Below are 143,679 nucleotides of genomic sequence, written 5' to 3' on the forward strand. Positions count from 1 at the left end.
CAGCCTGGCTTTGAACCTCAATCCTCAGCTCTCAGCCTCCTGAATATCTAGGATTACAGGTGTGAGCCAGTGGCACTGAGTTACCAACCCTGCTTTTTGCTGGTCAATTGGGGATGAAATCTATGTGACTCTTCTCTCCAGGATGGTTTCCAATCTTGATTCTCTGGATTTCAGACTCCTGAGTAATTAGGATTACAGGCAGAAGGCACCAATGGTATAGTTTATTTTGTCTATGTAGACTACTATGCTAACTATGCCTTGTCTCTTAGTACTGTTGACAACAGTTATGTTTCCTAAAACCAACTGGTTTTCTGGGTTTCAGCATGTGCAAAGGCAGACCATCCAAAATTTGTTCTTTCAGCTTCTTGACTTCTCCATCTTCAAATAGACATCTCCACTCCACATTAGAGCGTTTTATGTAGGTCTATCTTCAGTTATGAGTCCATGGAGAAGTTGGGAGGTAAGGGATGGTAGGGAAAAAACAAAAGAGGTAACAATGCTCCATAGGAAATGTACTCATTACTCATGTAACTGTAATCCCTCTGTACAGTATTTTTACAGTAAACATATTTTGCAAATTATGAGTCCAACTATTCTCTAACCTGTGGAAATAAAAGAAGCTCAATCAAATGAGAACTAACAAACAGAGGCTGTTTACTCAGAACTCACTATGGCAAGGGAGTCAGCCACCGCCACTTGCTTTTGGCAGAGAATCAAAGGCAAGCAGGAAATGAGAAGAAGGGGAAAAAAGAGGTGGGGGAGGGAAGGAAAGAGGGCAAGAGAGAAAGGGCTTCAGGTATGGTCTGGTTGGAAATCAGATTCAGAACATGGGGAGGCTGGAAACAAGTGATCTAGAAGGGAACATTTTTGCTGTTGCTGCTGTTAAGACAAGATTTCACTGTCTATCCCAGGCTGGCCTGGATTCTTCTGCCTTAGCCTCCCAAGTGTTAGGATTATATACCCAGCTGGAAGTGGAACATTTTATACAATTTGGGTAGAAATATACTTGGCATTCTTTTATTCTAAATTGAAATGGAAGAATACAAAAATGCTATTGAGCCAAGTGCTCACACCTGTAATCTTAGCTACTCAGGAGGCTGAGATCTGAGGATCCAACTTCAAAGCTAGCCATGGTATGAAACTCTGTGAGACTGGTGTTTTTTTGTGGTTTTTGTTTTTTCCAGTCCTAGGTCTTGAACTCAGGGCCTGGGCACCGTCCCTAAGCCTTCTTTTGCTCAAGGCTAGCACTCTACCCCTTGAGCCACAGTGCTACTTCCAGCCTTTTCTGTGTATGTGGTACTGAGGAATCGAACCCAGGGCTTCAGGCATGCTAGGCAAGCACTCTACCACTAAGCCACAATCCCAGCCACTGTGAGACTCTCATTCCAATTAACCATCAGAAAACTGGAAGTAAAGCTATGGCTCCAAGTTGTAGAGAGCTAGCCTTGAACAGAAAAGCTCTGGGACAGTGCTCAAGCACTGAGTTCAAGCTGCATGGCTGACAAAACAAACAAATGAACAAACAAAAAACAAAAGCAAATGCCATTGACCAAATTCTGTTAGTTCTGGGAGCAGGGGTATTGAGGCTTGTAAATCAGGGTTCTATTGTTCTAAGTGGTTTGGTCAATGTTCACTGTACATCGGTGGTTTCTCATTATTCATTGACCCTAATCTCTAATCTTTCCAGTTGCTGGTGCAATTATTACCATTTAACAACTTCTTATCTTATATTTGAACTAGTTCTCATCTCTTGGGGGGATTTTCAACTTCTCTTTATTGGTTTTTTCCTGGAGAAAGAAACAAATGTAAACAAACAAAAACTCCCTTTCCCCACCCATCAATTTAGATCCTTTGTCTACTACCCTTTGTAGGCAAGCTTCTTAATTACTCTACTCCTGGTCTCAGTCAAGGTTCTATCAAAATCATCATTCCCATGTATTCTTCCTCCTTGCCCTGGAATCCACATCCTAGAATTTATGTGTTTCATTCCATCTTTGCAAGTATTTGAAACCTGAGTATTTGAACTTTATCTACTATGAAATTATTTCATTTGGTTCAACCTATTGGAAATGTGAACAGCCCTGAACAAGAGGCTATTTTTCCACCTCTATAATTTGTCATTTTGAGAAAATTATGTAAGTGGAATCATACAGCTTATGTGATACTTTTTGCTTGTTGTTGCTGTTGGTCATGGGGCTTGAACTCTGGGCCTGGGCACTGTCCCTCAGCAATTCAGCTCAAGGCGAGCACTCCACCATTTGAGCCATAGCACTATTTCCAGTTTTCTGAGTGGCTTATTGGCTGGCTTTGAACCGTGATCCTCAGATCTCAGCTTCCTAAGTAGCTAGGATTACAGGCGTGAGCCACCTGCGCCTAGCTCATGTGATACTTTTGAGACCAGATGTTTCACAGCAAAATGCCCTGGAGAACTGTCTAAGAGTTGTTGCTTACTGGGTGCCAGTGGCTCATGCCTGTAATCCTAGTACTCAGGATGCTAAGATCTGAGTATTGTGGTTCAAAGCCAGCCTAGGCAAGAAAGTCTGTAAGACTCTTATCTCTAATAAACTACTTAGAAAAAGCTGGAAGTGGTGCTGTGACTCAAGGGGTAGTATGTAGCTTTGAGCCAAAGAAGCTCAGGGGCAACACCCAGGCCTTGAGTTCAAGCCCCAGGCTCAGGAAAAAAAAAAAAGAGTTGTTGCCTGCATCAACCCATCCTTCCTTTCTTTTTTTTTTGCTGGTCTTTGGGCTTGAACCCAGGGCCTGGGCACTGTCCCTGAGATTCTTTGGCTCAAGGCTAGTGTTCTAACACTTGAACCACAGCGCCACTTCTGGCCTTTTCTGTTTGTGTGGTACTGAGAAATCAGACCCAGGACTTCATGCATACTAGGCAATCACTCAACCACTAAGCCACATTCCCAGATCTCATCTTTCCTTTTTTTGTGTGTGTGCCATTCCTGGGGCTTAAACTCAGGGATTGGTCACTGTCCCTGAGCTTTAGTGCTCTACAGCTCTACTTCTAGCTTTTTTGGTAGTTAATTAGAGATAAAAGTCTCACAGATTAGGTTTACAGGTATGACCCACAAAGTGCCCAGTATATTCTACTTTTTTTTTTTGGGGGGGTGCTCAGTAATGGGGCTTGAACTCTGGGCCTGGGTGCTGTCCTTGAGCTCTTCAGCTCAAGGCTAGTGCTCTTTCTCTTGAGCCACAGTGCCACTTCTGGTTTTCTGGTGGTTAATTGGAGATCAGAGTCTCACAGACTTTCCTGCCCGGGCTAGCTTTGAACCGAGATCCTCAGATTTCAGTCTCCTGAGTAGCTAGGATTATAGGCATGAGCTACTGGCATCCAGCTCCTTCTCCTTTTTTTTTTTGTGAGTCATGGGGCTTGAACTCAGGGCCTAGGTGCTGTCCCTGAGCTCTTTTTATTCAAGGCTAGCACTATATCACTCTAAGCTACCGTGTCACTTCCAGTTTTCTGTTGGTTAATTGGAGATAGAAGACTCACAGACTTCTCTGCCGGGGCTGGGGAACTTTGATCCTCAGATCTCTGGCCGCCTGGGTAGCTAGGATTACAGGCATGAACCACCAGTACACAGCTCATCTTTTTTTCTTAGTACTGAATATTCTGTGGTGTGGATATACCAGTTTAATCATTCACCCATTGAGAAACATATTAGAGGTTACCAGGTTAGGTCTATTTCAAATACAGCTACTAGAAACATTCGTGTCAAGTTAATTTTTGAATATAAACATTCCTTCTTTAAGGGGCTGGGAAGGTGGCTCAGTGGTAAATCGCTTGCCTTGCATGCATGAGGCCCTGGGTTCGATTCCTTAGCACCACATAATAAGCAAAAAGAAAAAAAGCCGGAAGTGGCACTGTGGCTTAAGTGGTAGAGTGCTATCCTTGAGCTGAAGAGTTGAGGGACAGCGGGAGGCCCAGAGTTCAGGCCCCACGACCAGACCAAAAATAAATAAATAAATAAAAATAAATGAATAAATAAATATTCCTTCTTTGGAATTAATGTCTGGGAGTGTAAGGTTGGGTTGTACAATCAATACATGCTAAATCTTTTTTTTTCTTTTTATGGGGCTTGAACTCTGGGTCTGGGCTCTGTTCCTCAGCTCTTCAGCTCAAAACTAGTACTCGACCACTTGAGCCCGGGCTGGCTTTGAACCGCGATCCTCAGGTCTCAACCTCCTGAGTAGCTAGGATTACCAGCACCTGGTATGTCACTATTCTGGTTATTTATCTTAGTTGTCTTAACAGGTATATAATGATATCTCTTCAAGGTCTTAATTTGCATTTTACTAATGTCTAGTAAAGTAGAACATCTTTTTATATACCCATTTACATCTGTGCAGTATATCCTCTTTGCAAGTCTTTGCATGTCTTTTTTTTCTTTTTCTATTTTGAAATCAAACTTAGGCTATTGTACTTTCCATGTAGGCATATTATTACTGAGTCACATCCCTAATATCGACCCATTTTCTAACTGGATTTGTTTTGTTTTATTATTCAATATAGGGTTCTTTATATATTCTACATATGTTTTGTTACTTAGATGTGGGGCTCATATCCAGCTACTTGAGAGTCATAAAATGGAAGGATCAAGGTTCAAGGCTAGCTCAGGCAAAAAGTTAGCATCAATATATATAAGCTAGATGTGGTGGTTCACATCTATAATTGCAGCTACTCGAAAGGTAGAAAGATCTTAGTCTGAGGACAGACCAGGGCCCATCACTCCTCCCTAAAACAGTGAGACACTATTAGAAAAATAGCCTAAAAACAAAAAGTGCTAGGGGTATGGCTCAAGCTGTAGAATTCCTGCCTACTAAGTGAAAGGCCTAGAGTTCAAACCCTAGAACTGTAAACAAACAAACAAACAAAATACAATATTGATGAAGTGGAATTGATTTTTTTTGCTTTATTTTGTAATTAGGGATTGAACTCAAGGCTTTATTCATACTAGAAGAAAGTGCTATACCACCAAGATATATTCCCAGTCCTTTTTTTACTTTTTTATTTTTTTTTGGTCAGTTGTGGGGCCTGAATTCTGTGCCTGGGCGCTGTCCCTCAGCTCTTCAGCTCAAGGCTAGCACTCTACCACTTGAGCCACAACGCTACTTCCAGCTTTTTTTTTCCTGTTTATGTAGTATTGAGGAATTGAACCCAGGGCCCCATGCATGCAAGACAAGCACTCTACTACTGAGCCACCTTCCCAGCCCCCCTTTTTTACATCATTTTAAGACAGTGTCTCACTAAGTTGCCCTGGCTGGACTTGAACACAGATCCTCTTGCCTCAGGCTCCCAACTGTTGGGATAACCAGCATATGCCACTATGCCTGGATATTTTCTTTCCCTTTTACAGATCATATTTTGTGTTGTATCTAATAATTCTTCATGAGGGTGTAGGTTCTGACCATTTCTGTACTGTCTTCTAAAAGTTAATTGCATTCAAATGTATGATCTAAGTTGAATTTGTTTTTACATTTATCCATATTGCTACCTGTAGCTTTAGTTCATTCATTTGGGTTTGTTTATAGTAGTCCTCTGTATGACCGAGTCACAGTGCATTTGCCTTTTGCAATTGGGGTACAGTCTAGTTATTTCCAACACAGTGCTGCTTTCATTATCTTTATTCACTTCACATGTGAGGTAACATTTTGTGCACCCCACCCTGGTCAACCCATTCCACGAACTGCTCTCTTACTAAATTGGATTATTGCTTTTTATTTTCTTATTATGTAATCACCCAAACTTTTGACTTAGTGACAGCTTTCAAGGGAAACTCATTCTCTCTCTCCACCCCTCTCAATTTCCCTCCTTGGATTTCTATTACAACATGTAATTCTGGTTTTCCTCCTATGTCTTTAATTACTTCTTTTCAGTGTTCTTTTGGAAATTCTTATTTACCATCCAGCCCTGGCAGTTCATGCTGTAATCTTAGCTACTCAAGAGGCTGACATCTGAGGATCCCAGTTCAAAGTCAGCCCAGGCAGGAAAGCCCCTGAGACTCTTATCTTCAGTTAATCACTAGAACAGCCAGAAGTTGAGCTGTGGTTTAAGTGGTAGAGCATATCTAGCCTTGAGCACAAAATCTCAGGGACAGTGCCCAGGACCTGGGTTCAAGCCCTGAGACTTGCACAAAAAAAGAAAAGCTGGGAAAGGTTATTTGTGAATACTGAGCTGTTCTTTTTCAAAGCTATTATTTTTATAGCTTTTGTGTAAGCATAAAAATATTTCAAAATAGCAATGAAAACTTACCAATGAATAGGATGTTATGGGGGGGGAGGAGAAAACAAGAGGTTATTATGAGTAAAACATAATATATGCACATATAAAATAGTACAGTGAAAGCCCTTGGTGAAATTAATACACACTGAACAAAGAAGAATGAAAAGACTCTGATGGGGGAGAGGAGGGCAACTGAAGGAGAAGCTGAACCTGGTCAAGAAAGTTTACTTGCAGCCGGGCGCTGGTGGCTCAGGAGGCTGAGATCTGAGGATCACAGTTCAAAGCCAACCTGGGCAGGAGAGACCGTGAGACTCCTATCTCCAATAAACCACCAGAAAACCGGAAGTGGCGCTGTAGCTCAAGTGGTAGAGCGCTAGCCTTGAGCTGAAGAGCTGAGGGACAGCGCCTAGGCCCAGAGTTCAAGCCCCATGACCGACAAAAAAAAAAAAGTTTACTTGCATGTATGAAAATAGAACAATGCGCTGGGCACTGGTGACCCATACCTGTAATAGTAGCTACTTGGGAAGCTGAATTCCAAGGATCATCACAGTTTGGGTGAGTCTGAGAGACTCATCTCCAATTAACCACCAAAACAACAGAACGTGGAGGTGTGGATCAAGTTGTAGAGTGATAGACTTCAGTGTAAAAGCTAAAGGATAGCACCCAGGCCCTAAGTTCAAGCCTCAATACCTTAACAACAATAACAAAAAGGAAGGGAGAAGGGGAAGGGGAAAAGGAAGGGGGAAAGGGATGGGGAAAGGGAAGGGGAGAGAAGGAAGGGAAGGGGAGATAACAATGAAACCTGCTGAAATTGTTTTAAGAAGTGGATGGGATGGGGGAGAGAAACAGAACAGGGAAGGTTGCTAGAGATACATTGTTTGCACGTGTGGAAATGTCACAATGAGATCTCCCCTTGTACAACTAATGAATGCTAATAAAAATTACTTCAAAATCAAAGAAAATGAGATGAGGGGAAGGAGAGATCTAGAACACAGAAGAAAGGAACATTTGATAGACCTATGCCTCTTTCCTCTAAACCAAGCAGTCTGGCAGAATGTATGAAGGTGATGGAGGTGGGTTACTGGCTTGGTGGCAGGAAGTGGATGGGATCTTCAAGGGCAGACTCTGTCAGCATGTTAGTGCCAACTCCCAGGGCTTAATCAAAAAGTGGGGACTGAAGAGATAATTATTGCCAAGGGGAAAAATTGTCCTGAATCCTTTGTAAAAGGGAGGAGAACTTTTGCATACATTTTCACTCTTTAAGTGAAAATACAGAAGCTATCATCATAAAAGATTCCAATGGGGCTGGGAAGGTGGCTCAGTGGTAGAGTGCTTGCCTTGCATGCATGAGGCCCTTGGTTCGATTCCTCAGCACCACATAAGCAGAAAAAGCCAGAAGTGGGGCTGAGGCTCAGGGGGTAGAGCGCTGGTCTACAGCTGAAGAGCTTGGGGACAGCGCCCAGGTCCAGAGTTCAGACCCCACAACCGACAAAAAAAAAAAAAAGATTCCAAAGGAGGTATTTTATTAAATAGGCCTATGCTTGAGTTGTGACTACATGAAAGTTACTTACTGTCTCTGGGAGGCATTTTCCCCTCAAAATGAGGATAATAATCTCAGTGTGAGGCAGAGATTAGTATGTATTCATCAAAATCTGTTTTCCTTTTCTTTTGACCACACAGCTGCAAGATGTTTTTTAGCCTGTAACTGTGATAGCCACATAACTGACAAGATTTTCATTGCCTCTTTATGTTTGATAAAAGAATGAAACTATTGGGGCTGAGAATGTGGCTTAGTGATAGAGTGCTTGCCTGTCATGCATGAAGCCCTGGATTAGATCCCTCAGTGCCACATAAACAGAAAAAGCCCGAAGTGGTTCTGTGGCTCAAGTGGTAGAGTGCTAGCCTGGAGTACCAGAAGTTCAGGGACAGTGTCCAGACCCTGAGTTCAAGCCCCAGGACAGGTTAAAAAAAAAAAAAGAATGAAACTCTTGACATACTCTATCACAAACTTTATTATGTCACCAAATTTTTATTTCTACTATATATTTGTTTATTGTATGTTTATTTATTTTTGTGCTGGTCTTAGAGCTGAACTCAGGGCCTGGATGCTATTCTTGAGCTTTCTTGAACAAGGCTAGAGCACTTTGTGCTACTTCCAGTTTACTGGTGGTTAATTGGAGAAAAAGTTTCACAGACTTTCCTACCCTGTCTGGCTTCAAGCCACAATCTTCAGATTTCAGCCTTCTGAGTAGCTAGGATTCATGTGTGACCCACCAGCACCCATTTTCCCTCAGCTTTTTTGCTCAAGGCTAGTACTCTACCATTTAGTCACAGCTCCACTTCTAGCTTTTTGGTGGTTACTTGGAGATAGAACTTTCACACACTTTCCTGACTGGGCTAGTTTCAAAACACAGAGCTCAGATCTTAACCTCCTTAGTAGCTAAGATTACAGACGTGAGCCATCAGCACCTGGCTTTCTTTTCTTTATTTTTATTTTCCTTCTTTTGAGAAGGTTTCAATAAGCATACCAGACTGGCCTTGAATTCATGCTTCTTCCTCAAATTCTCCAGTGCATTCCCCAGGAATGTGCCACCATCCCTAGCATTAGATCTTTTCTTATCTTGATTCAAGATGACATTTTGTCTGGCAATACATTTGGTCTTGACCAAATGAAAATTTCTACCTGATAATTTGTCATAAAGGATATGAATTGAGAAACTGATTTTGTCAGACTTTCTGCTGGTCTCTCTCACAGCCAAGAATAAAGGATAAGATTTGTTTTTACATAGAAGTAACTGCTAATGACTAATCCTTCCCTAATTCTGAGCCATGGAGAAAAGTCATGTATTTTTATTTCCCTAACATTCCCTAACAGGATAGAACTGGAAGAAAATAATAGCTGTGGCTTTTTTTCCCCCCCCTGGAATGTTTCTCCCCACTACCCTCTTGGGCTAATTTGAAAACATGAGATTATGAGAGGCAGTGTGTATAGACAGTTAAGGACAATGGGGGATGTTGTGGTTAGAGAATGGGGAAACTGAATTGCAACTGATAATACTTGCTGGTATTCCAATTCTTAGAGAGAGAGAGAGAGAGAGAGAGAGTATGTGTATGTGTGCTCCTGTACTAAGGCTTGAGCTCAGTACCCCATACTTGCTTTCTTGCTAGCACTCTACTACTTCAGCCATGTTTCCTAGCTCAGCTTTTTTGTGGTTAATAGGAGATGGAGTACAGACTTTTTTTCCCAGGCTGGCCTCAAATCTACACACACACACACAAAATTACTAAGAAATATATCATAGGGATTGTGCAGTATCAGCATTTAGAGAATGCCATCATTCTTTTATATTACAAGTTCTATTGCTTTGGTATAACGTATTTGTTTCTTATTGCTGAACATTTAGGTTTTTCCAGTTTCATTATTGCAAATAGTGCTGGGAAACAACAACAACAACAAAAAACCAACCTTGTTTAAAGTATGTTTAAGAGTAATTGTCATTTTCTGTAATCACTTTGTCCATTTTTCTTCTATTTTTATTAACATCAACTAGGCATAGAGGGTTTCATGCTTCTGTCCACTTTTTCTCTACTGCAGTTAGTCTTTTCCTTATTTTTTTTTTTTTTTTTTTTTTTTTTTGGGTCCGGTCGTGGGGCCTGAACTCAGGGCCTGGGCGCTGTCCCTCAGCTCTTCAGCTCAAGGCTAGCGCACTACCACTTGAGCCACAGCGCCACTTCCGGCTTTTTTCTTTTTGCTTATGTGGTGCTGAGGAATCGAACCCAGGGCCTCGAGCATGCAAGGCAAGCACTCTACCACTGAGCCACCTTCCCAGCCCTCTTTTCCTTATTTTTTATGCATTCATAAAAACACCCTTTGTCTCTGATATAAGTTGTACTTCTTTTTCATGTTTGTCATTTGTATTTTAATTATAGCTTGTTTCCCAATTCTGAACCTTTTCTAGGAAGGGGCTAATTTGATAAAGATATCCAGCCTGTGTTTATTAACTGTGTCTATGGTGGAGGCCTGGAGTGTAGAATTTCTAGAACCAGTGTGGGTATACTTTAAGGGGAAAATGTGAGTTGGTAAGTTCCCTAAAAAGAGCATATTCCATTTTCATGTGTTAGAAATATTTTCTAGTTAATGTGGATGTATTTCCTTGTCTCGGGGAAAGAATTCACGTTTTTAGGTAAGATATTTGCCAAAAAATAGCAACCATTACAACTGGGAGAGAAAGGTCTATAAAAATTACTGTGAGCATAGAGGATGAAACAGATCTTTGCACTTGGACATCTGGGACTATTTTGCACAAAAAGGGGCATTTGAGGTGAATTGGAGACACAAGTCAAAGTAGATGAGTAGGCCAATAGCTCACCATTACTGGAAGATGTAGACTAATTGGTAGAATGTAAGACTCAGTAGAAGAGTGATGGAATATAAAAATATGTGCATAAGGCCATTGGTTCAATTCTAGGATAAAGGTCAAAAAGAGCTGATATGGTTATAGGATGTAGTTTCTTTAATTCAATCATTAAACCCAGCACTTTTGTTTGTATTTTTTTTGGGGGGGGCATTGGTTGTGGGGCTTGAACTCTGGGACTGGGCGCTGTCCCTCAGCTCTTCAGCTCAAGGCGAGTGCTCTACCACGTGGGCCACAGCACCACTTCTGATTTTCTAGTGATTTATTGGAGATAAGAATCTCACAGAGTTTCCTGCCTGGGCTGGCTTTCCACCACGATCCTCAGATCTCAGCCTCCTGAGTAGCTAGGATTTCAGGCGTGAGCCACCAGTGCCTGATTGTATTTTGTTTTTGAGCTAGGATCTTACTAAGTTTGTCTCTGCTGGTCTTGAAATCATGATCCACCTGTCTCAGCGTCTCAGCCTACTAAGTACTGGGATTACAGGAATGTGCCATCATATGCAGCACCTGATTTTTACTTAATTTTTTTTAGTGAGGGTTATTCTTTTCCTTTTTTTTTTTTTTTTGGGTCCGGTCGTGGGGCCTGAACTCTGGGCCTGGGCACTGTCCCCTCAGCTCTTCAGCTCAAGGCTAGCACGCTACCACTTGAGCTATAGCGCCACTTCTGGCTTTTTTTTTTTTTTTTTCTTCTGCTTATGTGGTGCTAAGGTATCGAACCCAGGGCCTCATGCATGCAAGGCAAGAGCTCTACCACTGAGCCACCTTCTCAGCCCCTTCTTTTCTTTTCTTTTTTAAAAAATGTTTGTGATTGTTATTATAAAGGTAATGTACAGAGGGATTATAGTTACATAAGTCAGGTACAGAGTACATTCTTTTTGGACAATATCACCCCTTCACACTCTCTCTCTCAGTCTCTCTCTCTCTCTGTTTTTCCCTCCCATCCCCATCTACAAGTTGTATAGTTCATTTTTTTTTGCTAGTCCTGGGGCTTGAACTCAGGGCCTGGGCATTGTTCCTGAGCTTCTTTTTGCTCAAGACTAGCACTCTACCACTTGAGCCATAGTACCTCTTCTGCCTTTTTCTGTGTATGTGGTACTGAGGAATTGAACCCAGGGCTTCATGCATGCATTCCCAGCCCTATAATTATTATTTTTTAGGTCTGAGACTGGGACTCCGAGTACCTGACATTTCTGCTCATTAGATAGCACTTTACCAACTGAGCCATGCCACCAACCCTCTGATTTGTCGGCCATAGGGATTGAGAACTGCCACTGAGCTTTTTTTTTGTTGCTATTGGTGGTTGTGGGGCTTGAACTCAGGGCCTAGGCTCTGTCCCTGAGCCTTTTTGTGCTCAAGGCTAACGCTCTAGCACTTGAGCCACAGTACTACTTCTGGCTTTTTCTGAGTAGTCTCATAGACTTTCTTGCCCAGGCTGATTCCAAACCGTGATCCTCAAATCTCAGCATACTGAGTAGCTAGGAGTTTTGCCCCCCAGTCCTGGGAGTTGAACTCAGCCTAATCACTGTCTCTGAGCTTTTTGTTCAAGGGTAGCGCTCTAGGTGTGAGCCACTGGCACCCAGCTGAGAATTACTTTTTCTTCACAACTGAATCCATTAATAAGTAAGTAATAACTATTATTTATTAGGCTCTTGCTTTAACATATATTATTTTAATCAGTGAGTAGATACCGTTCTTAGTTTTTTGTTATTTTAGGTTGTAGGACTTGAACACAGGGTTTGGATACCGTCCCTTAGCTTTTTCAATCAAGACTAGAGCTCTACTACTTTAAGCCACAGGGCCAGTTTTGGTTTCCTGGTAGTTAATTGTAGCTAACAGTCTCACAGACTTTCTGGCCAGGGCTGGTTTCAACTATGATTCTCAGATCTCAGCCCTCCTAAGTAACTAGGGTTCAGGAGTTAACCACCAGTGCCTGGCTAGATAGTACACTTGAGAAATGAGAAAACTGACATGATGACAGCTTAAGTCTTAAGTAATCTTCCCAAGGCCACAGGTTTGTACTTTTTTTTTTGGGGGGGGGGGGCGGTCTGGTCATGGGGCCTGAACTCTGGGCCTGGGCGCTGTCCCTCAGCTCTTCAGCTCAAGGCTAGCGCTCTGCCACTTGAGTCACAGTGCCACTTCCTGCTTTTTTCTTTTTGCTTATGTGGTGCTGAGGAATCGAACCCAGGGCCTCAGTCATGCAAGGCAAGTGCTCTACCACTGAGCCACCTTCCCAGCCCGCTTTGTATATTTTTTGAAGGTAGTAAAGCAATCTTTTTTTGTGGGTGTTGGGCTTGAATTCAAGGCCTGGGCCCTGTATGAGCTTTTCTCTGCTACTTGAACCACAGCTCTACTTCCTGTTTCCCCCAATGCTTGGTTTAGTAAAGCATTTTTTTTTTTTTTTTGTGAAAATACCATATAGAGGGGTTACAATTACATGGGCAAGATAATGAGTACATTTCTTATCAAGCATTGTTGCCTCCTCTTTCCTTTCCCCTTCCCATCCCTTCCCATCCCCTCCCTCTCATTCCCCCTCCCCCCCTCAGTAAAGCAATTCTATATAAAGTTAACTTCAAGCTGGTTGCCTGAGGCTCACTCCTGTAATCCTAGTGACTCAGAAGGCTGAGATCTGAGGACTGTGGTTCAAAGTAGTCTGGTCAGAAAAGTCCATGAAATTATCTCCAAAAAACTACTCAGAAAAAGCTGGAAGGGGCGCTGTGGCTCAAGTGGTAGAGAGCAAGTCCCCAGGACTGAAGAAAAAAAAAAAAAAACTTCACTGAAGCTTATGTACTTTAGTTGTGTTTTTGGTATCAGTCCTGGGGTTTGAACTCAGGGCCTGGGCTCTGTCCCAGAGCTTCTTTTTGCTCAAGGCTAGTGCTATACCAGGAGCCACAGCTCCATTTCTGCCTTTTTGTGGTTAATTAAGAGGTAAGGGTCTCATAGGCAGCAAAAAAAAAAAAGTCTCAGAGCCTTTCCTTCCCTGCAGGCTTCCAATCATGATCTCAGCCTCCTAAGTAGCTAGGATTACAGGCTTGAACCACTGGTGAAGGCTCAGTTTATGTACTTTAGACAACAGCAACATTACCTACTATCTAGTTTCCATTAGATTTATTTACATGCTGCTTTGAAATTCTGGGACCTCACACATGTTAGGAAGGTGCTGTGTCACTGAGCCATACCTCTATCCCCCTCATTAGACAAATGATAAAGCATAGGAGTTCCAGCAGATGTTGGTCTTATTTTCTTTTAGTGAAGTTCTCAAAAACAATTCTAAGTTTAACTGGGAATGATAACTGGGAATGACAGAGACATTTTTTAAAACATTTGTCACATACTGAGTCCCTGCATTATTTATTTTGCACTAGGCTCTGAGTTTGGCAGTGAGGAATATAAAGCTAAATGTGTGTGGGGGGGGGGGGGTGGGAGGGAAGGAAGAGCCCTATCTTCAAGGAAGTGATGATCTAGTAAGGGATGTGTGGTATGTATACATACCTATATATACACATATATATGTATTACATACATATATGGCACATATGTGGCACAGGCTGCTACTGATAGAAAGGAAGTTGTTTGTGTTATAGACATAAACAAGCACATTTTAAACAAGCACATTTAGTATTTAGCTGCTAAGGGCTAGAGGTGTATTTTGAGTGGTGAGGTACCTGCCTTGAATTAAATTATTATTATTATTATTTTGGGTCCGGTCGTGGGGCCTGAACTCTGGGCCTGCACTCTGTCCTTCAGCTCTTCAGCTCAAGGCTAGCACTCTGCCACTTGAGCCACAGCGCCACTTCCGGCTTTTTTCTTTTTGCTTATGTGGTGCTGAGGAATTGAACCCAGGGCCTCAGGCATGCAAGGCAAGCACTCTACCACTGAGCCACCTTCCCAGCCCCTTGAATTAAATTATTAAACAGACCAAAGGTAGCTGTAGACAAATATAAAAGGTTTATGGAATCAGTGGTGTGGCACAATATAGTACCAGCCTTGAGCAAAAAAGCCAAGCAAGAGCAATATATCCCGGGGGGACAGGGGATGTCTATTTTTGCCTTGTCAACTTACTTATAAAAACTGAAGACAAGCCAGCTGTTAGTGGCTCATACCTGTAATCCTAGCTACTCAAGAGACTGAGATCTAAGGATCACAGTTCTATGCCAGTCCCAGGCAGAAAAGTGAGACTCATCTTCAATTAACTAGTCAAAAACCTGAAGTGGTGCTTTGGCTCAAAGTGGTAGAGCCCTAGCCTTCAGCTAAACAGCTTAAAGACAGTGCCCAGACTTTGAGTTTGAGCCCTAGGACCGACAAAAGAAACAAAACAAAACAAAAAAAACTAAAGACACTTTCCCAGATAAAAACTTCATTTAAAGTTTGTTTTTTCAACTAAAACACCAGCTCATCACATTTTAAGTGGTAAGTTGTAGTCAGTGTGCCATTTTTCATAAGCGCCTGGCATTTTAGAGAATTAAATATTGTCACATTATCATTTTATAACACATTGTAAGATTCCTAACTAGAAGGTTACACATAGTATGAGCAGGAGTAGCACTCACATCACATAGTAATTCAAAGATACATTTTTTTTTGAAATTATACAATATGTGATCTTGAAGGAGAAAGAGCATGCTAAACAACACATTGATTCCATGCACTAACCTAATGCTGTCACACCCTTTCAAAGATGTGTTGTACTTTTCCTATTGGCTTAGAATTGAACCAATAAGGAAGGAGGAACTCTTTATTCATAAAGAATTCCTGCAATGTCAATGTGGAGTAAAGACTGCTTTGTTCTTCATTTGAGTCTCATAACTTGATGATATTGGTGTTTTTCTCTTATTGACATAGTAAACAAACATTTTTAAAACATTCAGCTTTGTGCTTTGAAACGTTTTCTTCAATGTTAAGAATACAATGTCTAAATTGATCAGACTTAACACATGTTCAGACTTAACAGATGTTAAAAGAAAATTAAGAATTTAAATGCAAGGTATGAACAAAATTAATATTAATTTGCTAGACTTGTTTGAAGTTTATAATTACTAGGGTTCTTTCATTTCAAAAGTGGCATATATTACAGTTATTAGTCTCTTTAATGGGTATTTGGAGGTAGAGTTAATGTTAGGTTCTCAGCAGCAGCTATTTGTAGCTTAAGCTTCCAAGTTATTACGTGTTTTTTTTTAATTTAATAAGACCATTTAGAAAGGTTTGTATAGTAATTTCTTACCAGTGAAACTCAAGGTGTCTCTAGAAGGATTTAAAAAAAAAAAGGAAAAATTGACTTTTAATTATTCTGTATGGGTGCTGTGCTTTCATCAGAAAATTCACCCCCGTGAGGTCTCTGGTTTCTAGAAAAACCACTAGAATGGGCACAGAGTGTGAGTCGGTGTTCCCACCGGACCTAAATAAAGAAAAACAAATCTCACTGGCGCTTTCTTCAGATTTACATTCGGTTTAAAGCCATCGCCATCACCCTAACAATACGGTTAAACAGACTGACTCCCGAGCGTGCGGAGGGGTACTTGGCCAGCGAGGATTCCAAGTGATTGCAGAGGGAGGGAGATGAACAACAGCCCCTCTCACCACCTCCAATCAGAACGCCTGGGGCGAACAATTCGCACCCCGAAAGCCCACAATAGGGTCAGGTCCGAACACGCGGGGGGGGGGGGGGGCGGGAGGCAGAGAGGTCACGGGGTGGTGTGGGGCCCCGCTTGGGGGCCCGGCGAAGGCGCTCACGATGGCCAAGGGGATTCGAACACACGGTGACGCCGGGGCTGGGGCTCGGCCACCCCAGCTGCAGGGGGGCCCCGCGCCGGGCTCGCGTTTCTGGGCTCGCAGGCGGCGCGGGATGGGACCCGGCAGCCGCCGTCCGAGTGTGTGGCGGCGGCGGCGGCGACCGCGGCGGCGGGGGCGGCGGGCCCTTTGTGTCCGGCCGCCGGGGCTGGGCAGCGTCGGGGCCTCACGGCAGCTGGCGGGACCCCGGGGCCCGCCCCCCGGGCAAGAGCCAGGGTTCCCCAAGCCGCGGGTTCCGTGGGCCCCTCGGAGGTCCCCGAGAACCTGACACCCTGAAAGGGGGCTGGCTCCTCCCTGAGGCCCCCTGACCACGAGGGCGGGAGGAGGCCGGGGGGGAAAAACCACACAGGCTTTCGGGGAGCCCTCAGGGAAGGCAGGAGACCGAGGCTTGCCGAACCGGCCAGGCCGGGCCTCGCGCTCCGAGGGGCGGCCGGAGAGGTGGGAGCGCCCGCGGGCTCGGGGCGCCCGGGCCGGCCCCACGGGGCGGGACGACGCGGCCCCGGTGAGGCTCGGGACAAACCAGAGGTCGCGGCGCGGAGCCCGCGGCTTGGGGTGGGGGAGGCGGAGGCGGAGATCCACCTGGCGACGTGGCAGCCATTGCCGACTCCGCGAGACCCCTCCCCACGCGGCCGGCCGCCCACCCACACCACCCACCCGCCCTCTCGCGGCTGGGCTCCTCCGCCGCTGCTCTTCCCTGGCCGGACGGAGAGCGGCAGTGTCTCCCCGCCCGGCGCGCTCGCCGCGCGTCTTTCCCCCCCCGCCGCGGCTGCCGCTCGGCCCCGCCAGCCCCGCGCCGCGCCGCGCCGGAGAGCGCAGTGGCGGCGGCGGGAAAGGGTTGCGGACCCGTGTCGTTCACTCGACGACGCGGCCCCCGGGCTTCGACGCCCTCCGCCCGCTCCAGGAACAGGTAAGGGCGGCAGGTTGGGAGGCAGGAGCTGGGTGCTGGGGTGAAGGCCTAGGAGGGAAAGGGGCCCGAAGCCGGGGAGCGTCGTCCCGCCCCGTGGGGCCTTGTGGCAGCGGCGAGGAGGCGGGGGTATGGGGGGGCGATGCGAAAGAGAAGCCCGGGGACGTCCGGGGCCGGCGCGGCGCAGGCCGGGCCACCCGGCCGAAGGGAAGTGAGGCGTCGTCGAGAGGCGGGCCCTGGCGCGCCGCCCGAGGCCGGGCGAAGGCGGGCGCCGCGGCTGCAGCCCGGCCTCCCGTGCGGCTCGAGCCTCCAGGCCCCGACACACCCTCCCCTTTGCCCTCCCCCCGACGTGGGAGCCCGCCGGGATTTGACCTTGCGCCCCTGGATCCGTTCCAGCGTTTCCCAGGCGGAGTCCTGGAACTCGAGGCCACCCTCCCGAGCACGTAGTCCTGGCAGGGCTGCTTATTTACTCACTTCTTCCTACCCGAGCACGCCGCCGCTCACGTTCGGGTTTTGGACGCGGCGGCTGGGGGTGTGGGGGGGCGGCCCCCCCCGCTCTGAGGCTGTGCGCTTGTGGTCGGACCCCGGCCACTCCTCACCCCCAGCCGCAACTACTTTGAGTGTCGCTGGGATGCGCGCTCTGAGCTCCGGGTTTGGAAATCTGGCTTCGACACCGTGAGTCATACTGGGACACAGCTTATCCCTCCTGCTCTTTTAGTGCAACAGTTTTGTTTTGGTTTTTTTAATTAACCCTGCCCTCTTTTTAAGAGAGCCTAAAGAAAGATGATCAGATACCAGATCAGAAGCGAGAATGTGCCTTTCAGCGCCGCCGTCTTTAGAACTAGGATCTGGTATTTGTGGCCCGGCCAGGTTTGTACACATTCTCGCCATGCAGTGGTTGTAACGTCTCCTTAGCACAGTGCTCACTTGAAGGCGGGATTGGCTGGTTTTGCTACTCGACATCTTTGAGCCAATCAGGAAGCGCGGCTTGCCTGGAGACTGGTTAACTCTGGAAAGGTGGGGATTGGTTGAGCTCCGGAGGAGAAAATCCCGGAGATGAACCTGGCCCCCTGGAAAACAATGACTGATTGACAGCTGCCTCGTTTCTACTTTTTTTGTTGAAGTGTGTTATCCTTTGAAACCAATGCCAGCCTTTCTTCATCCTTTTTTTTTTTTTTTTTTTTTTTTACAAAAACAAACAAACATATTTCCAGTGCCTTCCCCTCAACCAGCTCTCGTAATTCATTTTAAACCATCATTAATTTTCCCTGAAGAAATTCTTACATTGCTTTAAGAAATGTAAACATTTTGATAATGTGGTTTTATTTTCTTGTTCTACGTGGTTTCCTTTTGAATGTCAGAAATGGAATCCATTTATAGCGTTTATACCTGTGCCTTTATTATTGAAGGATTATGCCAGGATGGGGGCTTCAGTGGTGGGGAGGTGGAAAGGATAGGACAAAAATGGCTGCTCCTCTGACGGGAGGTGACAATTAATTAAGAAAAGCCTCACCCAGAGGCTTTTAGAAAAGAAAAACACCGCTCCCTCTTTGCAAATCAGCAAACTCCTTAAGAATATCAGTTTGTGCACCTGTTGACTTTAATTGCTTTGAAAGGAGAGAACAGGGATCCTGAATTTCATAGAAAAATGGTTTTAATTATGGTAAAGGCTGATTTTTCCTTTCATGAAAGTAGGCACAGAACACAATGGAGGCTAGATAAGTAGTATGTACATAGTACATTTAAAATGCTAATATTTTCATTTAAAAGCCTTTCACAATTATTTGTGTCCATTTTGATGGGATAAGGGAACAATTAATGCAAGCTTTAGAAAGTAGCTGGCCATCTTTTTGCTTTTCAGAATTTTATATGCAAAATGACAAGTTTCAGGAAGAATCTTAGTTTGCACTTTCTTGCCATGAATCTCATCAAGTATTTTATTTTTATTTTTCGTTGGTTGTGGGGCTTAAACTCTGGGCCTGGGTGCTGTCTCTCAGCTCTTCAGCTCAAGGTGAGCACTCTACCACTTAAGCCACAGCACCACTTCTAGTTTTCTGGTGGTTTATTGGAGATAAGAGTCTCACAGTCTTTCCTGCCTTGGGCTGGCTTTGAATCCTGATCCTCAGATCTCTGCCTCCTGAGTAGGATTACAGGCGTGAGCCACCAGCACCCGGCTCATCAGGTATGTTAAATACCTTTAAAAGTAGTTTATGTTAGGTATTAAAGAAGAAACCAAACATTTTTGGTCTATAATGTGCCAAATTTCATCTTTATTGGTGAAGAAGGTAGCTTATATATCCATCCATCCATTACATTTGTATTGATATCCCAGGCACTGTTTTAAGCACTTTATGTCATTGTGTTTAATTTCTTGGCTTTACATTTTGCATTATTTTCAGTACTGTCTTACAGATGATACAGAGACTCAAGAGTATGAAAAGGTTATTGAACGTCATCCAACCAGGGTAGAAGAGCCAGAATTCAGTCAAACCTAAATATCTTCCTTACCCCCTCCTCCTCTTCTTCCTCCCTCCCTCCCTCCCTCCCTCCCTCCCTTCCCCCCTCCCTTCCCTCCTCCTCCTCCTCCTCCTCCTCCCCCTCCTGCTCCCCCTCCCCCTCCTCCCCCTCCTCCTCCTCCCCCTCTTCCTCCTCCCCCTCTTCCTCTTCCTCCTCCCCCTCCTCCCCCTCCTCCCCCTCCCCCTCCTCCTCCTCCCCTTCCTCCTCCTCCCCCTCTTCCTCCTCTGCCTCCGCCAGCAGCTTAAACTAGGACCTTTCACTCTTGATTAGTTTTTGCTCAAGGCTGGCATTTTATCACCTGAACCATACCTCTGCCTTTACCTTTTTGCTGGTTAATTAGAGGTAAGAGTCTCATGGACTTTTCTAGTATAGAATTCTCAATCTCAGCTTCCTGAACAGCTAGGATTATAGGTGTGAGCCACCAGCACCCAGCCCAAAATATTTCTTTTAATACCTTATTTTCATAGTTCTCTGAAACTGAATCTTTTGTTTCCAACAAAATGTATATTTTTTTCCCCAGAAATCCATTTTACCAGGTGCTGGTGGCTCATTCCTGTAATTCTAGCTTCTCAGGAGGCTCAGATCTTGTGGTTCAAAGCCAGCCAGGGCAGGAAAATCTGAAAGACTTATCTCCAATTAACCACCAAAAAGCTGGGAATGGAGCTTTGGCTCAAGTGGTAGAGTACTAGCCCTGAGCAAAAAAGTTAAGGGATAGCATCCAGGCCCTGGGAGTTCAGGCCCTGGGACTGACAAAAAATAAAATAAAGAACTCATGTTTTGTCCTGGCTGGTTTTGAGTGTGCCAGTTTCATTTAAACTCACTAGGGACTGATCACCAATACACCATTGTTCTAATATGGATTGTCTGTTCATACCACTTGATCGTCTGTTGGCTCAAACTGTTCATACAACTGAGCAAGCCTCATATGGATATTGCTATCTTTTTTGTTTAAGGTTACAAATGTCTACCACCATGGCCAGCATTAGTGTCTTTTCTCTTTTTGTGGTGCTGGGATCAAACCCAATGCCATGTGCATACGCTACCACTGAGTTACATCCCCAACTCTTTGCTTATGTTTGCTGAAAAGATGGTCATATGTGCCTATCATTCTTTTTCTTTGTTATTGTTTTCTATTTCCATGTTGAGATGTTTCATTGTTTTTCTGATATATTTTCTAATATTTTTCTTTTCTTTTAAAAAAATGTTTCTGGGATTTTTTTGGGTCAGTCGTAGGGATTGAACTCTGGGCCTGGGCACTGCACCTCGGCTCTTCACCGCCACTTCCGGTTTTCTGAGTGGTTAATTGGACATTAGAGCCCCATGAACTTTGCTGCTTTGACATTGAACCACAATCCTCAGATCTCAGCCTCCTGAGTAGCTACGTGCTTCTCAGCCTCTGGTGCCTGGCTCCAATCCTTTTATGTTCACTTCACACTGTAGCTGGGACAACAGGCTTGTGCCATCATGACTAGCTTTTTCTATTGTGAAGATGTCTGGAATTTTTTTGCCTAGGCTGGCCTGGAACCTTGATTCTCCCGATCTCTGCTTCCTGAGTAGCTAGGATTGCAGGTATGAACCATGGTTGCCCAGCCTTTAACTCTGTAAGAGTTTATATAAAGTGTGAAGCCTCCTTGGTTCTACAAATTGCTATTTATTACATATTTTTTATTATACTTCCTTGTACTGGTAATACTTTGTTAAGCCACTTCCACTAAGTAGGCACTTTATTTTTTTAGTTCTGGTATTAGGGCTTGAATTCAAGGCTTTGCTCTTTTGCTGACCTTTTAATTCAGGGTTGGTGCTCTAACCCTTGAGCTATTCATCCACTTCCCACTTTTCCCACTTTTTGCTAATTAATTATAGATAACAGTCTTGTGGATTTGTCTGTCTTGACTAGTTTTGAACCCTAATCTTCAGATCTCAGCTATTTGAATAGCTAATACTACAGATGTAGCCCTACTAAGTAGGAGCTTCTTGAAGGATGGTACTGAATCTTAATTCACTTTTTTTTTTTTTTTTTTTGGGTCTGGTCGTGAGGCCTGAACTCTGGGCCTGGGCGCTGTCCCTCAGCTCTTCAGCTCAAGGCTAGCGCTCTACCACTTGAGCCACAGCACCACTTCTGGCTTTTTTCTTTTTTTTTATGTGGTGCTGAGGAATCGAACCCAGGGCCTCAGAGACATGCAAGGCAAGCGCTTTACCACTGAGCCACCTTCCCAGCCCCTTAATTCACTGTTTATTTTGCCTAGCACTATTTCCAACACTCTACAGGAATGTGGAAAATAAATACATTTTGGCATGAATAACAGATACTTAGAAAAGTATTTCCAGCAGTTGCTGTGTATATTTTATTTCTGTAGTCTTCAACCCAAAGCTCTTTTCTGGTAACTGGACTTACATGTCTCATGATATGTGCATTAGGATGTTCTTTCAGATACCTCAAATAGCATATCATAAGCCTGAGACATTGTCAACCTTCCCATCCCCAAATTCAAAAAGTAAAACAAGCATGTTCTCTGTCGCTCTCTCATCTCATGTCTAGGAAAAGTAAATTAGATAGTTCAGTGTGGTGTACACTGCTAATAATAACTTGACAGAAACATGGGCTATTCCTTTTTTTTTTTTGTCAGTCATGGGGCTTGAACTCTGGGCTTGGGCGCTGTCCTTGCGCTCTTCAGCTCAAAGTCAGTGCTCTACCACTTGAACCACAGCACCACTTCTGGTTTTTTAATGCTTTATTGGCGATAAGAGTCTCACAGACTTTCCTGCCCGGGCTGGCTTTGAACCGAGATCCTCAGATCTCAGCCTCCTGAGTAGCTAGGATTACAGGCATGAGCCACCGCCGCCGGATGGGCTATTCCTTTTATAATCACACTTTTTTTTTTGTCAGTCACGGGGCTTGAACTCTGGGCCTGAGCGCTGTCCTTCAGCTCTTCTGCTAAAGGCAAGCACTCTACCACTTGAGCCACAGGGCCACTTCTGGCTTTTTCTGCATATGTGGTGCTGCGGAATCGAACCCAGGGCCTTATGCATGAAAGACAAGCACTCTACACTGAGCTACCTTCCCAGCCCCTCAAGTCCATTTCTGTTTTCCACTATCGGCAGAGTGGTCTCTCTAACGTAACTGAGCAAGTGACCCTTCTGCTTTTTTTTTTTTTTTTTTTTTTTGGTGGCCTTCACAATAATGGAATGTAATTAGATTTTTAGGATCTTCATGTTTTGGCCTCTAATTTACTTTATTCTCCTGACCTTCTTCCCTTTGCCCTCATTGTGCTAGTCCTATTCATTTCCTATTATATTTCTTAAGATTATAAGTTCATTACATTCTGGCCTGAGTACAGTATCTCTGTCTGTCTCTAATACTTCTCTATTTCTCTCTTTCCTGGTGTTTGTTAACTGTACTTGTGGCTCAGGTGGCAGTGTAGTGTGGGTGGTACCTCTATAAGAAAAGCCTCTTGATACAAGTCTGGCTTCCACAAGCCTCCTTCTTGTTTGTTCCCTTAGAACTCCGTGTTCTCTTACTACCCTGTCATTGCTTGTTTATTCCTTACCTCACAGTAACAAAGAAAATGGGTAAATTGAGTATCTTTAAGAAAAAGATGTGATTTGTACAGAGCATATTAAAGAGGAGATTAAGTAGTAAATTGGGATGGAAAAATTTACTTGGTAGTAATTTATGTGGTAGGAAAGAAAAGAGACATTGTATTGGATAGGTGATAGGAAAAACATACTGGAGTCTAGCCTGAATTTAAAAGCACCCTTTGAAATCTATTTCTCATCTATTCAGTTACCCAATTTGTTAACAGTTTTTAGAGTGTAAGCACCAGAAATGGCTTATGAGAGGACAAGTTACTGGTGGACAGTATAATGTAAATTGTATGATAGCAATATCATGAGGAGCAGGGGTAGAAACTTGCCCTAGATAGGTCCTTTTTTATTTCCAGTCTGTGCATTTGGCTTCCTAGTCCCTGGTAACACAGGCATGTCTACTTAGAGCACCATGTCCAAGGCTCTACAAACATCTGGTTACATGTGCATCCCATTTCTGCAGCTGCACGGATGCGTTACTGTCCTTAGTTCAGTCAAGGTCATATGATGTCATTTATATGGCTGGGACTCTCTTAGCAGCAAATGGACCCCAATGGGTTAAGCAAGGGAAAGGAGTTCTAGGTAGATAAAAAGAATGTCCGTTGTAGTTCTTAACCATTCTTCTGATTATGAATTTATTTTTGTAGGTACTTATTTGTGGGAAAGCGATGTTTTGTATTATGGACCTGAATATCCCAGGTACTAAATTTTAAAGAACTAAGATGGATTTTTGGTTGCACTAGCATTCTTGTTGTTAAACAACACCTGTATCTGTGATATGTTTATAGACTAGTAGACTAAAGAAATAAGTATGTAGGAGCTAAGATAAAGGTAGGTGTTGGGTACAGTAGGAAGTGAGTTTAAGTCAAACTTTGAGAGTAGAAGGCAAGAAGTATGACTTTGGTAGGGGTAGAGGGACTTCATAGAAATGTGATGTTAGCTGATCTCAAGAGGGAAACATAAAACAGGTGTTGTAGAGAGTACCCGAGGGAAAGTAGGGGAAGCACTAACATAATGACCATCTTAATTATTTTAAGTGTATAGTATAGCCAGGTTAACTAGTAGCACATGTTGTACAATTTTTTTTTTTTGGGGGGGGAGGTCAGTCATGGGACTTGAACTCTGGGACTGGGTACTGTCCCTGAGCTCTTCAGCTCAAGGTGAGAGCTCTACCACATTAGCCACAGTGCTACTTCTAATTTTCTGGTGGTTAATTGGAGATAATAGTTTCGCGGACTTGCTAGGATTACAGGTGTGAGCCATTGGCTCCCAGCTTTTTTTTTTTTCTTTTTTTGTGCCAGTCCTGGGACTTGAACTCAGAGTCTGGGCACTGTCCCTCAGCTTTTGTGCTTGAGGCTAGCACTCTATCACTTGAGCCAAAGCTCCACTTTCCACTTTTTGCTAGTTAGTTGGAGATAAGAATCACATGGACATTCCTGTCTGGGCTGGCTTGGAACTGTGATCCTCAGATCTCAGCCTCCTGAGTAGCTAGGATTTACAGGAATGCCCTGCTGTTGTGTAATTTTTTTTACCCCTTTGAAATGGAAACTCCGTATACATTGAATAGCATCTTTCCTTCCCTTACCCAGGTCTTGGCATCTGTCATTTTTACTTTCTGTCATTGTTCCTAGAAACTTTATAGTAATTCTCTAATTTATTCAATTCATACCATATTCTGATTTTCCCAGTAATATCCTGGATTGCTTAAAAATCGATGGTAGGTTTCATTCAAGGGCTAACCATTGCATTTTTTTTTTTTCTTGTTCTTGGTCATGGGGCTTGAACTCTGGACCCGAGTGCTGTTCTTGAGCTCTTCAGCTCAAGGCAGGTGCTCTACTAACCACAGTGCCACTTCTGGTTTTCTGGTAGTTAGTTGGAGATTAAGAGTTTCACGGACTTTCCTGCCAGGGTTGGCTTTGAACTGCAGTCCTCAGATCTCAACCTCTTGAGTAGGTAGGATTATAGGTGGGAGTCACTGGCACCTGGCTTAATTTTTATTTTTTTCTTTACGTGGTAAAGCAGAGAGTTTAATAGAGAAAATACATCATTAAGCGAAATGGCTGGCTTGAACTACGTGGCTCAAAAGCAAGTTTAAAATAGAGCAAAAGAAAACATTTCTTGTACCCTGCATAGGAAATGGTAAAGATTCCTCCCTGTCTTTATATGGAATTGTCTCCCCTACACATCCACCCTTCCTGTACCTTACCACTCCTTCTTGCTCACTGTTGGACTGTTGTATTTGTATTAAAAGTTATTTTCTATTGGTGCAATGTGACTGCTTTCACTGTTCCTATAGTTTCTGTAAATGGGGAGTTCAATCTAAAGATGTCAGTAGATTCAGGTTAAACATTTTGGAAAGAACTTCTTTTGGTAGGGCTTTGTACTTCATGTTATTTGTTAGAAGGCAAACAGTATCTAAGCCTCCACTATTAGATTATCTCTGACGTCATATCTCTGACATCAGGTGGTGACAGCTTGATGAGCATTTCATTATAGAGTTATGATTTTCTCTTTGTATACTGCAAGTAATCTGTGGGATGGTGTTTTGGCACCAGGTCTATTTCTGTCAGCTGTTCACCTAATATTTTAAACACTGCTTTATGATTTAGTTTTTTGAGGTTTACATATTTGTAAAACTAAAAATGAGATAAAAAATAAAAACTGCCCATTTTGTTTCTAATTTTGTTTCCAGTTTCCTCTTGAACAGATAAAAAGACTATAGATTAGGGGCTGGGAAGGTGGCTCAGTGGTAGAGTGCTTGCCTTCAGGCATAAGGCCCTGGGTTCGATTCCTCAGCACCACATTAGCAGAAAAAAAAAAGCTGGAAGTGGTGCTGTGGCTCAAGTGGTAGAGCGCTAGCCTTGAGCTGAAGAGCTGAGGAACAGTGCCCAGGCCCAGAGTTCAGGCCCATGACCGGACCCCCCACCAAAAAAAAAAAAAAAGACTACAGATTAGACATAGGGAGAAGGTGGGTAGGTGGGGTTATTTGGAGTTAAAGCTGGGATAGAAGGAGGAGCTAAAGGAGAAGAGAGGCTTTAGGGAAGAGATGCTTGATAAGCATCTAATCCATGGAAGAAACGGTGACTTCTTTTTCCCCCTATCCAGTGATAATTTTCTTTTTCTTTTATTTCTTTTTTTTTGAGGGTGGAGTGCCTTTGAATTCAGGGTCTGGATACTGTCCCTGAGCTTTTATTATTATTATTATTACTATTATTTTTGTCAGTCCTGGGGCTTGAACTCTGGGCCTGGGTACTGTCCCTCAGCTCTTTAGCTCACAGCACCACTTCTGGTTTTCTAGTGGTTTATTGGAAATAAGAGTTTCACAGACTTTCATACCCGGGCTGGCTTTGAACTGTGATCCTCAGATCTCAGCCTCCTGAGTAGCTAGGATTATAGGTGTGAGCCACCGGTGCCTGGCTAGTCCCTGAATTTTTAAATGCTCAAGGCCAGCACTCTCTCAGTTTGAGCTATAGCTTCACTTTTGGTGGAGCTAGAATTGGAGATAGAGTCTTACAGCTTTTCCTGCCTAGGCTAGCTTTGAACTATGGTCCTCAGATCCCAGCATCCTAACCTCTGAATAGTGAAGATTATAGAGACATGAGTTACTGGCACCTGGCTTTGTTCTTTTTTTCTTTTCTTTTCTCTCTCTCGTTTCTCTTTTCTTCTTTCTTTCTTCCTTCCTTCCTCTCTTTCTTTCTTCCTTCCTTCCTTTCTTTCTTTCCTTCTTTCTTCTTTTTTCTTTTTTTTTCTATGCTGAGATTGAAACCAGGGTTTGTGTATGTTGGGCAAGTACTCTGTCATTGATGATCTTGATTGGCTTTTTAATTATGGGGCACAAAATGGTAATTAGTTTTGAATTCTATTTTTCCCTTAATATTTAGTAGCTAGCTGACTATTTTAGATTTTAATTTTAAGATTATGGCTTGTTATAAGATTGCCTTTAATACATAACATTTTATTTTATAGTAAGAAGACATTATGTTGGATAATAGCAAGAGCTATAGAGTTTGCAGATATCAACCGTGGCCTTACTAACAATCACATTGATAGCATCAATGCCAGATACCTAGTAAGTATTATTAAAATCAGAGGTTATGAATTTTTTACATATAGGTTTTTGAAATATCACTTGCATATTTGAGCAAGAAAAGTCTCTCATGAGACAAAAATAATTACAGGTTTTGTTAGTAGATATTCTAGAAAAGCTGGTGGTAATCTAAAACCTGTTGAGATCTGTATTGTGGTTCTGGCTTTCCCATTTAATTAGTGCTTTAGGGCTGGGAAGGTGGCTCAGTGGTAGAGCTCTTGCCTTGTATGCATGAGACCCTGGGTTTGATTCCTCAGCACCACATAAGCAAAAAGCAAAAAGCTGGAGTGGCACTGTGGCTCAAGTGGTAGAGCGCTAGCCTTGAGCTAAAGAGCTGAGGGACAGTGCCCAGGCCCAGAGTTCAGGCCCCACGACCAGACCCCCCCCCCCCCAAAAAAAATTAGTGCTTTAGTTTTTCTATCCTTAAAATTTCATCTCTACTCTTTTGTATTTTATATGTTGTTTGCCATCTGCAACTAGTACTTATGTACCAATTTTACATACAGAACTATGTTGGAATATGTCACAATCCATGGTTTCAAGGAGCATGGAGATATATGGGGATGGATTCAGATAAATTCAGTCAGTTCCACTGTGAATATCTGAGAGGTCTTTCTCTACAGGATCTGCCCAAGTAGTTGAGAGCATCAGGTGCTTCCCCATAGTGCACAGTCTCTTTCTATAGTGTAGGAGATGAAGATGGACTTTGTGTGTACCTGCATACTACTGCAGCTTACCAGAGTCTTTTTGACAGTGACAAAGGAGATGACAAACCATGTAGGAAAATAGCTAGTGAATAGAGAAAACAGGTTAAGAAATGGAAGGATGTAAGATAAATAAGACAAATATTGCAGTAAGTACTAAAGGATTGTAGTATGCATTGAAAGATTGTACAGAAGTACACCTCCTGCCATATATATATATATATATATTTTTTTTTTTGGTCGGTCGTGGGGCTTGAACTCTGGGCCTGGGCGCTGTCCCTCAGCTCTGTAGCTCAAGGCGAGCGCTCTACCACTTGAGCTACAGCGCCACTTCCGGTTTTCTGGTGGTTTATTGGAGATAGGAGTTTCACGGTCTCTCCTGCCCGGGCTGGCTTTGAACCACGATCCTCAGATCTCAGCCTCCTGAGTAGCTAGGCTTACAGGCGTGAGCCACCAGTGCCCGGCTTCTCCTGCCATATTTTATTGTCAAAAGTTGCATATTGTTCAGCAGTTGCCTTATATCTTTTTTTTTTTTTCTTGGTCGGTCGTGGGGCTTGAACTCTGGGCTTGGGCGCTGTCCCTGCACTCTTCAGCTCAAGGCGAGCGCTCTACTGCTTGAGCCACAGCGCCACTTCCAGTTTTCTAGTGGTTTAGTGGAGATAAGAGTCTCATGGACTTTCCTGCTGGGGCTGACTTTGAACCGCGATCCTCAGATCTCAGCCTCTGGAGTAGTTAGGATTACAGGTGTGGGCCACCGGCGCCTGGCTTGCCTTATATCTTTGACAACTTGTCTTAGAGCTCTGTCTCAGGGTCACATTGCTTTTTTTAAAAAAATTGCTGCATATGATTTCAAAGTGTGATTTTTTTCTCTGTAATTTAACCATTCTCCTGTAGATTTCTTATATATATATATATTTTTTTTTTGGGGGGGGGGGTCCAGTTGTGGGGCCTGAACTCTGGGCCTGGGCGCTGTCCCTCAGCTCTTTAGCTCAAGGCTAGCGCTCTACCACTTGAGCCATAGCACCACTTCTGGCTTTTTTTTTTCTGCTTATGTGGTGCTGAGGAATCGAACCCAGGGCCTCATGCATGCAAGGCAAGCGCTCTACCACTGAGCCACCTTCCCAGCCCTTCTTATATATTTCTTATAGAGAGAGGCTTTTTAAAATTTTGTTCTGTTAATGTGCCTGGATATTAGTATCAGCTCTTCTCTCTTCATTCTATTTTTCTTTCCTTTTGACAGTCTTGGAGTTTAAACTCAGAGGCCTTGTACTTGCTAGGCAGGTGGTCTACTGTTTTAACCAAACCTTTAGCCCTAATATGAATTTAAACCAAGATAAGACCTTTAAAGACATGCCTTTAGTGAACTGCTTCCTCTATCCAGCCCCCACATCTTAGTTTCCACACCTCCAAATAATAAATTTACCCATAGATCAGTTAGTTAGAACAGAGCCCTCATTACCCAACCACCTTTCAATGATTATGTCTATAAGCTGGGGACCAAGCCTTCAACACATGAGCCTGTTAGAGGATTTTTCATATTCAAGCTGTATCAATATACAAAATAGACTTCAGTGTGGACAAGGGAGATAGTAACTTGTTAGCATGCTGATTATATTTGAAGCCATGAATCTGGATGGTGTCATCAAAAGAGTGGATGAGACAGAGACAAGAAAAGTTCCTCAGATCTCAGCCTTCTGAGTAGCTAGGATTATAGGCATGAGCCACTGATGCCTAGCTACTTTTTCCTTTTTTTGGTTGTTTTTGGCATTTTTCTTTACCTCTAGATGCTCAAGGTTTTCTCCATATTTTTTCCCCTAAAGTATTTATAGTGTTATATCTTTCACAATCCAGCTGGTTGTTGTAGCACACACATAAAATATTCCCAGCACTTAGGGGGGTAAGACTTAAAAGTTAAGATTGCAAGTTTGGAAGCAACCTGGGCTACATAATGAGATCCTGTCTCAAAAAGCAAAAAATACAAAATCCATTTTGAGTTAATTTTTCTGTAAAGTGTTTGGACTTAAATCTAGCTTTAATATTATTATTTTTAATGTATGTATGTTCACTTGGTTTGGTATGGTTTGTTGAAAAGGGTATTGTTTTTGCACTTTTGTCAGAAATTACTTGGTCATATTTATATTGTTTTTTCTTTGCCTTTTTGACTCTTCCTAAATCTCTAGTTAGGCCTATATATCTGTTAGCCTGCTGACATCCCACAGTCTTGATTATATTGTAGCAATATAACAATTCTTGAAATTGAATTGATCCTTTCTGTTCTTTTTCAATATTCTAGCTATTCCAGTTCCTTTTTCTTTGAAAATTTAGAGCAGTTTTGTCTATAAAAAATTTAAAAAAAAAATTTTTTTTATTTTTTGGGTCTGGTCGTGGAGCCTGAACTCTGGGCCTGGACGCTGTCCCTCAGCTCTTCAGCTCAAGGCTAGCGCTCTACCACTTGAGCCACAGCGCCACTTCCGGCTTTTTTTCTTTTTGCTTATGTGGTGCTGAGGAATTGAACCCAGGGCCTCATGCATGCAAGACAAGCACTCTACCACTGAGCCACCTTCCCAGCCCCTGTTGATGAGTTACTTTCTTTTTTTGTTTTTCGTTGTTGGTCTGGGGCTTGAACTCTAAGCCTGGGTGCTGTTCTAGAGCTCTTCAGCTCAAGACTAGCACTCTGCCAATTGAGCCACTGCTCCACTTCCAGTTTTCTAGTGGTTAATTGGAGATAAGAGTCTCATAGACTTTCCTGCCTGGGCTGGGTTTGAACTGCAATTCTCAGATCTCAGGCTCCTGAGCAGCTAGGTTTTCAGGCATGAACCACCAGTGCCCCATTTTGATGACTTTCAGTATACCATATGAGTCATACCTCCATTTCTTATTCTGCAGGTTTTGATATGATTTTCATATCATTCAGCGTATTCTTAAATTTTTCTTGAGATTTCTTTCTTATTGTGTCCACACTGGAGCTTGAACTCAGGGCCCTCTGCTCTTGGTCACTTTTATGTTACCATTGATGCTCTCCCATTGAGTCCAGCCTCAATTTCTGGCTTTTTGTTGATTAATTGGAGATAACAGTATGGTGATATAGTGAGTTTGTCAGCCCAGTCTGCTCTAAACCTTGATCCTCATTACTGCTCTACCACTTTGAGCCACAGTGCCAAGATCCTCAGATCTCAGCTTCCTGATTAGCTAGGATAATAGGCATGAGCTAATGGAATTGGCTCTGATTTTGGTTTATCTTGGTAGTTGTTCTTTGGGCAATTGAAAATAATGTATATTTTGTTGCTGCTGAGTGCAATGTTCCATATGTGTTAATTAGATCCTTAATTGTTGGTGTTGTTAAGTTCTGTATCCTTGGGATTTTCTGTTAATTTTGTTTAAATTATTGATAGAGTGATAGTGGTACTTATAGCTATAGTGGATTTTTCTACTTTTCCTTTCATACCTATCAGTTTTTGTTTTTGGTGGCCACAGACCCTCTTCTGGCTTTGTTTATTTGGTAGTGAGGCATTGAACCCAGGGGTTCATGCATGCTAACCAAGCACTGTACCACTAAGCCACATTCCCAGCCAACTCTGTTTTTTTTTTTTTTTTTGGGTCCGGTCATTGGGCCTGAACACTGGGTCTGGGCGCTGTCCCTCAGCTCTTCAGCTCAAGGCTAGAGCTCTACCACTTGAGCCACAGCGCCACTTCCGGCTTTTTTTCTTTTTGCTTATGTGGTGCTGAGGAATCGAACCCAGGGCCTCATGCATGCAAGGCAAGCACTCTACCACTGAGCCACCTTCTCAGCCCCTCTGTTTTTTTTTTTTAGCCACCTATTTTATAGCTCTTTTCATTTGGCACATAGACATTAGGCTTGGTATATGTTCTTAGTAGAGTGATCCTTTATTATTATGTAATATCCTTTTTATCTCCAATATTTTCTTGCTCTGAATTCTGTATTTATATATGAATTCATGTATAAAAATGTAATTTTGTTTAATTTTAATTAATTTAAATTTAAATAGGCACTTGTGTCTGGTGGCTACCAAATTATCAGTGCAGTTCTGGAAGGTGGAGAGAGCTATGACACAAATTGATACAAATTTAACTGAAAGGTAAATATAGAAGGCAATATGGGTAATGACTAGCTGCAAGAAATGGGGACTGAATAGGTAGTAGGGTATTTGACTTTTAACTGGATAGTCAGGGAAGAATCCATTGCATGTGTCACGACCAGAAATTTGAAAGAGTGAGTTAGCAATGTAAGTATTTCAGAAGAGTGCTAGCAGGGAAATAGGGCATTTTAAGAACTTTAGCTAAGTCTAGAGAATCACTTGAGAGTTTAGTATAGATGCTGATTCAGTCTGACGATCATGCTGAAAATAGACTGAAGGGGACAGAAAGACTAGTTAGGAAAATACCACTTGATGATAGTCATGCCAAATGGTTAGAGCAGATTTTGGCAAAAATATCAGACATTTAAATTTTGAAATGTTTATTAGACTCATCCAAACAAAGAGAACCAAGCAGACTGAATGAGTCTCAGCCTTTGTGGAACTTACACATTTACTGGATTATGCATAGTAAATATAATGAAATTAAGCATAAATCTTACCAGACGCCAGTGGCTGTAATCCTAGCTACTCAGGAGGCTGAGATTGGAGGATTGAGGTTCAAAGCCAGCTCGGGCAGCAAAGCCAGTGAGACTCTTATCTCTAATTAACCACCAGAAAACCAGAAGTGGTGCTGTGGCTCAAAGTGGTAGAGCCCTACCCTTGAGCTGAAGAGCTGAGAGACATAGCCTAGGCCCAGAGTTCAAGCCCCACAACTGAAAACAACAACAACAACAACAACAAACAAAAACAAGTGATTCTCTAGACTTAGCTAAAAAAAAAAAAAAAAGAACGTGTTGGGGTGGCTCACACCTATAGCCCTAGCTACTTAGGAAGCTGAGATCTGAGGATCAAGGTTTGAAGCTAGCCTCTGCCAGAAAGTTTGTGAGACTTAATTCCAATGAAGCACCAAAAAGCTGGAAGTGGAGCTATGGCTCAAGTGGTGGAGTGCTAGCCTTGAGCAGAAAAATTCAGGGACTTTGCCTAGGCCCTGAGTTCATACCCAGGACTGGCAAAGAAAAAAGAAAAAAAGAAAACATAAACCACGTTAGAAAATAAGTCTGATTGAGAAAATTTCAGTAGGGTAAGAAGAATGAGAGGCTTTATTGGACCAAATTCCTGATATGGGTAATATTTGAATACTAATAAGAAAGAATCTGTAAATATCTGGTGAAGAAATTCAGTCAGAGAAAACCAGCCATGTAAAGGTTCCCAGGTGAGAACTAGCTGGTATGTTTGGAGAAGACAAAGGAGGCTAAGTGTACTTGGAATGGCATGAGAAGGAAGAAGATTGGGGGATAGTAATACTGAGGTAACAAGTGTCTGGATTATAGGTAATTTTCAGGTCTCCTGCTTTGATCCTGTGTGAGCTGAGAAGTTAGTGGATAGTTTAGTAGAGAAGAGACATTATCCAACTATAGATTAGTTGAGTCACTTTGCCTACTTTGCTAAATAAACCAACCAGAGGCTGTGGTAGCTAAATCTAGGGTAATCTAGGGTGATAAGGAGTAATCACATTCTGAATACATTTTGGGGATTACACTGACAAAATTGATATAGAAGTTGGCTTAGAGGAGTCTAGGATTATTCCATGATTTTTTTTTTTTTTTTTTTTTGGTCAGTGGTGGGGCTTGAACTCTGGGCCTGGACACTGTCCCTGAGCTCTTCAGCTCAAGGCAAGTGCTCTACCACTGGAGCCACAGCGCCACTTCTAATTTTCTGAGTGGTTTATTGGAGATAGGTGACTCATAGATATTCTTGCCATTTCCTGCCTAGGCTGGCTTTGAACTGTAATGCTCAGATCTCAGCCTCCGGAGTAGCTAGGATTACAGTTATGAGCTCTGGTGCCTGGCTTATTCCATGATTTTTGACCTGAGCAAGTAGAAGGAAAGAGTTACATTTACTGTGTTGGGAAGGACTGGCAAGAAGGGGTTATCAGGAGGTCAGTTTTGGACATGTTAACTTTATAATGCTTGTTAGAAATCTGAATGTAGGTGTTCAATAGGCATTCTAGTGTCTATTTGTATGTGTCATTTTATATTTTTTCAAAAGTGAAATAATGACATTGAAACAGTGTATTCACTGTTCTGAATTATGTTTTGCTATGTTATTATCTTATTTTTTTAAATAATAGCATGTTTAATCCTGGCAAAACTGGAATGTTTTGGAGAGAGAAAAATTGGCTATTTTTTGTCTTCGCTGTCACAAAATCTATGATAATTTCTTACAGTTAAATAAAGGTGCCCTCCCAGTTTTAGAAATGGAAACGTAATTATGTAGTCTGAGTGTTTTTACTTGCTTTCTATTTTAGGTGCTATTACTGCTGGATTGTGCAAGATTTTTAATCCTATTTTCTTTGAATTATGATTTCAATACAAAAAAAGTCTTAAATTTTTTTTTAAAAAAGGGAAACATTTTAGTTTTGGAAGTCAGAATGCCAAGGAAAAGGAAAAATCTTGGGGGCCATCCTTTGCGGAAGACTGCAAGCTCTAAGGAAGTTGTATCCAGTGTTGCTAGTCATGAGAAGCCAACCACTACTCTTCCTTCCATGTGTGAGACAAAAAGTGCTCAGGAAGAACTCTTCACCAGTATCTCAGAGATGTTTTCTGAATTGGACCCTGATGTAGTATATTTGATGCTTTCTGAATGTGATTTCAAAGGTGAGAAAAAGTTTAGTTTGAACCCTTTGCATCTTATAAGAAGACTTCATGTTTTGTGCTATTATCAATGGTAATAGAGGAATATGACTTTCTTGATTTCCCTTTTGTTCATCATTTAATTTAGTACCTGCCATAGACAAGTTACTACATTTGGTATTATGAGGGATTTGAAGAAGAGTAAAGCATCATATCTACTCTTAAATGTACAACAGCTGGGCCCTGGTGGCTAATGACTGTAATCTTTGCTACTCAGGCTAAGATCTAAGGACTACAGTTTGAAGCCAGCCTGGGAAGGAAAGTCTGTGAAATTCTCATCTCCAATTAGCCATCAAAAAAGCCAGAAGTGGAGTTGTGGCTCAAGTGGTAGAGCACTAGTCTTGAGCACAAAAGCTCAGGGACAGTGCCTATGCCCTGAGTTCAAGCCCCAGGACTGGCATACAAAAAAAAGTACAGCATTGAGATATAAGATGCATCTAAAGACACTATATTCTCCATATTTTTTTGTTTCTTTTTTTTCCCCTGTAAAGCAGCTTGGCACTATTGGGATTTTGGGCCAGATAATTCTTTGCTGTGAATGGCTCTACTGTGCATTATAGGGTCTTTAAGTAGGTAGCATCCCTGTCATGAACCAAAATGTTTCCCATATATTGTTACTTATCTCTTACAACAAAAAATCTTACCTGATTGAGAACCAATGTCTTAGAATGTAAGCTCTATGGAGACAGACATTAAAGGCTTACTTTGTTTTACTGCTGTATTTATAATTTCTAAAATAACAACTTATAGTAGGAGTTGAAATATATTTATAATGAATTATGGAAATCAAACATAGGCTGAGTGTGGTGTTGCTAATCTTAGCACTCAGGCTGAGGCAGGAAGATAGAGTTTACACCTTTTGGTTTACATAGTGAGAGAGTCTGAAACAAACACAAAGAAACAATAAAATAAAACAAAAAACCAGGAGCTTAGTGATTGGTTTGGTTTCAAAACATTGGAGTTGGAGCTGTATTGGAGTTAGTGATACAATCTGCCACTATACTTTTTTTTTTTTTTTTTTTCAATCCTGGGGCTTGAACTCAGGGGCTGGGTACTGTTCCTAAGATTTTTTTTTTGCACAAGGTTAGTACTATACCACTTGAGCCACAGTGCCATTCTGGATTCTTCTGTTTAAGAGAGATACTGAGGGGGCTGGGAAGGTGGCTCAGTGGTAGAGTGCTGGCCTTGCATGCTCGAGGTCCCGGGTTCGATTCCTCAGCACAACATAAGCAAAAAGAAAAAAGCCAGAAGTGGTGCTGTGGCTCAAGTGGTAGAGTGCTAGCCTTGAGCTGAAGAGGTGAAGGACAGTGCCCAGGCCCAGAGTTAAGGCCCCACAACCAGCCCCCCCCCCAAAAAAAAAAAGAGATACTGAGGAATTGAACCCAAGGGCTTCATGCGTGCTAGGCAGGCACTCTACCACTAAGCCACATTTCCAGCCCGCCACTATCTTTTTTGAGTCTGTTTTCTAATGGTAGCATGTTTCTTACCGGCAAGGACTTTTTCAATGAGGACTGAAGTTTTTTGTTTTTGTTTTGTATTTAGAAGGATATGCTATTAGTAACTTACAATAATTTTTAGGAGTATATTTGCCAACTGAAGGAAGTCATTACATAAGTTGGGTAAGCAAATTAAATATTGATACTCAGTATTATTAATGACTATGATTAGTATAAGATATAATTCTTCTAGACTTGAAGTGTTTGGTAATACATGGTTACTGTGTAACTGTATGGTGTGAGCATATTTAATTTATTCTGTTAGGATGTGCATGGAGAAAACCAGATTTCAGTACTGCACTTGGTCTTCAGAAATCATAGTATGTAGATTTTTGTAAATGACTTCTATATTTTCTAATTTTGATGTCTTTAAAGTTTATTTATTGTACATATACTAACATAGTAGTAGGGAATGAGAAGAAAACTGTATTATCTTAACAAAGAACTTATTTCTCTTTTCTAGGATCCTCTATAGACTTCCTTTATAAACACTTGGTATTATGAATGACATTTTACATTTTACTTTTTAAGCTTAAATAACTTAAGTTTACTTTTTAAAAAATATAATTTTATTGTTATTAAGGTGTTGTACAGAAGGTTACCATTTCACAGTTCAGGTAATGCATACTCAGTTTACTTTTTTAAACTTAATATGATTAAACATTGTTTAGTGTTGCTGCAATCTATATCTATTTTTAGTAGTTATTTAATTCCATTGAGTTGTTGCATCCTAATTTACTTATTTATATCTTAATTTTTTAATGAAAATACCACAAAGAACATTTGTTAAAATTAGCTTTCTCTTTCTTACATTCTGTCTCTTTTTTCTCTCTGTCTTCCTCCCTCCTCTCCTTCTCTCCCTCCTCTTCTTCCCTCCTTCTTTCTCTTTCTTCATGTGTGTGCGTGTGCGTGTGTGTGCGTGTGTGCGTGCACACACGCACACACACACACACGCACACACACACACACACACGCGCACACACACACGATAGTACTTGTACTTGAACAGGAGGGGTGCTGTCCCTTAGCTTTTTCACTCAAGATTGGTACTGTACCGCTTGAGCCACAACCTCATTTCTATTCTTACTGGTTAATTGAAGATAAAAAGTGTCAGACTTTGGGGCTGGGAAGGTGGCTCAGTGGTAGAGCGCTTGCCTTGCATACTTGAGGCCCTGGGTTCGATTCCTCAGCACCACATAAGCAAAAAGAAAAAAGCCGGAAGTGGCGCTGTGGCTCAAGTGGTAGAGCGCTAGCCTTGAGCTGAAGAGCTGAGGGACAGCGCCCAGGCCCAGAGTTCAGGCCCCACGACCGGACCCAAAAAAAAAAAAAAAGTGGCAGACTTTGCTGCCCAGGCTGGCTTTGAACTGTGATTCTCAGATCTCAGCCTCTGAGTAGCTTAAGATGACAGGCATGAACAATACTTTTTAGACTCTTTAAATTCTTAGAGTTTTATTTTCTTCATTCACAGGGTAAGGTTAGTTCTCAACTCTAGGAAATATACTACTAATTATGTACCAATGAGATGTGCTAATTTGTAGTACCACCAGCATTGTCTAACTCATCACAGCCTTTTCAGCATTATATAGAATTAAGATTAAAATAAAAATTGTACTTTTTCTTAATTTGTATTTTTAAAAAAAGAAGACTATTGAACATTCTTGTAAATTAGTTTCTATTGTTAGTTTCTATTCTTTTGTGAAGTGTTCTGTTTTCTTTCTTTTTTTTTTTTGTTTTCATGTCATAGTTGTAATTTTTTTCCACCAGTCTGTTTAAGGACCTTTTTTTTTTGTGTGATAACCTGTTTGTTTATTTTGATTTTCTTTAGTTCTGTTTATACTGTTTTTCATTATATATGTGTTTTTTAGTTTCTCTTTTTAATTTTTTATTATATCAATTTTTATTTTCATAGAAATTCCTCGTGTTTGTATTTTCTTTCCCCTCTCCTTTTTGTCTGTTTTTAGGGCTTCTTGCCTTTGTAGTATTGCTAAGATCTCTGGTCTCTCTGCCAGGCTTGCCCCTCCAATCCCTCTTTGTTTTTCTTCTTAAGGGAACATTAATTGGGTGCTTACTAGGTGCCAGTCCTTGTGCACAGCATTTTTTCATGGATTATCTCATTTAATCCCCACAACAACCTATGAGGTAGGTACTTTTATTATCCCCATGTTATAAATGAGAAAAACCTAGGCTTAGGGCTGGTAACTAACTTGTTTGAAGTGTCATAGCCAGCCAGGGACTTAAATGTTGGTGTTCTGACTCCACACCAGAGCTGTTACTTCCTGTGCTGTGCTGTTTCCAGATTTAGGTCTCTTAAAACAAAATGCAAACATTTTAAATGCTTACTTTTTCCCCCCTTACCATGCTGTGCTGGGGATCAAAGCCAGGGGCTCACCCATGGAAAAACAGGTGTTCTTACCATTGAGCTACGTCCTTAGCTCTAAATGTGTAAAAATTCCAATACCTTCCTATTTTCGTGATAACTGGAAGAGCTCAGCACTGGAATCGGATCCCTAGCTGTGGCTGTGTCACTTAGTATCTGTATGACTTGGGTCAAGTTACTGTGCATTTTGAGCTTCATGTTCTTCATCGAATTTAATAGGATGATGCTTCCCTCATTTTTGTATAAAGCTTCTAGCCTGTATGCTGTGACTGGTGAGAGTTTTTCTTCAAGTTCCCTTAGAAAATAAAATTATTATTTCTTAGTATGACACATGGGACCCTTCTCCATTTCACCCCGCCTCCCTGTCAGGTTTATCATCTTCTCTTCCTCACCATGCATAGCACTGTAAGCCTACTCTCTGACACCTGCTCTTAACACTGTAAACAGGTTTTGTGTTTTCAAACTTGGTTTTTCCTTTTCTCCTGCCTGTTTTTTAATCTTCAAGAGCAAGTTCACATATCACTCTATGTGGGATATTTCCTTACTCTCCTGTCCACTACCATAGATATTAGGACATTATCAAAAGTACACTTTATATCATGATATAATTATCTTCTCCTGTTTTTAAACTCCATTAAAATACAAAAGCCAGAAGTGGTGCTGTGGCTCAAGTGGTGGAGTGCTTGCCTTGAGCTGAAGAGCTGAGGGACAGTGCCCAGACACAGAGTTCAAGCCCCATGACCAATCCCCCCCCCCAAAAAAAAATATAAAAGTCTTTGAGCATAGTAAAGGCTGTCTTACACATTTTGTACCAAGTTTATCTGACATGTAGTATATGGTCATAAATGTTTTTGCATGAAGTGAAATTCATAGCATGAAAATATATGTATTCTTTATAATTCACACTTAAAATATGTAATCCTTAAGAGGACATGAATTAGGTAAATCATTGTTGATTAAATCAACTGGCTTTATTTTGGACCTTTATATCTATCTATCTGTCTATATAACTCTAATACATATAATTACAGATATGTATACATTTATCCAGTAAATTGGTCAACGAATAGCCACTTGATGATGCTGTGTTATTGTTTGTCTGAAACAAGACTGCATGTCACTATCATTGAAATTTTTCACTAACATAGATTTTGATATATTAGCAAAGTATTTATTTTTGGGAGACAACATGAATATTTATTAGTTTCTTTGTATTCTGTTTAATGCAAAGTTCAGTGTTTTTTCCTAGATTTTAACAAAGTTGTGTCTGGCTTTTCTCAATATGTTATGCATTTTTTGTTGTTGTTATTATTCTTGTTGTGCAGTTGAAAATGCCATGGATTGTTTGTTAGAGTTATCTGCCACTGACACCAAGAAGGAAGAATCACCTTCACAAAGCTTGGTTGCTTCTGAGACCCAGCCAAGTACAGCCGGAACTGGAACAATGGAGAAGTGTTCTCCTGAAGAAGAGAGTGAAGATTCAAAACTGGATTCATTTTTGGACATGCAGCTAACTGAAGACTTGGATTCCTTAATACAAAATGCTTTTGAGAAATTAAACTCTTCTGATGACCAAGTATACTCATTTTTGCCTTTGCAAGATATTCATAGTTTGAATGACCCAAGTAAATTTATAAATTCAGATTCAAGTAATACGGCTCCCATTCTATCTACACAAAATAAGGATTCAAGCAGTGAAAAATTTGATAATTCTACATTAAGTTCAAATTCATTAACTTCACATTCAGTTTTGCATGAGTCTGACAGTTTTATAAGGGATAAAACATATGCATTGGAAGGTAACTACCCAGAAGATTCTCTTCTCAGTAGCTCTTTAAATCCAGCAAATGACTTCACTGTGGGCTGTAGCAATTTCAATCAAAGACAGAAAGAGGGTTTAGAAGCTGAATGTGTTGATAACCAGCTCTCTCAACCCTCTGTGGATATGGAAGCCAATGAGCCTCAGGCTCCTTCAACCCTTCCTGTGCAGAATCTGGGGCTTGATTTACCAGGTACTAGTGGGGATCAGAAATCTACTTCTGCCTCTGATGTTTTTGTACCTTCTGAAGGGTTCAGTTTCAAGCCTCATAAACATCCTGAACTTCCACCAAAGGGGAAGGATGTTAATTACTGTCCAGTACTTACCCCTCTCCCTTTACTGCTTCCTCCTCCTCCACCTCCACCAATCTGGAATCCAATGATTCCTACTTTTGACCTCTTTCAAGGAAAGCACGGCTTTGTAGCTCCTGTTGTGACCACAGCTGCACACTGGAGACCTGTCAACTACACGTTTCCACCCTCTGTTATTCCTCATGCTTCCCCAACTAAGGTCTGGAGAAACACAGAGGGAACAAGTGCTTATCAGGTTCAAGAGACTCCAGTTTCTCAGGTTGTAAGAAAGAAGACAACATCTTATGTTGGACTGATTCTTGTTCTTCTCAGAGGGCTTCCGGGATCAGGAAAATCTTTTTTGGCAAGGTATGAGGTTTTCAGTTCTTAAAATGTATAATGTGTGAATTTGAATAACTCATGTGAATATGCAAGTTTCTTTAAAGAGACGTTTATTAACCCCAAAGTTTTATGTAAATATAGAATTTTTTTGCTAATATTTTTCAAACATTGTAAATATTGACTCTTACTCAAGGCTGTCATTCTACCACTTGAGCCACAGCTCTACTGACACTTTTTTTTTTGTCCGTTGTGGGGCTTGAACTCTGTGTCTGGGTGCTGTCCCTCAGCTCTTCAGGTTAAGGCTAGTGCTCTACCACATGAGCCACAGCACCATGTCTGGTTTTCTGGTGGTTAATTGCAGATAAGAGTTTCACAGACTTTCCTGCCCAGGCTGGCTTTGAACCGTGATCTTCAGATCTCAGCCTCCTCAGTAGCTAGGATTATAGGCATGTGCTTGACTTCCTTTTTTTTTTTTTTTTAAAGATAGGATTATATTTTTGCCTGGTACCAGGACCATGAGATCCTAATCTGTATCTCCCCCAATTGGGATAACAGTTATAAAAGCACATACCCAGTTGGCTGGTTGAAATGAGGTATCACTAACTGGTTGCTTAGATAGTCTCTTGATTTCTGCCTCCTGAGTAGCTGGGATTATAGGTGTATATCACCATGCCCAGCCCCTGGGTTTTCTTGGTAATTAGAAACTCAGAATCCTCAAACCTTTTAATAGTTATTTGTGAAGATGTTTTATAACATTAAAAATTTTGGAATATTTTACATTAAAAATCAGCTTGCCATATGTAAATTATTTTTTGGAGTCAGACTTTTGTTTGGAAATATTCAGTATGATTTATTTGAATATTTTGTTAGTCTTATTCCTTTAAATGATAATATCAATTTTTATTTTAATTATGATTGTAAAAATTATGAGATATTTTGGAAGGAACATTAATAAGTATACTTTCCTTTATCATTAATAGGACTTTGCAAGAAGATAATCCAAGTGGAGTCATTCTTAGTACTGATGATTATTTTTATATAAATGGACAGTACCAGTTTGATATAAAGTACCTAGGAGAGGCACATGAATGGAACCAGAACCGTGGTAAGAATAGATGTGATTTGGGGAACAATAGTGTAGAAATAAATTTTGCTTATTTATGTTTTGAGAGACATATAACTTCATGAATTTATGATTTCCTTAGTTCTAGGACTATATCATACATATGAAATAACTATAATGTATAGCATTAATTATAATGTTATGAGTTAAATGAGGTTTTATTTCATATGGCAGTTAAAAGATTTAAATAATTCCTTTTTTAGCCAGGCACTAGAGGCTTACACCTGTAATCCCAGCTACTCAAGAGGCTGAGATTTGAGGATCATGGTTTGAAGCCAGGCTGGATAGGAAAGGCCGAGAGACTCTTATCTCCAATTAACCACTCAGAAAACCATAAGTGAAGCTGTGGCCTAAAGTGCTAGAGCAGTAGCCTTGAGAAAGAGCTCAGAAACACTGAGGCCCTGGATTCAGGCCCCACAATGACAAAAAAAAAATTATATATATGTATATATATATATAAATATATATTTTTAAAATTTATTTTTGCCTATACTGGGACTCTGGTGCTATCCCTTAACTTTGTTGTTTTAGCTTGGTTTTCTACCATTTGAGCCTCACAACTCTACTTCAGTTTTTTTTCTGGTTAATTGGAGATAGTCTCACAGACTTTCATGTTGGGGTTTCAAATCTTGATCCTCAGATCTTGGCCTCCTGAGTAACTGGGATTACATGTGTGAGCCACCAGTTAGTTCCAGGCTTGCTTTTTATTTTAAATTATTGTAAATTGTATATATTTATTTATATTTTGATTCTTTCTAAGCTTCATTTTGGAATGTTTTTAGATAAAGAAAATTTTGTTGCAAAGATAGTACAGACCTTCTGTATATACTTCACCTATTTTTCTTTGATGTTAACATATATTTGGTAAAATGGAATATATGGTAAAATATGGTATATATAGTAAAAATAAGAAATTAGCGGGGGAGTGGGGGGGTATGATTGGGTGGGAGGGAGGGGGGAGGCTGGGAAGGGAGGTGAAGGGTAAACAAAGGAGGAGGCTGCAATGCTTGGTAAGAAATGTATGCATTATCCTGCCCATGTAATTGTAACCCCTCTGTACAGTATGTTCTCAAATAAAATAAAATAAAATTTAAAAAAAAAAAAAAGAAATTAGCATTGATACATTGCTGTTAATGAAATTCCAGATTTATGTGGATTTTCGTTTTTCTACTAAAGTACCTGACTGTTCCAGAACTTAATATAGGACACTGTGTTGCTTTTAAGATGACACATTTTTTCTGATTATTATGTATCTTCAGTATTTCATATTTATTATTCAACATTTACCTGTACTTTATTTTATTTATTTATTTATGTTTTGGGTCCGGTCGTAGGGCCTGAAATCTGGGCCTGGACGCTGTCCCTCAGCTCTTCAGCTCAAGGCTAGCACTCTACCACTTGAGCCACAGCACCACTTCCGGCTTTTTTCTTTTTGCTTATGTGGTGCTGAGGAATTGAACCCAAGGTCTCAGGCATGCAAGGCAAGTGCTCTACCACTGAGCCATCTTCCCAGCCCCCTTACCTGTACTTTAAATAGTTATTTCTTTTCTTTTTCTTTTTTTTTTTTTTTTGGGTTCGGTTATGGGGCCTGAACTCTGGGCCTGGGCGCTGTCCCTCAGCTCTTCAGCTCAAGGCTAGTGCTCTACCACTTGAGCCACAGTGCCACTTCCGGCTTTTTTCTTTTTTGCTTATGTAGTGCTGAGGAGTCGAACCCAGGGCCTCAGGCATGCAAGGCAAGCGCTCTACCACTGAGCCACCTTCTCAGCCCCAAATAGTTATTTCTTCAGATGTGGTATTTCCACCAGGCACTGGTGGCGTATGTCTTTAATCCTAACTACTCAGCAGACTGAGCTCTGAGGATCACAGTTTGAAGCCATCCTGGGTAGAAAAGTCCATGAGATTATTATTTCCAGAAAGCCAGAAAAGTAGAGCTGTGGCTCAAGTGGTAGAGTGCTAGCCTTGAGCACAAAAAAAAGGTAGAGATAGCACCTAGGCCCTGAGTTCAAGCCCAGGACTAGAATACACAAAAAGTGATATTTCCTAGTCACATAGTGAGTAAAACTAGTTCATGTCAGTGACTTTTAAATTACAAAAACAAGATAGCACTTAATGTTATTAAGAAATGGTTATTAAGATAATCCTTATCATGAAAAATGGCTTATTTTCTGTTGTGTTTTTTTTTTTTTTTTTTAGCAAAAGAAGCATTTGAGAAGAAAGTATCTCCAATAATAATAGATAATACAAACCTTCAGGCATGGGAAATGAAGCCATATGTTGCTTTGGTTTGTATTAAGAGCTGTCATAAGTTTCTGATAATGGAATTGGAGTTGTGGGGGATGTTGATAACATGTGAATCTTAAGCACTTGAGAGTCTCTTGATTCTTGCTCTGTCTCTGTGCTTTTTCTGTTTAGATTGAAATAAGAAAAATTGGATTATTAGTATGATCATGAATTTTTCCATAAAGCTGAATTTAGTTAGGTTTAAATTCTGAGATTCAAAGGATCCATTCTGAGATTGATTTTGCCTTTTGTTATTTTTCATGAAAAGGTATTACTTTGTGTGTGTGTTTGTGTGTGCATGTGATTCTGCCAAATAAGATTGCTTTTACATGGTAGAATCAAAATTTGGTGGCTCATGTTAGTTTTCATATTTATTTTTTAAAATTTTTGTTGTGCTAAGAAATTCAGAGTTCATAAACTAAACTATCAATTGCCCAAATTTCTTTCCTCTTAATATTTTTCTCTTTTTCCTTTGCCTTGAATATAGTCACTATTATTTTCCTCTTTGGGGTATCTCTTTTTTGCTCAGCAAAAATGATATCAAAAGCAGCGTTAGGTATTCTCCCCCTGGCCCCCCATTGAATCCTGGCTTAATTCTGTCATAGACTGAAGCACACAGTTTTTATCAGTAGGTCATGGATCAAGCCTTCCCTCTCTGCCCCTTTTTTCTTCCCTTTAAGAGGCACCGAAACGATTAGTTCCCAGGCTGTACATATACTGATTTCTAGTAGCACTATTATCTATCATTGAATCTTAAGGGTATAGCACTATGTTAGATATATAATAATTTAAATAATTATGAAATGGCATACACATTTTTGTACTGTATATAAATTGATAAATGAAGCTTTTTTTTTTTTTTTTTTCTCTTTGCTTGAACTCAGGGCTTGGACACTGTACTTGAGCTTCTTTTTTTCTGCTCAAGGCTAGCACTCTACTACTTGAGCCACAGCACCATTTCTGGCTTTCTGTGTTTATATGGTACTGAGGAATTGAACCCAGGGCTTTATGCATGCTAGGCAAGCACTCTATCACTAAACCATATACCAAGCCCAAATGAAGTGTTTTGTTTTGTTTTGTTTTTTTTGCTGGTCTGTGCATTGTCTCTGGGCCTCTTTGTACTCAAGGCTCAAGGCTATAGCTCTATCATCTGAGCCATAACACCACTTCCATGAAGCTTTTTTAACTGGAGTATTTTTAAATTATTATTCCATCATTAACACATAGAGATGCAATTTAGGCTTCTGTAGTGATTGTTCTAATGCCTTTTGTATGTCCTGAACACATCCAAACTGTCTCCTTTGTGGTATCTTCTGCCCTTGTATCTTTTTTTTTTTTTTTTTTTGTCAGTTATGGGGCTTGAATTCAGGGCCCAGATGCTGTCCCTGAGTTATTTTGCTCAAGTCACTTTGAGTCACAGTGTTACTTCTGGTTTTCTGGAGATAAGAATCTCACGGGGACTTTCCTGTCTGGGTTGGCTTTGAACCTCAATCCTCAGATCTCAGCCTCCTGTGAGTAGCTAGGATTACAAATGTGAGCTGCCAGTGCTGGGCCCTTGTATCATTTTGAAGAAATGTTTTTTCATCTTTAGAAGTCTTCTGCTTGTTGTGTTTCTGATGTTCATTGAGCATGTTAGCTTGTGTGTTTTTCTCTTTTTTATTTTTTTACATGATAATTAAAAAATGTCAAACTTTCCAGTATTGTTTGCTTGGTCTTCCTAAATGAGAAGGACTTTTGCAAATCTAGAGTGCCAAGCTACTTTTTTATGTATGAGAAAGTAGGTATAGGCTGGGTGTGATTCAGTGGTAGAACACTTGGCTAGCACTGGACCTAGATTGCAGGATAAAAATGTAGATACAGGGGCTGGGAAGGTGGCTCAGTGGTAGAGCGCTTGCCTTGCATGCATGAGACCCTGGGTTCGATTCCTCAGCACCACATAAGCAAAAAGAAAAAAGCCAGAAGTTGTGCTGTGGCTCAAGTGGTAGAGCACTAGCCTTGAGTTGAAGAGCTGAGGGACAGCGCCCAGGCCCAGGCCCCACAACCGGATCCCCCCCCCAAAAAAATATAGATACAGCAGTTACTCTAGCAAAGGCATATCACTTCCCCTTTCTTTAGGAAGCAAGATAGTAAGAGCTGTCAGGAAGTAGAATAAAGAAGACATTGTAGTCTATTTCTGCATGTTATTTACAAAATAGAAAGCTGAGATTCAATAGGTAGCAGTCAAATATTTTTAGTGACAAATGCCAAAACTTATTCCTTTGCTTTAAAAGTACATATTGCTAAACAAATTTTTCTTCAGAATCTAAGAAAATACATAACTGTCATGTTATTTCTATACATGTGTACCATATGCTTTTGATCTACTCTTGCTTCTTGAAACAGGATTTTTTGTTTTTGTCAGTCGTGGGGCTTGGATTCAGGGCCTGGGCACTTCCCTGAGCTCTTCAACTCAAGACTAGTGCTCTACCACCTTAAGCCACTGCATCACTTCCGGTTTTCTGGTAGTAAATTGGGGATAAGAGTCTCACAGACTTTCCTGCCCGGGCTGGCTTTGAACCGTGATCCTTAGATCTCATTCTCCTGAGTAGCTAGGATTATAGGCGTGAGCCACCAGCACCTGGCTTTTGAAACAATTTTAACAGGTTTCATTGTTCAGCTTTCATGCAAGTGAATATTCATCATATGTCTTCTTCCTCATTCATCCTATTTTTTAGCCTTCTTCCCTTCTTCTGGTACTTGCACCTTCTATCAGAGTCTATTTGTATTCTTTTGCTATTTCAAATAGTAGCAAACTGTATATCTTAGCAGGTGTGTGTATATTTGTGTTGTGTATATGTGGATTTATCTATCCTTTTTTTGTTTTCATATTAATATTTTATTTTTTGGGGGGGTGGGCTGTCGTGGGGCCTGAACTCTGGGCCTGGGCACAGTCCCTCAGCTCTTCAGCTCAAGGCTAGCACTATACCACTTGAGCCACAGTGCCACTTCCAGCTTTTTCTACTTAAGTGGTGCTGAGGAATTGAACCCAGAGCCTCATGCATGCAAGGCAAGTACTCTACCACTGAGCCACCTTCCCAACCCATCATGTTAGTATTTTCAGTGCTACATTTCTGGAAATAAATTGCTGCATCAAAAAGATTTTTATCAGTTTAACATATCCATGAGAGAATCTTTGAGTCATCTTTGAATTTTTGAGGTATTTTTTTGTGTGTGTGTGTGTGTGTGTTGGGTGTGTGTGTGTGTGTGTTGGGTGTGTGTGTGTGTTGGGTGTGTGTGTGTGTGTGTGTGTGTGTGTGTGTGTGTGTGTGTGTGTACGCACATGCACAGGCTGGTCCTGAGGCTCGAACTCAGGATGTGGGCCCTGTCTGAGCTTTTTTGTTCAAGGCTGATGCTTTACCATTTGAACCACAGCTACTCTTTTTGCTGGTTAGTTGGAGATAAGAGTCATCTGTGTTAGCTTTGAACCATGATCCTCAGATCTCAGCCTCGTAAGTAGCTAGGATAGTAGGTATGAGCCACTGGAATTTACCTTGGTTCTTTCATTTTTAACATGCTATGAATTTAGGAATAATATGTTTAGTTTCACAAAATATTCAAAATGTTTGTTTTAATGTCTTTTTTATATGTAGTCTCAGAAGCATAAATATAAAGTCCTTTTCCGGGAACCAGACACATGGTGGAAGTTCAAGCCAAAGGAGCTTGCAAGGTAAAACTTGAATTTGTTTAACATTTTTTGTCATTGTTCTCTCTCTCTTTTTTTTTTTTTGTTTCATAACAATGATGGGAAGTCCATCTAGATTTTTTTTTACTTATATAAATGATGAATGAAATAAAAATGGTTAGAATTCAGCCTTATTAATAATAGAATTAAAAATGGTTAGAATTCAGCCTTATTAATAATAGAAACGTTATTTGATTTATGCTTTCTCCTAGTTTTATGAAGTTGGAAGCTTTTTGTATCTAAAATTGAGTTCATAGTCAAAAACATTCTTATTGTCTTATATGGTTAAATGGTAGTTTCTTTTAATAATATGTCAATGTCTGAGAATAGATATAGACTGTTCAATTTGGGTATAGTGCTGGAAGGATCTGTAACTGTCCAGTGACTTAGAATACTGGAAGGTAGCAAGAGGTAGAGATAGAAAAGGTAGCAAGTATCTAGGTATACAGGAATTTCAGCTCTCGGTCAAGATTATACTTTTTTCTTTATTTGGTTGCTTGGCTTTAATGAAAGAGTTTCTTACCATAGGAAATGAAATGTTTTTCTTTGCCCTCTGCATTTCCTTAGAAGATAGATGTAACTTAATTTTGATCAAACTAGTTTCATCTTAACAATTTAAACTAATTTCAACACTAAATTAGAACAGCTTGACTCTAGTAGAGTTCCAGTGTTACGTGACCATTACTACTGTGTAATTCAAGGACATTTCCAGTTCCTCAAAATATATCTGCTAGTAGTTACTTACTCCCAAGTACTCCTAATTATAGCCAACTGCTAATCTCTCTTCTCTTTCTGTTGAGTTTCCTATTCTGGACATTACAGAAAAGGAATGTCCTTTTATGTCTGGCATAACATGTCCTCTTACGGCCTTTTATGTCTGGCATATTTCAGCTAAAGTAGAATAATGTTTCAAGGTCCATCCATGCTGTATAATATATCTCTACTATTTATTATTCTTTTTATTATTATTCTTTTGTTTTTTTTGTTTTTTTTTTTGGTCAGTCATGGGGTCTGAACTCTGGGCCTGGGCACTGTCCCTCAGCTCTTTACCTCAAGGCTAGCACTCTACCACTTGAGCCAAACCTCCACTTCCGGCTTTTTCTGCTTATGTGGTGCTGAGGAATTGAACCCAGGACCTCATGCATGCAAGGCAAGCACTCTATCACTGAGCCACCTTCCCAGCCCCTTTTTAATTATTCTTTTAATACAATACAGGGTTTGGTTTTCTGTATTTCCTTCAGGAGTTTTGCATCAGTATAATAGTTACTAGATAGACATGCATGCATGACTTTGGTATAATTTTAGATTCATAAAATTAATGGGGAAGTATTTTTTCTTTTTTGCTGGTCCTAGGGCTTGAACTGTGGGCCTGAGCACTGTCCTTTAGCTCTTTTTGCTAAAAGTTAGCACTCTGCCTCTTGAACCACAGATTCACTTCCTGTTTTTTCTGTGATTAATAGGAGTTAAGAGTTTCTCAGACTTCTCTGCTTGGGCTGGCTTTTGACCACAATCCTCAAATCTCAGCCTCCTGAGTATCTAAGGTTACAGGTGTAAGCTACCAGTGCCCAGTCTATTTTTAATTTCTTATTCAGAGTTCGTGGTATTTGATAAAGTTTGCCTAAACTTTTAAAACTGACTGGATCTGGTATTTTATTTGTAACAAAGTTCAGTTGAATTTATGTCCCTTTTTTCGTATTTATTCTTACTGGAGATGAGGTTTGTTTTGAGTAAGCCTTTTCAAATAACTCTTGATTTGGTTGATCTTTCTGTTTTGTAAGTTGTAATATGTTTAATTCATTTCTGCTTCTCTTTTTTCTATATTCTTAGCCTTTAAAGATATCTATTTTGCTTTGCTTACTTTAAAAACTTATTTTCTTGAGGGTTTGGGTCATCTTTTAGTATGTATTCTTGATGCTATACATTTTCTTGAGCAGTATTTTATCTGATCTCCAAATTTTGATATAGAATACTTTCTCTTGGTTGTTATTTATTTAGTGCTGGTCTTGGGGCTTGAACTCAGTACCGGGTGCTGTGACTGAGCTTTTGTGTTCAAGGCTAATGCTCTTCTACCTGAGGTACAGCACTACTCCTGGCTTTTTGGTGGTTAAGTTTTGGAGATAAAAGTCTCATGGACTTTTTTGCATGGGCTGGCTTCAAACCATAATCCTCAGATCTCAGCCTTTGAGTAGCTAGGCTTTTATTTACTTATTTTCGTTGGTTGTGGGGCTTGAACTCTGGGCCTGGGCGCTGTCCCTCAGCTCTTCAGCTCAAGGCTAGCACTCTACCACTTGAGCCACAGTGCCACTTCCGGCTTTTTTCTTTTTGCTTATGTGGTGCTGAGGAATTGAACCTCATGCATGCAAGGCAAGCGCTCTACCACTGAGCCACCTTCCCAAAATTCTTTAACTTGGGTTATTTACAGCTATGTTTTAAAATTTCTGAGCAGAAAGGTCTTTTTAAAAAAAGTTGACTTTCAACTGAGCTCTATAGTAGGTTTATGGCCTGGTTAATTGTTACATCTTAATAATTGTTCCAGGTTTGCTTGGTAAGAATGTATAGTTTTAGTGGGTTAATATACCCAATAATCATTCTTGCTAATTCCGTTGCTCAACATCTGCAGCCTTTTTTGCCTTTTTTTGTCTTATTAATGGGTTTATTTTGGAAGGGGGATATGTGACGTATGTATTTAAATATCCTTATTATGCTGTCAGTTTCTCCTTATTCTATCCATGCTCATTTATATATTCTGAGGTTAGTTGTTGAAGTTCATAGGAGCTGGCTTTTGTTTTTAACAATACTAGGATTAAAACTAGAGCCTGGCACATGCTACTCAAGCACTTTACCTCTTGAGCCACATCCCTCGTTTTGTAGGTGCTGATTTTGATATCACTAATCAAATCTTTTATCCTTTCCTAGTGATTTCCTTTTATCTTTACCAGTACTTTTTGTTGTGCAATCTAATTTGTCTAATAGTAATAGAACCATATCCATTTCCTTTTCTTAGTATTTGAATGTTATTTCTTGTTCCTTCTTTTTTCTTTCATTCTTTTAGTACTCTTATGGTGGGCACTATCTCTTATAAACCAGTATGGCTAGTTTTGAAAATTCTACTCTATCTTGTTTTGGCTTATAGTGGATAAACACAGTTCATGGTCATTTCTTTATTTCTTACTGTTCTATTTATTTCACCTTTTCTATGGTTGTTCTTTTAGCACAGAAAAGTATGTGGCTTTTCTTCTCCTGCTATGCCTTATCTTGGATTTTTTTGGGTCAAATCTAAATTTTCTAGTTCAATTTTTTTTCTATTCGAATTTGTACATTAAATACATCATGTTTATTTTTAGTGGCTACATTATACGTTTTATCGTGTATATTTTAAACTAATTTTTTAGGCTTCTTCATAAATACTAAGACTAAAAGCATTATAACTATGGTACTTAAACTTCCCTTTCAACTTACATAGTGTCACTCTCCAGTATCTGAAGAAGTGCTGGTTTTTACTCATGTAATCACTGCTTTGCACTTCTGTTTTCCTTGCATCATAGACTTTATTCTTTTTTTTTTTTTTTTTGGTTCGGTTGTGGGGCCTGAACTCTGGGCCTGGGCGCTGTCCCTCAGCTCTTCAGCTCAAGGCTAGCGCTCTACCACTTGAGCCACAGCACCACTTCCGGGTTTTTTCTTTTTGCTTATGTGGTGCTGAGGAATCGAACCCAGGGCCTCATGCATGCAAGGCAAGCACTCTACCACTAAGCTACCTTCCCAGCCCTCATAGACTTTATTCTGAGAGTTTCCACCTGCCTGATAGTTTACCTCAAATTTTTTTTTTTACAAAGTCTAATCTGCTTGTTGAATTCTTTGTTTTTAAATTTTAGTTTGAATTTTTTTTTGCTGTTCTGGGGCTTGAACTCAGGGCCTGGGAGCTATACCTGAGCCTCTTTGTGTTCAAGGCCTGCCCTCTACCACTTGAGACACAGCAATACTTCTCGCTTTTTTTTTTTTTTTTGAGTAGTTTATTGTATATAAGAGTCTCACAGGGACTTTTCTGCACAGCTGGCTTTGAACTGCGATCCTCAGAACTCAGCCTCCTGAGAGCTAGGGATTATAGGAGTGAGCTGCCAGCGCCCAGCTTTGAAAATCTTGTATTGCCCTCATTCTTTTAAGGTACTTTTGGTATATAATCTAGATTGACAAGCTATTTTCAGTTATTAAAGATAACATTTAATTATTGTCTCAATTCCATTACTGTTAAGTTAGCTATGAATTTAATCATTGGTTTCTTTGTGTATGGCTAGCTTAAATTAAAAAAAAAAAAACAAAACTTGCAGGCTATTTTAAAGTATCATCTCTTTGTCTTTGAGTAACAGTTTTAGTACATTGTTTCTAGTTATAGATTTCTCACTAAAAAAAAAATCTTTTTTTAGGATTTGTTTGGCTCCTTGGCTACTGAAATCAGGGGATTAGTATCTTTCATCAGTTCTGGAAAACCCAGCATTTTGTATTAAGTTGCTTTTGTCCCACTTTCTTCTCTTCCTGGGACTTGGATTAGGTATATACAGACTTTTTTGTTCCGGCGTCCATGTCTATGTTTCTTAACCTCTTTTTTCATATTTTCCATCTCTGCTCCTTCTGTGATCAGAAACCAGACGAGATCGAGGAAAGGTAAATATGAAAGCCAGATTCACCCAAGAGGCAAGCGCTAATATTAGTTCTGGGATTCAGACACAAAGTGTTGAATCCAACCCAAGTTAAAAAAGTTGCAACTGAGATATTTTGTTAAGACAGACCTGTGGATGGATTAAACATACCTAGCTGACCTGCTGGCAGATATAAATCCAGATGCTGTATAAATGAAAACACCCTTAACTTAAGGCCCAAGGATATCCATGTGTAATGTTTTAGCTAAATATAAGCCCATTAATAAAACACACAAATAAGCCTTTATGAGTGAAGGCACAAATAATAAACTTACTTGGACATCCACAGACTTCATATGCTAGGATTTTTTTTTTTTAGTTTGCACTTAAAGTGTAATGAACACCTTGTTTTAATTTACTTGGGATCTAGTTTTATTTAACGAGAAGGCACTGTAAGACATCTAGTCTGTCATAGTAGTTAAGTAGAACCCTATATAGTGAGATGCTTATTACTAGCTCAATTAAAGTCTTGAAATGACTCATGTTCCTAGGGGAATTTTTTTACAGAGCTTGAGAACATCTTTTCAAAGTTATTGAGACTGCTTTTTCTCAAGTTCATAAGGATTATATGGGATAATTAAAGAAATGGTAAATTAAGAAATCATGACTAGCCATGTGTCCATGGCTCATGCCTGTATTCCTAGCTATTCAGGAGGCTGAGATCTCAGGATCGTGATTCAAAGCCAGCCCAGGCAGAAAAGTCCCAGTGAGACACTTATCTCCAATTAACCACTCCAAAATCAGAAGTAGAGGTTTGGTCAAAGTTGTAGAACAGTAACTTTGAGCGGAAGAGCTCAGGGAAGCGCCCAGGCCCCGAGTTCAAGCCCTACAACTAACAATATAAAGGAAGAAAAAAGAAATCATGACTAAAATGAAAAAATAGAAAAAAAATATATCATATCTTAATAAACCCATTTTGGTATTCATTTTGGGGGACAGGGTTTTAGATAGGGTCTCACACTAGCTAGCCCAGGCTAGCTTTGAACTTGCCATGCTACTGCCTCACCCTTCTGGGTTCTGGAATTACTGATATGTACCAACATGTTCTGATATATATTATATTAGAAATCACAGCCAGGTGCTGGTGGCTCATACCTATAATCCTGGCTACTCAGGGGGCTTATATCTAAGGATCACTGTTCAAAGCCGTCCTGGGCAACAAAGTCTGTGAGACTCTTATCTCCAGTTAACCACCAAAAAAGCCAGAAGTGGAGCTGTGGCTCAAGTGGTAGAGCAGCAGACTTGAGTGAAAAAATAAAAGGTCAGCTCCCAAGCCCCGAGTTCAAGTCCCACTATTGGCACACACATATACAAAAATGTATGATTAATGGGGTTGGGATAAAGTTCAGTGGTGGAGTGCTTGCCTTAGCATATGCAAAGTCCTGAGTTCAGCCCTCAGCACTGACAAGTATGAAAGAAATGTACTATTTTTCTGTTCTTTTTTTGAAACTTAATTATCAATATTTTTTCTGTGCTCTTCTTCCCTGGAATTTTCAGGCGTAATATTCATGGAGTAAGCAAAGAAAAAATCACAAGAATGTTGGAACACTATCAGCGCTTTGTTTCAGTGCCCATAATCATGAGTTCTTCAGTTCCAGAGAAGACTGAACGGATTGAATTGTGTGCATATGCTTATGAGGATAGAAGTTCCAGGTTGGTTAAAGTGTCTTATTCATACAAATTTAATTTGAAACTTTTTTTTTTGCCAGTCCTGGGGCTTGAACTCAGGGCCTAGGCACTGTCCCTGAGCTTTTGCTCAAGGCTAGCATTCTACTACTTGAGCCACAGCGCCACTTCTGGCTTTTTCTGTGTATATGGTACTGAGGAATTGTACCCAGTGCTTCATGCATGGTAGGCAAGCACTCTACCACTAGGCCACATTCTCAGCCCCCGTTTTTTGTTTTTGTTTTTTTAATGATAACTTTTAGAGCTTGTGGAATCACTGCCAGTTAACTTTAAAAATAAGACAGACCTTTGTTGTTTGTACATTCTCACCTGGAGTTATCTGACAATAAACAAAATTAGAGGAAAAGTTTTTGTGGAAGATGAAAGATTTTCTATTAGGCTCAGGGTTTTGTAAGTCTATGAATATGCTATGAATATACTTACATGATGTCTTCTGTTATTCCAGTAACCTCCTTTTCTCCTTTGTTGTTATTCTGTATATACCCATATCACTTATTAATTTTCTAATGTTTTAGTGGAAATACTCTTTCACAATAGTATCACAGAAATTATTCACAGTATACTTTTATTAAGTAATATAAGTCAGAGCCCTCTGGAAGTTTGCAGTCCAGAAACTACTTGTCAGCTTAGGGTCTTTATAACAAAATTCCTCAGAGGTTCTGCTACTTCCCAGTTGGGCCTCCCAGAAGACCAGTACTTTGAGGCATGAGTTACTGAGGAACCTTATCTGAGTCACAGCAGTACTGATTCTATTAAAATTGAAGAAGTGTGTAAAGAAGCAGTTCTTAATTACCTGTGTAGTATTATGGCAAGGCATGGGGAGGCTGTGTTACGGATTTGGGTATGGGATATGGAAATTCACAAATGCCTTTTGGAAAGGCAAAGTTGAAAAGTGGTTAAGACCATAGACTGAAGGCATATTTTTGTTTTCCTCTTTCTTCCTCCTGTTCCTTTCCCTCCTCCTCTCTTCTTGTTGTTGTTCAGTTGTTGTTCTTTTTTTTTTTTTTGGTGCTGATCCTGGGGCTTCAACTCAGGGTTTTGGCACTGTCCCCAGCTTCTTTTCATCAATGCTAGTGCTCTACCACTTTGAGCCATAGTGCCACTTCTGGCTTTTTTCTGTGGTTAATTGTAGGTAAGAGTCTCATGGACTTTCCTGCCTGGGCTAGCTTCGAACTGCAATCCTCAGATCTGAGGCTCCTGAGTAGCTAGGATTACAGGTGTGAACCACCAGCACCCGGCTCATATTTTTTTTTCTGAATTCAAATCATAAAGCTTGTAATCTTTGATAATTATAGAATCTCTGTATACTTCAACTTCTTATACCAGAATGGCACTAATAACACTCTGTTTGTAAGGATCTTACAAAGATTATAAATGAACACCTCAAAGGACCTAGAATAACATGGGTACAGACATAATGCTAGTCATGTGTAGTTTAGAAAGGTTTCATGGGAGCCGGGCGCTGATGGCTTATGCCTGTAATCCTAGCTGCTCAGGAGGCTGAGATCTGAAGATCACGGTTTAAAGCTAGCCCAGGCAGAAAAGTCCCCATGAGACTCATAACTCCAATTTACCACTCAAAAACCAGAAGTGGCTCTGTGGCTTAAGTGGTAGAGTGCTAGCCTTGAGCACTAAGAGGCTTAGGGACAGTGCTCAAGCCCCAAATTCAAGCCCCACAACCTACAAAAAGAAAAAAGGTTTCATGGGAGTTGCGACTTTGAGAGTTCCCGGAATAAAGAAAGAAAGGAAGATAAATTGATAACTGAATAAAGAAAAATAGAAGTGGAAAGTATAATTGATAGGCAAAAGTGCTCTGAGTTTGAAAACAATATCCAAGGTGGTTTAATACCATTTCATATGTAACACATTAAAGGAAATCCTTTCCCTAATTTTTCTAAAGCATGTCAGTTCTGTTGGTGGATTTTTGTGACTATAATGGAAGCCCCTCTGTAACAAATGACAGATATAAAGGTGGACCTAGTCTAAACTTCAATAAATATCAAATAAACCAGGAGGGCAGACTCTTCTACTTTAATATTTAATGCATAATGGGCACCTTAACTGAAAATCTTGTGGTTACTACTCAAAAACAGTTTGCTTTGTATATGTTTATAGTTTCTGAGGGAAAGATGGAGATTAGCTGCTATTGTTTTTTTGTTTTTGTTTTTTTTTTCAGTTCTACTCCGGGTTGAACTCAGGATCTTACACATGCTAGGCAAGTGTTCTACCACAATGCTTTGCCACTGAGCTTTATTCCCAGCCCAGCTTTTATAATCAAAAAGTAGTTTTTGTTTTTATGATTTATGTAGCCCAGTCTAGCCTTAAATTTGCTATGTTGCCTAAATTAGCTTGGAACTCACAAACCTCTCACTGAGATTACAAGTGTGTAATCTACTATACTGGCTCTGTCTTTTTTTTTTTTGGCCAGTCTTGGGACTTGACCTCAGGGCCTAGGTATTGTCCCTGAGCTGCTTTTTCTCAAGGCTAGCACTCTAACATTTGAGCTACAGCGGTACTTCCAGCTTTTTCTGTGTATGTGGTACCAAGGAATCAAACCCAGGGCTTTTTTTTTTTAAAACTGTATTTTTTTCTTTTTTTCTTTTTTCTTTTTTTTTGTACTGGGGATCGAACCCAGGACGTTGCACTTGCTAGGCAAGCGCTTTGCCACTGAGCTACATCCCAGCCCTCAAACCCAGGGCTTCATACATGGTAGGCAAGTACTCTATCACTAAGCCACATTTCCAGACCTGGCTCTGCCTTTTATAATTTATAATTTTGTAATGTTATTTATTAAAAATGTTTAGGATTGCTATCTTGCAGTTGAATGCTTCTTTAAACATAATATTAATGAATATAGTAAGAGACTTTCTTATGATACTTTTTTAAAACATCTTACAGCCCAAGAGACAATGAAGATGTTACCTCTGAAAAAGAAGAAAATGTTTTATCCTCATCTTTGAAACACTTAGAATTAATTGAAGAGGAGAATCTTGAAGTGGCCAAAGAAAATGTGTTACCTGAGAATATGACATATCTCCCTAATGTAGATTTAAACAAAGGCAGAAAAGAAATAAGTGGTATGAATCAGAGTACACAGAGTGCTTTCATTCAGGAAGCTCCACACATGTATTTTCCTAACTCTGAAAGCAAAATTCAGGCAACAGACAGAAGTGAAGAAGAACAAGTAGAATTAACATCTGAAAAAGCTAAAATTGATGCACACAGTCCTGTAGACAGAGCATCACTGAATATTTGCTGTGGGGAAAATAATCAAGAAGACACTGATCTTGCAAATACTATACCTGTTCAAAATGAAAAACCTTCACCTAGTGAGATATTAGAAGAACGAACAACAGTAAAGAAAAAACCCAATGGGAAACAAAAAAACAAATCAACTTTGGAAAAGCTTCCTAGACAAGAGCTATCAAATTTTGTTGGTGACTGGCCTGTTGATAAGACGATTTGTCAGAGGACAAAAAGGAATCGGAAAACTGAAAAAGCCTCATCTATACAAACTGACAAAAAGTATAATCGCCCTCAGTCACGCAGAGTATTAGATACTAATATATGTATGAATGCAGATCATATCCAACAACAAGGATCCCCACAGGAAATTGTAGAGGACAGCAGGAAGTCCCAGTGTGATGATCCCTCAGAATTCCTCAATAGCTGTCAATATGATTCTTATACAAATACTGAAAACAACTCATTTAGTATTGTGAGTGACTGGCCTTCATCTGCTTCTTTAGCTCAAAGAGAGCCAAGATCAAGAATATCGAAGGCTGGTTTAAGTGAATCTATCCTAGAATTTGGAACTAGCGACAGTATGAATGAAATATCCTTATACAGACCACGGGAGGTTTGTTGGGGCACAAGCCCTGAAGAACTGAAAACGTTGGGTAGTCCCACTCTCCAAAGTTCTGAAATGCTATCCAGTGAAGTGACCCAGGATAATCAGCCTTGTCTAAGTAAAAAGATCCATAGGCACACACTGCCTCTTACTTTTACCAGTAGTGCAGCAACTATTCCTAGAGTAGTAGGACCACAGACTTCAGCTGAATTTCCAGGGGCAATGCCTAAAGGAGTCCCTGGAATAGAAGTAGGCATGTCTACACAGACTGAACCACAGGATTTTGCTCTCTTGTGGAAAATAGAGAAGAATAAAATCAGTGTTTCAGATTCGGTCAGAGTATTAGCAGGAAGATTGGATGGATTTAAACCAAAAACTTTCAATATTAACACAAAATCAAATGTGCAAGAAACAATTCCTTATAGAGTAATGTATGATAAAAGTACGTTTGTTGAAGAAAGTGAGCTTACCAGTGCTGATGAATCTGAAAATCTGAATATTCTTTGTAAACTATTTGGCTCTGTTTCATTAGAAGCCCTGAAAGACTTGTATGAGAGGTGTAATAAGGATATTATTTGGACCACCAGCCTTTTGTTGGATTCTGAAACGAAATTATGTGAGGATATGGAATCTGAGAATTTACAAAAATCATATGATGACTCACAAGTTGGGCCCTTTTCTCTCGGTTTGAATTTGAAGGAAATTATTAGCCAAAGAGGAACTTTAGAAGATTCTAATTCTTCTGTGCAAGAATTTAGTCCAGGAATTGGTATCAATAAATCTAATGCCCAAACCACCTGTGATGCAGAAAATGGGGACTTGGAGCTGGCAGGAACTATAACTCCTGAGAACTCTGGTGGCTTCATAGCAAGCATATTTCCTAATGCTGCTATAGACAGGAACAGGAATAACGGGGTGCTTCCTAATAATCCAGGTTTATATAGCTTTAAGCAGTCTCTTCCAGCTACTCCAAAGTCCACTGCCTCTAAAGATGTGAATGAAATCCAGAATAATCTAGTAGCCACGGGGTCTGGAGATAGTATGTATTCATTAAATTTGTCAGATATCGTAAACTCTATAACAGGTACATCTGATCTTGAATTAAACGAAGAAGTTTATGTTACTGACTCTTTGGAAATGAAGAAAAATGAAAATCTCCCAAAGGATTATGTCAAATTGGCAAACACAGAGGAAGTTTTGAATGAAGATGAGCAGGAAATGGAGAAAGTTCTAGTGGCAGGAACTACTATGACAGCTGGAGTTAGTGAAGAAAACAAAAGTGACATACTGAATCCCACACCAGTGACAGCCAAATCTCTGACCATTGACTGTTTGGAATTGGCTTTACCCCCTGAACTGGCTTTTCAACTCAATGAACTATTTGGCCCAGTTGGTATTGATTCAGGTAAGAAAAAAGTAAATTACCTATATGTTTGTTTTTGGTTGACTAGAACACAGAAGTTTCTGTTTCAATGACATCATTTCATGTTAACTGAAATGTGATAGTGTTGGGGGATTTCACACAAAATATTTTTTAGAGGATTTTTTTTTGGGGGGTGCCTTGGGCTTGAACTCAGGACCTGGCCACTTTTTTTATGCTCAAGGTTAGCATTTTACCATTTGAGAACCACAGATTCACTTCTATGTTTTTTTTGGGGGTGGGGTGGGGCGGGGTGGGGTGGTTAATTGGAGATAAGACTCTTATGGACTTTTTTGCTTGGGCTTTGAGCCGTGATCCTCAGATCTCAGCCTCCTGACTAGCTAGGATCATAGTCGTGAGCCACCAATGTTTGGCAGACTCTGTTTTTAAAAGTAATTTGAAGAAATAGAGAATATATTTTATGTAGAGTTCTATATCCATCTCGTATATATTGATTTTTTTTGTATTTACTTCACTTTTACTTGCATATATGATCATTTTTTAGTCCCCTGATACATGTCATTCAGGTATATATAAAGCATGAATTAAATTTTTTTTTTTTTGGGGGGGGGTCTGGTTGTGGGGCCTGAACTCTGGGCCTGGGTGCTGTCCCTCAGCTCTTCACCTCAAGGCTAGTGCTCTACCACTTGAGCCACAGCACCACTTCTGGCTTTTTTCTTTTTTTTTGCTTATGTGGTGCTGAGGAATTAAACCCAGGGCCTCATGCATGCAAGGCAAGCGCTCTACCACTGAGCCACCTTCCCAGTCCAATGAATTAATTTTTGAGAATATACTTTCTGAAAAATCTGTATCAATGAAATATATTGAGACTAAGGGTAATGAATAACAAATAGATTTATTATGAAATTTTATATATTATACCAATCAAGAAGTGTGAAAACAATGACATATAATACAAAAATATTCCAAGAGGTTTAGTAACTAGAAATGTTAGTAATTAAAAATACAGATTACTTTTCTATGTATGCTAGTTGACTGTATTTTCTGTAAAAGTATAATGAGTAATGATTATATTTTCTTTTCTTTCTCCCCTTCACAAGGGTCTCTAACAGTTGAGGATTGTGTGGTTCATATAGATCTCAATCTCGCTAAAGTGATTCATGAGAAATGGAAAGAATCTGTAATGGTTGGTAGGCTTCTTTGTATGAAGAGCTCTTTTTGTTTGCTTTGTCACCGTTGTTTTGTTGTAAAATCCACCATGTCATATGAAAGAGTTCTGTTGAGTTTTGACTTGAGAGTGAACATTCATTTCCCAATTCTCATAGATTATAAATTATTTTTCTCTTTTAATATTTGAGATAGTTCTAGATAGTTCAAGTTATATAACTAGTGATGGAGCGCAATGTGATGGTAGATTTATTATTTTTTTTGGCCAGTCTTAGAGCTTGCACTCAGGGCCTAGGCACTGTCCCTGAGCTTCTTTTGCTCAAGGCTAGCGCTCTACCACTTGAGCCACAGTGCCACCTCCGGCCTCTTCTGTGTTTGTGACACTGAAGAATTGGACCCAGGGCTTCATGCATGCTAGGCAAGTACTCTACCATTAAGCCACATTCCAAACCCTACATTTTTTTTTTTTTTTGGGTCCAGTAGTGGGGCCTGAACTCTGGGCCTGAGTGCTGTCCCTCAGCTCTTCAGCTCAAGGCTAGCACTCTACCACTTGAGTCACAGTGCCACTTCCGGCTTTTTTCTTTTTGCTTATGTGATGCTGAGGAATCGAACCCAGGGCCTCATGCATGCAAGGCATGCAAGGCGCTCTACCACTGAGCCAACTTCCCAGCCCCCCTACATTTTTTTTTTAAATTTAATTTAATTTTATTTGTGAACATACTGTACAGAGGGGTTACAATTACATGGGCAGGATAATGCGTACATTTCTTACCAAGCATTGCAGCCTCCTCTAAGGAAAAATGTAATTTTTTTTTTTTGGTCGGTCATGGGGCTTGAACTCTGGGCTTGGGCGCTGTCCCTCAGCTCTTCAGCTCAAGGCGTTCTCTACTGCTTGAGCCATAGCTCCACTTCCAGTTTTCTAGTGGTTTATTGGAGATAAGAGTCTCAAGGACTTTCCTTGCCCAGGCTGGCTTTGAACCCTGATCCTCAGATCTCAGCCTCCTGAGTAGCTAGGATTATAGGCGTGAGCCACCACGCCCAGCTATTTTTCTTTTTTTCTTTTTTTATTAATTCTCCAAAAGACTGTAATACTAATTGGTTAAATTTAAAATAATTTTAAAAAATCCAGCACAAGAGCTCTATAAGTAGAAAAAAAATATATACATGTAATCCTACTTTGTAACTTCATCTAATTTTATTGTTTTACTTAGGTTTAGTAAGACTAGCTCACATTTTTACAAAAAGAAAATGTAATATACAGTAAAACAGTGCAATTAACCTGTTTACTATCATCTGCTCCTTTGCCAATCTCCTGCTCTAAATTTTTGTTTAGGAGCGACAAAGACAAGAGGAGGTATCTTGTGGCAAGTTTGTGCAAGGTAAAGCATATATTGTTACTTTTAATGTAATGTCTTGATGTCGAACTTAGTGTGTTCTTTCTGTGTGTGTATGGTTGTTCTAGTACTGGGACTCAGCTTATTTTCATTCATGGCTGAAACTTGCTACTTGAACCACACCAGGTCTCTTTGTGTATATGTGTGTGTGTGTACACTGGGGTTTGAACTTAGGGCCTTACACTCTTGCCAGTGTTTCCACTCAAGGCTGATACTGCTTGCTTGCTTTCCTTTCTTTCTTTCCTTCGTTCGTTCATTTGTTTGTTTCTTTCTTTCCTTCTTTCTTTCTTCCCTTCTCTCCCTCCCTCCCTCCCTCCCTCTCTCCCTCCCTCCCTCCCTCCCTTCTTTCTTTCCCTCTCTCTTTCTCTTTCTCTCTTTCTCTGTTTCTCTCCCTCCCTCTCTCCCTCCCTCCCCCCCCCTCTCTCTCTCTTTCCCTCCCTCCATCCCTCCCTCCCTCCCTTCCTCCCTTCCTGGTTGTGGGGCCTGAACTCTGGGCCTAGGCACTGTCCCTCAGCTCTTCAGCTCAAGGCTAGTGCTCTACCATTTGAGCCACAGAGCCACTTCCTACTTTTTCTACTTATGTGGTGCTGAGGAATCAAACCTAGGGCCTCAGGAATTCAAGGCAAACACTGAGCCACCTTCCCAGCCCAAGGCTGTTGCTGCTTGAACCACACCTCCACTTACAGCTTTTTGCTGGTTAATTGGTGATAAGAGTCTCTCTGATTACTGGTGTAAATCACTGGCTTACCTGATTACAGGATTATAAGTGTAAGCCACTGGCACTTGGCTTAATTCCTTACTTTGAATGTCAGTATTTGTGCACCTCCAGTGAGTAATAGATTTACTAAAATATTGATCTCCTCAGTCTTTGGAGTAGTTAGGCAGAGCAGAGCAGAGCAGAGCTGTTCCAATAGCTCATTTCCATTGGCTGTAACTTCTCTGGCCCCCATTGTCCTAAATACATGATGCCATTTTTAATGTCTGTTTGACACGAAAAAGACTTAAGAAGCTTTGAGTTGATGTATAGTTTTATATATATATATATATCATTGCTCATTTGAAATACTCCTATATTTACACATCATTTCTTGTGTACAGTTATATAGTGTATTTTGAAATTTCAGAGTTGAAATATATTCACAAATGGAAGAGTTAAAAAAATCATATTTCTTTCACCACTATACGGTAGATGTAACAGTGAATAATGTTTAATTTGTACATGAATTAATGAGGATGTGTACTGTTTATATTGTTCTTATAGATCCTTCTGTGGTTGGACATACTGAAAGTCCTGAACAAAAATCATCTCAGAGAACTGGAAAAAAATTACTGAAGACTTTAGCAGTCCCTGAAATGCTACCCTTACTGGATCATTGGAATACTCAAACTAAGAAAGTCTCACTCAGAGAAATAATGTCAGAAGAAATTGCCTTACAGGAAAAACATGATTTGGTATGTTAGTAAGATACTAAACTGTTGTCTCTGACTCTAGCTGATTGTGTGTTGCTTACTTTGTGATTTTCATTACTTCTGTGTTTCCCAGACTGGACTTCATATTTAAACAGGTTGAAATTAATGTCAACACCGAAACATGTTTTTAATATCTGAAGCTGGAGATTTTTGCTTCTAGGTTGATACTCTTTTATTTTGCAAGTGATCTGCAAAATTGTTCTTCATTGTTAACATTTACCTTTAATTTTTTACTTCTAGAAAAAAATGGAAAAGGATCTTCATTTAACTATAATTTCATACAGAAGTTACTAATGTATCTATTTTGTTATAAGTATATAGCCATCTCTGAAACAAAATTTTTACAGAAAATTTCAGAAACTTAAGAATTTGAATTTAAAAGGAAATATTCTTCCTTTTCTAACTTTCCAATTAAGTTCAAGTAGAAACTACTTTGAGATTTATTTACTTTTCTTTCTTTTTTCTTTTTTGTTGGTCGTGGGGCTTGAACTCAAGGCTGGGTGCTATTCCTGAGCTCCTTTTGCTCAGAGCTATCACTCTACCACTTTGAACTACAGTGCCACTTCCAGCTTTCTGGTGGTTTACTGGAGATAAGTGTTTCATGGACTTTCTTGTTCAGATTGGTTTTCTCACTTTTTTTTTTTGGGGGGGGGGGGTCCTTTGTGAGACCTGAACTCTGGGCCTAGGCGCTGTCCTTCAGCTCTTCAGCTCAAGGCTAGCGCTTACCACTTAAGCCAAAGTGCCGCTTCTGGCTTTTTCTGCTTATGTGGTGCTGAGGAATCGAACCCAGGGCCTTATGCATGCAAGGCAAGCACTCTACCACTGAGCCATCTTCCTATTCTCTCAGATTGGTTTTAAATTACAATCCTCAGATTGGTTTTAAACTGTCACTAGGATTATAGGCATGATCCTGGCTTACTTTCATTTCTTATTTCAACATTTAAATTTTAATCCATAAGTGAGTTTGATTTCTTTTCCATTTCTTTTTCTTAAACTTTTTTTTTGTTTTAAATTCAGACAGAATTAAAGAAATAAATCAAAACAGTCTAGGTTCCCATGGCTTATACCTATAATCTTTGCTACTCCAGAGATTGAGATTTAAGAATTGTGGTTTGAAGCTAACCTCAATATAATAATAAAGTTGCCACAAGTTTACGTCTAGATTTTTTTTTGGCAGTTAATTGGAGATAAAAATCTCTTGGACTTTCCTTCTGGAGCTGGTTCCAAACTTCAGTCCTCAGATCTTAGTCTCCTGAGTAGCTAGGATTATAGGTGTGAGCACCCATGCCAGGGCAGCCATCTGCTGCTGCTGCTGCTGCTGCTTCTTTCTTCTTTCTTTTTTTTTCTTCTTCGTCTGTCATGGGCCTCGAACTCTGGGTTTGGCCATTGTCCCTCAGCTCTTCAGCTCAAGGATAGTGCTTTACCATTTGAGTCACAGCACCACTTCCTGTTTTCTGGTTAATTGGAGATAAAAGTCTCACTGATGTTCCTGCCTGGGCTGGCTTTGAACCTTGACCCTCAAGATCTCAGCCTCTTGAGTAGCTAGGATTGCAGGCCTGAGCCACTGGTGCCTGGCTCATCTTTTGCTTCTTATTGAAACCAAGCTAACCCTAACGTGAGCCTTGGATTCCAACAGACACAGCTTTATATTCTTCTTAAACTTGTGAAAAGAACCAAAGTCTTATTTCATGGACTGCAACATTTCTTTGTGGTCTCTATCACTAGAGCTCAGATCGATTCAGAAAATGCTATGGTGGATATGACCTCCACCAGTAAACTTGAGTTGTCCAGCTGTGTGATCTGGAGTCTAATGTGTAGCCTCAGGTGCCTGTGTAAGGCAGACTGGTGAGGCTGTGCTTCTGCTGGAGCCCAGACCCACAGCTCTTGGCCTAGCTTCCTACCAGTACCGCATGCCATCTGGTACCACATGTTGCTGGCACAACTGTGCCTCCCACCCTTAGATTCCTCAGTGCCAGAGAGAAAATTACTTAATGTTTTCCCTTCAGTCTTTGTACTCAGAAAAATATACCTTGTTTATCTTTTTTTTTTTTTTTTTGGTCAGTCATGAGGTTTGAACTCTGGGTCTGGGCGCTGTACCTGAGCTCTTCAGCTCACTCTGCCACTTAAGCTACAATGCCACTTCTGGTTTTCTTATTGGAGATAAGAGTCTTGTGGACTTTTGTGGGCTTTCCTGCCTGGATTGGCTGTGAACCGCGATCCTCAGATCTCACCCTCCTGTGTAGCTAGGATTACAGGCGTGAGCCACCAGCACCAGGCTCACCTTGTTTATTTTTTGAGCAAAGAATATGAAAGAAACTTTTATGTAGAGTGTGTGATATAATTAATTGAATAATTATAATAATTGTAAAATTAATTGTAATTGTAAAATTATAAGGTTATTAGTTTTCAGTCCATAACTTTAAAAAAAAATGTGCTGGTCCTGAGGATTGAACTCAGGTCCTGGGCACTGCTTGAACTTTTTTTGCTCAAGGTTAGCGCTCTACCACTTGAGTCACAGCTCAAAAAAACTTAAGAAGCCGGGTGTCAGTGGCTCACGTCTGTAATCCTAACTACTCAGGAGGTTGAGATCTGAGGATCATGTTCAAAGCCAGCCTGGGCAGGAAAGTCCTTGAGACTCTTATCTCCAATAAACCACTTGAAAACCGGAAGTGGTGCTGTGGCTCAAGTGGTAGAGTGCTCGCCTTGAGCTGAAGAACGCAGGGACAGTGCCAAGCCCAGAGTTCAAGCCCCACCACAGACCAAAATAACAACAATAACAACAAAAACAAAAACAAGATGTTTAGCCGGGTGCCGGTGCCTCATGACTGTAATCCTAGCTGCTAAGGAGGCTGAGATCTGAGGATCACAGTTCCAAGCCAGACTGGGCAATAAAGTCTGTGAGACTCATCTCCAGTAAACCACCAGAAAACTGGAAGTGGCGCTGTGGTTTGAGTAGGAGAGCGCTAGCCTTGAATTGAAGAGCTCAGAGACAGTGCCAAGTCCCAGAGTTCAAGCCTGACTACCAAAAACAAAAACAAAAAAACAAACCAGAAACCAAAAAACAAAACAAAACAAAACAAAAACCCCTCAAAACCAAAACTTTAAGTGTTTTGTTGCTGTATTGGAGATAAGAGTATCACAGACTTCCTGCCTGGGCTGGCTTCAAACTGTGATCCTCAGATCTCAGCCTTCTGAGTATCTAGGATTACAGGTATGAGCCATAGTACCTGACAATTTCATTTAATTTTTGAGACAGAGTCTAACCATGTAATCCAGGCTGGCCTCAAACTTGTGATCCTCCAGCCTTAGCCGCTGAGTACTAGGATTGCAAATGTGTATCACCATGTTTAACTGGTGTGGAGGTTTTAGAGATCTCAAGTATGAATTGTGAAAAAGAATTCTGATAGTTATTTTAGACTAAATATATTTGTGGAAAAACACTAATTGACATGTTGAATTGAATCTCCTTTGTACCATTAAACATTTAAAACAACTTAAAAAATTACGCATTTTAAGATTTCCTTTCTATCTGAATTTGTACCTTCTTTGTACTTTATGGTTTTACCCATTGAGGAGAACATGTTTTTGAGGATATTTGTGGAATCACAGAGTGTCTGTTTTGTGAGGACTGTGGGAGAAATTTCTTTTAGATCTCAGTACTTTTTCTGAGCCACTGGTTTGTTTTTATTTTGTGGACACTGAAAATCTTTGTTTCCCCCTTTGCTTTGTTCACTAAGGGACTCAGAACTAAATTTGTGGCCCACTTTTAGCAATTGTACAGGATTTTATGGCATGAGCAGTGTTCTGACAAATGCTTTGTTAGGCAGTTTTGTTATGTGAGGATGACACGGTACTTTGATAATCCTAGATAGTACAGCCTGCTACACCTATAGGGCACATTTTATGTGTGCCGATCGCTGATCACAGTGTTCTTATGTAGTACTCGAACTAGCTATAGATAGTTATCTTCTGTCCTTTTTATGTATTGTGATCAGATGTATTGGTTGTATGTAGGTATGTGTGTTTATATATACATGCACATGTGTGCATCTGTGTGATTGTACGCATAGGTGTATATTTATGAGCAGCTTTATGTACTTGGCAAAACATGGATATAAATAGTATACAAATACTTACACTACTAACTTCAGCCTTTTAACCAGTGAAGAAAGGCTGGCTTATAAAATGTTAGTCTTTTTGCAACAGAATAACCAGCTTTTGTTCAGCATTGTTTTATGTTTCATCTTAAAGGTGCTTTTTATGTTTCTGTTTTAGAAACGGGAGACACTTATGTTTGAAAAGGATTGTGCCACTAAGCTAAAGGAGAAGCAGCTCTTTAAAATATTTCCAGCCATTAACCAAAATTTCCTAGTGGACATTTTCAAGGATCACAAGTGAGTCCTGGGAGTGGAAAGTTTGGCTGTAGTTTCTACTCTGATATCGCTGGTGGATATGCCAAGCTATTATTTTTCTGATAAAAATAATGTGATGTATATAATATAGATGTATATGTACAGAAAGTGAGCAGTTTCTGACAACTTAGGATTCTTCTTGATTTTTCTTATGTATGTACTAATATGTGTGCATGATACTTATTTTTTATGTGCATATACATATATACATTTTATTTAAAAAGTTGCTTTTTATATACTGATTTTGTAGTTTTGCTGGTAGTTTATCTTCCTATCTATACATAATGATCTGATCTTGCTTTAAATATTTAAGTATTCTATAGTAGGAAAGTACCATGATTTATTTAAACTTGCCTCTTTTTATGGATTTTAAAACTGTTGGAAAGATTGGCAATCATAACTACAACTGCTAGTTTATATATGTACATTGAAAACTTTCCTTTTATAAAATTGTAACCTTCCTGGATATTAGAAGTTAAGTTTTTACCAGTCTGATGAGAAAAATATTTTTTTTAATTTTTGTTTTTCTGATAAATGTGAAGCCTTAATACCCTCCTCCCCCCCATCAGTTGCTCATTTTTGCCAATTTTTCTCTTTCTAGACTTGAGGGCTCTTTAGATATCATGCATAGTCTTTGTTAAGATAGAGTACAGTTATTTTTCCTGCTGTAATGATAATCTCTAACTTATGATGTACACGTTGATTGCTTTTTTTTTGGTGGTATTGGAAAGTTAACTTGCTAGTTAGGTGCTGTGTCACTTGTACCACTGAGCCACACCATCCCCCAATCCATACGTATATTTTTTTTGTCAGTTGTGGGGCTTGAACTCTGGGCCTTGTCACTGTCCCTGAGCTCTTTTTGCTCAGGGCCAGCACTCTACCACTTTGAACCACAGCGTCACTTCCAGTTTTCTGATGGTTAATAGGAGATAAGAGTTTCTTGGACTTTCTTGCCCTGACTAGCTTTGAATCATGATCCTTCGATCTCAGTCTCCTGAGTAGCTAGGATCACAGACATGAGCCATCAGTGCCTGGCTTCATATATCTCTCTATTTAAAAAAAAAATTGTTGTGAAGGTGATGTACAGAGGGATTAGTTACATAAGTCAGGTAAAGAGTACATTTCTTTTTGGACAGTGTTACCCCTTCTCTCCCAGTTTTTCCCTCCTACCTACTCACAAGCTGTACAGTTCATTTTCAACAATGTCCAGTGAGTACCACTGCTGCATTTTCATATATATTTTTAATTCATGTATTTTAGCAGAAAATCTTGTTCTTACTCTTTGTGAGCTTTATGTCTTTAGTTTTAGTCTTATTTTGTATTATCCAAAGATTAAATAATATTTCCTTTTTTGGTATAGGTCCTAGGGCTTGAACTCAGGGCCTGGGCACTGTCCCTGAGTTTTTGTGCTCAAGGGTGATACTCTAACACTTGAGCAGTAGTTCCACTTCTGGCTTTTTTTGTGGTTAACTGGATGGAGATAAGTATCTCACAGCCTTTCCTGCCCAGCTTGGCTTCGAACTAGGATCCTCAGATCTTAGTCTCCTGAGTAGCTAGATTTACAGGCGTGAGCCACCAGCACCCACTTTCTTTTAATAAGCAAAAATTTCAAATAGACCTAGCATTTTTTATATGTGTATCTGAAGTAGAGACTTATAAGTGAAATTAAAGGTTTACCTTCATTATTTTCCTAAGTGATTAACAGGATGAATGTATTGTCTTAATTCACTGACAAAAAATATACCAACTGTTTATTGGGTCCTGAGTTGCCACTATGTTGTTTTAAATATTGTTTTTTGACAGTAGGGACCTGCTATCTAGACTCTGCTGGCCTAGAAGTTGCTGTGTAGACCAGCCTGGCCTAGAACTTGAGATCCTTTTGACTCAGGCTGTCCATGTCTGTACCACCATGTCCAGTTGAATAGTGTGCTTGATGTTTGATGTATTAGACATGCTTTTATTTTGAATAATATATACTTTTTCTCTAAGCCCAGACTGTCTTGGAACCTGTCTGTTGTCCTCCTAAGTCAGCCTTACGAGTGTACTAAGATTATAGGCACAGGCCTATATGTGGCCTTGTATATATAAATTTTTATTTTTCCTGTAGTAGTATGGTTTGAACCCAGGACCTTGTATTTGGTAGGCAGGTACTCTACCATTTGAGCCCTTTTTACCCTGTTGCTTTAGTTATTTCTTTAGATGAAGGTCTTGCTTTTTGCCTAGATGGGTATGGACTATGAGGCTCTTATTTAAGCTTCCCATGTAGTTCAGGTGGCAGTTTTGTGTGCACCTTGTCCACATTATTTATTGATTGAGATGGGGGTTTTGTGAACTTCTCACCCAGGCTGACCTTGGACTGTGATCTTCCTAATCTCTGCCACTTGAGTAGCTAAGATTAGAGGTATGCTGGCTACTATGCTGGCTTAATATGTATGTTCGTTGTTGTTTGTGGTCCCCAGGTCTGGACTTAGGGTCTCATGCTTGGTAAGCAGGGGCTTTACCAACTTTCAGGTCTCACTCCCAACTCTCAATAGATTCTTTTTTTTTTTTTTGCCGGTCATGGGGCCTGAACTCTGGGTCTGGGCACTGTCCCTCAGCTCTTCAGCTCAAGGCTAGTGCTCTACCACTGGAGCCACAGTGCCACTTCCGGCTTTTTCTGTTTATGTGGTGCTGAGGAATCGAACCCAGGGCCTCATGCTTGCAAGGTATGCACTCTACCGCTGAGCTATCTTCCCAGCCCCTCAATAGATTCTTTTTTTAAAATTTATTTTTATTTTTTGTCGGTCATGGGGCTTGAACTCTGGGCCTGGGCGCTGTCCCTCAGCTCTTCACCTCAAGGCTAGCACTCTACCACTTGAGCTACAGGTTTTCTGGTGCTTTATTGGAGATAAGAGTTTCATGGTCTTTCCTTCCCAGGCTTGCTTTGAACCCTGATCCTCAGATCTCAGCCTCCTGAATAGCTAGATTACAGGTGTGAGCCACTGGCACCTGGCTCAATATATACTTTTGATCATATATTTTTTTCCTTCTATTTTAACAAGGGTTAGTTTTCAATAGATACCTTCTTAGAAACTTTTTGAGAATCTAGTAATATAGGAATTGATTTGTTACTTCATCAGGCTTTTCTCTCTACGCCTGACTCCCTCCTTCCCTTATTGTTTTCCTCCTTTCCCCCTCAACTCTCTTATTTTTGTAGCTTCTGGGGTTTGAACTCAGGGCCATGTGATTACTAGGTACATTACCACTTGAACCATGCTTCTAGCCCAGTTTTTTTTGGTAGTAGTTTGAACTCAGGTCTTCACATAAAAGTAGGTATTCTATGGGTCTGGGAAGGTGGCTCAGTGGTAGAGCGCTTGCCTTGCATGCCTGAGGCTCCGAGTTCCATTCCTCAGCACCACATAAGCAAAAAGAAAAAAAAGCTGGAAGTGGTGCTGTGGCTCAAGTGGTAGAGTGCTAGGCTTGAGCTGAAGAGCTGAGGGACAGCATTCAGGCCCCATTACCAGCCCCCCCCCCACAAAAAAAAGTAGATATTCTACTATTTGAGCTACGCCATCAGTCCCTGTTTTTGCATTGGTTATTTTGGAGAAAGAATCTGTTTTATGTTTAGGCATATATGGGCTGATATCCTCCTATTTATGTTTTTCTTTCTTGCTGGGATGCAGGAGTGTACTACTGTGTTGAGCCATTGTATTTTCTCTGTAGCTTCAGATGACAGATAAGCAATCATGAGCCCAGCCACTGGTCAAAATGGAGTCTTGTGAACTCCCCCCTTCCCTCTTTTTTTTTTTTTTTTTTGTTGCTTATCCTGGGGCTTGAACTCAGGGTCTGGATGCTGTCCCTGAGACTCTTTTTGCTTGAAGCTAATGTTCTACCATTTGAGCCACAGTGCCACTTCTAACTTTTTCTGAGTAGTTTATTAGAGATAAGAGTCTCATGGATTTTTCTGTCCTGGCTGGCTTTGAACCACAATCCTCACATCTCAGCCTTCTGAGTAGCTAGTATTATAGGCATGAGCCATCAGCACCTGCCTTCTTGAGAACTATGCCTGGTCTGACCTTGAACCATGATCCCCCAATCTCTGTCTCCCTAGTAGCTAGAATTACAGGCCAGAGCAACTGGTTAGTCAGGACTCTCAGGAGGTGGTTGATTGTCCCTCTTTATTTGCCAGCAGGTGGATGATTCTCTTAGCAAGCAATAACTCTAGCTTCATTATGGTAAGGAAGGTAGGTGGACTCAGTGAGTGGTACATGTAATTGAGTGCAATCTTCTAGGACCAAAAATTCCTCAACTAGTACAGCACGTTATTATAATCACCTTATTGTATGGAATAGCCTTCTTTCTCATATCTACCCATTGATCAGTCTTTTACCATTCCCTTTTCTCTGCAGTCCTCCCTCCCTCCCTCCATCCCTTCCTTCCTTCCTTCCTTCCTTCCTTCCTTCCTTCCTTCCTTCCTTCCTTCCTTCCTTCCTCCCTCCCTCCCTCCCTCCTTCCCTCCCTCCCTCCCTCCCTCCCTCCCTCCCTCCCTCCCTCCCTTCCTTCTTTCTTTTGAGATGAGTCTCACTTTGTAGCCCAGGCTGGTACTGCCTCAGTCTCCCAAGTGCTAGAATTACAGGCATGCACCTACCACCCAGCTTTGTTTTTACTTTAAAAAATTAGTTTTGGAAAGCCTATTATTTGTTATTTACCCTCAGAACATTCTCGAATGTTTGAGATACACATGAGCATTTAAAGTGGAAGACTTAAAGTAAGCTAAGTTTTTAAATTCTTATAAAATGCTTGAAAAATTACTTTTGTTAGTGTCTCAGTATGTCTTTTATTTTCATTTATTGACATTGTATTTGTACTTAAACTTTCTCCAGCTATTCATTAGAACACACAGTGCAGTTTCTAAACTGTGTTCTTGAAGGAGACCCTGTGAAAACAGTTGTAGCTCAAGAGTTTGGTCACCAAAATGAGAGTGCCACTCCTCATACTGCACAGAAGTCGAAAGAGAAAAAGGTAGGAGTTGTTTTCCTCCTTCAATAAATTGTAAATAAAAATGTTTTTTTAAGGAATATAATTTAATGATTATTTTGAACCATTTAGATTGGATTGGAACTTGAATGATCATTATCATGTTTAGTTTAGATTATCTTTTGCATGCCAAGTAATGGTTTTATAGCTATTTATGATTTTAATGTCAGCATATATGACAAATATTAGAATTTCTGCAACTTCTGTGGAGACTCTACAGTGTAATATACTCAGTATGAAGGTGAATTGATTAGTAATGTGATTTATTCATTTAGCAATATGGTTTTATAATATGGTTTATATATATATATATACATATATATATATGGTTTTATAAAAATGTGGTCTTGAAATCTAAGTATATAGGCAGAAATATTTAACCTTTTACTCTGCTGGTTTTTTTGTTTTTGTTTTTTGACAATCCTAGGGCTTGAACTCAGGGCTTGGATGCTGCCTCTGAGCCTCTCTGTACTCAAGGTTAGCGCTCTACCACTTGAGCCACAGCACCACTTTGGGCTTTCTCTGTTTATGTGGTACTGAGGAATTGAACCCAGAGTGCTAGGCAAGCACTCTACCACTAAGCCACATTCCCAGCCCATATTTAAACCTTTGAGAAAGTGTCAAATTATTTTCCAAAGTGGTTGCAGCATTTTATTGGTTTTTTTTGTTTTTTGTTTTTTTTTGTTCTTGCCAGTCATGGACCTGAACTCTGGGCCTGGGCGCTGTCCCTCAGCTCTTCAGCTCAAGGCGAGCGCTCTACCACTTGAGCCACAGCACCACTTCCGGCTTTTTCTGTTTATGTGGTGCTGAGGAATCGAACCCAGGGCCTCATGCATGCAAGGCAAGCACTCTACCACTGAGCCACCTTCCCAGCCCGGTTGCAGCATTTTATATTGAAATTGTTTTCTTAATTTTTCTTTCTACATTGTTTACTGTAAATGTGCATAGAAATGTAATTGATTTTATATATTAATATTGTATGAACATTAGGCTTTTTACAATTTTTAATTCTATTTTTAATTAAATTAATTGGCTAATTACTCGTGCCAGTACCGATGCTTGAATTCTGGGCCTCTCACTCTCACCCTGCCTTTTCACTTACGGCTGGTAACTCTACTCCTTAAGCCATGCCTTCAGTCCTGTGTTTTTGCTGTTTAATTAGAGATAGTTTCAAAGATTTCTCTGCATGGGCTGGCTTTGAACTATTATTCTCGTATCTCAGCCTCCTGAGTACCTCAGATTGTAAGCACAAACCACTGGTCCCTATTTTTTTTTTATAAGACTGCTTAGGAATAAAATATGCCTTCCCTCCCTCTCTTCCTTTGTTCTCTCTCTCTCTCTCTTTATTTTTTAGGCAAGGTCTTTCTGTAGCTCAGGCTGGCCTTGAACTCTTATACATTTGTTCCTTACCTTCCCTAGTGCTGTGATTATAGCCATGTACTACCATCCTGCCCCTTTTCCTTGGTATTTTTCACCATCACTTAGTTGCTATAGAGGATTTGGATAATTTGACTAGTGCTGTTCATGGAGCAGGAGCCAAGTGAAGACACTGATGCTTTTCGCTGGAAACATGGTACTGAATAGACGATATATTATAAGTTGCAGGGAGTATACACAATGATGTGAGCACTCATAAGCAGACAGGGAATAAAAATTACTTCTTTTCTGTCCTGATAGCATGCTTGTAGCTGTTAGTCATCCTGGTGATGGGAGGTGCTGGGGACAAGATGTGCTTGCTTGAAGTGGGAGATGACTGGCAACTGTAGTCAGAAAAGAAGTGTCTCTAAATTATGTAAACCTTGGCTAAAGCATAAACTTTAATGTTATTTTGGAGATTATTCTTAGTCTTGTTTACAAAATGTGGGTATGTGTCACAAGACTGATAAAAATCATTAAAGTTTTTTTTTTTTTTTTTTTTTGGGGGGGGTCCGATCGTGGGGCCTGAACTCTGGGCCTGGGCACTATCCCTCAGCTCTTCAGCTCAAGGCTAGTTCTCTACCACTTGAGCCACAGCGCCACTTCTGGCTTTTTTCTTTTTGCTTATGTGGTGCTGAGGAATCAAACCCAGGGCCTCAGGCATGCAAGGCAAGTGCTTTACCACTGAGCCACCTTCCCAGCCCTCATTAAGGTTTTGTAAGCAGAATAATTTTTTTTCCTGCTATCCTAGGACACTAAGGAACCAGTTACTAGGTATATTATGGTATCAGTAACATTCCCTCCCTCCCTTCTTTCCTTCCTTCCTTCCTTCCTTCCTTCCTTCCTTCCTTCCTTCCCTCCTTCCTTCCTTCCTTCCTTCCTTCCTTCCTTCCTTCCCTCCCTCCCTCCCTCCCTCCACTGTGTACTGTCCTTGAACCTCTTTGTGCGTGCTTACCACTTGAGCTGAGCCACGTGCTCCTTCCATCTTTTTTGAGTAGTTTATTGGAGATAAGAGTCTCATAAACTTTCCTGTCTGGGCTGGCTTAGATCCTGACTAACTAGGCTTACAAGTGTGAGCCACTGGTACCTACCTCTGACTTGTTTATTTTCAAGGAACTAACATTTAAAATTCTGTTTTATTAATACACTGGTTTCAAACCATGATTTTCCTGATTACCACCTCCAAGTAGCTGGGATTAGAATTTTACTCTTGAATATCTTATATTCTATCTTTTTTGCTTGATTTTGTGACCTAATTACATTTTGGTAATTTTTGTGAATGCTTTAACATCTTCTGAGATGAGGTTAGTTAAAGAACATTAACATTAATGACACAATGAAGTGAATGTAGTTCATAACTGCTTGGTTTATAGCTTGGCAGGCTCTATTTGAGAAAAAAAAGATGAGAAAATAAGAGAGCTTTTTTTTTTTTTTTTTGATTGGTCATGGGACTTGAACTCGGCCTGGGTGCTGTCCCTGAGCTCTTCAGCTCAAGGTGAGCACTCTACCACTTGAGCCACAGCACTACTTCCGGTTTTCTGGTGTTTAATTGGAGATAAGAGTCTCACAGACTTTCCTGCCCAGGCTGATTTTGAGATCTGATTCTCAGATCTCAGACTCCTAAGTAGAGAGCTCATTTTTTATAAACATTTTCTGAAGATCAGGCATGCTAGTTTTCAAACTCTCTGTGTGTATTACTTACTATATAACATTTTTCAGGCAAAGAAGTCGAAGGAGACTGAAGACCCCCCAGGTGAGCCATCTTTCCAGGACTTTGATTACCCGGAGTATGATGACTACCGGGCCGAGGCCTTCCTGCACCAGCAGAAGAGGACGGAGTGCTACAGCAAGGCCAAGGAGGCGTACCGCATGGGGAAGAAAAATGTTGCCACCTTCTATGCCCAGCAGGTAAGTGCAGAACCCTTTGCCCAGCTTGTCAGTAGGCCATGATCTTCAGGTCATCTGGAAGCTATGATATCCGCCCTGTGTGGTAACTAGACTGTTGTGGGAATTCCATCTCCTTTGAGTGCTTAGTTCTTGCTTTTGTTTTACATTTAGGCTTTGCATGAATTGCAGGTTTTTCTTGCAATCCATATTTTCTTTCAAATTACATTGTCCCACTGGACATTATATAACTTGTGGGTGAGGATGGGAGGGAAAAAAAGGAGAGAACAAGTGTAGGGGTGACGTTGACCAAACAGAAATGTATTCATTACCTGACTTATGTAACTGCGACCCCTCTGTACATCACCTTTGTAATAACAATAAAAGAAAAGAAGATATTTAGATACAAATAATTATATTCTGTCATTTAGTAGCATTTATACAATTTTTCTGGAAAAAGAAAAGCAAAATACTTGTCTTAGGGTGGAATTATAGGTGTCCTATTATTTTTTGTAGGCTTGAATTTTTAGTAATATCCTACTTTTTTTTTCTTTTGTGCTGGTCCTGGGGCTTGAACTCAGGCCTAGGTACTGTCCCTGGGCTTTTGTGCTCAAGGCTAGTGCTCTATTACTTGAGCCATAGCTCCACTTTTGGCATTTTGGTGGTTAATTGGAGATAAGAGTCTTAGGGGCTTTCCTTCCTGGGTTGGCTTTGAACCAAGATCCTCAGATCTCTCAGCCTTCTGTGGGCATAAGCTCCTGGTACCCAATTACTTGATTGCTTTTATAGTTGGACAAAGAAAATAAATTCATATTTTTCAGGGAAACAAAATTTCTACTTGGGCTTATTTTGTATGGGAAGGTAAGACACTTCTTTGATTTATATTTTATGTTGGTGGTTCCACATGGCTTACTTTGTGGAGCTTGATCAGAGAAATGTCTCCTACGAGTGTGACCCTTAAAGCCCTTCAGTGGCTGAGGAAGTCACTGGGAGATGCTGAAAGGGTCTACCAAGCCCAGACCTGGGAGCACCAAAAGATACACCTTTGTTCATCCAGTAGTAAGCCAGTGGCTTCTTTCTTGACAACAGGTAGTGTTCAGTGTTGTTTCCTTTTATGATTTTTTGGTTCAGAAAATACTGTGAGTCAGTGGCTAAGTACTTTAGGAACTACATCATTCACCAAAATTAATTTAAATGTTGGTGCATTCTTTTGCCTTATTGCATTCAGATTTTAGATGTAATGTTCTGCCTTTTGAGTTTAGGGTACTATTAGTTGATTGGTTGTCTAAGAGCAAGTACGAAAGGTGTCCATGGTGCTTTGTTTATGGTTAAAGGGTAGTCTTCATGAGCAGAAGATGAGAGAAGCTAATCACCTTGCTGCTGTGGAGATCTTTGAGAAAGTCAATGCTTCTCTGCTGCCACAAAATGTGTTAGACCTACATGGGCTGCATGTGGATGAAGCTATAGAACACTTGACAACAGTTTTACAGCGGAAAACTGAAGGTAGGATTGTGCTGGTGACATGCTTCTATCCATAGTGTTGGTAGACTTGCAAAATCAGGAGGGTATGAGGCTATCTGTGCCATCTGTAGACATTTATATTAGTTGTTCTTCAAACAACCACTAACATTTTCTTCTTCACATTATGTATCTTCCTTTGCTGTATTAAGGAGAAGGAACTGTGTAATCTGAGAATCTTTTGTGAGTTATAAATTCTACTTTTTTTTTTTTTGGTCGGCTGTGGGGCTTGAACTCTGGGCTTGGGCGCTGTCCCTCAGCTCTTCAGCTCAAGGCGAGCACTCTACCACTTGAGCTACAGCGCCACTTCCGGTTTTCTGGTGGTTTATTGGACATAGGAGTCTCACGGTCTCTCCTGCCCGGGCTGGCTTTGAACCTCGATCCTCAGATCTCAGCTTCCTGAGTAGCTAGGATTACAGGTGTGAGCCACTGGCGCCCCGGCATAAATGTACTTTTATCTCTGCTTTTTTTTTTTCTTTTTTGAGGTAGTTATATGACACAGCCAAGGTTAACCGTAAACTCCCAGTCCTCCCACCTCAGCCTCCCAACCACTGGGATTAAGGACATATAACACCATGCTCAGCCCAATGTATCTTTGCTCAATAGATGTTTAATAAACATATAAGTAAGGTGATAGGATTTTTGAAAATTGACACAAAAAGCTGGATTTCTAAGACTCCTCAGTGTGGCCACACACCTTCTTTCTTTTTACTTCTATCTTGTCTTTGTGAGTCAGTAGGAAGGGTCCCATCTGTCATATATTGTGTGTGTGTGTGTGTGTGTGTGTGTGTGTGTGTGTGTGTGTGTGTGTGTGTGTGTGTGTGTGTGTGTGTGTGTGTGTGTGTTCTGCCTCTTCTCAGGGCTTCAGATGATCTTTTAATGGCTCCATTCAGTATCATGTAGTTCACATACACAGAGGTGTGGTGTCTCATTGGGTTGGCATCTTATTTCTTTTTCATCATTAGATGATAGCACTGCTTAGGGAAGTTCAATCCTTTTTCGTTACTTCAAACTCTTTAACACTAGAAGCCATCACCTTTCAGTGTTACTAAATTTTTGACTTGGCGTTGTCTTCCTTTTGTATTTTATTGAGAGATGCCAGTGCCCTGCTGTTTACCTTGTGGCTGAGCTGTCACTGATAACTTCATTGATTTAGTTGATTTCTGTAGGTCTTTGACAGTTTTATATTGTACAGGTTTATCAATTTAGTACATATCACTTATGATTAAATAGGATTGGTATATCAGGCTGAAAGTCATCTATGATGAGACATTTTACCATGTTGAACAGGCTCCAGAATAATGAACATTTATGTGCCAGTAACTTCAAGTAATACATGATAACATTTTATTATATATGTTTCTTGTTGTAGCTCTTCCTTTTGTATTTCTCCCCAATCCTTTTCCCCTTCTTTTCCTTTCTTTTTTTCTTAGCATACATGAGTCATACATGGAGTTTTGTTGTAATAATTCTATAGATGCTTATAGTGTACTTGGAACAGATTCATCCTCCCTGTTATATTCTTAGTTCCCCTTTTTCCTCCCCTACTTTTTCAGATAGTAGTTGGTGGGTTTCATTATGCTATCTTCATAACTAGAATGTAACTGCTTTGATCCTCTTTACTTAGCCAGTGCCCTCTCTTTTCCTCCTCCTTCTTTTAAACTCATATCACATTATTGAAATTAAATTATCATCTTTTAGGTCTAGAGTCCACATATGAGTAAAAACATAATATTTGACTTTTTGAGCTTGGCTTATGTTACTTAACAATAATGATCTCCAGTTCCATATGTTTTCTTGAAAACAATATAATTCTGTTTTCTTCTTCTTTCTTTTCTTTTGGGTCCGGTTGTGGGGCCTGAACTCTGGGTCTGGGCGCTGTCCCTCAGCTCTTCAGCTCAAGGCTAGCGCTCTACCACTTGAGCCACAGCGCCACTTCCGGCTTTTTTCTTTTTTGCTTATGTGGTACTGAGGAATCGAACCCAGGGCCTCAGGCATGCAAGGCAAGCGCTCTACCACTGAGCCACCTTCCCAGCCCTTCTTTCTTTTTCTTTATACTGGTAGTGGGGCTTGAACTCAGGACTTCGTGCTCTTGTGTGGCTTTTTATTTCAAGACTGGCACTCTTTAACTTGAGCCGTACCTTCACTGTTAGCATTTTTGCTGATTATTTGGAGACAATAGTCTCAGAGTCATTTCTTCCTGAGCTGGCTTGATACTTAGATCTCAGCCTTCTGAATAACTAGGATTACATGTGTGAGCCACCAGCACCAAGCTTAGAATTTCTTTTTGACATGAGGGTACATTATGGATTTAGTATTATTGGTTGAATAACATTGTAACTGTGCTAAAACCCACTGAACTGTACATTTAAAAAATGTTGAGCATTATTCTGTGGGATTTTTATTTCAACAAAACCTTTAGGGATGCCGGGTGCCGGGGCTCACATCTGTAATCCTAGCTATTCAGGAAGCTGAGATCTGAGGATCATGGTTCAAAGCCAGCCTGGGCAGGAAAGTCCATGAGACTCTTATCTCCAATAAACAACTAGAAGACTGGAAGCGGCACTATGGCTCAAGTGGTAGAGCGCTAGCCTTGAGCTGAAGAGAGCAGGGACAGCACCCAAGGCCAGAGTTCAAGCCTCACAACTGACAAAAAACAAAAAACCTTTAGGGAATTAAATAACCTGCCTAAGATAACTCAGATCCAAGGTGCAAATGTTTTCTGGAAGCCAAGGCCCATCTTGTATGTGCTGCCCACCATGGTAGCCATGGTAGCCATGGTAGCCTGTAATTATTACCAGTCACCACCAGGTGGTAGTATTGTTGAATACGAATGTTTTTAGGGGAAAGGCTGTGGCTCTGCACTGAAGATTTTAGTCATAATATAAAGGAATCATCAAAACTGGGAATGAGTAGAAGACTAGATACAACTGGCCTTTATGTTCCTTTTAATGGAAATACACTACTACCTTTGAAGTACTTTTGCTCCCAAGTGTAGCAGAAGACCAAGCCTTTAGGCCTGACTGTTCACAGGGGACAGAAGAACATGTTAAGCAACACCAGAGAGAAATAACTGACAAAAGCCAGACTGAGTTCTAAGATAAAGCATCTTGCTTTTTCTAATAAATTATAAAGAAAAATTCAGATTTTCTTTTCCAGAGGGAAAGCTTTTTAAATTGAACTTTTTTTTTTGGTCAGGTTGTGGGGCCTGAACTCTGGGCCTGGGCGCTGTCCCTCAGCTCTTCAGCTCAAGGCTAGCGCTCTACCACTTGAGCCACAGCGCCACTTCCGGCTTTTTTCTTTTTGCTTATGTGGTGCTGAGGAATCGAACCCAGGGCCTCAGGCATGCAAGGCAAGCGCTCTACCACTGAGCCACCTTCCCAGCCCCTTAAATTGAACTTTTAAATTAAAAACTTTTAAATTTATCTGAGAAATCCATCAGTTCAATGCAATGATTTTTTTAACCTTGAGTCAAACAAAGTACCATGTAAACCTTTTCTTTTTGCTAGATAATCGGGGACATTTTTAGAAACTAATAATATTAAGGATCTAGTGTTAGTTTTGTAAAGTGGTATGATACGGTGGTTTTTAAAGAGCTCTTTTTGAGATAGACACTAAAACATTTGTAGTTGAAATAGTAAGGAGTTTGGAATGTGCTTAAGTAGTTCTTTCAGTGATGATAAACAGCCTGTAATAACGAGCATACACACAAATCTATTCAACAAAGCACTGATGAGTATTCTCAGAACAGCTAGTAGGTGAGGTGAGGTAAATGGTGTGCTAGTCTGGGGGTGGGAAGAGGACACAATGAAGGACTGATGGCAGTGAATGGCAGTAGACTTGAGTCATAGATTTAAGGGTTTGTGTGTTTGGTTTGAGACAGGGTCTTGTTACATAGCCCAGGCTGGCCTTGAATTTGGTGTTTTTTATTGTTGTTTTCTTAAGCTCACACCTGTCATTTTAGCTATTCAGGAACCTGAGTTCCAGAAGTTCATGGTTCAAAGCCAGCTTAGGCAGGAAAGTTCTCTAGACTCCAACTCCAAAATTAGTAGCAAATGAAGCAAAGCTAGAGGCACAGCTTAATAACTGGACCTCCAATTGAGCAAGTATGAGGCTTTGAGTTCAAACCTAATATCAAACAACAGTAACAAAAACTTGAATTAGAGCAGCTGCTATTTTTTATTATCAGGGTTTTTTTTTCTCCTTCTCCTCTTCCTTCTTCTTCCTCTCCCTCCTTCCCTCCCTCCCTCCTTCTTTCTCTCTTTCTTTTGCTTGAGCTCAGGGCCTGGGCACTGTCCCTGAGCTTCTTTTGCATAAGGCTAGCACTCTACCACTTGAGCCCTAGCACCACTTCCAGTTTTTTCTGTTTCTTTGGTACTGAGGAATTGAACCCAGGGCTCCATGTATGCTAGGCAAGCACTCTACCACTGAGCCACATTCCCAGCCCTATTACTGCTCTTAACTTTCAGATGTATGTACTTGCTTTCCCAAGCTCATATCCAAAGCAGGAGCTACAGTCTTTTAAGAGACTTCGGCTAAGGAATTTGTCCATAGTTACACAGCCATTGAGAGTGGCAGAGCTGTGGTTCAAACTAAAGCTAGCTAGCTTTTGAATATTTAATTAACAGGGGTATTATGAAGATTTCTAGTTAACAAATACAAGTCATTTGAAGCAGTGACAGTGTGTATAGTAATTGTTAGGTATGAATAGGATTGTTAATGTAATTGTCATTTTGTAGAAAATGTCTTAAGGTGCATGGAATCTTCCTTCTCACAAGAGAAGAAGGCCCACTTCAATTGGTTTGTTGGTTTGTTCAGAAGGGGTCTTACTATTAAGTGGCTGCCTCAAATTTCCAATACTTGTACTTTAGACCTCCCCTAGTCCTGGGATTACAGGTGTGAGCGCCACATAGCCTACTTCTATCTAACTTTAGAGGGATAGATTGCTACAAGGCTTTTTTTTTTTTTTGGTAGCACTAGGTTTTGAACTCAGGTCCTTGTGCATGCTAGGCAGACACTCTGGCACTGACGTCACACTTCAGTACTTTTTACTTTTAGTTCATTTTCCAGGAGATGGTCTTGTGCTTTTTGCCTTGGGCCAGTCTCCACTGAGATCCTCCTACCTCTCCCTCCTGCATAGCTGGGATTACAGGAATACACCCACTATGTAGCCACTGTGTAGTCAGTAATAATAAAAAATAGGTAATTGATCTCTAAATCACTATGAAAACTATTTAATGTGCATGTGAGTAATTAGGGTGTTTTTAGAATTATTATTATCTTTATGTAGTTGTGCAAAGAGTTTTAAATTCAACAATTCCGTTATAAGTACAAAGCATTTAAGGTATGTTTTCTGTTGAGAATGTAAGACATGACTTTAGTTGTTCCAATTCCTGTTGTGACAGAATTTAAGCAGAACGGTGGTAAGCCCTACCTTTCTGTGATCACGGGGAGAGGAAACCACAGCCAGGGAGGAGTTGCTCGAATCAAACCAGCCGTCATTAAATACCTCACAAGCCATAGCTTTAGGTAAGTATGTTTCTGGTGTCTAATGACAGTTGCCATTTGTTACAACTAAGTAACTGCTAACAGTTAGTTTAAAATGATTTGTTAAGATAGTTAGCTAAATTGAACCATCTGATTTCAGTCACAGATTAATGCTTAAAATATAACTTGTTCTGCTAGAGAAATGAAGGACAATGAATATCATCACCTAATAAAACTGTCATAACTTTAAAATTCTAAGAAAATTAAATGTAACTATGCAAGTATATTATATATATTATAGTTTAAGATTTGCTAATTTTGAAAGAAAAAAATGTATTTTTGGGGTTTTGATGGAATTAGGACTTCTGCTTAAATGCAGATATATTCTAGATTATTATTTAACCTTGAGTTCTCCAGTTAGAGTCTTATGTGTTTTTAGAAGTTAAATGCCATTAGCAATTTTTGCTGACAGACATACAATGTCCTTTTCCATTGTGATCATTATTTAATAATAGAAAGTGACAAGACAATTCTGGGGTGAAAGGTTCATTGGATAGATTCCCTGAAGATATGGGTGCTTAAGCCCTTCAAGTTTCAATTAGTGTAACTTGTTGAGTTTATGCCATGTAAGGAAATGTTTCTTGCTTATATGATAGAAAACAGCGTTAATTCTTAACATAAAAGCAAGATCCATTTCAGCATTAGTTTTGCAAAAGGAATGCATGAAAACTTTATTATGATGAGATTACTGATCTGTTTTAGTGACTAATGTTCCTTAAATTTTCAAACTGAGGGATTTGCAAGCTTTGCGTGGCCACATGAATTTGATTTATCACTGTATCAGAGGTATCTTCCTTGTGTTTTCTTGATGCATAAGAAACACTGTAATGCTGTCAGCATCTTATCTGCACAGTATGCCCTTTTTAGGTCAAATTTAGGGTTGAGAGATTTTTTTAAATTATAACTTGTATTAATTAATGATTTAGGAGTAACACTGAGATTAAAAGGAACATAAACAGATATTGGTCTTGGATGTTAACAAAGGAATGTTGATAATAAATATTATTTTAAATGCAGACAATTTGAATAGATTATATGATCTATTTCTTATATAGTTTGGAAACTTTATCTTTAAAATAACTCTTCTCTCATTTCTGCAGGTTCTCTGAAATAAAACCAGGGTGCTTGAAAGTCATGCTAAAGTAAAAAAAAAGTTCTTATAAGTATGAAGGTTTGTAGGTTAAAAGTAATTTTATTTGCAGTAATGCAGTCAATTCTGCTCTAAACTTGTGTCTTACTAAGGATTATGTCCAGTTATAAAACAGACATGGTTTTCAAAATTCAAGAGAAATTAATTTTTTACTGAATCAGTTGCCAAATGTTACTTGCTAAGACATTAAATAAAGAGAATTTTTGTTGATTACAAAATGCCTAAGAAAAGTATCAGCTACAGTTTTAAAGTATGAAGTACACTAGTTCTTATTCATAGAGAAAATACTAAATTTGTATTATTGGTTCCACATTTAATAATGGTAAAGGTTTCTGTGAGAGATAACATGATTGAGATATTTTAGGGCAGCATGCCTAGTTCACACCTTCCAAGGCTTGCTTTAAAAGAAGCAGTGGTAGTAAGGAAAGAAAGAGATTTAACAAAAACACTTGAATACTTTTTAAACTTTCAAGGCCAAATGTATAATATTACTTACTTTGCCATATTTTGGAGCAAGGAAGACATTCTAATGCACTTCCTACTGTTTTGTGTGTGATCGTGGTCTCTTAGCTCTGTTCTGGTCTCTGTGTATATTTTCTTGTGAGGAAAGTTGGGTCTGAGATTATCTTGCAGTCTTATTTCTTTCATAGGTAGAATTGTTTTCAGAAAAGGAGAAATGCCTTGTTCTCTACCACATGTTGGTTCCTGAGTAGAGCTTCTTCTAAAAAATTGTCTTATAAGTGGCATATCAGACAGTGGTAGATTTTACATTTACACACATAATTTCTAAGCTGCATTAAGTTAAAATCCTATTAAAACAAATACCAGAAAACATTTTTGGTATAATTATAAAACGAATCCTTGTCATTGAAAAAGAGCCAACTTTCTGAAAGAAAAGGTTCATTAACTTCTGTTGTTTGGTTAGCATGTGAATGATAATTACCTTTACAAGAATTTAATGGAATTACGTATAATTTTCTCAGAGTGGTCAAATTTTGCTTCGAATATATAGAGTATTTTTCACCATACATTTTAACAAGTAATTGTGGGGATTTTTTAGTATAAAAGTTATTTGGATCAGGAATGATAGGACTGAATATTATTGAAAGAATCTTGAAGTACTGGCTAGTTTCCCAACAGTCAACATTTTAATGATAATAAACTCAAAACAGGTTTTTATATTATATGGATGCATGCTTTTAAAAGAAGAGCCTTATTAGTGAATTTTATTTCCACAAAATAACATGTTTATTATTTAGAAATGATTAGTGACTGTTACTGAATTATTGTTCACATTATGTTTGTAATATGTTTTTAAAATACCAGTATAAACACTTTGTGATGCTTAGAAGTGTTGTATACATTAAAAATAAAGCCTTTTTTCAATAACTTACAACAAAGTTATAAAGTTGTCAATGATATAAAAATATTCCTATGTATAGATTAATATGAATTAAGAGTTGAGAAACAACACTAAGCCCCATAATTCAGTATTGCAGAGTATGAAGATGCATGCTCATACCCAGCCCTCATTTTTTGTTCTATATTTTCTCATCTGGTTTAAAAAAAAATCACCTTCAGCTATTTTTTTTCTTTTTCTTTTTTTTTTTTTTGTGCCAGTCCTGGGACTTGACCTCAGGGTCTGAGCACTGTCCCTAAGTTGTTTGCAAAAGACTAGGATCCTACCACTTGAACTACAGATCCACTTCCAGCCTTTTTGGTGTTTAGAGATAAGAGACTCATGGACTTTGTTGTGTAGACTGACTTCTAACCTCAGTCCTCAAGTCTCAGCCACCTGAGTAGCTAGGATTACAGGCATGAGCCACTGGTGCCTGGCTTATTTCATTACTTTAATTATGATTAACATGGAAACAGTCAAAAGAAGTAGTATGGTATTCTGTGGTCAAATCAAATGTAAGAAGATCAATTTTTTTTTTTTTTTTTTTTGGTTGCTCATCGGGCCTGAACTCTGGGCCTGGGCACTGTCCCTCAGCTCTTCAGCTCAAGGCTAGTGCTCTACCACTTGAGCCACAGCGCCACTTCTGGCTTTTTTTTCTTTTTGCTTATGTGGTGCTGGGGAATGGAACCCAGGGCCTCAGGCATGCAAGGCAAGCGCTCTACCACTGAGCCACCTTCCCAGCCCCTTTGTTTTTGTTTTTTAATGATTGGGTCTCACTTTATTATAGGCCAGGCTGACCTTGAACTACAATCCTTGTACCTCATCCTCCTGAGTGCTGAATTACAGGCCACCACACTTGACTTAATATTTCTTAATTATTACTCAAAAATATACAAGTGAAATTTAAACACACACACACACACACACACACACACACACACACACACACACACACACACACACACACACACACACACACACACACACACACACACACACACACACACACACACACACACACTACGATGTTCTTTAAGCTATCTCCTGTCCTATCTAGTGTGTTTAAACAACATATTGAGAAAGGAAAATTCATAATCCTTTCCTCCACTTGTCTGTTTCTAAATCCTTTATGCCAGAGGTTAAGATAGCGTAGGGATTATCAAAACTTTGTTTTGTTGATTTCTAAACCTTGTATGTCAAAGGTAAAAGATAATATAGAGACTGTCAGAGTTTTCATGTATTGGCCTGCTTATTCGAATACATGACTCTTCAGAAGTCGTCTTTGTAAACTTGATTAGTGTTTTAAAATATATTAAAAATGCAGCGGTCTTTGTAGTTGAGAGTATTTTAGCAGTCTGTTACCAGAATTGCCAAAGGGAAAGAGAGAATGAGTGTGGGAAGCAGCAGGCTGTGTGGTGGGCCATGCACTCTCAGTGTGTTTCCAATCAGCCCAGCTCCTGTGCCTGAGCAAAATGGAAGCCAGCCCTCTGACATGTATCAGCTGTTCACAGATCTCTGTGTTACTGTCCTGTTGAGGTTTCTTCTGTTTATTAGTATTTCTATACTGTTTGCAATTCTATGGCCTTTAAACATAGCACACATAATAGAAATTGTCACTAGCATCTAACATGTTTAGTGTGTTACAACATTTTATCAGAAAAGCTCGCAATTCTTTTGTTTAGTTATTTTTTTTTTTTTAATTCAAGTGTTTTGTATGCTTAGAAGGAAGACACATGTAATGACAAAATTAGTTATTTCTGAGCTGGAAATTGGAAACTTTTGAAACTCAGGAAATTGCTCTGACAATGTTTTAACTGCTCTCAATTAAGAAAATGTATACAAACAAAATAATCATGTGTGCTGTTTTTTTCCAAGTGCTTTTTCTAAGTGCTTTTCCATTGCGCAATGAGGTGAAGTTTGATAATGTTTCCGTCTAGTGGTTAAATATTGCTTATTTTTATTTACATGTAAAGAAAACAGATTTAAATGTTTGTGTGGCCCAAATCAGTGTCATTTAAAAGTAAAGTAAGTTTCTGTAGAATATTTGTTAATGGTGCTTCTTTTTAAAATGTAATTGAAGTTTACAGTATTACTTAATGCCTCTTTACAGAATTGAATAGTCAAGGCTAGAACAAACCTACGTCTTGAAGAGCCATTTAGAACTTCATGTTGTCCCTCAACAAAGTTTATTATGTTCCTTAAAATTCAGTAATTGACTTTTATGGTCCAAATGATGAACCTGTTGTTAATAAACTATAGAATTAACCATGAGACTTTTCATTCAAGTACAACATTGCAGCTGTTAGTTGGAGAATATATTGTAACATTTTCACAGTGTATCAGAAACAAAATGTTTTATTTGTACTATAAAGAAATTGTAATTTTGCTGTTAACTCTGTACTTTTTTATTGAAACAGTTTATAAGTTTGCTTTCCACTTTTCTTATGAGACCATTTGCAAATTACATACTTAATTTAATAAACTACTTTAGCCACAGCCCAGTGTGAGGAAGTCCTTCGTTTGATGTAAGTTTCATGGCTTAAATATTAAATAATATTTTTTGCTTATGACCTTGTAATTTCAGGGGGAAGAGGCCATAAAAGTTTTATGTCTGTACCATGACTTTTATTCTACTCTATTTGTAATTTTTTCTTTTACTTTGATTTTATGAGACAGGATTTTACTATGTAGTCTAGGCAAGACTTGAAGTAGATAGCCTACTGCCTCAGCCCCCTGAGTGCTACGTTAGAAGTTGCACTTCCACACCTGGCTAGTTGACTTGCTGTAGCAGATAGTGGTCCTATTTAGAACCAGATCAGGGCTGGGAAGTTGGCTCGGTGGTAGAGCGCTTGCCTCGCATGCCTGAGGCCCTGGGTTCGATTCCTCAGCACCACATAAGCAAAAAGAAAAGAAGCCAGAAGTGGTGCTGTGGCTCAAGTGGTAGAGTGCTAGCCTTGAGCTGAAGAGCTGAGGGACAGCGCCCAGGCCCAGAGTTCAGGCCCCACGACCGGATCCCCCGCCCCCAAAATAGTGTAGTTGCACATAACTACATCTTAATATAGAACCAGATCAGTGGATTAGTTAAGGTTTCTCTCTTCACATCCCTCTTATCTTTTGACTAACATCAAGATAAAGAGTTGTGTTTATTAGGGACACAAGCAGTGTGTTAAGTGACATTAAGGACCTTCAATGTAATTCAGCTCAAAAAAGCTTTATTAACTCAATTATCAAGGACTGAAATATTTATTCAACAAATATTTATTGAATACCTATTACCCAGGATACATTATGAGACAATTTTTATCCATAAGTAACTTATAAGTAGTCTCACTATTATTTGTGTAACAATTTTTACTCTGAAACACTTTCACATCTGTTAAAATTTAAATCTCAAGAGAATCCTATTTCACAGATGGTGCTGTCCCTATTTAAAATGGATTAAAAAAACCTTGGGTTAATTGGTTTTTGAGTAAGTGGCAGAGCTATAGTTCCAACCTAGGTTCTCTGACTCCTACTACAAAGAAACTGCCTCTTTTGTTTTTATTTTTGTTTTTGTCAGTCATGGGGCTTGAACTCTGGACCTGGGTGCTGTCCCTGAGCTCCTCAGCTCAAGGCAAGCACTCTACCACTTGAGCCACAGTGCCACTTCTGGTTTGCAGGTGTTTAATTGGAGATAAGAGTTTCACAGACATTCCTGCCCAGGCTGGCTTTGAACTGTGATCCTTAGATCTCAACCTCCTTGGTAGCTAGGATTACAGGCATGAGCCACCGGTACCCGCAGAAACCACTTCTTTTGTGAGAGGGAGAATACTTCCTTAAGGAATGTTAGCCTTCCTGAGAGATGTGGCTGCATAATAATATGTCTGTGAAAATCTGCCATTTATGAAACTGCTTCCTTTATCCAAAGATAAAACCTAAATTCCAATGACAGAAGAGAAAGGTTTATTTCTCTTTTAACATTAATTAAATCTCAGAAATTAAGAGTCAAGGACTGGTATGCTCCTTTCTATAAAGTTTTTGGAGATCTGGGTCTGTTTTAGCTTAATACTCGGCTGTACCCAAGGTGTGGTCCTCATTTTTGTAGGCCCGGGTAGGTGGCTAAAGATTTATCACATCTATATTCTATGGGAGGAAGGTCAAAGAAAGGAGGAGCAAAGAGCTTAGTGTCAGCAGTCTTCAGCTGTCATAAGACACTTCTGTTTAGCCTATTAGCCAGAATTTAGTCATATGATTATACCTAGCTGCAAGGGAGGCTGAGATGGTTTCAGACTGTGTTCTGCTCAGCTAAGTTTTGGGTGTTCTTTTGGAAGGAAGAGAATGGGTATTAGTCCTGCCATGTCATTTTTTATTGTGCTATTAAAATAATGTGAAAATCTTGGCGAATTCCTTCCATAGCTGTTTGTGACATCCATATAGTTCACTCGTAGAAAGGAAAACACAGTTGTATGGGTTTCAACTGAATATTTACATCATCTGAGTACCCAGCATGGCTGAGGAAATGTACTTTCAGTTGATGGCTTCACTGCTAATTGTCTGTGCTCACAGTTAATTGTTGATGTTGATCTGATAATTTAGTTGTGGCAACTAGATTAGGCTTTTAAGTTATTTCTTCTTAGTGTATTTGCATACTCACTTAGGTTTTTGCTTTTATTCACATTCCTGTGAAAAAGCTAGCACTTAGTGCCGATGATTTTTTTTTTTTTTTTTTGGGTCCGGTCATGGGGCCTGAACTCTGGGCCTGGGCGCTGTCCTTCAGCTCTTCAGCTCAAGGCTAGCGCTCTTCCACTTGAGCCACAGTGCCACTTCCGGCTTTTTTCTTTCTGCTTATGTGGTGCTGAAGATCAAACCCAGGGCCTCAGGCATGCAAGGCAAGCATTCTACCACTGAGCCACCTTCCCAGCCCCGGTGCCTATGATTTAAGGCAAGTAAAACCTTAACCATGGAAACACTAAGATAGGCAGTGATTAATTGATGTAGAGGTGGTGAGGCTGGATGTTGATCTTCTGTTTGAAATACTAGAAATGTTTGTGTGTGTGTGTGTGTGTGTGTGTGCGTGTGCGTGTGCGGGTGCGTGTGCTGGCACTGGGGCTTAAACTCAGGGCCTGGGCACTGTTCCTGATCTTTTGTGCTCGAGGCGAATGCTCCCACTTGAGCCACAACTCCCATTTCTGGCTTTTTTGGTGGGTAGTTGGAGAAAGGAGTCTCACAGACTTTTCTGCTTGTGTTGGCTTTGAGCTGTGATTTTGAGATCTCAGCTTCCTCAGTAGCGAGGATTACAGACATGAGTTCCCAATGCCCGACAAAATGTCTTTCCCTGTGAACTTCATACACATACCTCATGTCTTTTATAGGTTCTGGGCACTCCTCATAGTGGTCTCAACTTCTTGAATTTGTTCACAGATTATTCGGTTTTCATAACTAAGAAATACTTGCATTTAAGTTTCAAAATAAAAACCAGTTTTCTTTACTGTAAAGCGTGACTATATTTTGGTGTAGAGGAATGACAGAGGATGTTGCGCTGCCCCCCCCCCCCCCCCCAGTGTGGTTCTTCTTGGTCACGCAGGAGCAGCTGCAGGGTATGGGCTAGGTGAAGGAATGGGGTGATGCAGTGATCACTTATGAGGTATCTCAAAATAGTGCAGAACATGCTTCCTTTCCCATGCATTGGAAGCATCAGGTAAATAAAGTGATAAAGTGATGAGAATATGTATTAAATAGCCTTTATTTGATTTTAAACCTTGACTTCAGGTGTATAGGTTGTGTTTTCTGAAACCAATTAGTATACAAAATTAGAAATGAGGTTCTAGCATGTTGCTGTCACTTGTGAAATATTGAGACATTTAGGATGCCTTACAAAGAAAAGCAGCATTAGTAGCATCTAAAACATCTAGGGACAAGTCATGCCTATAGCATGGGAAGAGCTTTAGGGAGGATTGCAGTCTTGTTCTAGCCTTCCTTAGGGAAAGAAACTTACTTAGGAAAGATGTGGTCTGACTCAAGGAGTGCTTCTAGAAGGAAATTTATAAATCAAAACGTGTTTCTGCTATTGCTACATTCGCCTGCCTTATATATGTGTATTTCATGTGTTTCGTAATTACATACTCAGAGCCACCCACCCTGGGGAGCTGGAAGACTAAAAATTCTGGATGAAAATATGAACTCCATTAAAACATTATCAGGTTTGTAAGTTAGAGGCAGTCAACAAGAGTTGACTAGTGCTTAGAAATGTACCTGTGTAACTGTAACCTCTCTGTATATCCCCTTTATAATAACAAAAGATTTTTAAAAAAGAAACGCACCTGTGATCCCTGACTCACTCACAGGGACAGAAGACTTGGAGATGAATAAAAGGGTTACCCCAGACAGTAAGCATCCTAAAGAGCTGCATCTTATGGGGAGTAGGGTGAGTCAAATTCTTACCTCCTCCTACTCCAGGGACGCTGCCAGGATTGCTGCCCTGGTGTGGAGCAGAAGTTTAAACTGTTTCTGGTGTTCACATTGTTACAACCCTCACAGCACCCAGCACAGAGAACAAAATCAAAAACTTTTAAAGTTAGGAAGCTTAGTTAGGCCACTAGTAGCTTCTTGGTAGAGGTGAGTGAAAGTCTCGGAGATGACTTACTTTCACCTTGGAGGAGTACGTCTGATCATGCCTTAGATCCGGCAGCCAATGTGTAGGAAAGGCAGAAGACTGAAGTACAGACGGTCGTACCATCATTGGAATGCTGACTGGGCAAGGAAGAACAAGATTTCTCCAAAACCAATTTGCAAAGAAAATACTACTACACAGACGAAGAGAGAACTGTATATACATTAAGACTCCAGAAACCTCAAGCACTTGCATGTGTGGACTGTGTTTGGATACCGCTTCAGCAGAACACACTAAGCTATATGACAATAAAAGGCAACTGACAATGTGAACATGAACTGGATGAATATATTAAAGAGCAATTGCTTACAGCAATGGTGTTGTTATATTTTAATGTTAAATACTTGCTGAAAATGACATAGTTGGCATTTACTTCAAATAAGTTGAGAACCAATGAGTTCATTTCGATAAATACATGATGAGATGCACATAGGCATCACATCCTTGTGTCCTCTCCTAAGAATGCGCTCCTTTGTGCTCACTGTGTGAGAACGCCTAAGTCCTGCAATGTTCACCATGTCCCAGTTAACTTTGGACCTAGCTTCCTTATATGAGAGAAAATAGTGCTGTTGGTCTCTCTCGGCTTCGTTTACCCCACTTAACATGATCTGTTCTAGGTCCATCCATTTCCCCACACATGACATATTATTCCTTCTAATGGCTGTGTACAGTCTCATTGTGAATAGGCACCACATTTTTGGGCTCCACTCATCAATCATAGGTAATCCTAGCCCCTTGGAAAGCTGAGAAAGGGAGGATTGCTGTTTGAGGCCAGCCTGGACACTGAGGTTCATGAAACCTTCTGACCAATTACTGGACACAGTGCCACTGTGTGTCCTTTGTCCCATAAGAAGGTGGGACCCAGTTTAAGCATGTGCCAAGGCAAAAAGCGACACCTTCCAAAAATAACCAGAACAGGGCTGAAGGTGTGGCTCCCCCTCCTCCTCCATCAAGCACAAGAAGGAAGGTAAAGATTTTATGTTCACTGGTAGGTAAAATCAGAATTGGAATACATAAAAACAAGTGCATTGAAAAGCTTTTCAGGTTTTGAGAAAGGAAATCCATCATAATGAACAAACACTCAAGGATTCCTTCAAGCCAGGCACTAGTGTCTCAGCTGTAATCCTAGTGATTCAGGAGGCTGAGATCTGAGCATTTGAGAATCTCAGTTCGAAGCCAGCCCAGGCAGCAAAGGCTGTGAGACTCTCATCTCCAATTAACTACCAGAAAGCTGGAAGTGGAGCTGTGACTCACAGTGGTAGAGTGCTAGCCCAAGCAGAAAGCAACTCAAGAGATACCATCCAGGCCTTGAGTTCAAGCCCCAGGACCAAAAATAAACTCATCAAGTGTTCTATATAGGAGCACTATCACTTCAAATTATCCAACCAATTAATAAAAAAAATTGCTGTGTGCATATTCACAACTCCTTTTCAAGAATTAGTCTGAAAACAAGAATTAGTATGATTGTGAGCAAGCTGCTTAACATCGTCATGCCTCAGTTTCCCCCACTACTGTTATGAGGACTAAACTTATGACATCTTAAAAGAGTAGATTTCTTTCCATGTATTATGATTGAGACCTGCAAACCACAGTTGGGGTAGAGGTCAAGGAGAGGTACCTTGATTAACTAGGAAAGTGTAAAGTCTTTGTGGGAGGCTGTTCCTCGAGGTACTTTCCTTAATGGTGTGACTCAATGACATCACAACCATCTGGGAGATTACTTCCCATCTGGGGTTGATTCAGGACACCAGCTGGTGACGGTATGTGCAAGAGCAGGCCCATCTCAAGGTTCAAAGTTATTAGGTGAATTATGATTGTTCTCCAAGCTGACCATACAATCCCATCTCTCATAGCCATTGATTGGTTAAAGGATGGGTGTAGAATGATGTATAAGAGAATTCAAAAAAAAAAGAATTCAATCCAAGTTTTCATTATTATAAAGAGGCACATGGTAGAGTGCACTCTTCTCCAGCTGTACTTTGTGAGAATTTGTGATGCCTGGAAGTGCAGTCATGTTGAAACCAGGAAGAACCAGGCTAAAATCCTATGATGGACAATTAGGAACAGAGAAGAACGAATGTTCTCCATAATACCACTGAGTCCTAGAACCAACCCCAGAGTGATCTTTAGCAGCTTTTTCTTTGTGTGATAGTAAGCTGCTTTTGGTTGAAGTTTTTGATTACATTTTCCAGAATAGGTAACATGTTCAGAGAGATCTTGTTATTTTTCTCAGCTGGTAAGTAGCAGAGCCAGCTTTTAGATGGAGCTCTGCATGCCTTTGTTAAATCAAGTGACATTTCTCCAGCAGTTTTGGGAGTCAGAAGAAGCGGAGACTTCAGTGGGTTTAACCAGGGTTGGTGACTGACAAGCAGGTATGGCAATGGGAGGGAGGGGGAATTTGGGCCATGCATAAGGTTGAAGTGGTTGAGTGAAATACTGGGTGAATAAGGAGTAAGTGGAATCTAGGGGTGTGCTGATAGACTAGGGAAAAGAGGTGAGTCATGAAGTGGAACCTGAGTTTTTTTTCTAGGCTTGTCTAGACCTTTATCCTCCTATTTATACTTCTCACATAGCTGGGCTAACTGGTGTGAACCACTAGCCCTGCTTAAGAAGATGGAATCTTCTTAGCTCTTTGTCTAAACTGGTCTTGAATGAAATCTTTCTGATCTCAGTCTTTAAGCAGATGGAATTTTACAGGTGTGAACCAACATAATTGGCCTCAATATTCTCTCTCTCTTTTTTTTTTTTTGGTGCTGGTCCTGAGGCTAGAACTTAGAGCTTTCATGCTGTCCCTGAGCTTTTTTTGTTGTTGTTTTGGTTATTGGTCATGGGGCTTGAACTGTGGGCTTGGGCACTGTCCCTCAGCTCTTCAGCTCAAGGCTAGTGCTCTACCACTTGAGCCACAGTGCCACTTCTGGTTTTCTGGTAGTTAATTGGAAATATGAGTCTCATGGACTTTCTAAACCATGCTGGCCTTGAACCGCTATCCTCAGATCTCATCTTCCTGAGTAGCTAGGATTACAGGCTGAGCCATCAGGGCTCAGCTCAATATTTACTTTTAAAGGATACAGAAGCAGATGCAAAACCTTCCTCACAATACATTCTAAGTAGCCATATTATTTTATCTACTAGATATCGCTTCCTAAATGCTGTATTTTTGTATGTACACTAAAGCATGTCCAAGAAGTAAGTAGAACAGATTCTGGGTTGGTTTTTTTTTTGGGTCCGGTCAAGGGGCCTGAACTCTGGGCCTGGGCGCTGTCCCTCAGCTCTTCAGCTCAAGGCTAACGCTCTACCACTTGAGCCACAGCACCACTTCCGGCTTTTTTTTTTCTTTTTGCTTATGTGGTGCTGAGGAATCGAACCCAGGGCCTCATGCATGCGAGGCAAGCGCTCTGCCACTGAGCCACCTTCTCAGCCCCAGATTCTGGGTTGTTGATAACTCCGCTTCATGCAATGTCTACTTCAGAAGGCAGAGAAGTATTTAATATTTACTTATATTCTCCAAAGAGCTTACATGCCCTGTAGGGAGATAAGAGTCTCATGGACCTTCCTGTCTGGGCTGGCTTTGAACCACAATCCTCATATCTCAGTCTCCTGAGTAGCTAGGATTTACAGGTGTGAGTGACTGGCACCTGGCTTTCTTTGCCTTGTTTTATATAACACAAATTGTATAGGCATAACTTGTTGTTTTTTGTTTTTTGTTTTTTTGAGGGGTCCAGTGGTGGGGCCTGAACTCTGGGCCTGGACGCTGTCCCTTAGCTCTTCAGCTCAAGGCTAGCGCTCTACCACTTGAGCCACAGCACCACTTCCAGCTTTTTTCTTTTTGCTTATGTGGTGCTGAGGAACCGAACCCAGGGCCTCAAGCATGCAAGGCAAGCGCTCTACCACTGAGCCACCTTCCCAGCTCTATAGGCATAACTTGTCAGAACACTCCTTAAAGTCTTCCTTGCCCATGTATTTTTTCTGTCTCCCATTCTCATATCTTGTAGATACCCCAAGGCTTTTTTTGTCTCCATATTTCCTGCTTTGACCCTTCATTACAACCCTGACATGTATGCCAGGTGTGGCCTCGTTAATAACGCTCCCTTTTGCTTTCCATTGGTTCTCTGAGTAGAGAATAGCTTTGGGCCTTTCAGATACAAATCTCTCATATCAGGCTTTTGGTTTTACTTTCAGCTTTCCAAATTTCCCATTTATCCAATTTACAAAATAATCCAATGAAAGGGAAATGATCAGGGTACAAATGATGTTTTGTTATTAGGAGGAGGAAGGAAATTATGCATACTCCCACACTAATAATTTTTGTTGTTGCTTCACATGAAGAATTTCTCAAAGATTTGTTGTTGTTTTTTCAGTCGGTTGTGGGGCTTGAACTCTGGGCTTGGGCGCTATCCCTCAGCTCTTCAGCTCAAGGTGAGCACTCTACCACTTGAGCCACAGCGCCACTTCCAGTTTTCTAGTGGTTGATTAGAGATAAGAGTCTCACGGACTTTCCTGCCTGGGCTGGCTTTGAACCGTGATCCTCAGATCTCAGCCTCCTGAGTAGCTAGGATTACAGGTGTGAACCACTGGCACCTGGGTGTTTTTGTCTTTTTGGTGCTTGAACTCAGGGCCTGGACACTGTCCTTGAGCTAAAGGCTAGCACTGTACCACTTTTAGCCTCAGCACTACTTCCAGCTTTCTGGTGGTTGATTGGAGATAAGAGTCTTACAGACTTTTGTGGCCTGGGCTGGCTTTGAACCGCCATCCTCATATCTCTCTTCTGAGTAGCTGGGATTACAGACTGCTACCAGTGCCCAGCTTGAATTTTTGAAAGCTTTTATAAAAAAAGAATATCAGGTTATCTTGGGACAGGCCTTGGGGAGTATTAAATATGAGAGATACTTTATTTTTATTGAGTAGTTTTTCTTTCCCCTCAAACTGTGTATCCCATTCTTTTTAAAAGTAGACACAGCATATACATACATATATATATATATAAATATATACATATATAATTATAATGAAATACCATCATTGATACTACAGTGAATTGTTTAATGTATACATTATAAATTTTAAATCAACACATAGTAAATAGTACATATTTATGGGGTACAGTGTGATATTTTTAAATGCACCACTGTGTAATGATCAGATTAGGGTAAATTATGTATTTTGTTTTATTGCACTTCAGATTGCTTTCAAGAGCCAAATGTCAGATCATTGAACTAACATCTGTGATGATCCAATGTTTTCAGGAAAGGTACTCAGCTACTTTTTTTTTTATCATCTTGAATTGGTACTCTAATTCTAACATGAGTAACAGGGCTTTTCATGTGAAGCCAGGTTTAACAGATGCAAATTTTGGAGCTGAATAAAGTCTTACATTAAATCATTAAATTCTAGGCAGGAATGATGAAAGAAAGGCCATATTTCAACCTGTCCTGACAGAATTCCTGAGTCTCAAGTCTCAGTGTTAAAGAGAAACATCTTGCACATTTAGAGGTCCTTCACAAATGGAAACTAAAACCTGCCCAGGCATAAAATCATGGACTCACATTCATAGCTTAAGAAAAGCACCATCCACTAGCTCCACACCATCTACCTGTTAGGGTGAAAGAGAGAAAGAATAGAGCATCCATCTTCTACCCCAAAGGAACAATGAGAAGAAGATTCTAAATGACAAATTCTAAACAAATTAATTTGTAAAAAAAAAAAAACCTCTAATATATATATATATATATATATATATATATATATATATATATTTAACTCAACAATTCTGCATAATTCTCATGGAAAGAAAACAAAAGTCTCAAGGTAACTACGTATCTGCTGGGATCTATTTTGTTTATGCAGTAAGCTTTGTAGTGGGAAAAACTAGAAACCAAGTGCATGCCCTTGCCAGGAATGCTTGAGCAGGCTGTGTTGTCTCCATACTGTGAAATACGCAGCCATTAGAAGGGATGAACTGGTCCTGTTCTAGCTATCTATTGTCATATAATAAATTCCCCATAACTTAGTGGCATAAAATGAAATTTTATTATAGTCATGGACTCTGGGGTGTCAAGAATATCATTCAGGACAACAGAAACTATCAGGCAATGGAGGTGGTTTGTCTCTTCTTCATTGTGTGAAGTCTCATTAGACAATAAAAAAGCTGAGCAGGATCCATGGTAGGTTCTGGCCATCTGGGGGCCTCTTCACTGACATATCTGGCAGTTTAGCTGTTGACTCAAGATCTAACCTTAAGTCTAAATCAGTTAGAACTTCTACGTATGGGTCCCTCTGTAGCTGGGGTCCCCTCAATGGAGTGTCGGGAAGAAGGAGGGGAGAATTCTCTTTGCTAATCTAGCTCACTCAGCCTTGCTTCTGACATTTTCTGTTTGTCACGATGGTTCAAGAAGAGGAAAAAAGATTCCACATGTTTATGGGAGTGTGACAGGTTCTAGAAAAGCATGTACAGAAGCACATGTTATACATTCCTTTGGATAAGGCAATGTGCTACAGATCCCTATCAGCTTATTTAGAGGACAATCCATGATGTATTATTGTTAAATAAGAAAACAAAAAAAATCTGAAACTTTTATTTTGTCTCTCCAAATAGTTGTGATTATATAAACAGAGAAGGCTTAAAAAAAAAAAAAACCCAAACCAAACAGCAAGTAACCTCTGGGTGCTGGTGGCTCACACTTGTAAACCTAGCTACTCAAGAGAATGGAATTCAGATGATCACAGTCCAGTGGTTTCCAGGTTGTAAGTCTTAATTATAAACAACAGTGAAAGATTACTTTCTGAGGTCTAAATGTTACCTCCTCTCACTTCCTCTTCTTCCTCCTTCACCCCTTCTTCCTCCTCCTTCTTTTGTGCTGGTACTTGGACTTGAACTCAAGGCCTGGGCATTGTCCTTTAGCTTTTTCACTCAAGGCTGCCACCACTTGAGCCACAACTCCACTTCTTCGTGGTTAACTGGAGATAAGAGTCTCACAGACTTTCCTGTTGGGGTTAGCTTCAAACCCACATTCTCCGATCTCAGACATCTGAGTAGCTAGGGTTTGACATGAGCCACTGGCCCTTGGCTACATTCTTCTTGATGTACTAATATGGCCTTTTGTTTAGGGGGACACACTATCAGGTAGGTATGATTAAGTAACACAGTTGCTCTTCTCAGCACTTCTACGGGGCCAATTATGGACAACTTGCTTGCTGCGTTGGGGTATTCTCCCAATCACTAATATTCTGCAGAGGTTAGAAGAAGAGAGTCACCCAAGGCTTACTACTTTGGGGTTCTTCAGTCATCCATTGAGCAGAAGTTAGCCAAAGGGCTTACAACATCTATAGAACTCTCTAGGGGCAAAGAGAATAAGTATCCCTGGGACTGTGGATGACTGTTTTCCTTGTAATCCTCCATAGATTGAGGTTCTCCTAGTGGCAGCAATAATTTAGAATTGTGATATATTTGAGGACCTTGTTACAACTTGACCACAAGAGGTCAGAAATTAGCCCATGAATACTGCCCCTAAATGTTCATTTTTCAGATCAGGTTCAAGGTACATACTAATGTCTTTAAAAGGCATTTAAAGTTTAAAGGAACCTCTTGTAGCTCTATTTATTTTTGGTACCCTTTTAAAAAGCAGCTGGATAACTTGTAATAACTTGCTCTCATCATTCACCTCTATTTTTTTCTGTGTGTGTTTTGCCTACTAACTAGACACACTGGCTATCCATCCCCACTCCCATTTAAGTGCTCACAAATAGCACCAGCTTTAAAGATTACAAAAGAAAATGAAAACAAAACAAATGAGGTAGATTCTAGAAAGGACAAAGCATTCGCTCATAGACAGTTTCTGGTTTTTGTGCTCTAATTGGAACCTGTTGACTGTTTTTTCAGCTGAATCTTTCTGGTTCAGATGCTACCAAATGAGGTTATTTCTTATTTAGTAGAGATATCAGGTTATATAATTACTTGAAAGATTTAGTTCATGGGTCAGGAGCCATTTAATGTATTTTGTTTAGTGAAAGCTTTTCCACTTTGGCTTCCTATTTGTGTGCTTGAAACTGAGACATAAAATTTATTCTTGAGATAATGATTAGGTAGATTTCCTATTTGGGTTCTTGTTTTGAGAATGCTATTTTGGTATTTTGGAGAAAGCAGACTGGCATATTTTATTTTGTGTCCTGGTGAGTGATTTTCTTATTTTACAGGGGAGTTCAGGTAAACTGTTTAGATTGGACATGTGGTTGGGTTGTATGTTTAAAGGACTGAATATCCCTTTTTTTTTTTTGTTTTGGTCAGTCGTGAACTCTGGGCCTGGACACTGTTCCTGAGTTCTTCAGCCCAGGGCAAGCACTCTATCACTTGAGCCACAGCGCCACTTCCGGTTTTCTGGTGGTTAATTGGAAATAAGAGGCTCTCAGACTTTCCTGCCCAGGCTGGCTTTGAACTGCAATCCTCAGATCTCAGCCTCTGGAGTAGCAAGGATTACAGGCGTGAGCCACCAGTGCCTGGCTTGGGTATCCTTTTTAATCAGTCTGTCTTCTCTTCTTGACAAATGGCTCCACAATTGAGTTCCGCATTTGTGTGGATCATGCTTGTAGAAAACAGGAGTGAGCACTGTGAGATCACCAAGCCCCTTTGGAGGACAAGGTGCCATTGTGTGTCTCCCCTGCTGCTGCTGGCCTTGACTCCTGCTAACTTTGCCAACAGGGACAGCGTTAGGAGTAGTCACACAACATGGCCAGGAAATGGTTTAAGGTCAGCACTGACACCTGGGCTTTGGATCGCCCCTAAGGTGTGGGTGGATGTTAGGATATGGAAATCCTAAATTCAGAATGGTATTTGAGTTAGAGGTAAGATCTTTATTGAGGGACGTTTGAGCCATAATCCAGTGTGACTTGTATCCCTATAAAAAGGAGAAATTTGGACACAGAAAAACGGACAGGGTGCTGATGGCTCACACCTGTAACCCTAGCTATTCAGGAGGCTGAGATCTGAGTATCCTGGTTTGAAGCCAGCCTGGGCAGCAAAGTCCATGAGACTCTTATCTCCAATGAACCACCAAAAACCCAGAAGTGAAGCTGTGACTCAAGTGGTAGAGCATTAATCTTGAGCATAAAAGCTCAGTGACAGGACCAGGCCCTGCGTTTAAACCCCATGTTGGACAAAAAAAAAGAAAAGAAAAATGGATAAGAGGGAAGACGATATGATGAGGTGGTGGGAGAAGATGGCCACACAAGCCCAAGAGAGAGTCAAGGGCAGATTCTTCCCTTACAGTCTTGAAGTTTGGAACTCTCCAGGCAATGTAATTTTGCATTTCAGCCAAAAAGACTGGTGTAAGTCACCAAGCCGCTGTCCCAGCAACCAAATACGGTGAGGTTGAATCAATGCCACTCCGCAGTGTGAGTTTCTATCTGTGAGAAGCCATTTTACTGCCACCTTCCTGAGAGATTGCATCTTAATCTCCTGATACCAGGCCAAGCTCAAGAAGTTTTAACGTTTGTCGACTGAACAAGCAAATGTTGATACGGAATCTATCAGTTTTTTCAAAAGCCAGCCTAATAATTCTTTTTTTTTTTTTTTTTGTCGGCCGTGGGGCTTGAACTCTGGGCCTGGGCTCTGTCCCTTAGCTCTTCAGCTCAAGGCTAGTACTCTACCACTTGGCGCTGTAGTGCCACTTCTGGTTTTCTGGTGGTTTATTGGAGATAGGAGTCTCACGGTCTCTCCTGCCCGGGCTGGCTTTGAACCGCGATCCTCAGATCTCAGCCTCCTGAGTAGCTAGGATTACAGGCGTGAGCCACCAGCACCCGGCTCCAGCCTAATAATTCTGCAGTGATCGCTGGCACTGGATTCAGGTAGACACCTTGATGTTGACAATTTCTTTCCCATCTCTACCCTCTCCAAGAGTGAAGGAGGGTCTTTACTCCAGTCTAACCATCAGTAGAGGACGCCCCTTGCAATCAGGTTCCTAGTCTCCTCCAAGGGGTTGGTTGGTTTAGGGGCCTTCTGTTCTTCCACCACAACCAATTTCTGGAACCCCTAGTGTGAGCAAAATGGAAACTCCAAGTTGCAATAGTCATATGACTACCCTGACCCCAGGAACTTTCTGGAAGGCACCTGCAATGATCACAGGTCTGTATGAGGATTCTTAGTGTGATCTCAGCCACGATAGGTGCTGTGCGGAGACAGACCCTGCCTTCAGCATTTCACGCAAAAGCAAAAAAACCCAAGAGGACGCCATTGCCGTGTCATTGCTTTATTATAATTACTGCATGTGAGATAGGGGGAGAGTTAGCAGGGGAGGGCAGGGAAAGTTCACAGCTCAGAGCATCTGAGAGACATGTAGGGAGCTGTGCTCTAGACAAGGAGATGGCACGCATGACGCTCAAAGCTATGGCTAGAAGCTGAAAGCAGGCTGTTGTTACCGGATGTCTAGTTGTGAGAGTAGTCTAGCTAGTTCTGCTCTCACTGTGTGGTCTCCATGCAGAGCCTGGGGCAGGACCATAAACAGTTTGCATATTGCCCCTCCTGGAACCCAAGCACAGGCGCATTTCTGAGAGTCTAACTTCTCTCCCACCCTCTCCTCTCTTCTTACCTCCTTTTCCTTTGCACGTTTCTCCCTTTTTCTAGAAAGGAGTACAAGAAATGGAAGGTATAAAATTGAGACTTTTAACCATGGATTTTTTTTTGGACTTACTTCTGATTCTAAAAGTAATACTGCTTGCTAGGAAAACACTAATAATAACAAATAGTTTAGTTATTTACTTGTCTATGCTGTGTATACAAATTAAATATAGATGTACTAGATATTGAACTTAGATCTTCCCACACACACAACAAGTATTTTACCACTCGGGCTGCACTCCTAGCCCAACATCTAGCCTTATTTCTTTTCTTTTCTAGTTTTGTCTGATCTTTTCTTTTTAATTAGTGCTGGTACTGTGGTTTGAGCCCAGGGCCTGGGTGCCATCCCTCAGTAGAGGCCTCTCTCATACATCTGACCCCTAGTCTCCTCTGAGAAACCTCTCTTCTCCCACTACAGTCAATTCTTTCTGGAACTCTAAGTGTGAGCAGTGGTGCTATCCCACCTGAGCCTTTATTTCTGATGTTGTGCTAGTTAATTGGAGGTAAGAGTCTCTCAGATTTATCTGTCTGGGCTGATGTTGAATTGTGATTCTCAGATCTCAGCCTCCTGAGTAGATAGGATTACAGGTGTGAGCCACTAGTGCCTGGCTCATATTAGCCATTTTTATTCTTAAAAATTCTTTGGCTAAATCTTTGTCTTCATTTCCCACTCTTCCACTGGTTATGGATGGCCTTGGCCTTCTCTGCTGCCTTCTTTCGCGTTCTTTTTTCCCTTTGCAATGAGCTCAACCCTTTCTTTCAAGTCATTTCTTCAGATAGTAACTTTTCTGAAAACTTGATTTTTTGAGGGATGGGTGAGAATGTAAAAACTGATCAGGAATGCATTGTATTCATAAACTGCTTTGCCATTTGCGTGACACAACCATCACAACTGTATGTGCAAGAAGAAAGTTGACTTCCCCCTTCTCCTCCGTGTGAATGAGAAACAGAACTCAGAGGTAGGTGTTCCAGGGCTACAGGCAGCAATGTGCGTACCGGGGCACTTAGTTTTCTTCTTTGTTCCTCCAAGCATAGCTCATGGCCTCCACTTCATCTCAGTCGGCTGCTCAGAGAAAGGGAGCACCTGTTCTCATTCGAGACCTTCCTGGAGATTGCTGGCTGTGGCTTACATCCCGTTAGCCAGAATTGCATCCAGCTGAAAGGAAAGCTAAGCGACCATGCACTTAGTTAAAAATGAAGCTCTGTGGAGGAATCCACAGTCTCTGTCACATGCAAGCCACGTTTTCTATCTTGTGAACAGGTATTTTCAATTGAGACATAAAAAAATAGAAAATGCCTGCAGAGTAATAGAGAACCACGTAATGTGTCCATACAAGCATATTTCTCTTCCACATATTTCTCTTCCCAAACGTGCATCATTTCTTTTGTGGTGAAAACCTTTCCCAACTTCTATTAAGCATTTTGAATAGCACACAAGAGGTAATTGTTTGTTTGGGACTGGGGCTTGAAGTCAGGGCCCTGATGCTCTCACATGACTTTATCACTAAGTCTGGCACGCTACCATTTGAGCCATAACTCTACCTCTGGCTTCTTGCTGATTAATTGGAGATAAGACTCTCACAGGTTTTCTTTTGTGGGTTGGCTTTCAACCATGATCCTCAGATTTCAGCCTCCTGAGTAGAGTTAGAGTGCTGGCAAGGAGACACTTTTTGAGCTTGTGGCAAGATCATTCTCAGAGGTACAAAAATGTGTTTGTTAGGGTGATGAGAGGACTTGGTGATAAGAAGTAAGACTGAAAACACAGGCGGAGGTGGTGAGGGACTGGATAAGCCAGGTGGGCAAAACTGGCTTTTATCTTGAGGGTGGTAGGGAGCCAAGTATATGCTTATGTTTGATACAGCGTCTTTGTGAAATTTAGGCTAATGCCTGTGTATTTGAGTTACTGTATTTGATATTTTTAAAATGTAAAAAATGCTAACCTGTGAGAATTTAGTACCCCAGTGCCCTAAGACAAATTCAGTTAGTGTTTTGGCACTATTTCCTGACGTCTTTTTTGTTGTGTTTTTTGCATTTTTGTTTTTTGGTTGGTTGTGGGCCTTGAACTCAGAGCTGGGTGATGTCCCTGAGCCTCTTTGTGCTCAGGGATAGTGATCTACCACTTGAGCCACATGCCACTTCTGGTTTTTGAGTGGTTTATTGGAGATAAGAGTTTCACAGGGACTTTCATGCTCAGGCTGGCTTCAAACCATGATCCTCAGATCTCAGCCTCCTGAGTAGCTAGGATTACAGGCGTGAGCCACCAGCACTCAGCCAGTCGTAGTTAATTGTATTCATAGGATGTCAAGTTCTGGGTTTGTTTAGTTTAGTTTTGTTTTCATGAACTTACATCATGAGCACATGGTCATATGATCTTCCCAAATATATTTTATTTTATTAAAAAATTTTATTGTTATTATAAAGGTGATGTACAGAGGGATTGCAATTACGTAGGTCAGGTAAAGAGTACATTTCATTTTAGAACATGTAACCCTTCCCCTCTCTCTCTTTCCCAGTTTTTCCCTCCCATCCCCCCCATAAGAAGTATAGTTCATTTTCAACATCATGTCTAGGAGTGCCACTGCGGCATTTGTTCACCTTTTGTCTCTCCATTTCTGTGGCTCCCCTTGCTCTCCCCAAATATTATTTAAATGTCTGTATAATGTCCCAGTAAAACAATTTACAAGCTGTTTCTATGTATCATTCTACACTATTGACTACTTAGGTTGAGTGTTAGCTAAGTTCCTTTATGTTGACAGCTTCAGCCTCAGGTTGTATTGGCACTTATTTATTTTTTTGGTTGCCAGTCCTGGGACTTGAACTCAGGTCTGGGTGCAGTCCGAGAATTTTTTTTTTTTTTTTTTGTTGGTCGTGGGGCTTGAACTCTGGGCTTGGGCACTGTCCCTGTGCTCTTCAGCTCAAGATGAGTGCTCTACCACTTGAGCCACAGTGCCACTTCCGGTTTTCTAGTGGTTTATTGGAGATAAGAGTCTCACTGACTTTCCTGCCTGGGCCGGCTTTGAACCGTGATCCTCAGATCTCAGCCTCCTGAGTAGTTAGGATTACAGGCATGAGCCACCGGCACCTGGTTGTCCAAGAAATTTTCGTTCAACGTTACCACTCTTGATCCTTGTCCAGCTTGTTTGGTAGTACATTGGAGATAAGAATCTCACTGACTTTTTGTTCTGTGCTGGCTTTGAACTGTGATCCTTAGATCTCAGCCTTCTGAGTAGCTAAGATTATAGGCGTGAGCCTCCAGCGCTTAGCCTGGTTTTTTTTTTTTTTTTTTTTTGGTCCGGTCGTGGGGCCTGAACTCTGGGCCTGGGCGCTGTCCCTCAGCTCTTCAGCTCAAGGCTAGTGCTCTACCACTTGAGCCACAGCACCACTTCCGGAATTTTTTTCCTGCTTATGTGGTGCTGAGGAATCGAACCCAGGGCCTCATGCATGCAAGGCAAGCACTCTACCACTGAGCCACCTTCCCACCCCCCAATTTTTTTTATTATTAGCTTTAAGTAGTTGTACAAAGAAGTTCCCATTCTACAAACAGTATATGAGTACAAAGTGTCTGACAGCATTGTCACCCATCTCTCTTAACCCATCCCTTCTCTCACTTTACATACATTTCACATATTTCACAGTATTGTGGAATAGTGATACTTAAGAGTCACACACACATTGTAACTTTCACAAGGCAGGCCTACGATTTAAATTCAGGGTCTTGGGCTTTCTATGCAAGCACGCTACCGCTTGAGCCATGCCCCACTTCACAATCCTTTGTGCTTTAGTTATTTTTCACATAAGTTCTCATTTTCCTCCCTCTTGTCACCCCTCCCCCTCCCTCGGCTGCCTGAATGAAATCTTCCTAATTACAGCGTCTGTGCAGTGGGGATCACACATCCACCAGTTTGGCTGGCTTATTAATTAAGAAGACGTCTCAGAAGACTTTTGCCCAGACTGGCCTCAAACCATGATCCTCCTGATCTCCAATTCCTAAGTAGCTGGGATTATACATATAAGTCATGGTGTTCAGCCTTCAGGTTTTTGTTATTACAGCATTAGAAGATACTCAGTTTTAAATATTGGAAAAACAACGATGGCTTGACTAATACCGCCACTAATTATTTCACACACTAAAACTTACGAGGCGGTCAAATCTTTGCCACTGTCTCTCTGTAGCTTTCTTAGCTTTCCTGCCTCTTAAGATGGCAGCTGTGGCTCTCAGAGGATTGCACTTGAGTATAGCATGTAAAGCATGAAAAGAAAGCAGGATTTCTGGATCCCGCTCTTCCCGATCCCCCTGGTGACCAAACATGAGACTCCCTGGAATGCTGCATTGACTAGATCAGGGTGGTGTGGTCACTCATAGCTGCAAGGGAAGCTGGGAAGCCAGATTCTTTTTCATTCCCAGTGACTGGACGACAGGAAAACCCTTGGACAGCGCACTTTATCCATCTCAAAATAGAAGTTATTCTAGAAAGAAGAAAGGACCTGGACCTGAGAATAGGCAGGTAGTAGTCATGTATACTAAACACTGAGACTTACTGCAGAGACCATGAAAACCACAGAAATGGATTTTTTGAGTGAAAAAAAAAATCTCAAAACCTGCCTGTATGTTACATGAGCCAGAACAGAGAGAGATTCTCCAAATAGCCCTGTGGTGATTACACATTACTTTTTTTTTAAACATCAAAACCACATCTGCCTTTCTTTTTCAAATAAAAAATTCCCAGCAAACCAAAAGACTGAAGTGAAACGAAATACATTAGAGAATCACAGCAAGTATAAAGTATATGTCAATAGCACTTATTTAAAAGCCGATTATAATGTTTACCTTTCTGATGATCAAACATGTGTACAGTATAAAAAATGGACAAGAAAAGGAAAACATGAAAAATATCTCTTTAGTTTCACATGGAGAGACTCTCTCCTATTACTATTTGGTATAATCATTCTTAGACTTTCAGACACATAGGTTGAAATAATTTTTGGGCATAAAAATTTGGATTTTACTCTTCAGCATATTTAGTTTATAGTTTGACTCTTCTAAAATAACAGATTTTTCTCTACTGTTTTGTTTCGCTTTATTCAATGTCTATATCTTGTGCTAGAAAGAATTTGGAAAAATCTTTTTTTTCCCAGGAGGGAACATGCTACAGGAACAAACTGATGCAGACAGCTCTCTCACTGGCTGTGTGGCTTTATGCAACTTGCTTAAGCTCTCTAAGTTTCTGTTTTCTTATTTATGAAATGAAGACAATGATAATGTTTTCCCCCATTTTATGGTGCTCTTGTGATGATCAAATATGGAAATCTTTATAAAAGTAATATTTGTTTATTATAAATAATTTTTAAGCATTTTTATTAGCTTACATTATACAGAGAGGAATTTCATTGTTATACTTTTATACATTTTTTTTTTTTGGTCCGGTTGTGGGGCCTGAACTCTGGGCCTGGGCCCTGTCCCTCACCTCTTCAGCTCAAGGCTAGTGCTCTACCACTTGAGCCACAGCGCCATTTCCGGCTTTTTTCTTTTTGCTTATGTGGTGCTGAGGAATCGAACCCAGGGCCTCATGCATGCAAGGCAAGCGCTCTACCACTGAGCCACCTTCCCAGCCCCCCCTTTTACACATGTTTATAATACATTCTAATCAATTTTACATAAAAGTAATTGTGTGTGTGTGTGTGTGTGTGTGTGTGTGTGTGTGTGTGTGTGTGTGTATGTACTGGGTCTTGAACTCAGGACCTGGGTGCTATCCCTGAGTTGCTTTTATCCAAGGTTAGTGCTCTACCACTTGAGCCACAGCTCCACTTCTGCCTTTGTTTGGTAGTTTTTATTGGAGATAAAGAGTCTCAGACTTTCCTACCTCAGCTGGCTTTGAACTGTGATCCTCAGATCAGAAAAGTCCATGAGACACTTATCACCAATTAACTACACACACACACACACACACACACACACACACACACACACACAAGCTGAAAGTGAAACTTGCTGAAATGATAGAGGGCTAGCCTTGAACAAAAGAAGCTCAGGGACAGCACATAGGCTCTGAGTTCAAACTTCAGCACCAATACCTAAATAAATACACAAAATAAAATGAATTGAATGTAAAAGACAAACACTTCAAGTCAAAGTATAGTAATGTCAATATCATCCTTTCACAATGTTTTTTAAAGTTGTTATAATCTTTTAAATCCACGAGGCTAATTTAAAAGACAAGAATTGTCCAACAGAAAACTTCCATAGAGGGAGTTCTGCTCAAAATTGCTAAGCTATTTTGTTTTTGATAAACATTTTTTAAAAAATTAGTATTTTAACATGGAAACCAGTGTAAATATTTGCCTTTTAGTGTGGCATATTTTATATGGCAAAAATTTAACAGACTACTTGTTTATGATTAACAGTGAAATTTTGAATACGATTAAAGCAGAAAGTATTCACCTAGGAGAACTGACAAGTCTTGCCTTTTCTTCTCAATGATTGAAAAATGCACAGCAACACTATGAATAATAATAAGTTTAGCCGGAAGCCCCATCTTGCAATCGTTGACTGCACTTGTCATAAACATGTTTTCTTCTAGTAGTCATCAAGCATTTCCCACTACCTCTTTCTTTTTGAGTTCAGACACTGAATTAATTTCCCAGAAACCCCTCCCCCCACTGTCTTACTTCTGAATACTTCTTTATCACTCCAGAAAAAGATGGAGTGGCTAAATAGGCCAGAATGCCTTTTCCAACTCTGGGTTCTATCATAAGCTAAGACAGAATTTCTAGCAGATTTAAGGCAGAAACTTCTGGAATTCCTCACTTGGGGAGTCTATGTGAGAGCTGGTTGTGTGTCTGGTTGTGACCAAGTACATGTGACCCCGTCGGGGCTGAGTGACAGGAGGATGGCCTTGCTGGGCTTGGCTGTGGTCCATGGACTCTTGTGTGAATAGCTGTGTGAATAGTTGTGTGAATAGCTGCTGTAAAATCAATGGGTATTATGCGAAAACATGTTGCCTGTCAAGAAATGACAAGAGTTTTTAGAGAAAACTTAGGTAGGCTTGTTCAATGAACTTACAAACAACAACAACAACAACAATTTCTCCATCTGCTTTAGAAAAATCATATAGAAAAGCAGAAAGGAAACCATGAAAATCAATTATGGCCTGACTTACAAGGTTAGCCCATATGTGTTTGTATATATGTATATGGATGTTATCACAAGTTGGATTCAAGTTGTATAACTGGTTCCCTATCCCCCAACTGATAGTATATTGGGAGCAGATCCCTGTATCACGATTTATAGTGAGCTGGTACTGCAACTTCCTGAAACGGAGCCACCAGTGACCAATAGAAGACAGCTGTGCTAGGCACCTGTCTCCTTTTGAGCCCCTGACTATTTTTCCTACTAAGCAATGTGTGTGGTGCTGTCTCAACTAGACTACATAGCAGTTTGATTTATCCATGTACTTACTTCATCTAGAGACTGAATTGCAATTTACAAGTAAGTACAAACTTCCGCACGGATATCTCTCTATGAAAGTTTCATCAATACTAAAGAGAACAGAAATTACGTGTTTACTCAAGTGATTCAACGTTTATCATAGATATTTCTATGGAAATAAGTTAATTGAGGGCTGAGTTAAACCTTAATGGTAGAGAGCTTACTCATCATATAAAGCCCTGGGTTTGATTCCTAGCACAGGGGGGAAAAAAGCTATTGGGTATGATAGATAATCTGCCTAACGCTCTAGTCAAATTGTTCTAGATTTACCAACAGGTCATATATAAACTTCACATTAAAGTTAAGAAAATCCAAGGAGTAACTTTCTCTTGTTGAGCTGATTCACAACCATTTTAATTATTTTATTATCTTTAAGTAGTTGTACAAAGAGTCACCATTCAACAGATCAGTTTATAAGTATAATGCATCTTGATCCATATCACCCCTTTCATCATTCCTCCATCTTCACCAATCCTACCAGCCCCTCACTTTTCATTTCACAGAATATACATTGAAAATATTATTCTCAACCATTTAAAAAGCAACTGTAATTGGAATCTTTGAACACAAAAAAGCCTATATCCATTCAAAACCAAACGTCTACACATATTCCAGATATTTGTGTTTAAAAGTTTTTTTTTTTCCCCCTCCAGGCTAGTGCTCAACAACTTGAGCCTCAGCTTCATTTCCAGCTTCAGGGATGGATAACTGGAGATAAGAGTCTCACAGACTTTGCTGCCTGCGCTGGCTTCAAACTGCAATCCTCAGTTCTTAGCCTCCTGGTCAGCTAGGATGATAAGTATAAACCACTGGTGCCTGGATCTTTAAACATTTTTAAAGCTGCACCACTGGTCACTATTTTCAACTCAGAACCCAGCTAATGGGTGAGAAAGGGGTTGGTCAGAAGTAGCTAAGAATATAGATTTGAGTCACGAATGCCTGACTCCTGAGTGACTACTGACAAATTGTTCTTAGGATGTGGCTAAAAAGATTAAGAGAGCAGAGATTAACAAAGTGAAGAAGAGGAAAACAGCAATATAGTACTAACCTGACATTTTCTTCTTTGTTTTTTATTTGTCGGTTCATATAATTTATTGCAGTTAGCACACAGTTTAAAAATTCACCAACACACCAATAGTACAAAACTAAACAGCATTATAAGTTATTGCCCTCTCAGGAAAATAAAACATACTATGATCGTCAAGGCTAGATGTCAGTCTAAGTTTTAGAACAGAGGAAGAATGTGAAGCTAAGTACAGGAAAAAGCAATTGCTCACAATGACCACAAAAGAAAATCCCAAAGAAAGTCCACTTTCTCACAGACTCATTTTCTTTTTTCTTTTGTGGCCAGTGGTAGGGCTTGAACTCGGGGCCTTGGTGCTACTCCTGGCTCAAGACTAGTGCTCTACTACTTTGAGCCACAGCTCCACTTCTGGTTTTGAGGGAGTTACTTGGAGACAAGGGTTTCCCAAATTTTTCTCTCTAGGCTGGCTTCAAGATCCTCAGATCTCAGCCTCTTAGCCAGCCTGACATTTTCTGTTGGACACCTAAGTCCTGGTCATCTTTCTCTCTACATGCCAGTCAGCAGTCTATTATGAATATAGGACTCAAAGATACAGAGAAGAGATACAGAAAGGACCAGAGAGGTAAAGGGGTGAGCAAGTTGAGGGCTAGAGAAGAGAGGTGAGCTTGAATTTGGTTCCCTGTCATAGTAGGAGAGCAGCCCTACAGAGCTAGCTATGAGGTGGACTCCCCCTTTCTATTTCTCCTTCTAACAGTAGGAGTGGGCTTCCATGGGTAAAGAGAGGCTGGAACATGGAGATGCAAATGAGTGCTAAACCCTAATTTATGCTGATGGTGAAGAGCTATGGACCATGAGAATAGCCATTGGATATTTAAAAAAAAAAGAGTTTACCTTCTTGCCACCAATTATCTGATGATTCTATTTAAATGTGCACACTCCTAGGCTTCTTATCACATTTCCTGCTTTATTTTCCTCCATAAGGCTTAGCACAATGTAACATAATTCATTACCAAGTTGTATGTGCGTTGCCTGTAAACTCATGTGCTTAGCTTGTAAGCTCATGAGAGCAGGCTAGTTGTTTTTCCCCTTGCGGTTCTCTGCTGTCTTGATAAACAGTGTAGCAAGTGCTTAATAAATATTTGCTGAATCAAATGAAAGGGTACATTATCATTTATCCTAAGCATTTGTAGTGCAGAGGATTTCATGAGGCATCCCTGAAGATTCTGTGTTCAGATAATACATAAGAAAAATGTCACTAACAAGTTGACTTTAAAATTTCTAGATGTAGCTGGCCATTGATGGCTTACATCTGTCCTCCTACCTACTCAGGAGGCTGAAATCTGAGGATAACAGTTCAAAGCCAGCTCAGGCAGGAAAGTCTGTGAGACTCTTATCTCCAGTTAATTACCAAAAAGCCCGATGTGGAGCTCAAATGGTAAAGCACTAGCCTTGAGTCAAAAAGCTAAGGGGAAGCACACAGGCCCCGAGTTCAGGCCCTAATAGGGGCATACACACATACAAATACACACACACACACACGCACACACACGCACACACGCGCGCACAGAGTTCTGGAGTTATTAAATCATTAAGGCAATGACCATATGTGTGATATATAAGGATCATATGTGTGATATATAAGGAATAAATTGAAACACTGGGAAAACATCTAAAATATTGAAATTCAACCAACAGCTGTTATTTTAAGAAGGGTAGAGATGGAAGAAAAGAATAAAACCATCTAGGAGGCCAAAATCTACAAAAGAAGTAGCAGCAATAGCGTGCGTCTGCTTTCCCAAGCTCGGTAACAGCTTTTTGCTTTTAAACACACTCTTCCAAGGTAGCTAGTATTATATCTATTTTTGTGGACCAGGGCCTCATCCTTAACATTGAGTGTCACTGGGATTTAAATCTTCTGTTGCCTTACTCTTTCTCCAAAATTTTGGTCTTTGTGTTCCCCCCAGAACCTTGCAAGAGAGCTGTGACTTTGAACATAGCAACTGAGCAGCCGCCTGCTTGTAACTGAAAATGTTATAACTGAAATGTTCGCAACGTCTGCTCTGCTCCGAGCAGATGTGCTGGCTGCAGACACCCTGTGATGTCTGTGCCCAAATGAGAGATCCCTATCAAGGCCATGAGCAGACGTTGAGTTTGAGAAGTAGCAGCAGCAGCAGTCGCGGCGATGGCCTCCAGCCTCTCTTTTCAACCCATCTAGCACGCCTGTCCGCTGTGGGCTTGCAGCCGCTAGCTGGGCACTTCCTGCTCTTACTAGCCTCCTATCTCAGACTCCTGTCTGGATTTGCAATCACAGCCTGAAGCGCCTTCTTTAAACATGTTGCCACTGATAGCCAATTGCTGCCCTTGTAGAGTGGATTTGGTTTGGGAAGACAACTGTTTGCAGCTACGTCCAGAGAACCAGGTGGGTGGACATGTTAGGTAATATTTTGAGACAAAAGTAAGTTGGGGGCTGGGAATGTGGCTTAGTGATAAAGTTGCTTGCTTAGCATGCATGAAGCCCTCGGTTCAATTCCTCAGTACCACATACACAGAAAAAGATGGAAGTGGTGCTGTGGCTCAAGAGGTAGAGCGCTAGCCTTGAGTATAGAGAGGGACAGAGCCCAGGCCCTGAGTTCAAGTCTCAGGATTGGCAAAAAAACCCAGTAAGTTGGGCATAGAATGCAAAGACACTGGTTTTGTTCTGTAGTTTATTAAACTGTCTCTGAAGGATTTTGCTTTAAGAAAAAAGTTCTAAAAGCACATCGACAAATGTCTACCATGTTAGAAAGTACATCAGCAATCAAGGATTATTTTGACGAGCACTGTCATTTGACTGTATCATCTCTGACAGCCTTTAAAATATTTTTTTATGTGTTTGCTTTATTATGACAATTATGCTGAAACTGGGGCTTGAATCAGAGCCTGGGCACTGACCGTTAGCTATTTTAGTCAAGGCTGGTACTTTACTGCTTGAGCCACAGATCCATTTGCAGATTTTTGGTGGTTAATTGGAGATAAGAGTCTCACAGACTTTCCTACCTAGGTTGTCTTTGAACCACAATCCTCAGATCTCAGCCTCCACAGTAGCTAGGATTACAAAGCCACTGGCAACTGCCTATGTTTCATAGTCTTTAAACAAGGTTTGAATTATGCAGTGCTCTGGCTTGAACAATTATCTGAGGCATTATCATCTTCCATTAGGAATTGTGGCTTCGCAATGAAGAAGAACCAAAATGTGAATGTTTTCTTTTTCTTTCTTTCTTTCTTTTTTTTGGTGTCAGTTCTGGGGCTTGAACTCGGGGCCTGGGTGCTGTCCCTGAGCTTTTTCACTCAAGGCTAGTGCTCTACCACTTTGAAACACCTTGCCACTTCCACTGAATATTTCCTTGATAAACATAGTTCCACAAGACCAACAAGCCAGGATAAATCAACAACAGATAATCTGATAATCTAAGGTTAATGGAAATAAAAAAGCAATATGCTCTGTTACATTCTATAGGAGGGAAGCTAGATGATGTTTGAAATGATATTCTTATCTGGCTAGGCAGCCTGTTATCTGTAATGAGTTGGAATGCACAAGGAGGAGGAAGCCACTGATGAAATGAATAACCTGTAGCATTCCTAAGAGAGCTCAATATTTAGAATTTTAAGGTATACTTTATGAGCCTAGTCTTACTCTGCAAGTGACACATCAGAATTCGGATCTTATGCTGAAGATGAGTTAACATTTTATATTTCCCATCATTAACTCTCGATCAGAAGGGAAGGACATTTTGTTTTAATGCAGTCGTTTATCATTTAGTTGGGAGCTAGATATGAATAACTATAGTATTGTCAGGTGCTGGTGGCTCACACCTGCAATCCCAGCTACTCAGGAAGCTGAGATCCGAGGATGGCAGTTAGAAGCAGGACTAGGCAAGAAAGTCCATGAGACTCTTATCTCCAATTGACTACCAAAAGGCCAGTAGTGTAGTTCAAGTGGTAGAGTGCCAGCCTTGAAGAAAAAAGCTCAAGGACCGCAGAAATGAGGGACAAAGGGTGAACAAATGCAGCAGTGGTACTCACTGCTGTTGAAGATGAACTATGCAACTTGTGGGTGGGGATGGGAGGGAAAAACTGGGAGACAGCGAGGGAAGGGGTGACATTATCCAAAAGAAATGTCCTTGTTACCTGACTTATGGAACTGTACCTCCTCTGTATGTCACTTTTATAATAGCAGTTCAGAAAAAAACGGCTTTGAGATAGCACTCAAGCTATGAGTTCAAGCCTGAATGCTAGCACACACACACAAAGAAAAATTATAGTGTCCTGGGATTAAAACTGAAAACAGGAGGACAAGATTTGGACGTATTTCCTATCTGAAGTGGCATGTCACAAAGGAGGGTCTGTGTCAACTTGAAAAGCTATGGAAGCTAAGTCATTTTGGTTAATAGAGTACCAGAAAGAAAGTCAGGCGCTGGTAGCTCAGGCCTGCAAGCCTAGTTATTCAGGAGGCTGAGATCTGAGGATTGTGGTTCGAAGCCAATAGGGTTAAGAAAACCGGAAGTGGAGCTGTGGCTCAAAGTGATAGAGCACTGGCCTTGAGCAAAATGTCTCAGGGATAGGGCCCAGGCCCTGAGTTCAAGCCCTATGACTGATGAGGAGTCGGAGGAGAGACAAATAAAAACAAAACTAGTAAGAAAAATGTATGGCTGGAGTGGGTAGGTATGGGGAGCATTGAGCTTAATCTAAGTCAGAATAATTCAGTAAAAGATTCCTGATTCAAGTTCCCACCTTTGCTTTTTGAAGACTGCTACGTGTGAGTTCAGGACACAGAGTTGCCACATGATTGAAAACATTCCATTTAAAAGCTCCTTATTCTCAGGAGACCAAGAAAAACTAGCTCTTCTCTGTGGCTGTATCAGAACGCACTCCAAGCAAAGATGTCTCTCAGAAAGACTTCGCTTTTTCACTTTCCCCTATCGATTGCGTATGTCTGAGAATCTCAGAGTGAAGCTCAGCCCTGAGAAAAAGTTGGGGCTCAGCTGCTTCTCCCTCCCCGCTCTGCCCTGTGCAGCAAGCAGAGACCAAAGCCAGGAGCAATGATGGGTTGAGTCTTGGTCTTGCTTTTCAAAAGCTTTACAGTCTTTTGAGATCCTGTCTGTTAAAAGGTTTTAAGATGTAACAGGATGGTTGGGAGGATTAGCTGAGAGCATCAAGCTCTTGGTCAGCAAGTGATGACTGGGTGATTGATTATCCATGCCTGGGCTGCCTCAGTGAGCCAGGCCAGGCCTCTGGTCTCTTGCTTGGTAGTCATACTGAAGGGTTGACCGGTGAATACAATGTGGTTTCTAAGGAGGATCTGATTCCCCTTGTGTGATGCCATGCCCATAATTCCCCTCCTGCCTGCCATTCTCGTATACCATGGCAGAAATAACACACTGAGAGTAGTGTGTGTGTGTGTGTGTGTGCAGCAGTATTTTAAGTAATTTGCTTTTCCCCCGTGTAACTACCTCTATAACTCAGTTCAAAGAATGAGAGGAAGGAAGAGGAGAGAGAAAGAAAAATGCATTAAAAAGAAATGTCTCACTGGGTGCTGATGGGTCAGGCCTGTAATCCTAGCTGCTCAGGAGGCTGAGATCTAAGGATCTGAGTCCATGAGACTCTTACCTCCATTAAACGAACAAAAAGCTAGAAATGGATCTGTGGTTCAAAGGATAGAATGCTATCCTTGGGTAGAAACAGCTCAGGGACAGTTCCCAGACTCTGAGTTCAAGCCCCAGGATGGGCAAAAAGGAAAAAAAAAAAGATACATTTCTAGGAAAGCAAGTTAGAGCCTGTCTCCCTCTGAAATTGATCTGTACGTGAAGCCTGGAAGAGTGTGAGAGGCAGTAGGGAGAGCCTCCCTATGGGAGCAGGAGACAATGCTTGGCTCTATATGATTGTCAAATGCTGGCCATCCCCAGACAGAGAGGAGGCATCCTTCAGAAAGGAAGCGTGCTCAGGGGATCTTGCAGCCAGCCCCGTCCGAGCCCCTTCCCGGCCTGCTTCTGAGATAACTCTCAACCCACAGCAAGGTGAGACACTACACAAAGTAGGAGGCCCTCAGCTTCTAAACCAGGCTGCAGTGCTTCTTGCTTTCTTTCCACCAAAAAGCCGAGCAGCCTCATATGCTACTGGAGGGGCGGTCTGTGAAGTCAGCTGTCCTTGTCCCTCTGCTAGTCTCCTATGGATGGTACGTGCTGCGAGGACTCTGAGAAACCCACTGGATTTTCTGCTGGATGCACATCCACTGCCACTTCAAATCTTTTAGACGATTGCGTGAAATCTCTCTCTCTGTGTGTGTGTGTGTGTGTGTGTGTGTGTGTGTGTGTAGTGGAGTTTTAACTCTGGGTCTCACATTCTTGCTTAGTTTTTTCTGCTCAAAGATTTTCCTAGTTCATTGGAGTCTCATGGATTTTCCTGTCTGGGCTGGCTTTGCACCATGATCCTCAGATCTCAGCCTCCTGAAAAGCTAGGATTACTAGCATGAGCAGTCAGCACACTGCTGAGAGAGTGCTTTAACCTTCCTTTCTCAGACCACTTTTCTGGGATCCAGCCACAGTCCACCCTATAGATTTCTAGAGTTGTGTTCGATGAACTGTTTGATGAGATGAAATCAACCGAAGGATGTGCTTGACAAAAACCTGTTGCTGGCCGAATTTAGTGTGTAAGGATGGTGTTTTGCCTTCGCCATGAGGTCCTCTTGGAAATGGGTTGATTTAGACCCGAGGGTCTAACCCTAGGATTTCCACATATCAGATCTTGGTCCCTCACCCCAAGATGCCAAATTAGGAGATGTGGTAACAGGCAGAGAAAGAAGATTTATTACGTGGCAGCCACAGGAAGAGAGCATTTCAGCACAACTTCAGCCATCTTTGGGGCGCGTACATGAGCGCTATGCTTGAACAGACAGAGAACTGGGGCAGGCACAGAGTGATGCACGATGATACAACATGCCTGGTCACAGGTGGCCTGCTGGTCGCTATCTCAGGCTGTTTCCGGAAAAGTGGCAGTTATCACTTCATGACTGGAAGGGAGCTGGAGCAAGTTACTTACTGTCACCGGCTGCTGTCTGGCCTGAGCTTTCGCTGTTCTGTTTCTTTAGAGCAGTGCTGCCTTTTGCCCCAAGTTGGTTAAAAAAAAAAAGCTGCCATTGCCTGTCTCAGTGGCAGTTTGCCTTGGGTCACCGAAGTCTTACTGGGAAATCCTGCCCTAGATGGGGTCTAGATAAGTGTCTGCAGGAGGAGAAGGGCACAGATATGAAGTAGTGGTGTGGGGTGGGAGCTGGGTGTCCCAGCGTTACACCTTTTTTAAACTTTTGTTGTTGTTGTTTATACCTTTTAGCTTTTTGTTCTGCTTTTAGTGGATGCTTGGGCCTCGCAAAAGCAACTTTTCAGCACCTCTTACAGATTCTCTGTGAGAATCCAGTGGCAATTTCTCTTAGTCTCAGCCTAAGGAAGCCAGGACTAAGATCACATTAATTTCTCCCCAGTGAGCACCCAATTTTCTGTGGCCTTTGAGTCTTGCTTCTTACTGGTTGCCCATAAGCCTCAAGCCACACGGCAGACATTTGCTGTTTAATCATACCCTTCATGTTGGTTTATCTTTTCGTGTGTATTTATTTCTCTTGGCTTCATTATTTCCTTTCAGTTTTTAGCTCATCTTATCTGGTCCAGGTGTAAGTACAAGATATATTACAAGTGGCTTTAAATATTTTGACTAAAGAGAAGGTAAATAAAGGACCCAACACACCATATGTTCTACTCACTTCATAATGTTACACTAGTGATTAGGATTTCCACAGAGAATTTTCTAGAAGGATAATGCGCCTATCAGAGAACTCAAAGGACTTAATTGGCAGAGGTATCCCACTGGACTTTAACAAGTTCCTATTTGGGTTCATGTAAGAGACTCCTGTGGTCGGGCACCAGTGGCTCACGCCTGTAATCCTAGCTACTCAAGAGGCTGAGATCTGAGGATCACGGTTCAAAGCCAGCCCAGGCAGGAAAGATGGTGAGATTCTTATCTCCAATTTACCACCAGAAAACTGGAAGTGGTGCTGTGGCTTAAGTGGTAGAGCACTTGCCTTGAGCTGAAGAGCTGAGGGACAGCGCCCAGGCCCAGAGTTCAAGCCCCACAATGGACAACAACAACAAGAGTCTCTTGTGGGCTTGGGGACCATGTGATCATCTCTATGAGTACTTATCTTCTTACATTTCTTCCCTTTATCACTGTGCCCCAAGATCATTAGCCTTTCACTTTCTTGAATAAGTCAAGCCCTTTTGTACCTTCTGGCCTTTGCACACACTATTTGCCTCTGTTTGGAATGCTCTTCCTCTTTTTTTTTTTTTTTTTTTTAATTGTGAAAATACCGTACAGCGGAGTTACAATTACATGGGCAAGGTAATGAGTACATTTCTTATCAAGCATTGTTGCCTCCTCCTTTGTTTCCCCTTCCCTTCCCATCCCTTCCCATCTGCGCTCCCCGCCCCCAACCAAAGATGTAAAGTTCATTTTTCGACATAAAACGACTTGTATATGTCATTGTTGCAATGGATCCACCTGTAACCCTTTTTAAACGATTTGTTTTTTCCCTTCCCCTCCACAAATTATACCAACATCAAATACAATGAAAGCAGGGATTATACCGTGGGAGAGGGACATACAATGCAACAAAGAAATAATCTTATAAATGTGTTAGAAACAATCACAAGAAAGAAAAAACATTTGAATCCTTATCTTAGGGTTCATTTCCCTAACATCACCTTATCTGACTTTTTCTGCTGGACCCAGACATAGACTAGTTATTGCAAATAAGGGAAACCTGGAATGCTCTTCTTCTTATTCTCCTCAGGCCCCTTCCTTCTCACCCAGTAGAACAGCAGCCTCACTTTCAGAGTTCAAAATGTCAATGCCAAGACCCAATCCACACCAGTGAAATGAGATTCCTTGCAGATATGGTTCCAGCAGCTGATGCACTGAACAGACCTCTCAGATAACACTTTTTATTTTTATTTTTGGTCACTTGTGGGGCTTGAACTTAGGGGCTGGGCTCTGTCCCTGAGCTCTTTATTTCTCAATTTCTCTTTATTCTACTTGTGTGAGCCACAGTGGCACCTCTGGTTTTTGGGTAGTTATTTGGAGATAAGAGTTTCATAGACTTTCCTGCCCGGGGTTGGCTTTGGACCATGATCCTTAGATCTCAGCTTTCTGAATAGCTAGGATCATAAGCATGAGCCACTGGGAACTGTTAGACTTCTCAGGTGATTCTAAGTTTCATCTTAAGACCACCTCTAGGATTCAGTCATTATTCTGGCAACTGATGTGGCCTCTTTTCTGGTTCCTTTCTAATGGTTGCCATAATTAGCAATGATGGAATTTATGTGAACCTTTTTGTTTGGTTTCCCAGCCCCTTCCCTAGGACTGAGGTGCTGTAGGGACAGTGGACACGTATTTTGGCGTTGGTGCTTCTCTACTGCTACCCAGAAATACAGGATCTGGAGTCTGGGGTATGTCTTCAGCTCCGTCCCAGAACTGGACATTGTGTCTCAACTCACAGGGCCTCTGTTCTTGATGTGGGTGTGTGCTGGTGTGCCAGTATTGGGCTTGAACTCTTGTACTCTTGTTAGCTTTTCCACTCAAGGCTGATGCTCTAACACTTAAGCCACACCTCTACCTCTGGCTTTATGTTCGTTAATTGGAGATCACTGTCTTTCGAATTTGTCTGCTCAGGTTAGCTTTCAACATGAGCCTCAGATCTCAACCTCCTGAGTGGCTAAGATTATAGGCGTGAGCCACCAGTGCTCTGCTTTCTATTTACATTTGTGGACTTCAGTGGCATTGACATTATTTTGATGGCACACAGACATTTTGACCAGACATCACCCTTGACAGTAGTAGTTATAATGATTCCGGGAGTCAAAGCTCAGGGATTATGGGTGTGTTAGTTGGTTTAGGCGGTTAGTTTGGCTATGATCTAAGTAATTGCAGATGGCCCCTGCACCTGGATGTCATAGGAGACAAGACAGGCAATCTGGGTTTTTAGGCAAATTATGAAACCTAGAGGAGTCTGAAAACAACTCAGAGTCCAGTGGGTCCCCACACAGGTGTGGGTGCCTGATCGGTGACCGAGCCTGACTTTTCCAAATTATTACTCAGCAGTTACACATAAAGCAAGCAACACACGGTGGGTCACAGGTTCAGCAAGCTAACGGTAAGTTCTAAGGGACTTTTCCTTAAGCTCAATTTAGCTAAGGCCAGTCAGGGCAGGGGATTTCTTTCTTTCTTCTTTCTTCTTCACATCCTTGAGGAACCATCCTGGATTTTCCCTCTTCCTTTTCTCAGTTGCTTATCAGTGATTTGTTAAAGGAAAATTCAGGAAGTGTTAGGGAGACAGATACAACCTGGGGGTAAGGAAGAAGGCTAAATTAAACACCAATCCAGCATCCGCCAACAAAGCCTTGTTCTTTGTGCCTCTTAGCTGGGTAGCTTACCTATTCTCCTGGAGAGAAATGTGGGACACTGCCCTCCCTCCCCAACCCCACACAGATGAAACCCCTTCTGCAGAGAAGCCCGTGACAGGAAATCAACGGCCCGCACAGGAACTTGCTAATCGCTTTGGTTCCTGCTGTCTTCCTCAGAAGCACAGCACACGCTGTGCCCCAGCATCTAGGCTGAGATCTTTTCCCAGCCCAACTTCATACTTTTAGTTCTTGTAATGTGAGTCAGTCATAGTCTGGGAGGAAAAGAAGGCAGATCCCAGGAGGAACTTACCCCAAGAAAAGGCTTTGACATTGGTTTTTGACCTACCTGTGCCTACCAGCCAATTGGACTTCTGGAGTCAGTCATTTTGGTGTGGAGAAATTTCTTTGATATTTTACCACAGGTAAGACTTTCGCCTCTTTGAAAATATTTCTTTAGGATCAATGGGAATCTTCGTAATTTTATTTGGCTTTTACTTTAGGCTAACTATTGTAATAACCTGGGTTTATGGATTATAAAGTATGGAACCAATTTACAGCAGGAAGGTAGTTATTCAATCCCGCAACTCCCTCCCCTCCTTCCACAAAGTCCTGACTAGAATCCTAGTTTTTGAATCATTACAGATGGTGAGAGATAACTGAATTCAACTCTGTGGATAGTTTAAATATCACCCTGTGCATGAACTAGACCTAAAGGTTCTAGCTTGTGTAAGTATCAATTTTCACATTTTCCAGTTATGAAGAGAAGCAAAAGCAAAATCAAAATGGTGTGCATTTGGATCTGGACTTCCTACCTTCATTGTTTCCCCTATTACCAAATGCTATAGTCCTCTTTACTAAAAGGGCTGTGTGATGTACAAGTATGTATTTGTGAGTTCAATTTAGTTTTTGATTGTGGTTGATTTCCCTTTGTACTGTGAAGTACCAATTAGTAGCCCAGAATGTAATTTAATGAAGTTTAGGAAATCACTGGTTCTAGGGGTTATGCTGAATTAAAGCTGCCATTGATGTGTTCAAGTGAGCGACAAATAGTTGATCATTTACTGGCTGTAAATTTGTGTTGTGTAGGACGTTAGATCCGAGTGCCAGGGGCTCACGCCTATAATCCTAGTTACCAGGGGAATGAGAGCTGAGGATTGAGGTTTAAAGCCATCCCAGGCAGGAGAGTTTGTGAAACTCTTATCTCCAACTAACTGGCCAAAACCCATAAATGAAGCTGTGGATCATGTGGTAGAGTCCCAGCCTTGAGTGAAAAGCTAAGAGACAGTACCCAGGCCCTCAGTTCAAGCTCCAGTACTGGTATGCGCGCATGTGCGGACGCAAGCATGTGAGCACAAACAGACACACACATACACACACACATACACACACACAAAAGCAATCTGTTCTTTGAAGGGCCTTAGAATGTAGTAGTCATGTTAAGAAGAAGCGTTAGGAAACTGCAAGATGGGAATGAAGTGATGAAACTGTGTGGACTTTAAGAGTTAGCCGAGTTCCAAGAAGGGGCCTGGGGTCAAGGAACATAAAGGCTGTGGAGGGAAGTGAGCTTGAGCAGATGGAGAAGAGAAGGAAGAAGAGAAGGGGAGGGCCATTTTACACTGGGAGGACCTTGGGGGCCTTAGTATAAGGGGAGTCTGATTGGGGGTGACCAACCCAGTTGAAGATACTAGCTGACAAGAAAAGAAAGTTTGTTCTACCCTAGCAGGAAACAGGATGGGAGAGGTAGGTGGGGATACCTTAGGGGGGACTTTGAGGGCCAACAGAGCAGAACAGACTTCATTCGATGATTTTCTACTCTCCTCATGCCACCAAGCTCCTCCTTATTAACCATCACAATTCCATTTGAAGAGAGTTGGGACATCTTTGCCTCTTTGTCCTTGGGGTGGCTTTCTGCATCCCCATGTCTATCTATGACCCCCATCTATTCTCTACTATTTTTCCTTGGTGCATCCCTTATTCAGAGGAAGGCCTGGGGAAACCCCACTTTTTTTAAGGAGACCCTTTTTCATCCTGTAATTAAAGTGGCAGTCCTCTGGAAGGAAGAGTTGGTGGACAGATAAGCAGCTCTGTTATTCGAACGAACGCTAGTCTCAAAATGCCACAAACTTTGTACTACTTGCTTGGCATAGCTGAATGAAATGTCAGGACATGCTGCTATTTTGTTTCTGGCCATTCCTTTAGATAGTCAGTACATAGTGTTTCCTGGGCCATGTAGTGACTGAGTCATAACGAACATCAGAACAAACATACAGTAAGGTGAATGAGAGCTGAGTCTGTGGAGCCAGATTGTCTGCCTTGTGTTGAATCCTGGTTCTATCATTTCTGGGCTGTTACTTAGATGCTCCTGTGTTCAGATTCTTAAAAAAGTCTATAAAATAACTCTGAGTACAGTAATAAGGAAATTGGTGATATTGAGGAGAGGCTGGAAATTAATATTCTTGAGTGCTGAATACAGATGGACTAGACACAGGGGTGAAGGGTTTTATAGTGGTAACATAGACCAAAAAGAAAACCAAAATAGGAATTGATTATTTTCAAGACTTTCTGTACTGGTTTCTCAGGTGTATGAAAGTACTGAGTTTTCTTTGCAAGCATCTGGGTTGGTGTTGCTCTAATGCTTTGGACAAAATTAGATGAGTGGAAGCAGAGGTTGATGGAACAACATTTCTTTTTTTTTTTTTTTTGGTCGGTCGTGGGGCTTGAACTCTGGGCCTGGGCGCTGTCCCTCAGCTCTTCAGCTCAAGGCGAGCGCTCTACCACTTGAGCTACAGCACCACTTCCGGTTTTCTGGTGGTTTATTGGAGATAGGAGTCTCACGGTCTCTCCTGCCCGGGCTGGCTTTGAACCACGATCCTCAGATCTCAGCCTCCTGAGTAGCTAGGATTACAGGCGTGAGCCACCAGCGCCCGGCTTGGAACAGCATTTCTTACTTGACTAGCTTAAATTATTTAATTTTAGAGCATTTTGATTTTAGGGCTAGCAAGCCATAGCTAAAAAACCCATTTCTATTCAAGAGTTAGGGTCATTTTGACCATGAATGCTCAAAGTGCTATTTGGGCTCTGGATATTTGGGTCTGGGCAAATGCTAAGATTAAAAAGCATCCTGTTTGCTCTTTTTTCACTCTAGATTAAATTAAATTAGCAAGACCTCTTTAAAAAATTCAGGTACAGCTGGATGCTGCTGGTGGCTCATGTCTGTAATCCTAACTATTCAGGAGGTTGAGATCTGAGGATTGAGGTTTGTAGCCAGTTGGGGCAGAAAAGACCATGAAACACACCCCAAAAAGCAAGAAATGGTGATGTTGTGGTTCAAGTGGTAGAACCCTACCCTAGTCTTGAGCCCCAAAGCTTAGGGACAGTGTCCAGCTCCTGATCTCAAGCCCTAGGACTGGCAAACACACACACACACACACACACACACACACACACACACGTCCGTGCAGCTAGTCTGTTAATTATGCACGAGATTCTCAATTATGTGTTCAGGGCACTTCATTCAAATAGTGATACTGTTTTCTTTCTATGGACCCACTGAAGACACAAGGAAGGAAATTCTGGGGCTCTGGGGCTTGTAAAGTATGCGTATAACTGAGAGTGAGGAGCCAGAAGGGAGGCTGAGGGCAGCATGATCATATTAGGGATTGGGGTGCATGGTGGAGAAGAGGATTGGGGATAGGAAAGGAATGAATAGAGGTAGGAGAGAATGACAGAAACACAGGGCCCCTCCATGGCCCTTAGTGATTTGACACCAACAATTGCTTGAGTGCCCCCAGCAACTTCATCATGGTTTGTACAAAAAAAAAAAAAATGGTTATGCCTTGGGCTGGAGGCATGGCTCAGTGGTATTGTGCCAGCCTAGAAAGTATAAGCCTCTGAGTTCAAACATCATGTTCCTAAAACCTGGGTCATGTTCAGAGATAATGCTTTTTCTGATCCAGGTCCGCCTGAACATAAACCACATTGAGATCTTTTAAGAATTAGGAATTCTTATTCTTTCTATCTTAGTCCTTAGGATCCAGGAATATATATATATGATTAAAGAATCTAATTCCTAAAATGACTCAGAGTGGTGATTCTGCAGGTAGCAATTTGAAAATCATCGATCCAGAACTCTGTTGTCCATGGCCCAAACCAAGATGACAAACTGAGTAAGTATTGAAAGTGGTGAGTCCTTTTGGTCTTGATTGTGATGAGTCTGCACGCAGAGCGTATTTCCTCTGCTTGTAAGTTATTCCTTGGGACGAGTTCCTGGGTAGGAGATGATTAGGTCAAGGTTGTGAGGATTTTTAGCTCAATCATATTTACATTTTTGCTGTTGTTGTTGTTGCTGTTGTGGTTTGTCATGGGACTTGAACTGAGGGCCTAGGTGCTGACCCTGAACCTTTTTTGCTCAAGGCTAGCACTCTACCACTTTGAGCCACAGCTCCACTTCTGATTTTCTGGTTGTTAATTGACGATGAGAGTCTTACAGACTTAACTGCCTGGGCTGGCTTCGAACCTCAGTCCTTAGATCTCAGCCTCAGTGCCTAACTTCATATTTACATCTTCACATACCAACATAGGCCACTTTCTTTTAAACTGTCAAGCCTTATGCACTGGGATCTTAAACGATCACCCTGGTAGAGAACAAAGAAAAAAAATTGCCTTCATGGAAGGAACCGCCCCCTCACCTTTCCATCTTTCTTTGTCCCCCCAAAATAGAATATTAATAAATTATTGTTGGGAGAAATTTCTAGAGGATTATTGAAATCTCAGTGGCTTCTTACAACAAATGTCGGAGCCTTCTTATCTCTACATTTAGTTTCTTGGAACATTGAAGTCAGCTGTGACCTCTTCCCTATTTCGTGGAAAAGAAAACCAAGGAAGTGAGCGGTGAGGGGACAGGTGGGGACAGGGAGTGTGGCTCTTGTCACTCCGCGGCGACTCCACATAATCCTCCATTCAGTTCATTGCCAAAGTAAGTGAATGATTGAGCAGTGTGTAACGTGAATGGGTGCAGTGGGTCGGCATTTCATTGACTGAGATAGGAGCGAGTCCTCCCACTCTAGCCTTTTTTATTTGCATTATGGTTCTTTCATCGTTTACATAATCTGCTGACCTAAAAGTAAGGTCATAACTTGTAGAACAGGTGTGAAGAAGGTCAATTTTCAATGGCTTTAATGAAAAAAAAAAAGAAGTGCTCTTGCAAAACATCAACTGAAATATTTCCAGTGGTATTCTAGCACCAGACTGTACTTGCTTGCAAAAGCAGGTTGTAATATTTCCAGAAATTTTGCAAGCCAGTGAAATTCTTTACTCCCATCTATCTGTATGGTGGAAATATGATATTAGAGTCTGCTATTTTATCATCTCTTCATTCTCCATTCAGTGATGTTGTGTTGAGAGGTAAAAAATTGGCAATAAGAAGAGTATTTACACCATCAGCATAAATCAGTATCTACATCATTGAGTTCAAAGCCAGCCTAGGCTACACAGCAAGACCTGTCTCAAAGACAAATGGCAACAATAGCAGGACACAGAGCAAGGACAGAAAATGTCTTAGGAAGAGAGAGATGTTGATCTCAGAGGTGAGCAAAATAGGTGTGAAAACAGTTCTAATGAAAGGATCTGATTCTTTTTTTTTGGGGGGGGGGGTCCGGTTGTGGGGCCTGAACTCTGGGCCTGGGCGCTGTCCCTCAGCTCTTCAGCTCAAGGCTAGCGCTCTACCACTTGAGCCACAGCACCATTTCCAGCTTTTTTCTTTTTGCTTATGTGGTGCTGAGGAATCGAACCCAGGGCCTTGAGCGTGCAAGGCAAGCGCTCTTCCACTGAGCCACCTTCCCAGCCCTAGGATCTGATTCTTCTAAAGCATGGACTCTCCAATTCTACTGTGTTTAAGAATCATTTAGGATCCTCTGGGAAGGGGATGTGTTAACAAATACAGCATCTTAGATTCTACCTCCATGCATTCCCAAAGTGTGGGAATGGCAAGAAGGTGCATTTAACAAGTCTGATGGCAATGGTCTGTGGATCTTATTTTAAGAAACACTAAGAGACTAAAGGTAATAGTTTGGTTTGGTCCAGGGAACGTATGTCTGTGTCCTGTGCATGCGTGTAGAGAGTGAAAGTGGAGAACGAGAGAGAGGTTCACAATCCAAGAGCTTATAATGTGAAGAAAATATGAGAACAAAGATATATGTATTTGTTATTAGAAGCAAATTTAAGCCAGGAGGCTATACTTAGGATACATCTTAAAGGATATTTCCTTCCACAGGCAAAGAGCTTTTGTCAGGCATTTGAAGCAACTGGGAATCGTTATGAACAGGGGAACTATAAACAAAGCGAGATGATCAGAGGCGAGCTTGAGGATACACCTATAATCCTAGCTACTCGGAGGCTGAGATCTGAGAATCCTGGTTCAAAACCAGCCCTAGCAGGAAAGTCTGTGAGACTTTCATCTTCAATTAACCACCAGAAGTGGAGCAGTGGCTCAAAATGATAGAGCAGTATCTTTGAGCAGAAAAAGTGACAGTGCCCAGACCCCGATTTCAAGCCTCATGACTGGCAATAATAATAATAATAATAATAATAATAATAATAATAATATGTGATATGTAGTAAATCTATATAATGGTAATGGATGTTCATTGTAGCAAATGCAACTTATGCTTTTAGCTTAAGTACACTTGAATGTTTTATTTGGAAATCTATATGTACTAATTGCCATTATCCCACGACATATAAAGTCTATTGTGAAGAGCTTAAACATGGCTTCTTAATGGAACAGAAATGCAGGTGATGCCAAAAAAGAATTATTTGAATTAGCAAAGGGCAACTATGACCATCTTTCCTGAGGCTCTTTCTTCTAGATGTCTTTTCTTCATTTTCATCCTCTGCATCTCAAGAAGAAGTATGTAGGTTATGGTGATCTTTCTATTAAATTCTAGGGTGCTGAAACTATCTGGAGAGTTTTCACATGGCAGCGTGTGTGTGCGTTGAGGAGAGTCCTATGTAAATTTGGATCGAAAGTTCAAAACCAAATTAATAGTTTTGAATTTTCTTAAGGACTGCCATCCAGGGAAGACCCATTATGCATGTATATGGAAAAAAAAGGAAAGTTTTTCCTCCAACTGGGGCTAGATGCCTTTGGTTTCAATTTGAAGTTTAGATCCCTAGATTGTTACTTGTACCCAGGGGTGAAAAAACCAACACCAATTTAAGTTCATGTCATTTTCTTAACATATGACAAGCCAACCAATGAGTTTATATTATCTCAAGTTTTCTCCGACTGACCTTTCTTTGGAGGACTGAGATGGTTCTGCTTAAAAGTATTTCTTGCATTCACTCATGCTATTTGGAGTTTAAACATTCATGGTCCTTCCTTTGTAAATTTATTACTGATGGTTTTAATGTCTCAGAAGGGTATAGCTCATTATTTTATCCACCCATTATAGTCACTGTTTTGTCTTTGCCAATTTTGAATGTGCAATAGTTCTTAAGTACTGTATCACTAATACAACCAATGACCGAGTACAATATAGAATATATAACAAATTTTGTTAAGTGTTTATGTCTGGCTTAGAAACCTCTAGATTGTTATCAGTGTTTTTCTTTTCTTATAAATATTGGCCAAAAGTAACATTGACAAATAATATCACCAACCATTCAGGGAAAAGAGCCTCTCTTCACTTACTAGGCACCATTTTACAGTGTGTTTTTGCATTATTGTGGATGACTTTAGAAGGCCTCTAGCTTGTTAGGCAAGCATTCTACCACTTCACTCATACCCTCCCCCCACCCCCCACCCAGAAAACCACTTTTAATGATGCTGGAGTTATTAATAGGTTTGTGAATGTCTTTTTAAATCAAGAGAGTTCAGTTTATGCTAGTCTCAGAATGTAGGTAAAATGTAAAATTTTCATGTGATGAGTAATTATTCATAGATGATTCTTTCTTTCTTTCTTTTTATTGTCGGTCATGGGGCTTGAACTCTGGGCTTGAGCACTGGCCCTCAGCTCTTCAGCTCAAGGTGAGTGCTCTACCACTTGAGCTACAACACCACTTCCGGTTTTCTAGTGGTTTATTGGAGATAAGAGTTTCACGGACTTTCCTGCCTAGGCTGGCTTTGAATCATGATCTCAGATCTCAGCCTCCTGAGTAGCTAGGATTACAGGCGTGAGCCACCGGCGCCCAGTGATAGATGATTATTTCTATATTCTATAATGCCAAGAGATTTCCAAAGGGATCCTTTGAGAAGTACTTTTTTTTCTTATGCATCTTACACATTCAGTTGGGGGAATGATTGACTTTTTTTGCTGTCGATTTTCTTTTATTTTTTAAGTATAATTTCTTTGTTATTAAGGTGTTGTACAGAGGGGTTACCATTTCATAAGTCAGGCAATGAGTGCATTTCTTTTTTGGACAGTGTCGCCTGTTTGTTCACTCCAGTGTCTCCTTCCCATCCCTGCCCACCAGTTGCATAGTTCATTTTCCACAGAGTGCCTATGGAATTCCATAGACATTTGTATGAACATTTGTATGGTATTCCTTGTCCCTTTCTGCATTCCCTCTTTGCCCCCCCCTAAAAAGACAAAACAAAACCAAAAAGCAAAAACAAACTTCAAAAGACATTCCTATTAGTTAAATCATAGTTGTATTCATTGTAGCTTGTATCATTTCATCACCATTTTCCAATAGTACCAGCTGTCTAAAAATATTCACTTCAAATGCTGAATATTAGTTGAAACATTATAAAATTCTTTCAAATGTGAGTAGAATCTTGTAGAAACTTTTTTGTTTCATTTGTGCAATATTCCTGATTCCATTTTGTGTGCGTGTGCACATGCATGTATGTGTGTACGCTTCTTTCTGGCCCTGGCTTAGCGATAACTCATGGTCATGTTAGGACAACTATTGATCATAGTAGATTGGAGTTGATCATAGACACATAGGGAGTCAGCAATGCTTTTGGATGAGTAAGAGTAGGATTCGTTCCTCCATGTCACAAGAAGTTGCGTTTCTGGTACTGGCTCAAGTGTACCATGAGGCTATCCACAACGCTGTTATATCATAGCTCGGGAGATGACAGCCGTGGCTCTGACGTGTTGTCTACATGCCAGAATGTGAACTGCACAGGGTGTGGAAGGGGAGTAAGTCGGCAGGGGCAGAATCTTTTTTTGTTGTTGTTGGTGGTGGTCGTGGGGCTTGAACTCTGGGCCTGGGCGCTGTCCCTCAGCTCTTTAGCTCAAGGCGAGCGTTCTACCACTTGAGCCACAGCACCATTTCCAGTTTTCTAGTGGTTTATTGCAGATAAGAGTCTCATGGACTTTCCTTGCCCCCCGGGCTGGCTCTGAACCGTGATCCTCAGATCTCAGCCTCCTGAGTAGCTAGGATTACAGGTGTGAGCCACCGGCGCCTGGCTTGGGGGGCAGAATCTTTTTAAGAAAGATCTCGGGGGGCTGGGAAGATGGCTCAGTGGTAGAGCGCTTGCCTTGCATGCATGAGGCCCTGGGTTCGATTCCTCAGCACCACATAAGCAAAAAGAAAAAAGCCGGAAGTGGTGCTGTGGCTCAAGTGGTAGAGCGCTAGCCTTGAGCTAAAGAGCTGAGAGACAGCGCCCAGGCCCAGAGTTCAGGCCCCACGACTGGACCCAAAAAAAAAGAAAAAAAAGAAGAGAAAAAAAAAGAGAAAGATCTCCGAAGAAATATCAGCTGCTGTATCATTGGCTAGAACTAGGTTACAGAGTCACCCCAGCTTTGAGGAAAGTGGGGTGGGGGGGGGCGGGGGGGGGGCAGGAAATAAAATTGTTGTCATTCCCTCAAACCAAACATTTTTAGCAGAGAGGGAGGAACAGCAGCCTGGCTGTGAGTATTTTAAACAGAGGAGGAGGAGGAGGAGGAGGAGGAGGAGGAGGAGGAGGAGGGGGAGGGGGAGGGGGGAGGGGGAATGGGAGGGGGAGAGGGAGGGGGTGGGGGAGGGAGAGGAGGAGGGGGAGGGGGAGAGGGAGGGAGAGGAGGAAAAGAAGGAGAAGAGAGGAGGGAGGAGGTATGAGGAAAGGCTAGGGTGATCGGAGTGTGGGTGGTACTGTGGTTGATGGCATTCCTTGGTTTTTTTGTTTTCTGGTCTGGTCGTGGGCCTGAACTCTGGACCTGGGCGCTGTCCCTCAGCTCTGCAGCTCAAGGCTAGCGCTTTACCACTAGAGCCACAGCGCCACTTCCGGCTTTTTTCTTTTTGCTTATGTGGTGCTGAGGAATCGAACCCAGGGCCTCAGGCATGCAAGGCAAGCACTCTACCACTGAGCCACCTTCCCAGTCCTGATGGCATTCCTAAAGAGAAGAATATTGGGGTTTTGTGAGATAAGAAAGATAGAAACAAATATTTTACCCTATAGACAAAGGACAGGTATTCACATATCACATATGAGGACATTTAATATGTCTTTTTTTTGGGGTGTGTGTGTCTGATTGTGAGGCCTGAACTCTGGGCCTGGGCACTGTCCCTCAGCTCTTCACTCAAGGCTAGCACTCTACCTCTTGAGCCACAGCGCCACTTCTGGCTTTTTTTTTTTTCTTTTCTTTTTTTTTGCTTATGTGGTGCTGAGGAATTGAACCCAGGGCCTCCTGCATGCAAGGCAAGAGCTCTACCACTGAGCCACCTTCCCAGCCCCGACATTTAATATATCTAGGGCATTAGGTTTTATTCATTTGGAGAATGATAATGAAAAAAGAATAAGCAACACTGGGTAGATTATACACGAGTCACAGCCTGAGGCTTTGCTCATTGTCTTACAAACACAATTGGATTCTACTCCTAATGATAGAAGCCCAGGTAGTCAGGAGACAACTTCCAACACCTGGCATGACTAATCTCATGACTTCAATTAAATGTCAAATCTCACCATAAACTTCTTAACCATAGAAACTATTTCTTGTTGGATAGGTACAGGTATACAATATACTAGACTCTCAGTGTATGTTTTATTGTTTGATGAACAAACACCATTTTACCTAACATTTTCCAGCTCAAACAATCTCCAGCTAACATAAGTTTGCATCTATTTCCCTACCCTAAAGCTTTCTGCAGCTTCCAGCACCTTGTAGACACCAGGTCCGGCTTCTCTGTCTCATCTCCTTTCCCCTCCTCAGCAATGGTCTGGGGTGCAGCCATACTGATCTGCTTGGTCCCTAAACACATCTTGGTGCCTGGACTCTTTTTGCTCTGTCATGTAAAATGTTTTTTTTTTTTTTTCTCTGTCAAACTCCTTTTCCCCTGAGGCTCTATAGTGAATATCACTTCCAGAGGAAATGATTGATAGGCAGCACTAACCATCTTGATTACTTACTATTTCCTCTCCAACCTTTTCCACTCCTTTCCTTCTCAACCCAGTTTGGCTTCATTATCCGGTGCAAGGGATCAGAATGATTGACGCAGGTGGTCCTCATTGGACCATGGGCTTTGGGATGAGAGATTAGTCCTCAGCTTACTGTGTCTCCTCTATAACATTTTGTATATCCCTCAGCATATCACCAGAGTGCAGCCCACATTGCCTGGAGAACAAATGGCATGATTGATATTATTGAGAATTCAGATTAGGGATATTTTGGGTTATCAATGAACAATTGATATAAGAAATGGGTAATGAGGGGCTGGGAAGGTGGCTCCCTGGTAGAACGCTTGCCTCGCATGCGTGAGGCCCTGGGTTCGATTCCTCAGCACCACATACGCAAAAAGAAAAAAAGCCGGAAGTGGTGCTGTGGCTCAAGTGGTAGAGCGCTAGCCTTGAGCTGAAGAGCTGAGGGACAGCGCCCAGGCCCAGAGTTCAGGCCCCACGACTGGACCCCCCAAAAAAAAGCGCAGGGACAGTGCCCAGGCTCTGAGTTCAAACCCCATGATCAACAACAGACAGAGGGGTGCGGGGAGAAACGTTGTATTGGGTATCAATTTTATTCTCTGCGCCATTCTTATTTAGGTCTTATATCCTTCTGAATTAGAATCATTACTCATTTCTTTTTTTTTGGGTCCGGTCATGGGGCCTGAACTCTGGGTCTGGGCGCTGTCCCTCAGCTCTTCAGCTCAAGGCTAGCGCTCTACCACTTGAGCCATAGCGCCACTTCCGGCTTTTTTTCTTTTTGCTTATGTGGTGCTGAGGAATCGAACCCAGGGCCTCATGCATGCAAGGCAAGCGCTCTACCACTGAGCCACTTTCCCAGCCCTCCCTGAGCTTTTTTGTTCAAGGCTACCTCTCTACCATTTTGAGTCACAGTGCCACATCTGGTTTTCTGGTGGTTAATTGGAAATGAGAGTCTCATGGACTGTCTTGCTCTAGCTGGCCTTGAATCATGATCCTCATTTCTCAGCATCCTGAGTAATGTGTCTGGTTGATGCCTTGCTTTTTTTTTTTTTTTCTCAGTCATGGGGCTTTGAACTCTGGGCCTGAGTGCTGTCCCTCAATTCTTCAGCTCAAGGCTAGCACTCTACCACTCTACAGCGCCACTTCTGGTTTTTTGGTGGTTTATTGGAGATAAGAGTATCACAGACTTTCCTGCCCTGGCTGGCTTTGAACCGTGATCCTCAGATCTCAGCCTCCTGAGTAGCTAGGATGCCACTGGCATCCAGCTGATGCCTTGCTTTTGAATATTTTTGTTGGGTTCATTTTGGAAACTTCCTCCTACTGAAAGTAATGGGAAAACGTGAGTAGAATCACATTCTGTGGAAGTGCTAAAATGGTAGACAAGCCTTGACCTTCCAAGGACATTTGCACTTCAACAACTATAGTCATGGAGGAACACGGTGGAAGACCATGGTAGGGAGAGGACTTCAGCCTTGATGTCACCCATGCAGGCAGGGGCCCTCTGGGGAGACACAGACTCCAAAGTCTGAGGATCAGACTCCCTCGGTCCTGTCCATGAGGGATCTGCTCACTGCTTTCCTTGCCATTTCCCTATTGGAGTAATAGTTCCCAATTACACACACACACATAGGATATGGAACACCAAGTTTACTGAGAGGTTCTCAAATTTAATCTTATTGTATAAGTTTTTACTAATACAAACATAATAATAAAAATTCTCTAAATCTTGAGAGAACCCAAACCAACCATGTGTGAGGGCATAGTGACCAGATTCTCTGGTCAGAGGTGATGGAGGCAAGAATTCCAGAGGGTCCCTGAGGGTAGCTATGCTCCGAGCTGTACAGTGTGGGGACAGCGGCTCCTGTACTCTTCTCTTGCGATGTTCCTTCCTCTACTTCCTTGATATGAAGATCGAGTGCATAAAGCACGGACTACTGTGAAAGCGCAGATTACTGCTTGATGTGATGCGAATTCTTTAACTTCCTCATTGGATATTTGGACAGTAGGCTGTGGTACAAGTAACACTTTGGGGCTGGTGTTTCAGTCTGTTTTCTGGTGTTGTAGTAGTTTAGTATTTGTAGTAGTCTAATAGTTTATTGGAGAGAAGAATCTCACAGACTTTCCTGTTGAGCCTGGGATCCTTAGATCTCAGCCTCCTAAGTAGCTTAGCTTACAGGCATCAGTCACCAGCACCAGCTCATACTATTATGATTATTATTGGAGAGGCCAGTGAGAAATTAAGAAGAGAAAACAAAACAAGGAAAGAAAAAGAAACATAACATGGTAGTAGATAATGATCATCCCAGCACTTGGGAGACTGAGGTAGGAGGATCGAGGGTTTGAGGCCTATCTGGGCTATATAGCAGGATCCAATCTCAACAAAACTAGAACAAAAAAACAAACAAAAGAAAAAGCTTATTTCCCTAGATGCAAGTTCGCTCATCTGGGATCCTTGGTGGTTGGACTGGCTATATATTTCCCTAAACATGATGTGAATCAGTGGTGGGAAGCAAGATCTTCTTAGGGTAGACATTAAACAATATTTTAAATGCTCATGTGTTTCTTTTAATGTTTTCAGAAAAAAAGTATTTAACAATGAAATCCATAATTTCACATATTTGGTTGTTTAGGGTGAGGGTATTCACATGCCCTTCATTCATTCAGAGTTGATTCTTAAAAATAACAAGTAAATGGTAATTCAGGGAGCATGGAGAGTGGCCAGCAACTGAACTTCAGGGCAGAATTAAGCTTTATGCTTTAAGAATACAACCAATATGAGCACTCAGTGATAAAAAGAAAGAAGTTCCCATCGATCCTAACAGTGGGGTCCATGCTGAGTCTAGATCCCCTAAGTGAAGACAGTCTCAGACTTTTTTTTCTTACAGGACTGTTTTTGGTGCCTCGAACCTTCAGCTCTCATCTCCCAAGTAGCTAGGACCCACTGATCTCAGCCACGTCTTTTCTTTTCTTTTTCTTGAGACAGGGTCTTACTATGTAGTTGGCCTTGAACTTGTGATCCTCTTGCCTCTGAGTGCAACTTTCTTTTCTTTCTTTCTTTCTTTCTTTCTTTCTTTCTTTCTTTCTTTCTTTCTTTCTTTCTTTCTTTCTTTCTTTCTTTCTTTCTTTCTTTCTTTCTTTCTCTCTCTCTTTCTTTCCTTCTTTCCTTCTTTCTTTCTTTTCTTTTGTCGGTCATGGGCCTTGAACTCTGGGCCTGGCGCTATCCCTTAGCTCTTCAGCAAAAGGCTAGCATTCTACCACTTGAGCCACAGTGCCATTTCTGGTTTTCTGAGTGGTTTATTGGAGATAAGAGTCTCAAGGACTTTCCTGCCCAGGCTGGCTTTGAACTGCAATTCTCAGATCTCAGCCTGTAAGTAGCTAGAATTCTACACATGAGCCACCAGTGCCCGGCCTACAATATATTTTATAATAATATTTTTGTTATATATTTATGAAGGAAATTTGGAAAATATTCATAGCCATAAAAAATTGTAAATTATGCCAGTTACCTGTGGCTCACTCATGCCTGTAATCCCAGATATTTAGGATGCTGAGATCGGAGGATAGAGGTTAAAAGTCAGTCCAGGCAGGAAAGTTCAGAGACTTTAATCTTCAGTTAACCACCAAAACGCCAGAAGTGGAGCTGTGGCTCATGTAGCTAAGCTTGAGCTAAGGGACAGCACCTAGGCCCTGAGTTCAAGCTCCAGTATTGGCACATTTATGTGCATGCGTGTCTACACATTCACACAATGTAATCATATCAGCTTAAGGGTTATCAGTATCTTAGTAGAGATAGTTCTCTTCTCTATTTGAATTTTTTAAAAAAAGAGGATCAGGTTGCACATATGATTTTGAACTTGCTTTGTTTCATGTAACAGTGTTGTCATATACATTTTTTCACATTATTAAGTATTGTTCTTGAATAATGAGAAATAATGCATACTGGGATTTGTGGAAGGCCTCAAGGAAGAGCTGGCCTCCGCTCTGGGACAGGTGGCAGGTTAGCAGTTTAGCAGGACTAGTAGGGAGGACATAGTTCGGGAGCTGAGAGCAGCAGGTTATTGATTCAGGGCAGGGAAGGGAAGTCGACTCTTGGGGAATATTACATGGAATGGACCAGAGGAGAGAGGAATGGAGAGAGGAGGCTGGGTGGAGATTGTATTTATTCAGTTAGGTGGTATTGGGACTTGCATTCAGGACCTGAGGGCTGTTTCTCATTCAAGATTGACAATCTACCACTTGAACCACAGCTCCATTTCCAGCTTTTTGGTGGTTAAATAGAGATGAGAGTTAAATGGGCTTTCCTACCCAGGCTGCACCCTGTTGTCTGTATAATAAAGACTCCAGTATTCTATATTTCAAAATGTGGCTTCTGGGATGATTCACCTTATAACAACTTCTCCTTCCCTTGACGCTCACTGCCCAGGCAGGTTTTACCATTCTGCCCTCAGTATTCTCCTGGCATTTTCTGTTTTAGATTTTGATTTTGTGGGATGAGGCTGAGAGCAAGGACATTTGTATGCGGGAAGTTGCTTCTCTGCTTTCTAATTTAGTATTTTCTTCTCTCATGTCCCAGCTGTCTGGGACCTTATTATAGTAAGAATAACCACACCATCTAAAGTCACTTCTACTGAGAAAAAAATAGTAAGAGTCAGAGACATTATTTTTTTGGGGGGAGGGGTAGGGTCTGGTCATGGGGCCTGAACTCTGGGCCTGGGCACTGTCCCTCAGCAATTCAGCTCAAGGCTAGTGCTCTACCACTTGAGCCACAGCGCCACTTCTGGCTTTTTTCTTTTTGCTTATGTGGTGCTGAGGAATCGAACCCAGGGCCTCATGCATGCAAGGCAAGTGCTCTACCACTGAGACACCTTCCAGGCCCCGAGTCAGGGACATTATTATGCAAGTTGAAAGAATTTTTTAAAATGCCTCTAGGTCCAGTTTAAACCACATTAATATTTTCTTCATTATCTTCTGAACCCATTGGTGCTTTACAAGGAGGCCTAGTTTAAAGCCAATTAAAAGCCATTTGTTTTTCAGACTTCTCTGTATTTGTCATTCAGTGTTAATAGGACAAGTGCTGAAAGAAGCCATCCAGTACCCTCGTGGCTCCAGGGACACTGTATTTGTGCCTCTTAGTCTCTCCGGCCCCCAGAGAGAAGTAGAAGATAGGTTCTTTGCCATTGCTTTCGTGGTGCTATTAACTGTGCATGGTGACCTGCACTTTGCAGGTCCACTTGTCAGAGCTCAGTGATATTTCTCCTGCTTCCCCTGCCTCCACCCTGCCATATACCAAAGTTATATCGATAATCAGAGGCGGATATAAGAAACTAATCCAGACCAGGCACTGGTGGCTTACGCCTGGAATCCTAGCTACTCAGGAGGCTGAGATCTGAGGATCATGGCTCAAATCCAGCCCAGGCAGGAATGTCCATGAGACTCTTATCTCCAATAAACCACCAGAAAACCAAAAGGGCGCTGTGGCTCAAGTGGTTGAGTGCTCACCTTGAGCTGAAGAGCTGAGGAACAGTGCCCAGGCCCAGAGTTCAAGCCCCATGACTGACAAAAAAAAAAAAAAAAAAAATTGAATCCGGGCTCCATATCTGGGCTTTCTGGAAACCAGCCATCTTGTCTTCAGTGTTGCAATTAAATCTAAATCACCTTTCTCTATTCAGTGCTCTGGGATAAATATCCAGAGCAAAACATCTTGCTGCTTTTTTTTTTTTTTCTATTAAAGCATTTGTCAGTTCAAAGTTTATCCTAATTCCTTAATGATGTGCCAGATGAGGTGATCTGTCTGGAAGGAAAAGCTGTTTATTTAAAGAACATTTTTGTATTAGAACCAGGAGCTCAGCAGTAGCACTGTGGCTCCAGGAGAGCACTAGCCAGGAGCACAGAGAGGCCCAGGGACAGTGCCCAGGCTCTGAGTTCAAGCCCCAGGACCAGGGGTAAAAACAAAACAAAACAAAACAAACAAAAAACCCAGGAGCTTAAAAAAAAAAAAAGTTACATAATAAAATCTCTTTGGGAGAAAAGCAAAAGTGGTTGCTCCAGTATGAATAATTTGAATTATCTGCTAGCTCACCAGAGGAGCTTTGTGCTCACAAAGGAAATGCAGAAAGTGGGCACTAGTGGCTTATGCCTATTATCCTAGCTACTCAGGAGGCTGAGATCTGAGGATTATGGTTTGAGGCCAGCCCTATAGCAAAGTTCATGAGACTCTTCTCCAATTAATCGCCAAAAAGCCTGAAGTGGATATGTGGCTCAAAAAAAACAAAAAAGCTCAAGAACAGCACTTAGGCCCTGAGTTCAAGCCCCACAACTGGCACAAAAAAAGGGAAGAAGAAAGCAAGCTAGTATAGGGTAAATAACTGTAGACTCAGTGTGGATTTGAAAAGGCCTTGTAGATGGAAAATGCTGACTCAGCCGGTTCCATTTCTGAGCTTCAGGCGGGCCCCAACAGTTAAACCACTTTCCTGTAGAACTCAGTTTCCTTGTGGGGGAACTGAGTGCGTGGGATTCAATGACCTTTTGGGCATCTCAGTATACTGAGTTTCTTTCCACAGTGGGGGGCATGTTACTTGACAGAGTCTTTGCTCAGTGGTAGGAGAGTACCAGGAACCTTAGGGACTTCCCAGAACACATAGGCATCATGTTCAAATTTAAAAAAATATTTGCAACGTATTTCACCCAAATAATAAAAATTGATATCCTCAATCGCTACCAAGATTTAAAAAGCCTTTGAGGAAAAAAACAAAAACAAAAATAAAAACGAAGTACATGGTCAAAAAAATTGAAAGGAGAATCTTCATTCTTATTAACAATAAATGAAATGCAAATGAAAACAAAATGAGGTGGTCGTTGTTATTTTGTTTTTGTTTTGGTTGGTGTTGGGGCTTGAACTCTGGGCCTGGGCGCTGTCCCTCAGCTCTTCAGCTCAAGGGTAGTGCTCTATTGCTTAAGCCACAGCATCACTTCTGGCTTTTCTGTTTATGTGGTACTAAGAAATCGAACCCAGGGCCTCAGGCCTGAGAGGCAAGCGTTCTACCACTGAGCCACCTTCCCAGCCCCCAGTGGCAGTTCTTAATGTGATGAAATAATAGTGTTATACAGGCTTAAAACCATTGTTAAGTTTTCCATCTCTTTTGTTCTAGTAGTTACACACATATTATGTATCCTAAAAAAGTATCATCTATTTATGCAAAATTACATAGAAATGTTTAACTGTTATGATAAAATTAAGAGCAACTAAGCTATAGGCAACTGGCTCCCCCCCACCCTCTATATATAATGGGATGTCATGTAGCTCAGAAAGTTATGGCAGAGAATCTTGTTATGGGAAATAAAACATAAATGAAAATAAGATAACAATATGAATAAAATACAAATAAAATAATAATATTAAAATTAAATAGTAAAAGAAAAAAAGTATAAAGTGCAAACTGTATAAAGTATGAGGTCAGTTTTGGGAAAAAAAAACCCTAAAGTATTGGGAAAAACAACAACAACAGGAAAAGGTAGAGCAATCAATGCTTTACAGTTTTGGTTCTTGGTGGTTTTGGTGCTAGCTGGTTTTTGCCTTCTCCTTTAGATCAGCCATAGTCTTAAAACATTTCATGACATGTATGTACTTGTACAACGAGACATGAGGGTCTGTAGAGATAGCCCAGAGATAAGATGAGAAGCTAGGGAGAAGAAAAGAGGGAACTGCTGTTCATCACCATGGCCTGGCCTTGTGTTGGATGGTGGCGGTGATGGTGGTGGTGATGTGGCCCATGTAATGTCCTTCATCATAGATGCTGCTTTAGAACTGGGCGGCATCTTGGACTTGGTAGATGTCTATTCAGGCATCAAGCAGATTTCTTTTCTTTTTCTTTTTTTGGCCAGTCCTGGGGCTTGAAACTCACGGCCTGGGCACTGTCTCTGAGCTTCTTTTTTTGCTCAAGGATAGCTCTCTACCACTTGAGCCACAATGCCTCTTCTGGCTTTTTCTGTGCATGTGGTGCTGAGGAATTGAACCCAGGACTTCATGCATGCTAGGCAAGTACTCTACCACTAAGCCAGCCCAGATTTCATATTTTTAATAATAAATATCAGATGGGAGCTACTTTAAGTCTAAGTGCGAACGATTAAATCCTATGAACAGAAACTCTCCACTGCTTCCTGGCCTTGGAAGCTGATACAGATCCCTCAGGCAGAGAAAGGGTCCCCTTTACTCTATGAGTTACTTTTCTTTGTGATTTGGTTTTGAGTAGAGTGGTTATTATAGGTTCTTTTCATTCTTATTCTGTGTGTGTGTGTGTGTGTGTGTGTGTGTGTGTCCTGGGACTTGAACTCAGGGCCTAGATACTGTCCCTGAGCAGCTTTTGTGTTCCAGGCTAACTCTACCACTTGAGTGATAGCTCTACTTCTAGCTCTTTTGGTAGTTAATTGGAGATAAGTGTCTCATGGACTTTTCTGCCCAGGCTGGCTTCAAACAATAATCCTCAGATCTCAACCTTCTGAGATTACAGGATTATAGACGTGAGCCATCTGTGCCTAGCTGATTTTTTGTTCTTTTGTAAACGGCCAGTTCTGTGAAATGAGAGCAGGGAGTGGACCAACCATGACACCAGTTAGGAAGTGAGGAGTTTGAATAATCATAAAGTAGCTCCAAGAGCATCCTTTGGCTAGTGTTTTCTAAATCTGGCCCTTTCTTCTCAGAATAGATACAGATTTCTTATGATTCAAATAGAGTCAGTACTTGAAGCACAGGTTCATAAATAAAAAAGGAAAACTCTTTTATGATCCTTTCCCAGAGCTCTGCCTTGACCTCCACCCGTTCGGTTCACCAGGAGGCAGACGCTAAACCTGTAACTTCTGTTCTGTCACTTGCTCCTCAATGTCCCAGCAATACTCCTTCAAATGCTTGAAAAAAAAAGCCACTGTAACACCAAGGCTAATTTTGGATTTGGTGACACTTTTCTGTTTTCTTTATATAGAATGAAAAGAAAACTTTAGCTTGGACAAAATGCTACAAAAAAGAAAAAAAAAACAACCCTACCCTTTAAAAGCCTCAACAAAGAGAAGTTTGGAACATTCACAAAAATAGAGAATACACTAACATGCTCCCGGATACCTGCTACTCCACTGCCATATTTCCTCTCATTTCTGGTTCTTATTTTCTGAAGTAACATAACATCAATCCCACATGTTACATTGATTTCACCTGCAAATACATCAACATTTCTAGCAGACAAGGATTTTTGAAACATATCCATGAATAATCCCTTGTCCAAAGTATTTTAAAGTTTGGAATTTGGGGGAGAAGGAACTGGGAAGTATTTGCATATATGCAAATTATATGTGCTTATATATGCAAATATATGAGCTATCTAGAGTTGAGACCTAAGTCTAAATGAGATGCATTTACATTTTCTTATATAATTTATATATATATATATATATATATATATATATATATATCTCCCAAAGGTAAGTTACATTTTTTTGGGGGGGGGTCCAGTCATGGGGCCTGAACTCTGGGCCTGGGCACTGCCCCTCAGCTCTTTAGCTCAAGGCTAGTGCTCTACCACTTGAGCCACAGCGCCACTTCCGGCTTTTTTCTTTTTTGCTTATGTGGTGCTGAGGAATCGAACCCAG

At 40.9% G+C, this 143,679-nt stretch overlaps 3 protein-coding genes and 1 long non-coding RNA gene across 14 annotated transcripts in view; 2 read left to right on the plus strand and 2 right to left on the minus strand.

Moving 5' to 3' along the window:
* Nucleotides 1-16,370: 16,370 nt before the first annotated feature.
* LOC122106816 (nascent polypeptide-associated complex subunit alpha, muscle-specific form-like) lies at nucleotides 16,371-18,019 on the minus strand. The gene is made up of 3 exons (XM_042678350.1): nucleotides 17,820-18,019; nucleotides 17,439-17,716; nucleotides 16,371-17,386 (listed from the first exon to the last, which is right to left on the minus strand). Exons 1-3 carry the CDS (start codon nucleotides 18,017-18,019, stop codon nucleotides 16,371-16,373), a joined length of 1,494 nt encoding a protein of 497 aa, XP_042534284.1.
* On the plus strand, nucleotides 17,191-86,626 carry N4bp2 (NEDD4 binding protein 2). 5 transcript variants are annotated; one of them, XM_042678102.1, is made up of 20 exons: nucleotides 17,983-18,010; nucleotides 24,085-24,136; nucleotides 27,404-27,506; nucleotides 32,236-32,325; nucleotides 34,730-34,982; nucleotides 40,217-41,369; nucleotides 42,323-42,447; nucleotides 44,659-44,747; nucleotides 48,375-48,451; nucleotides 54,658-54,813; nucleotides 57,745-60,101; nucleotides 61,178-61,263; nucleotides 62,578-62,623; nucleotides 63,900-64,090; nucleotides 68,384-68,502; nucleotides 73,383-73,521; nucleotides 76,672-76,860; nucleotides 78,171-78,339; nucleotides 83,760-83,883; nucleotides 85,002-86,626. In XM_042678102.1, exons 5-20 carry the CDS (start codon nucleotides 34,757-34,759, stop codon nucleotides 85,045-85,047), a joined length of 5,292 nt encoding a protein of 1,763 aa, XP_042534036.1. In that variant the 5' UTR covers nucleotides 17,983-18,010; nucleotides 24,085-24,136; nucleotides 27,404-27,506; nucleotides 32,236-32,325; nucleotides 34,730-34,756; the 3' UTR covers nucleotides 85,048-86,626. The 5 variants fall into 5 exon arrangements, with proteins under 5 accessions (XP_042534033.1, XP_042534034.1, XP_042534038.1 ...); XM_042678099.1 differs by lacking the exons at nucleotides 17,983-18,010; nucleotides 24,085-24,136 and adding an exon at nucleotides 17,191-17,338 and having other exon boundaries at nucleotides 34,634-34,982; XM_042678100.1 differs by lacking the exons at nucleotides 17,983-18,010; nucleotides 24,085-24,136; nucleotides 27,404-27,506 and adding an exon at nucleotides 17,191-17,338 and having other exon boundaries at nucleotides 34,634-34,982.
* LOC122106668 lies at nucleotides 48,681-57,827 on the minus strand. The gene is made up of 3 exons (XR_006147225.1): nucleotides 57,743-57,827; nucleotides 51,910-51,913; nucleotides 48,681-48,695 (listed from the first exon to the last, which is right to left on the minus strand). It is a non-coding gene; the product is annotated as an uncharacterized LOC122106668 (long non-coding RNA).
* Nucleotides 86,627-114,389: 27,763 nt separating the features above from the next.
* The window catches only part of Rhoh (ras homolog family member H), a 33,862-nt gene continuing 4,572 nt past the window's right edge, over nucleotides 114,390-143,679 (plus strand). Inside the window, exons 1-2 of one of the 7 annotated variants that reach the window (XM_042678355.1) lie at nucleotides 114,390-114,634; nucleotides 126,796-126,862. The gene's annotated coding sequence lies outside the window, so the exon portion shown is untranslated. Of the gene's footprint in view, nucleotides 114,635-122,346; nucleotides 122,447-122,831; nucleotides 123,119-124,394; nucleotides 124,437-126,795; nucleotides 126,863-130,694; nucleotides 130,723-143,679 lie in introns of those variants that run through there. The other 6 variants (XM_042678354.1, XM_042678353.1, XM_042678356.1 and 3 more) reach the window with 6 other exon arrangements.

The sequence above is a fragment of the Dipodomys spectabilis genome, unplaced genomic scaffold (genome assembly GCF_019054845.1).
Source record: "Dipodomys spectabilis isolate Male_0828 unplaced genomic scaffold, ASM1905484v1 ptg000043l, whole genome shotgun sequence".
In the NCBI taxonomy this organism is placed as follows: domain Eukaryota; kingdom Metazoa; phylum Chordata; class Mammalia; order Rodentia; family Heteromyidae; genus Dipodomys; species Dipodomys spectabilis.

Excerpts from the sequence above, each read along its gene's own strand:
- LOC122106816 (XM_042678350.1), bottom strand. The coding sequence starts at position 18,019 with ATGACTCACGGTGTCGAAGCCAGATTTCCAAACCCGGAGCTCAGAGCG. Across the intron at positions 17,717-17,819 it reads GTGAGCGGCGGCGTGCTCGG|GGGCGCAAGGTCAAATCCCG; the intron begins GTAGGAAGAAGT and ends GAACGGATCCAG. Across the intron at positions 17,387-17,438 it reads CTCCTCGCCGCTGCCACAAG|GCCTTCACCCCAGCACCCAG; the intron begins GCCCCACGGGGC and ends TTTCCCTCCTAG.
- N4bp2 (XM_042678099.1), top strand. The coding sequence starts at position 34,757 with ATGCCAAGGAAAAGGAAAAATCTTGGGGGCCATCCTTTGCGGAAGACT. Across the intron at positions 41,370-42,322 it reads GGAAAATCTTTTTTGGCAAG|GACTTTGCAAGAAGATAATC; the intron begins GTATGAGGTTTT and ends TATCATTAATAG. Across the intron at positions 48,452-54,657 it reads AAGCCAAAGGAGCTTGCAAG|GCGTAATATTCATGGAGTAA; the intron begins GTAAAACTTGAA and ends TGGAATTTTCAG.